Source organism: Hypomesus transpacificus, chromosome 6, assembly GCF_021917145.1.
Source record: "Hypomesus transpacificus isolate Combined female chromosome 6, fHypTra1, whole genome shotgun sequence".
NCBI classification, from domain to species: Eukaryota; Metazoa; Chordata; class Actinopteri; order Osmeriformes; family Osmeridae; genus Hypomesus; species Hypomesus transpacificus.
This window is the reverse complement of record NC_061065.1, coordinates 9881978-9994780: the sequence shown is the minus strand read 5'-3', so window position 1 is coordinate 9994780 and position 112803 is coordinate 9881978. Positions and strand designations below refer to the sequence as shown.

The following is a 112803-nucleotide window of genomic DNA, read 5'->3' as shown; positions in this document are numbered from 1 at the left end:
CACTGTTACAAACTGTTCAGTTGGGGGATCTCAAAAGTACAGCCTTACACCCAAATGTGACATTCCTCATCATGGCCCTAGAATGGCTGCATGTTCCACAGTCTTTAATGGCTATAAAATCTTTATTGGTGGAGAGGAAAGGACTGAATGTGTATTTTAAAAGTACATGACTGTGGGATTCTTTGTATGTGTTTCACAAGATTTGCAAGTGCTTCAAGAAAGCCTAGTGAGGAACTCAGAGGTAAGGGAACACAGGTCAGCTTGCTAGGTTGAAGTTTGGATTGGTCTCACAGAACAAGAGATCTGAGGAGGTAATGGTGATATAGATTTATGTACACAGAGAGAGGGGAGAGAGATGAAATCCCATTGTTTAGTGGATTTCCCCCCAAGCTAAAGGAGGTCTCCTGAAGAAGACAGCTAATGATCTGAATTATTGATGTTCCTCTTTTGAGCCTAGCCTGTGGGAGCCAATCTTTAGAATCAATGTCACTCTTTCTGTGCTGAGAAAGAGGGGCTTGGACTCTCTGCATGTGACACACACGGGATGGGAAGCCTTCTTTGAGTATCCTTTCTCACTCTCAACACTTCCTCAGCCCATGTGACACACACCACTCACACGAGAAGGACAACATTATGCTATGTGCATGTTCAGAGTAGATTGTGTACCATCCCATTATGGCTAGCTCCCATGCACTGAAGACAATAAAACAAATTAGCCCACACGTAATTAGAGAATATTGGAGAGATAGAGGGATGGGGGGGGGGTGGGGGAGAGGGGGGGGGGGGGAAGAGAGAGAGAGTGTGTAGGAGAGAAAAAACGGAGGTGGGAGCATATTCCCCTATAATGGGCTTTTAATCCATGCACAGCAGATGCGTGAGAATGCAGCAGCAAAACTAATTACTGTGATGACTTTTAAAACAACAGCTCTTTCTCCAGTCACAACATGTCTGTCAATAAGACAAAAGTCTCACTCTATCTTCGTTCTGGTTTACTGCAGGTTACTTTACTGCATGGTTCACATTTGTTACATTCTTGTCCTGGACCTAATACTCCTAAGAAAAACATAGAAAGTTACAGAGAGAAATTGTAGAAATTTACTAGGTTTTCTTTCCTAAAATGCATTTTTGTAAACAACCAAGATGACGCTTTGTTGCTTGGTTTGGTTGTGCATATCCATTTGTATCCAATTCCCAGAGGCATTTTGGTCTGTGCCTGTAGATAAAGGCCCTTGGAAATCGAAAATTGCCTGAGAGGTTCCACACGAATATACATTTGTGAAGTGGTCTGGCGATACCAGACTAGAGCACAGGGTTTCTGTAATTTTCTCTTGATCAGTGCATTGTTTGGTCAAATATGACCTTAAATATCAAGATTCTTTTTTTGGTCTCTCTGGATTTCTTTTAGGTGACATCTGGATTCCGTGGAGTGAGTTTTCATTTTCCAAAATCGAATCGAAAAACAGTGAGAGAGAGAGAGAGACCCACAGACAGAGATGTCTATGAGATGTCAAGTTAATTCCCATCTGCCCACTTCTTCCTGTCCTATCTTCTTAAGTCCAGACTTGCAGACATAAAATGATGACACTGACATGCATAAACTACAAATTCAGACTTTAAAACCACAGTTTCCCAAGTGATGGTAAAAAAGCAGAGGTAAACAAAGGCCTGACTGACACGGGGAGCCATTTTTACAGCTGGCCTTGGGGTGTCTAAAGTTCTATTTGTAACTGGTTGACAAGACCATCTCCGCACATCTATCGAACTTAACCACTTGTTTCCCAGTAGGGCTTGTTTTATGAGCAGGGACACACCTGGTTCTTTTAAGTAGTTTTATGAGTTTTCTGAGGCGTTTGTAGAATTCTTACCTGAGGTTCGGTTAGTTGTGGTTATATTTTGACAGTGACATGAGTTCCATGGTGTGACTGCATAAAGGGTGTTGGAGTAAAGAAAACCAGGTTTATCAGCAAGAAGAGCTCTTGTGTTATCCAGTACCACTCTGCTAATGTCAGTTTTGAGGATACGTTGTGGCCATCGCTGGTCATACCACCCAACACTCACTCACTCACTCACTCATTTGACTTATCAAAGAGAGTGAGGATCCCTGAGTTTAAAAGCTGCTGACCGAGATCGCTCTGCACAGCACTCACTTGGTGTTTCATGCCATGTAAGCATTTGGCACAGCGAGAAATGGCTTTGATGCCTAGACAAATCACAATAATCTAATCTAGTATGGTGCTGAGGAAATACTCCGACAATATCTGGATGGTTTGATTTGTCTCTTTTGCAGATACCTGTTTTCAGTAGCAGAAACGTATAACTTTTGAAGAGTTTCTTTGAAACATTTCAGTGTCAAAAGTAAGTGACAAAAGACCTTATAAAATGTATCTCACTGCATTCAACCTTGTGAAGTCCTTTCTCTCTCTCTCTCTTCTCGCTCAGGGCTGCGCATCAGGGTGGTGGCAGGAACTCTGATGGTTCCAAAGGAGATTAGGACCACTTTCAACTCATCTGCTCTAAAAAGGTCAACTGTGTGAGCGTGAGCGTGTGTGTGTGCCGAGTTTGAGTTTGCACACATGAAACACATGGGCACCAACTGGCCGGATACAATCATTTCTGATAAAGCATTGGCCTGTCAGTTTGGGATTTGATGTCATAGAAAAGAGCTGTTTGTTTTGGTTTGTGTTGGCTGACATTGACAGTCAGAGGAAGAAAAATTTACATTGTACCCAATTGTTCCATTTGCATGAAACACACACACACATACACCTGGTGAGCCACAACAGGGAGACAGTATTACATGTTATGTATGTACAAACCTTTTAATGAGTATTATTCTAAGGTGTTGCAATGGTTAGTGGCCATGAGTAATAATTTTTTCCAGCTACTAGACAGCCCTCAGACTATGGATCGAATCACTTCAGTTTCCTCAATTGTGCATGAGCACCCACTCAATATCAGCTCAAAAAGCTCTCACCTCCCCACACTTATGCAGCCACACAATCTCAACACCAACCAATCACAGACTTAATAACCCACTATTTCTACAGTACATCATGCTCTTGCCAACAGCTCACCCAGAACATGCATTTATAGTGGCAAAACAAAAGAAGATAGTTACGGTATGTGGCTATTCCAGCATGCTTATCAGATTGTGTTTACTATACTCTCCCTTTTTTTCCTTGGGCGCTCTTGGGTCTGCAGGGTGGGGCCTCCCAAACCCTGGGGCACCGTAAGATAACAGCCACAGGCACGACTGGGGAGTTGGAACTGAAATGTAGTTTGTGTAAGCTGTGCTGCTGTCTAATATTTCCCGGAGTCGTGACTCAGTGTTGTTCTCGTCCATTAGTCAGGCTCTTCTCATTGTTTATTCATGCTCAATCACTGGGCGGCGTTTAGGTGTGGCGCTGGGGAAAGGGTCTGCAGGTCTGCGGGATCTTTGATCTCACCTCAGAGAGAATATTGCAATATCTGACGGATAATAATTAATCAAATCACGTTTCCAAGAACATAGTTCATTTTATCTGTTCATTTTGTGGTTGAGAAAGCATGAGTCTTTGGAACAAAACACCTTATAGACCAAGATAACTCACAATCTCAATCTGTTTGCATGGTAACAGTTTTTCTTTTTCTAGGAACACAATGTCAAGATGATAAAAAATTAATATATCTAGCTATCTACAGTATCTGGATGGAGCTTCTCCACCTTGCCCTACCTCCACCCGTACTCCTCTCTATCTGTCTGCTTCCTGAGCTACCCTGCCTGCATTTCCTCTTTGTCATCTCATCTCCCTCACTCTCATTACTCTGCCTCCGTCTCATTCTGATTACAGAATTATTAGAGCCCCCTCACACATCCGTATGGCAACAGATCAATTTAATCATGATTCTTTTCTCTTTTTTCAAACTGTCCCCCAACTCAGTACTGTCTATCCTCACATACTCTCTACGGTTTACTTTTCATTCTGCTCTCCAGACAATTTGTATTTTCCGTTGCTGATTGATCCTAGAACAGTGTGATATCCATTACGTTTTAGATACTATATTTGTAAGAATCCAAAAGTAGAACAGAGAGTGCAGATATTTATCATGTTTGCTTGTTCCCAAGCAAAGCTTTCGATCAAACTTTAATGAGCCAGATGTCTCAACTGAAAAATCCATATCTAATTTTCATAAAATATTATGCCCATATTTGCACCAATAAGAACTAATTACTTGCCTGCACAACTCATTGCTGTATAGATTAAAACTTCTGGAATTTTCAAAGATTGATATGTATATATCAATATATATGTATAATATAACTCCAACTCCAATCTCCAACTTTCTTTCTCTCTCTATCTTGCTCTCTCAGTACTCTCAAGCAGGTCATCAGTTTGTACTGTATAACACGTGAGATAAAAGATTTGAACACATGACTCTGGTTTCCTCATTCTCCTTTTTTTCTCACAGTGAAACACATGTAGACAATAGACGACAGCATTTCTCATAGGGAATTAAAACATGTTCATTATCTAGCTAGGGATGGGGGTAAGGGTAGGGGCACAATGCAGTCTCCATATTTAAAGCCTCCACATAAGTCAATACATGCCAACAATGATTGACATGGACCACCTCTCGCTGGTTTCATGTGGCCCTTCACATTATTATCTCTGTTGAACTTGACATAATTATGCCTTCAGCTGACCTGGAATCAGGTTACTCAACCCAGTAGCCTATAATCACTAGAATACATTATATTAGTATTTGGGATCCAGGCTGAAAGCCAGCTCCATCCCATTGCCTCAGTGGCTGGTGAAGAAGTGGACTAGGATGCATGACTAAGCCTGATACATAGATGAGTGACGTGCGCCAGCAGGAAGAGGATGCGACGCATCAACGTGACTCAGCATTTTGAGCTCACAAATCAATGGTGTGAAATTGATTGAGCTATAATGACATCCAATCCCTTTAAGCTTGATTAGAATTTATTCTTTCACATGCTACTGAAAAAATTAATAAACATCCCAATTGTTAGGAATTAGCTCCACCGCCAAAAGCTTAGAATACCAGAGCATTAAAAAGTCTGGTGTGAGGAATTGCTGTATCATTGCAAACCACAAATTGATTAGCTGTAAATGTTCCGGTGTACTGTAAGGTCCATGTACTGTTTTTAGATGTTGTGTTGAGAGCGAGGTGTGTGGATGTAATGGGATGCCTGTCTATAGTCTCACTCTTGTATTAAGAGGGTACCTTTTGGAGAAGAACAGGAATCTGTTAGCCATGCCAGCTCCGTGGTATGGCTAACAACACAGCTCTGCTGGGTCTAACAGACACCAGACGTGTGTGTGTATGCGTTTGTATTTTGCATGTGTGACTTTGGTGTGTGTGTGTGTGTGTGTGCATGTGTTTGTATGTGCATGTGTGACTGTGTGTGTGTGGTAAGGTTTGGAAGGATTGGAGCACAGGCTGAGGCTGCCTTGTTTCCAGGCAGGTTTCAGGAGGCGAGACAACGCCCAGAGGGTTTTTTTCTGTTCTTTTCAGAAAGAGTGCACATTACGTAATGCCGGCTGACAGCTCAGAGACTGTTATGCGCTTGCCAGCATGTGTGCCATATACTTTGGTGTGTGTGTATGTCTGTGTGTGGGGTGGGTAGGGTGGGGTGGGGGGGTGGATGAGAGCGCACTGTATGAGTTTGAGTTGGGGGGGTTACCGTGGGGTCTGGCTGGGGGAGACACACTCCCTGGCTGCCCACATGCCCACCTACAGTAGTCTGTGTCCCACATTTAGCTGGAATCCAGAGAGCAGGCTATGGCTGATGTTATCTCCTGTCTTAATACTTCACCTTTCCTCTGCTTCAATGTTTCGACCCTCGCTTCATACTCTCAGAGGGCTATCTATGCTCCCTTCCTCCCTTTTCTCTCTCTCTCTCTCTCTCTCTCCTCTCTCTCTCTCTCTCTCTCTCTCTCTCTCTCTTCTCTCTCTCCTCTCTCTCTCTCTCTCTCTCTCTCTCTCTTTCTCTCTCTTTCTCTCTCTCCTCTCTCTCTCTCTCTCTCTCTCTCTCTCTCTCTCTCTCTCTCTCTCTCTCTCTCTCTCTCTTTCTCTCTCTCTCTCTCTCTCTCTCTCTCTTCTCTCTCTCTCTCTCTCTCCTCTCTCTCTCTCTCTCTCTCTCTCTCTCTCTCTCTCTCTCTCTCTCTCTCTCTCTCTCTCTCTCTGCATCTCTCTCTCTGCATCTCTCTCCCACTCTGCATCTCTCTCTCTTTCTGTCTCTGTCTCTGTCTCTCTCTCCCCTCCCCCATCTTAGACAGGCAGAGAAGGCACTGTAGATTTCGACAGACTCAGGAATAAAAACCCATCTTGACTGCAGCTGCGCTTGAGGGAACCATGTCTCTGACAGATCTACCTGTCATTCGTCAGAACACTAAGGTTCTGTCATCAGATGGGCGAGGCTGTGACACACAGTGATTCACTGATAATTAGTAGAAAGTAGGGAATGGTTGCAAAGAACCACCTTGTCTTTGGTTCCCAAGCTGTCTGATTGGCAAAAAAGCTATTGCTGAGCACATTGAAGTGGGGACACTGGACCTCATCCCAACAGTCTCACTGTGTGATGATACTAATGATGAGGGAATCCATGGGCTGCCATCTGGAATGATGGTGTCCTGGCCACAGGGCAATGCTCATTTAATTGGTGTGGTATATAAATGTACCACTGGCTGCCTGCAAACGTCACAAACTAAATTACAATGTCTCTACTACTGTACATAGAACACCATGATGGACCTGTATTATTCCATTCATGTTTCACTACATAATAAGAACACTGAGGATATACAGTATAAACCTTTGGTGTGTGTGTGTGTGTGTGTGTGTGTGGGGGGGGGGCTTTCTGTGAGGCTCAGGGAGGAGACTCTGGATTGGTTGGACTTGAGTGGCTGCTCCTTACTGGGAGAGTCCTGACCTGACTCAGGCAGGGGAGGGGTCTAGTCTTGGGAGTCTCCTTCCTGATATTTATGCACTGCAGGGATTGTCTGTCTGCAGCTCTTGAATCAATAAAACAATGTAACAGCGAAGGCCCCTCATTGTCTATCAAATCTATTACATTGAAGGAAAACTGCCTTGGTAATATTTCTGTATTAACATCTTAATAATAATAATGTTTTACATATATATATATATTTGACAGAATATACTGAAATGAACATTATACTACTCAAATTTTTATTAGGCTATGGGCCTACAAATTAGCAACATACACATGAATGATACTCCTGCACAAATCCTTCTGCTTGTCTTGTCTTCCAGCAAGCTGAGATCAAACCACATCCATCTGTTTCTTCCACCTGCTTTAAAAGTTAAAAAATAAATGAAATCCTACACTCACCACACCCTCTACTGATTCAGGCTCCCTGTCCTGCACGCGCGCGCCTGTGCGTGTGCGTGCGTGTGTGTGCAAGGGTGAATATCCATGGCAATGATGACGTCATCTCCCTTGCTCTAATAAGAGGAGACCCCGTGGCTTCTAAAGTCTGCCTTCTTTCCCCCGCGCTATAGCCCTACTGGTTATCATTTTGAGTGATAACGGTAGGTCCTTCACAATACCGAGGTATCATTGGGCAAACTTTCTATTGGAAACGCCTTCTGGTCAGGGTTGGTTGAAGGCGTACGATTTTATTTCACCCAGAGCTGAGAGCTTACACGGAGGGGCGGCTCGGAAACATCTCAAGCTTGGGAGAGAAAATACTTTATCTGGTAAAGATTAATTTGTTGGTGATTAACTTGACATTTTATTTATTTAATTATTTATTTTGGAAAGAAACGTTCAGTGACGTTTGGTAATGTTAAATATCTGCACGTTAAAGCCACGGTGTAGCTAGCTTACTGAAGTAGTCAATCCTTTGCTGACTGTCAGTGCAGCCAAATCCGTCAGGCCGGGGCGTCTCGTGGGATAGTAGCTGGCTAAGCTAGCTAGCAACGTTGCAAGCTATTTTGTCTGAAGTAGCGAAGTACTTTTAGTCAAGTTATTTTAGTAATCCACAAGCTACCAGTACTACGTTATTAACCTAGCTAACATTGGCTTTGCAGCTTGCTTTGCATTCGTATTTGGTACAAACCAGCCAACATTATTTCCCTTAAGGCCAGTTAGTTAGCAGTGAAGGTAACTCTAAACTACTTTTACGTCAATTAACTGTATGTGATTTAGTCTGACAATGACGGATAAGCAATGTAGTTAAACATATGGAAGGCGCAGTAATGCTTCAGGCCAGCATTATTGGCTGTCAAGCATCAGCAGCAGCATCCGCAGCAGTTGGAAGTTGATTTTAGCTGGTTCGCCACATTTTTGTGATTTTTCCATTACGACAGATTAGTAATGTGTTTGTGCCCATCTTTCCAGGTGCTCTGACAGGATTACTGATATTCTCACGATCTTCACCTTATTGCTCCAAACGGTTGTCCCTCTCCCTTCTCTTTGGACTGAACAGTTAATTGCGAGCGACAGTTTGAACACATTACATAGACATGGATAAAACGGAGCTGATTCAGAAAGCCAAGCTGGCCGAACAGGCCGAGCGTTACGACGACATGGCAGCATCTATGAAAAATGTAACGGAGCAGGGAGCGGACCTGACATGCGAAGAGAGAAACCTGCTGTCAGTTGCCTACAAGAACGTTGTCGGAGCTCGGAGGTCAGCATGGAGGGTCATCTCCGCTATCGAGCAGAAAACTGAGGGGAGCGACAAAAAGCTTCAGATGGTCAAGGAGTACCGGGAGAAGGTGGAGTCGGAGCTGCGAGAGATCTGCAACGATGTATTGGTAAGTATTGTCGAGCCGTGTAGCCATGTTTCACAATCACATGGATTAGCATGTATCAATTGAGCCATTTTGTAATGCCTATTTGGAAAAAAGGAAAGGAAGCGTGACGACGTTAGAAAGAAATCATGTGCAATCCTGGGGGTTTAGCACAAGCAACAAATGGGGTCACTCGGGGTATAAAAAGTAGCATGGTTTAAGTGAGGCACTATTCCCTTGATGTTGACACAATTTGAATAAAAATTGCCGATTTGCTATGCTACAAATGACAATCGGCATATGTAATACTCACTGTCACGTTAGACAATGGCAGTCATATTTTTTCAAAAGGAAGTACTCTCATTCACGGACTTTGCTTTTGCAAGATAGTCATAGTGATGTTCATCTAAAACTGCTGGAAGGCTGCACCAATTTATTCTGTGTGAGCAGTGGTGCAGTGGAATGACCTACCTTCTCTATTCACAGCCCAGAATCAATATATCTGTTGCAGGCAGAAAGCTGCACTCTCCCCCATCCCCAACCGTCTCTCTTGGAAATTGCAGAGAATACTCAATCAGGGTCTGTCTGACCTGAGTGAGAATTTACTGTCAAGATCATCTTAACATGAGTGGTCCTGGTTGGAAGGAGGACATTTAGCCTGAATCTCTTTTGCTGGCAGAAGTTGTTATGCTAAATAAAATGAGGCAGAACAGTGTGAAAATTGGGCCACCAGGAGGGTTCCACTGTACTGCAGAGAGACTAAATTAGGATTGCACCATCCTCGTCCTTATGGAGGGGGGGGCTAACTTGGCTTTGAACTTCCTATCTGAACTGTTTGCCGTTTCCGTCTTATCGGTTGTCTCCATGGCAAAAAGTTTATTGTTGCACCTGCGAGTGGGTGTGGTGGTCATGGTGACAAACGGCACTTGTCGATTACATATCGTGGCCCCCTAGTGTTGGTCCCAAACATCCAGTGTCTGCCTTCTTGGGTACTATGTGGAAGTGTTGAAGGATACTGTCCCACTCTGTCATACTGTGCTTGACCTTACCATCAGCTTAATGTGTGACTCAGCCTATGTGTATGACTATCCTCTGTTGTCACCTTGTCCTGCAGCAAAGTAAACCTGAGCTGAGGAAGAGTATGTGTTGTAGCAGTGCTAAAAATAGGGCGCAGATATTATCGCAGTTGGCGGATTAAGAAATGTTTGTGCGAAAGCTTAGCTGCATTGTTCAGCTTATCCCCCTCCGAACCATGGGGGTGGACTGAGCATCAGGGCCCCAGAGAAAAGGAGCCATTAGAACAAAACAGGCTATTGAAGCCTAATGCACTTCCTTCACACAAGTGCTGCTGGGTGAAATGTACTAACGTCATATTTTAAGCTCTGTTCACTGCTGCTAACCTCTACGAACGTTGATGTTGGTTTGGTAGCATCACTGGTTTCCTGTCAAAAAGGGAACTGACTCCTGTTCTCCCACACACTATAGCTAGAGGGTCCTAATGGTCTTTACAACTAGCAGTTTCTCGAGTAGCTTGTCATGTCTGCTGGGAAGACTGTTCAGAAAGGGCACAGTCATATGTAGATACAAAAATGGGGCAAGAAAATCTCAGTGGGGTATTGTATCTATTCCAGAGCAAGCTGGGAGCTGGAGGACCCAATTTAAAGCCGATCCACAGTAATCCAGATTGCTCCGTCTTCTATCCGCACCCTTTGATCCGGTCTGTGGCGGTACTGGCTGTCCGCACCTCTGTGCAGGCTAGCAAATAATGCAAATGGAACCTCCGTATTGCAGAGACCTTAAAGCCACCCATCTGTGGCCCCATCACATCCTGTCCCCTACCTTCCTGCACTGACCCTGGCACTCATCATCATCATCATCATCCTCCTCATCCAGGATGTAGTGCCGGTGGGGCTCCTGCCGAGCGAGCTCTGAGGACAGCATCTGTGTGCTCCAGTTCTGCGCTGGCCATCTGGTAGACTTGCCCTTCCAGGCCCCCATCTGGGCCACGGCGTGCACGCTCTTTTATTACGTAATCCTAATACTGTTAGGCTACATTCTCCAGAGAGGTACAGGTACATGATTCAGGGGCTGAATGTGATTAGTGCTGCTGGACATTGTGGAACAACCCGGCGACTGATGAGATCTGTGTAGCCTAAATGAACTAACCTAGAAAAAGCCTGTCAGAAAAGACATGTCATGGGCTATGTTGTCTCAACCTGATCAATAATATGGTAAGCCTTGCCCTGCTGCTGATGCCCAGGAAGGTCGCCTGCCCTGCCATCTGCTCTCATCCATCTTCTCATGTCTGCATGTCAGGTGTGCACATTCCTCCTCTCCTGCTCCGTGAAGGCAGCTCCCTACAACAAGTGCAAACGCTTGCCAGGGACAAGATGGAACAGGCAGATATGAGAATGCAGAGAAATAATCATGTGTGTGTGCCAGTACCATGAGCCAGAAAGCAAAATGTTGTGTGTGTATTCAGTGAGAGCTCTGAATGTCTGCATTCAGTGTAGGCTGTGTGAGGTGCCTCTCGTCAGGATGTCTGTGGTGAGGATGCCTCTGAGAGGAAACGCGCCTAGCCCTGCCCTGTTCCTGGGGCCGCCAGCTCTGCGGAAAGCTGATCGTGTGTTCGAGTAGGAGAGCATGTGTTATTCCAGGACATGCAGCTTACTATAGTCCTGTGTTGACTCCCCCACGCTTCCAAATAGATGACCTCGCCGGGTTAGTCGTTGTAAATTAGATCTCTTTCTGGCGCTACTAATCAGTCAGTCCAGTCTGTGATGGTGACTCCACCCAGGCTCCCCTTGGTGCAGGTTCACCTCTAGCTGGGTTCAGTCCTCGACATGATGCTGGAACCATATTTACACCAATGATCTCATCTCTCCTACCAGTGCTGACCTAACGGGAGGCAAGGAAGCGGTTAACCATTGCAAAAGCCAAGCATGGGGTACAAGCATGTTACAGGCCTTTTCCCTCAGGGGAAATTGTGAACTGTGATCACACAGGAAGACAGTAGTAGGCCTGTGCATGTCTTGCACCAGCATTCAGCAGAGCTTGTTTCTACCACAACCAGTGTGTGGCAAGTCTGAGGCCAGGGTTAGGTTCCTGCGTGCAGCAGCCATGACTACATAGTGGTTACACTCAACATTTCTTTTGTCTTTTTAATTGATGTTTGACTTATTCTTTTCATGGGGCTGTGACTAAAGTCTCAGTCTGTATAAATGTGCCACCAAAAGAAATATCCCACCACATCTATGGGTTATGGGGATAACCTGACACATGCCCCTCCTCTCCCATTTTCCAAAAGTGTATTTTCTGTCTTCTTGGTTTAAAGTGGTAATATCCACTAAGGACTCATTTCAAAGTCCTGTGTTGTCATCTTGGTACCATTGTGGTAGATACCAAAGCACAATGACTTGTAATTACTCTCTCCCCTCTCCATTTACAGGGACTTTTGAGCAAATACCTGATTGACAACGCCCCCAACTCAGAGAGCAAAGTCTTCTACTTGAAGATGAAGGGAGACTACTACAGATACCTGGCCGAAGTGGCTTCAGTGGATGACAAGAAGGGTAAGTCCAGCCCTAGTCTCACACCAGGGGCCAGGCTCTGCCCTGGACATAGCCAGTATTTCAGTGAGAATGAGGTGGTGCACATGGAGCAGTTTAATCCGCATATGTTACTGTGGTCAAGTAAGACACATTTCATCTTATTCATTTAGCAGATGCTTTTTGATGTTTTATAATGTTGCTGAGGACAGCTGCCAGATTGTCAATGAGGCCAGTGTAGTTAGGCAATCTGGTTTTGGACTGGAATTCTTTCTTTCACATGAAATGATTGTGGACCTCAAGGGTATTTACCATGTTCTTACTCAAGCATCCCTGACCCAGCAAGCTGCTGTTCTCTGGCTAGAAGGCTTGGAGTTCTGCTTAGCTCTGTGTGTGTTGGAGCTGGATCCAGACGTGCGCTCCAGGGGACGGCAAGCTTGTTTGTTTAGTTCAGGCTGGGTGGGTTTGGGCTCTAAACATGGGTGATGTGTTTATGAACGTTCCCTAGCTTGCCCTCCCTCACCCGGCTGCCCCTCCCTCCCAGTGAGTCAGGCCTCCGCTAACTTGCTGTCAGGCCCCTTTGCTCCCAAGTCCGCCCCCCACCCCCACACATCATACGAGTCAGGATTACTGCTGTCTGAGTCGCCAATCCTCTCTCCCCAACAACAGCATGACCCCTCAATTCACTCTAAAACGGAAGGAAATTCCTTGGCACTATACGACTGAGTTACTGTTAAGTGTTTCACTAACTTGCTTCTATATGGGTGACATGTAGCCTAGCTAATGCAGGAAGAATAGTTATGCACTAAAGATAAAAAGGTGAAGTTGCTTTATGGAAGGGATTCTTTTAAGCACAGTACTTCATGTATCACTACCAGATATGGTTGGAGTGGTCAGTACTGACTCAGGATACTCGACAGCTAAGGAAATGACAGTGGCCTACATAGGCTCCATGTCTATGACCCCACTCGTACCCTGAGGCCTCTTGACATTACGTTGTCTCGTTGCTACTAGTCACATCGTCTGAATTCTGGTTTCTCAACCTTTGCAAATGTCACTGTCCCTGCCATCAATCTAAATGTCGCCTTCCTTCCTGGTTTCCTCAGAGACGATATCCAACTCTCAAGACTCCTACCAGGAGGCGTTTGACATCAGCAAGAAGGACATGCAGCCCACACACCCCATCCGCCTTGGCCTGGCACTCAACTTCTCTGTCTTCTTCTATGAGATCCTCAACTCTCCAGAGAAGGCCTGTGCCCTGGCCAAGCAGGTAAGGTTCATCTGTAGACACACGGGCACACATTCATCTCCCTGTTCATATGTATGTGAACAAGGGATGTTCATGATTTATCATTAATCGGTTATTTGCTGTTAAGAATTTAACCAGTTGACAATGTATCAACTGATGACATTTGTCGTCTCCATTGTCAGTGTAGAAATGGCAGTAATTGCACCCCAGGGTTTCCACTATAATCATCATTACCACCGCAAGCTCTGGCTGTTCCGTTAAATTGTTTGTGCTTTTTGTATTTAGTCTTAATGATTAATCGATGATTGATGGTTAACATGTTCAACTATCAGTTAAGGAAAATGCATGAAATGTGCAACCCAAATGTGAACCACTGTACGTGCGTGTGCTTGCAGGCCTTTGATGATGCCATCGCAGAGCTCGATACCCTGAGTGAAGACTCGTACAAAGACAGCACGCTCATCATGCAGCTGCTCAGGGACAACCTCACAGTAAGAGCCTCTGGCCTCCTCCCAGCACTGCAGCCCCACACACACACACACACACACACACACCACTGCACCTCCCCAGCATTTTCACTATTGATCTGATGTATTTTCCAAACGAGGCAGTTCCTCTGTTTTTCTTAAGCACTTGCTCAGTCATGTGATAGTGATTCACTGATATAAGGGGTGTTTTGTACACTGTAACAGAGTGCTTTATGCATGCTGTCCCCCCCCCCCTCTACTTCCTGCAGCTATGGACGTCTGACAATGCAGCAGATGAGGCCGAGGCTGGAGAAGGAGGAGAGAACTAGAGCGCCCCCTGTCCTCGGCACAGAAAAATTAAAAAAGACAAAAAAGAAACCTTTTTACACATCTTCATTCCTTGTTGTTCCACTTGAAATGATTATAGTATTGAAAGTTTGTTGTCGCCATGGAGCTGTGTATGTGTGGAAATTCAAATCATTTTAGTTTTCACCACTCTGCTTTTGGTATGAAGAGGCAAAATTAATAACGTGATATCTCCATTCTTGAGTTGGTGTTTGTCCTGGCCTCCCCGATATACTGTTTCTGCTCTAGGAAAGGATTACTAGCTTCACCTAGCGTTAACATCAACTGTTTGTGTGACACGAGACTGACAATGAAGGAGAGAGAGGGTTTGTATCTAGACGGGCTTGTATTCCTAGAATGCATTTACAATGCGGCTAGGTTGAGGAAGGGATGGCAACACTTTGTCAACCCATCCTCAAATTTGACAGGAATGTTGGGAAATCTCCATCTCCCAGTCATGGCCCTGTAAATACATGCCTAGTGTCGTATGTAAACTTGAACACTCCTCTGAGGCCATTGTTCTCAAGCTAAGTAGCAAGACCACAAGCATCTCTGTAAAACAAATCCAACAGGCAACTGTCTCTTGTGATGGATGGTCTCTGGAAGGTCATGAAAATCCCCCCCCTTTTTCCCCTTGTTCATAATATTCACCTCAGTGTTACTTGGTAGCATGTCTGACAAGGAAAAGGTGGCACTTTAAGACCAAAAAAAAAAAAAAGGATTAAAAAACTAAGTACATGCATGCCCATTTTTGCAACGTACACTGGAATGGAAATTAATATTGCGCATACACAAGTCCCACTTGTTTAAAACCTTTTTCATTGCAGGTTTGTGCACTTGTGAGAGGGTGTATGGTTTTGTCCAGTGATTGTCATTAGAAATTCGGACCACTTGTGTTTTTGCTAATCATTGATTGTAGTCCCCAAAGCCTTGTGAAAATGTTTAATGCCCTATGTAACAGCTATGTAACATGATTAAAAAAATTACATTTTATAAACCATACCTTTTCGAGTCTTTAAATTAGTTTCACTTATGTGAGAAACATCTAACTGTCACGTACATTTACATTATGATAGGATGAACCCTGAATGTCAATGTTTAGTGAAACATTGTAGTTTAAAGTCAACAATGTCAAATGAGCTAAAGTGACTGAGAGTCACTTTAGGCTACTTCAGGAGTACCACTTCGAAGTTCAGATGCATACAAGCTCAGAAACAATATTAATAGAACCGGCTGAGACTTCTGAGTATAGCAGGCTTATAGAAACCCACTTCACACCCTGCGCAAATATATATTCGACCATCTCAGTAACACTCATATTACTCAGAACAGACAGGTGTGTTGGATCAGGGAAACATCTAAAACATGCAGGACAGGGGGTCCCTGAGGACAGGGTTGAGAACCACTGTCTTAGACCATCTGAGAGGCTGTGTAAAATTTAGATGTAGGTTTCTTACATGGTAGCCTACAGGCTAAAAACGGGGGCATTGCCTGGATACAAACACCGAATTAAATGGACATGCTGACGTTGAGAACATGTCCAAGCATTAAAAATAGATCTGCGCAGATGTCGCTCAGTTTGCAATCCCCCTGCTAAAGCTTTATTATTCTTATGTAAGAGCTGATGACTAACGCCACAATTTTTCGCATCTTTCTTCGAATTGCATGTCTACATTTATTTCCTAGTTTCTAAAGATCCAAGTGGATGTCAACGACAGCTCGTTCATTGATGGAGAGAATGGAGTGATATCCGTCCTTTTACAGTATATCCGTCTGTAATACCAGCATTTTTTTAACCGAGTTTACAGTACTTCCGGGTGTACAGGCGCTCGCTCTGAACACGAAAATTTTTTACATTAGAGACACGCGAAACACATTAAGAATCGGATTTAGTTTGTTACAGTGACTGAAATTTGTTACATTTTCACCCGTTTGGTGCACAGAAAAGCAAGTCAAGAGAAGAACGCAAAAGGAGCAAAGAAACTGTTCAGCCGAGTGATAGCAGCTTTTGACAATTAATTGTAATCACAAATGTCGACATGAGGCTAATATTTTTGTTTCTATTCACTCGATTTCTAACTAATTGTTGGACAAAACCGCCTGCGGATGTTGAAGACCGTGAACATGGTAATGTACAAACTTGATTTTCCGTTAAACTAGAGTGTATGAATGACTCATGACTAAACACAATAACACAACTGTTTTACATCTACAGCTGCCGAGTTGCCTATAGATAATTTGCAAGTAGGAAAACATTTTTCGCAAAATATCGTGATAAGTGAAATAACTTCGATCTGTTTGGATCAATACAAAATCCGTCTGGTTTAGGAAACAGCTGATTTTGATCAATAAACTAATTGAATGTCACTCCCCGCCTTTCAGACACCCTCAGCGTAATGCTGACAGACTTTGAAGTCTTACCTATCGCCAACCTCCAGACCCACTCAGTCAGAAAGCGGGACATCCAGACACACACCCATGTTGAAAAACTGCTGAGTTTCACAGCCTTGCAGAGGTAATAATACCATCGCAAAGACCCTTCTACTGAAGCATTTGTTTGCATGTGGAAAGTTTGACCTGTTTCTATTACAAGTATATTAAATAGAATCTTCAAGCAACTGGTTATTGTAATCAATCATGTTCTGAGTGTATCTGTTCTGTTTGCCTCCTCTCTGATTGGAATGTTGTAGTTGACCTTGGAATCAGTGTCTTTGTTGTCTTTTCAGACATTTCAAGCTGTACCTGAGGACAAACACAGAGCTGTTTACAGATGACTTCAGGGCAGTGTTTGTGAACGAGGACGGTAGAGAGGAGAGGTATGATGTCAACAGACAGAACTACTTTACCGGACACGTCATTGGTAAGACAATCAGGTCGGCCTGAATAGCAATTTCTAAAAAGCCCTAAAATGTATGAATTGGAGTGTCTGATTATATATGTCATAGTCCTACTTACCATCCTGTATCCATTTAAAAGGAGAGGAGAACTCTCGAGTGCAGGCACACATTGATGATGGTGAATTCTCTGCACACATCCTCATTGACGAGACAGAGTACAACATAGAGGTACGCTCCTTCTCATCAAAGGAGAATTAGAACACAAACTCTCTCCTAAGTCTAAGACTAAGAGAAGATGTTGGTCTCTCTCTCTCTCTCTCTCTCTCTCTCTCTCTCTCTCTCTCTCTCTCTCTCTCTCTCTCTCTCTCTCCCCCCTCTCCCCAGCCCCTGTGGCGCTTCACAGGGACGCCCCCCGATGGTCGTTTGCTGGTATACCGCTCTGAGGACATTAGGAACATCAGCCGCCTGGCCTCGCCCAACGTCTGTGGCTACGTAAATGCAAACTCCAACGACCTACTTCCTGAGAGCATCATCTCCAGCCTACCGTTGGAAGAGGAGAAAAGCCAGGGAAAGGGTGAGCTCGAGATGAGAAAGGAGGGTGTGTGTGAGAGTGGGATGAAGGCACGTGGACCGGGGCGTGTATGTGTGTGTCTGTGCGTGATGTGTGCACCATGGTGAGATTTCTACCGTGCTCCAGTCAGTGATTTAAGCTCATTGAATCTCCGGTCATACATCACAGCAACAGACACATGGCGTGAGTGTCCTATTGTTCTGCTTTTCCTCCAGCTTCAGTGGAGTGAGGGAAGTAGAGCTTCCTCAGTGAAAAAAGGGTTGCCATATCCTGTCCCTGTGCTGACCTGTGTACCACCTCAAAAATGTCTGTCTCTATATTTCTAAAGGACGTTGATAATGCGAAGGAGGGGTTCTTCAGGCAGTGTGTTCCAGCTCCCAGCTTACGTTCTGGCTCACTCAGGCAACATATTCAACTAGAGTTCAATTAATCATCATACCCTCATTGCTCTTATCAATTATACATGGGAGGTTAATGATATGGGTGTGGTACCAGAGGGAGGTGATGATGACATAACTGTAGAGGCTGTAGGAGGGGCAGATTGAGGGAAGTTGATGAGTTTTATTCTTTCTCCTCTCCTCTGTTCTCTGTTCTCTCCTGTCCTCAGAGTCTGCGGTCAGAGAGAAGCGTTATGTTCATGACCACAAGAAGAACACCTGCCCTTTGCTTCTGGTGGCGGACCACCGATTCTTCAAGCACATGGGCCGCAACGAGGAGAGCACTACCTTAAACTACCTGGTGGGGGCAGTGTGTAGAATGAACAGCATTAGGGACAATTTATGTTAAATCCTAAAATGTGAATAGAATGCAAAAGCAAAAGACAACATGTCGCCAGTGTCTGTTTCATTGATATTTTTTAACGAGTGTCAACAATTTCAGACACGTCCTACAAGAATGTTCCTATGGTTACTGAGTGTACCTGTTGCAGATTGAGCTGATCGATCGTGTGGACGACATCTACAGGAACACGTCATGGGATGACGAGTTCAAAGGTTATGGGGTCCAGATCCAACAGGTGAAGATCTATGTTATGACATCACTCAGAGAATCAACCAATCCTGTTTACTTACCCATAATATCCTCACCAGATCATCATTGAGAAGAGCCCCACCTCTGTGCAACCTGGGGCTGCCCACTTCAATATGGTGGGCAGTCCAGTGGAGGGAGAGGATGTATGGGATGTGAAGATGCTCCTTGAGGTACACTCAAAGTTCACCCCAACCAGGATGACTCTGCACAGCATTAGGACACCATTTCTTCCCCTTTCTCTCATTCTCATGATTTTCTTGTTCTCTCATTCCAAGCAATTCAGCGTAGACATCGCTGAACATGCACCCAAAGTGTGTCTGGCTCACCTGTTCACTTACCAGGACTTTGAGGGTGGGACCCTGGGCCTGGCATACGTGGCCCCCTCCAGACCAGGCGTTCCTGGTGGGCTCTGCTCAGAGAGTAAGCCCCCTTTTTTGGTTACCCCTGGTTAACACTTTTTCTGCTGAATATCCCATTGTATTTCTGGGGATCATTCAGGATTCGTTTCTCCACCTCTAGAGTGTCCATCATCGGCAACGGAGCCCAGATCAATCTACCTCAACACGGGGCTAACCAGCACTATGAATTATGGGAAGACGATTCTCACCAAGGTGTGTGAATGGAGCGGTACGGATGATCATGTTTTTTCTGAAAGAGCAGATAGCAATCAGCAGAGCTTGTACCATCTGGTCTTCTCAGGAGGCAGACCTGGTGACCACCCACGAGCTAGGCCATAACTTTGGGGCGGAGCACGACCCAGATAACATCCCCTACTGCGCCCCCAGGGAGGATCAGGGGGGCAAATACATCATGTACCCCATCGCTGTGAGTGGGGACCACTCTAACAACAAGGTAACCCTTTGTCCGTTCCATCCCAAAACAGCTTCTACAGGGCCAGATGTACACTACCTATGTGCTGTATGTGTTAAGTGTAGAATTGTAATGTACACATGACAGTTGCATTTAAGGTGACAATAAGAGCTGGTAGCTTCTCCTATGAACTCACTGACTTACCACAAGTGGTGTCGTACCGGTGGTGTGTTTGCCCCCCCTCAGCTGTTCTCTAACTGCAGTAAGAGCTCCATCGTGAAGCGTCTGAGGGCCAAGGCCCCCGTGTGTTTCCGGGAGAGGAACATTAACGTGTGTGGGAACTCTCGGGTGGAGGAGGGGGAGGAGTGTGACCCGGGGCTGCTGCACATCAACAACGACCGCTGCTGCACATCTGAGTGTAAGCTCCGAGGCAAGGCCAAGTGCAGGTGGGTCAGCCGCCCCTCTGATCGCTGGCGGGGCTGAGGGGGCGGGTGCAGACGAGTTGATGGTGTGTGGGAGATGGACGTTTTAGAAATGTAGAACAGCTTCTTGGTTGCAATGCTGTTTCGGTTGACCATCTGGCTCCTCTCTCTCTCTTTTTGTTTTGCCCCGCCCCCCATTGCAGTGATAGAAACGATGCGTGCTGTAAAGATTGCCAGTATGAAGTGAAGGGTAAGGTGTGCCAGCAGCCCATCAATGCCACTTGCAAGGGAAAGGCCTACTGTACAGGTGAGCCCTTTACACACTGATGAGAGAGATGCTCATAAACACAGCACACTACTCACTATACCGCCAGATAATAAAATGATAAATTGATCACGCGGAACACATGTAATTTTCTTGCTAGCTCACGCTCTTGTGACACAACAAACTGCCTTTAAGCAAAAACAAGTGTTTACCTTTTTAGGATAAAAATGTTGGTCGCTGTGTTTTCTAAGGGAGTCAGGTGGCAGAGCGGAATCGGGCTAGTAATCAGAAGGTTGCTGGTTCGATTCTTGGCCGTGCCAAATGATGTTGAGTCCTTGGGCAAGGCACTTCACCCTACTTGCCTCGGGGGAATGTCCCTGTACTTACTGTAAGGCGCTCTGGATAAGCGCGACTGCTAAATGTAAATGTAGATGTTTTATGTTGGTTGCTTTTTGTCCCCAACAGGAAACAGTAGCGAGTGTCCGTCCCCTGAGAATGCTGCTGACCAGACGGTGTGTCTGGACAATGGCGAGTGTCTAGACGGAGTGTGTATCCCCTTCTGTGAGGCAGTCCTGGATCTGCACTCCTGCGCCTGCAACGGTACCCAGCTCAAATGGCCCTTTAACGGCAACATGGTCACAGTGATGACCTCCCCAAAAGTCTTGTTCATAAGAGAGATGTTACCTAAGTATTACACTTAAGATGCAGCCCAATAATGGATGAGTCCTCTGCTCTCTCCTAGACACCAACTCCTGTAAAGTGTGTTGTCGCAGCACCAAAGGAGTGTGCGCTCCCTACCAGGATGACAAGGAAAACTTTGTGTACCTCCGCAAGGGCAAACCCTGCTCTGTGGGGTTCTGCGACGGAGCGGTACGGCCTTTAAATACTCCTTTCAGCTCTCTGTTTTTCTTCCTCCAGGCTCTGATTTAGAAGTCCTGTTTTTCCTCTCAGGGAAAGTGTATGAAGGAGATCCAGGATGTCATCGAGAGGCTGTGGGATTTCATCGACAAGCTGGACATCAACACTTTCGGGAAGTTTCTGGCCGACAACATTGTGGGCTCAGTGGTGGTCTTCTCGCTCGTCTTCTGGGTCCCCCTCAGTATCCTGGTCCACTATGTGGTAGGTGCCCAGGCTCGCCCAGTGCCGGCCCTTCCTACAGGCGACATAGGCAGCCGACTAGGGCGGGAGTGGGACGGCAATTTCCCAATCTACGTACAATTTTCAAACTAGTTTTTTCAAACGAGTTTCAAAAGCACTACCAGCAGAGGGCGCCAACCAAGGCACATCATATGTCCGTGTTGTGGTCGGCGCCCCCGGGGGGGTGGGGGGTGTAGAGACAAACCTTGCTTAGAGCGCCAAATGTGCTAGGACCGGCACTGGGCTCTCTGCTTGAGTCAAATGGTTCACGGGTTGTGTTTGTCACTAACATCTTTTTTGTGTGAAATTTTAGGACAAGAAACTCGACGTGCGGTATGAACAGAACACCAAATCCATGTTCTTCTCAAGTGTAAGTTCTGCTCCGGAAGGATCACAGAATGTGCTGTTGTCATGGAGACGCTCCCCCCCTCCCCACTCACTAACACCCTGTTTGTGTTTCCAGAATGCAGAGCTGTTGAGCAGCCTGGACTCATCCTCAGTGAGGATCTTCAAGCCCTCTGTTCTCTCAGCTGCCATGCGCTTCCAGGCCTCCGGCCCCCAGCAGACCAGCACACCCCCAATCTCACCCCCAATCTCAGCCCCAGCCCTGGCCCCAGCTGCAGGTCCTGCCACTGCCCCAGCCTCCATCCCCAGCCCAGGCTCCAACCAGCCTCCCATGGACAGCCCCCGCATGGCCACCATCCAGGAGGACCCCAGCTTCGACTCCCACCTGGACACTGAGGTCCTGACAGCCTTCCCCCTGCCTAAGGGCTCCACCTCACGCTCCTTTGAGGACCTGACTGCACGTCCGCTGGCACGCAGCGACAAGGCCATGTCCTTCAGACTGCAGAGGCAAGCACGCCTCAACAGCAAGGAGACCGAGTGCTGAATGAGAAGGCGAAAGAAAGCGATGGATGTGTGTGTGTGTGTATGTGTGTGTGTGTGCGTGTGTATGTATGTGGAGGAGGGAGTGGGTAGAGAGAGAAAATAACTAGAGAGGAGGAAGAGAGTGTGGGGAGCTGAAGAAGAGGCCCCTAACTAGAACAAGCTGGACTTGTGTATTATCTAATATGTGGGATGACAATTACGTAATGATTAATGTTGAGTTTGACATCATGCATTGTAAATTGAAAACATACCCATAGGGCTATGTGTATTGGGTTATAAGCCATATATGGTCATATCTGAAGATCCCATCCTGTTCCTCCACACACAATCACAGAAATACGACCAGCTCTCTTAAACACCAGCTGGGTGTCCAGCTTTGGGTGTTATTTCCTTATTTGAGCGTAAACACCACCTGACCTCTGGGGACTGGTTTAAACCCAGTGGGACAAACAAGGTGTCTAACATGATATGCTGTAACAAGCCACTAGAACCAGTATTGCTCAACATTTCCTGGTAAGTTTGGAAACCGCAGCTGCAGTCAGCATAACGTTGAGTTAACGCCACATGCTGAATGTTACAAGGGTGGGCATTTTGTTTTGTTTTCGAGACAATTTACAGTCTTTGAGAATGACTTCTGACAATCAGAAACTTTGCAAATGTATCTCTACTGTTGTGACAGCCTCATGCAACTGACCACTCCTCACTGTTGATAGTGCCTTATGTTTTTTTGTTGTATGAAATACTGATTTGTATGTACTTCTTATCATGTAATTTGCCATACATTGGGATTTCCTATATGAATGCATATAGTCATTTACCACATTTTGTGATGTGTTCTCAATTGCCATACATAGTGATGTATGAGTTTTGTCATTTGCCATTGTTCATGTGTTGTCATATACCATACATGTGTATGTATACATCATTATATTTGTCTTACATTGTGATGTCATGTGACATACACATAGCACTTCCTTTGTCTGAGCTAGCTGTGTTGAGAGCAGACTAGCCCACTGACGTGTCTCTGCACCTCTGCACTGTCCTGAAGCACCTCTGCACTAAAGCACAGGGTCATTTTTAACTCCTGCCACTTCCTTACACTTGTGATGTCCTTTTTATGGTGTTAACTGTCTGTGTCAAAAATTTGCTGAATGAAACTGATGTCTCGTGACTGCGCAGTTTTACCTCACTGAGAAAACTGAAATAAATAAGCACAAACATTTGGCCTCAGAAAGCTTTATTTAAAAAAAAAATACAAACATTGATCAATTATCAAAATAACTTGTAAAGATACAGCACAAATCTTGTTCATAGCGAAAGATGAAGATTCCTTTGGAACCAACGAGTTCACAAACAAAGATTCCTTTTTTGTGAAATAAGAAAAATATAAGTACACAAGAACTACAATAAGGGGATTTTTTTTCACACAATGGCATTCAATTCAGAATTGTAATTAGTTCATCAACATAAACTACAAATGTTCTTGACATTTCATGGTGCTCCTCCACCAGTGAGGGAAGTGACATGACGTACACGATCTCAGCACAGCCCCGCGATCATTTGCATCCATGAGCTAACAGGATGTGATGACATGGCAGGAAGTGCTACTGAAGGCCCAGCAGGGGGTATGCAGTGGTCCATCTTCCTCCAGGGTTCAAAGCTCGCTGTGGGGAGTCATCCAGGATGGACGTGGGTGGCAGTCCTCAGATGACGGGGTTGAGGGCGTCATAGAGGCGCTGGACGGCCAGCTCCACCATCTCTCTCAGCGTCTCGTCATCCGTGCTGCCCTCCTCATACTCCACCGTCTACACACGGGGGAGCAGGGTTGGACGCCATCACAGAAGACAGATGGATGAATGTGGACGGTGTGGTGACACACTGAGGGCCGTACTCACTCTGGTCTCTGGGTTGATGTAGGCGGTGTTCCCGTCCACAGTCAGGGTGGGGTTCTTGTTGTCCTTGAAGTCCACACAGTCCTCTCCAAACATGTCTCTGTGAAGGGGGTGGAAACCATCGACAGAAGATCACCGATCATATTAGGAAAACGACACTGCGCCTGGGCTTAGGGACAGATGCATGGTGCCACTGGAGACTTTTGTTGTGCTACCATTCAACATGGCAGTCTCTAGATTGGTGGCAAGCATGGGCAATGTAGTCCAATAAAACGATTTATATGTGCTTACTGCAGCATGATCTCCAGTCTCTGGAGGAACAACTCCATGTCCACTCCCTCCTGCTTGGGCTCAACCACTACAGGAGAAGCAAGAAAAAAGAGATATCAGTTAGGGACTAACGACTAGGGGAGGGGGGGGGGGGGTGAAGGTTCTGGGACTAAAGGCAGGTTCTGCATACTGACTTTTCTGGGCCTTGGGGTTGGACTGGACCTCCAGAACCACGGTGGTGACAGCATCAGCATACATGTCGTTCAGAGGGTTGGCAATCCACTGGAGGGACGTCGGGGGGGGGGGGGGGGGGGGGGGGGGGGGGGGGATAAAACATTAGCGAACAGGCTTCCCGATATATTCTGGTGCGGTTTAAAAAGGCACACAAAAACATCCTCCTCACCTCCAACACCACCATGCCAGTCTCGTGCACCAGCGTGATGTTCTTGAAGATCTTGATGGTGATCTTGTCCGATCCCTCCATCTCCTCCACATCTCCTGCAGTCACATGACACAGCACCTCCATCAAAACCTCCCTCACCCACACACAGCAGCACACCAAGGAGAACCCAGGCACATGGATCCATGTTTGGACTGTACAAGGCCCACAATGAGGACTACATAGGGACTGAAGATGAACATAGAGTGTAAACATGGAGTATAAATAGATCTTGAATATAGTAGTATAAGAGGAAAATAAAGGTGCTCATACTGTGTATATACTGTATATGGAGTATATAGTAGTTCATTTTAAAGTTCAAGTTAATTTAATTGAGGTTTTGAGGTGGGGGTGCATGAAGGTACCCACCGGCCAGGCTGCGTAGCTGGCTGACCAGCAGGGAGATGGGGCCTGAGAAGGGGATGGCCTGGGTCTGCTTCACCGTGCTCATAGCCAGTTCTGTGTAGTCTGGGGAGAGAGGTCTTATTCCAGATCAAATGATTCCAGTTAAGACACAGACAAAGCCATGGTCCTTGGCCCGGAACACTGACACACAACCTCAGAGACACAGACTGACTTGTGTGTGTGTGTGTGTGTGTGTGTGTGTGTATGTGTGTGTGGTGGTACTCACTGGACAGGTCAGAGGGGGTGAGGATGTGGTAGCTGAAGTTCCTCTTCACTAGGATCCCAGACACCCTCTGGCCTTGAGCACACCTCTTATCAGCCAGGGAGCCCATCACCTGCAGCACAGCACAACCATCACATCCTGTCCTTCATCCACAAGAGGGGAATGTGAGACTAGCCCTCCCCGGGTGTCCAGTCAGGGGGCAGGTTTTGGGGGGTCTCACCTTGGCCAGTTTCTCTCCCCTGAAGTTGAGGGTGACGGCCTCCGTGTTGCGGGGGTTGTGCACCTCGATGTGGACCTCGTCGTTGTCCTCGTACTCCCGGATCAGCGCCGCCTTCAGACGAGCCATCTCGTTCTGCTCACCATGTACCAGGATCTGGAGACGCACACGTCTCACATTACACGCACACTCTGGAAATGTGTCTAACATACACAAGCGACATAACGGAAAACGTAACTATAATAATCCCCTGAATAATAAGGATTTCTGTTTGACAGAGTGTATCTGTGTTATTTCATACCACGTGAGGAGGCTTCAGAGCCCTGATGAACTCGCTGGTCTGCTGGTAGTCAGTGTGGGCGGAGAAGGAGATGTAGTCCACGGACATCTTCAGCTGCAGCTTCTGACCTGACATGGTGGTGATCTCCTCAGGCTCCGACATGATGTGCTGAGGACAACACGAACAAAGACATGGTCAGAACGGGACCAAACCAGACCAGTTTCATGCATGGCCCATGACACCAAAAAAGGCTTTTCTTTTTAAGTAAATTATTTTCCAAAGCACTTGGAAAAAGCCCAGGTTTCTATAATACATAGGTATAAAAGACCTCTATATACTACAAACTATACTACTCTATGTACTTGGAGGAACACTTTAACTCAGGTTATAAAACACCATCAGTCAGTAGGGAAACACCCGCCACCTTTGCAAGGGTTCCCTCCACGCAGTATCCAGCGATAATGACCCCGTTCCTCTTGTCAGTACACCAGCTCTCAAACAGCTCCCGGGACAGGCCGCTCTGCATCATACCAGGTGAGGCCATCACCACGCTGGGGCCGATGTCGTCAAAGTGGTCCATGCTCTGGAGGGATAGGAGCACTCTGGAATCAACTTTGACTGGACGGATCCTTCACTCCCCTGGCTGGGTGCATGTATGTATATGATCCCAAACACATGGTAAGGTCTATATGTGTTCTGATGAGGAGTGCAGCTCCGTGCCCAGCGCCCACCTTGAGGTTGCTGATGTGCTTGAAGACGAAGGGGTTGTTGACGTTGATGGCCTTGCGGATCTTGTCGTTCATGGCGTTGACGTAGGTCTGGTACACGGCCATGCACTTCTTGGCCAGCGAGGAGGCGTAGTAGATGGGAATGTCATGGAGCTCCGGGTGGTTCTGCCAGTACTCATCTGAAACACACACACACGATGAGTAAATCTGCAGTGTGCCTACAGACACACAGGCCAGTGTGGGTGTGTGAGCAGTGGGGGAGCTGTGGCCCCGTCTCACCCAGGATGAGCAGCAGCTCCTGGGCTCGGCCCAGAGCAAACACAGGGATGAGGCAGCGGCCCTCCCGGTTGACGATGTCGTGGATGGTGTTGCAGAAGCGGGCCTCCCGCTCCTCCCTCTTCTCATGAATGTGGGTTCCATACGTGGACTCCTGGGAGAACAGACAACCATCACCAAACATATTACCAAGACGAGATGACGTCCGGGCTTAGGGGCGATGCATGGTGCCACTGGAGCCCCTTTTGCTGTGGTTGGTCATCTAGTGTGATGTTGATGCTTGATTGTGGTGTCATGTGTGCTTCAGCTAAAACTCACTGTGATGAGGATGTCTGGTTTGACGCTGGGGATCTCTGCTGCCATCAGATGCCTGTCCTCCTGGCGAGAGAAGTCTCCTGTGTACAAAATCTACAGAGAGACAAAGATCCGCCACAGCAAACTGTCAGTTTATTGTTTCAGTGTCAGACACAAAACTGCCATCTATTGGTCAGAATTAAGACGGAAATATGTTTTTCTTTGTCAACATACAGCTTATATACATATAGGGGAAGTTCATGTATTATTTTTACTTGTGTGACAGCTAACATGACATGAGCATGGAGAAGTCTTTACTGGGCAGAACTCTCAGATCTCACCTTGACGCCCGCTATCTCGATCATAAACATGGCGGCCCCGAGGACGTGGCCGGCGTGGTAGCACCAGAACTTGATCCCCGCCACCTCCTTCACCTCGTGGAAGTTAATGGTCTCGATCTTATCCATGCTCTCCTCCAGGTCCGTCTCTGTGTACAACATGTCATCTGCAGAGATGTTGCTAGAAAAGGAGACGTGACAATGAAACATTTGTTCTTTTCTTTTCAGCTGCCATGTATTACACAGCCTTTGTGAAGCAAACGAAAACAAGGAAGGCAGTTAGAATGTAGCCTACCTGACTTTTACATAATCAGACAACAGCCAGCGATAGATGGCTTTGGTGGCATGGGTCATGAAGGTCCTTCCTTTGAAGCTGGTTTTCTGGAGAAACCAAGGCAAGGCTCCACAGTGGTCCAAGTGGAAACTAAGGAGATTTAGAAAAAAGGAGGAACATTTAGTAGAAAGAATATAATCGAGTCAGTTCAACAGACGTCATCAAACACTGATCGTCCAAGATCCTCATCACTTGATGAGGTAAAGTCACTCACTGGCTGATGAGAAGCAAGTCAATCTCAGCTGGATCGATCAAATCAATGTAGGGAAGGGCGTCCATGCCCTCGAGGCCAGGATGGATTCCACAGTCCAGCTGAAAGTGTCAGTAGGTCACATGTATTTTATGCTTGCTCATTCAATCTACCTCAATAAAATGATACATTGACAGCGTCAGCCGTAAGCGTCTCTGTTCTTATAATACCATGATTTTTCGGCCTTTGAACTCCAGAATGATGCATGACCGTCCCACCTCCTGACCAGCTCCCCTGAGTAAGACAACAGCCACGCAAGAATCAAACACCTTTCCAAGATAACAGTGACGTCAGCTAGCATTGAGTGTTTACTATACACCTGCAATGATGGTGGATAACCAACTAGCAAGCTAGTTACCTCGTAACAATAACACAAGCTAGCTATGTCGTAAATTCCAACAGAGATCAGGTTAACAGACTACCAAGATAGCTATCTAACCATGTGCATTCTGATTACTGTTTTTTGTTGTCACAACTGTGCAACATCGATAGTAAGCTTACGTTAGCTAGCTAGCTATGCTACTTATTGTTAGTTAACGTTGTTGAGAACTTACAAAGGCCTGATGAGGAGCTGGTCACTCTCCTCGGCTGGTACCGTTACATCAACCTTACGTTTTGTGGCCATATTTGCCGCAAAATAAACTAAAAACTGAATAAATACGTTTAGTAGATCATCAACATTTCTCCTAAAAGTTGTGCAAATAAGCGGCACACGTTAACAGAGGTACTTCCGGTCCAGTGTCAAATTATGTCCGTCTCACCAGTTGTTTCAGTGGTTCCGTTATCGTCTTCCTGCCTCTAATTTTGTAAAATAATTAGTACTCAAATTGAACGAAAGCGACAAACGAATTACTCCATGGTTCAGTCCTCTTTGCAAGTTTGCACTGCTGAATATATACAATACGTTTCTAATACACGATTATCAATTAATGAATGCATGATCACAAAATACAGTCAATCTCTAAACAGAGTTCCTTAGGTTTTAATCGCTGATAATGCATCCAAAGAATACAGAATGAAAGTACACTACATTTTACGACTTCATTTCTGTAGATGTTGCTGAATCAAACAGCTATACACGAGTTACCTTGTAACCCCATTTTCAACATCATCAAGACATAGAAATACTTTGCAAACATGAGAATCACAGTAACTGTCAAACATGTCTCCTGGATTCTTTTCCCTGAATCATGTCACTGCAGAAAGACTTGAGGTCTGTCTCTCATGTGTACACACCACATTGTCTAATAAAGACTACACAGATTCACAACTAAGGCACTGTTTAATTTCACACACATTCCTCTCTGTTCATTTAGTAACACAAAGAAGAAAAGTAAGGGTGTGTTTTTCTAGTATTTGGCTGACACATCATCAATACTTCTCAAATATAACTCCTGTTTGATAAATCAGGATTGTTAAACTGCACACAATGTTCAACTCTTGTCTCTGACATTTGGGTTGGCTGGTCAACTTGACATCTTATCTGACAAGGAATGGTTGCATATCACATACTACTCATTTTCCATCTCACATTCAGTTTCAGGCACACTAACAGGATATGCAGCACAGTCCAGTACATTACAGTCCAGTGTCATGAACAAATGTGAAATTCGGGCCAAAAGATGGCAACTTTGGTTTCACTTTTTGATGAATCAATCTGTGAAGACATGTACAAACGTCACAGGAAACACTCCTTTTCTAGTGGGCTCTGCCTCAATGTGTCCCACCTGCAACAAACACAGAGGACACTCATTAGAATAATACAATAAAAAAAACTGTAAAAACCTTTATCTTGTTTGAATTTTCCCATCATTTCCCCCCCTTCCTCTTGAGGAAATCACATCTATGACATGATAAGACAGGTTAAAGCACAAATGTTGATCTTTTCAGATGTCACCAATCCAGCAATGTCAGATCAGTGATTGTCCAATAAGGGCTGGAAGGTAGGTTGTGTATGTTTCCTGCTGTGACATGTGTGTCGGAGGTGCAGTACCTACCCACCACTCCTGGTCCTCCTCCCCATCCACCACGATCACCTCCCCCTCTTTGAAGGTCAGCTCGTCTGGGTTGTCTGCTGAGCAGTTGTAGATGGCCTTCACCCTCTTGGGTCCATGTTTCTGAGATGTGAGTCACAGAAGAAAACACAAACAACCAACCAGACATTTACATGTATTCGTTAATGGAATTCTCAAGTCTCATTTGACTTAATTACTTCATGTAGACTGTAACGCTACATATTCCTTTCTGTAACTAGTGGTTGGGAAGAAGCAGGAACCTACAGGGTGGTTAGTGCGGGGCCTTGGAGCAGGGGCACAGCCAGGGCTCTGGGCAGATCCAGTCGGTGGCAAAGTCTTGGCTGTTCACAAAACAAGAAAACATAGTACTGCACGTGACTAAACAGCACCTCCCATATTGTGATGAGTGACTTCCCTTTGAGTGTGTGTGTGTTTACCTGGTCTATCTACAGATCCAGTCCGAAGTGGTGGCCTTTGAGGGTGGTTTTTATTTGGCCTGAAATCAGAGAAGGATTCTCTTCACTTCACCTGCCACACACACAGCACTTGTAAAGAAGACCACAAGTACAAACACTTCTCTCTAGTGTTGATGAAGACATGTGAGGAGACAACGTAAGGTTACTTTTGAGTTAATTTGTTCATTTCCATCAGTTTGCTACAAACCACCAATGTGGATAGTGGTGGACGGATGAGAATAACTTAATTTTAACTTCCTCTCCAATAGCCCGGCCTTACCCTGTCGGTGATGTAGGCGATTTGGGTCCTTTGGGTCCTTTTGGTCCTTTGGGTCTATTGGGGTTGTGTGCAGGGACGGGGGGTGGCATTGTGGGTTTAGACAGGGGTGCAGGGGGGGCCGTAGGAACCAAGGTGGGTGCAGCCGGCCCAGGCTGTGTTGGAGGTAGGGGTAGAGGGGGTAGAGGTAAGTTCTTGGCCTTGAATTCCATCATACTGATCCTCCTGTTGGCTGGGGGAGGGGGGGCGGCTGGGGGAAGCACTGTTGGAGGAACCGGGGGGAGGAAAAGGCACAGTACAGTTAGCATAGTGATGATATACAGGTTGGAAAACCACACGACAGAAGTCCTTTGCTGTCTTTTAATTAAGATTTTTCATACATTTTAATGTATTATGGGAGTCAGATGGCTGAGCGGTTAGGGAATCGGGCTAGTAATCAGAAGGTCACTGGTTCGATACCCGGCCGTGCCAAATGACGTTGTGTCCTTGGGTAAGGCACTTCACCCTAGTTGCCTCAGGGGGAATGTCCCTGTACTTACTGTAAGTCGCTCTGGATAAGAGCGTCTGCTAAATGACTAAATGTAAATGCATTATTCCCGCTTGGTACAATCAACATTTAAACCCCACCCACCAACGCTCAAAGCAGGTGGAGGAATTGTAAATCCTATCTCACCATACAAGGAGCTGTCAGTCTCTGGAGACAGGGGGTTCGGAGGGTCAGAGGATGACCGCTGTCTGTCCACCACCTCCATCGGGCCAGGCTTGAACACAGAAGCTGTTTGAGAGTGCTAAAGGTCAGTCCTTCTGTCTATGCATAGTAAATTGGTCTACACAATTAGACATTCTGTACCTTTTCCTATATTTCTGGGAGGCAGGGATGGTGCGGGAGGCAGGGATGGTAGAGGAGGCAGGGATGGTAGGGGAGGCAGGCATGGCAGTGGGGGCAGAGATGGGAGGGTTGCCCCTGGCACCGCCATGCCCCCGGTCACCCCTTGTGGAGGGGGGCTGAACTCCATGACGGTGCCGTAGGTCTCGTTGCTGATCAGGCTGGATGCTTGGGCCTTCTGCTTGTCCCTGGCCAGGGAGGCGGCGTCCCGGGCGATGGAAGCCAGGTTGGGCTGCATTTGACCCGTGACTGGCACGAAGCAGCTGACTGGGCGCTCTTCTCGCTTGTAGGGGATGGGCTGGGGGCGGGGCCAGGGGGGAGAGTAAACACACACTGGGTCAACACAACCCCTTATAAGAACATCCTTAAAACAGTGTGTTGCTGTGGTGTTCTTCTCAGCACCAGGGTTAAAATCAGCTGCTTTGTTCCCCCCCCCCCCCCCCCCCCCCCCGCCGGTGCTCACCTTGTCTTCCATCTCATCGTCGCTCTCGTCGAGGTCATCGTTGCGGAGACGCCACTCGTACTCCACATGCACATGGACGTTAAACTTCCCAGCCTGTGCCTGGTTCAGCTGGCGAATACACACACGCATACACACACACGCCATCAACCTCCTCTCACAGACCCCAATATGACAGGGATAGCCTCCAATCTGTCAAGTCTAAACACAGTGGACCACTCACCAGCTCCTCACACTGCTTGTGACGGAGGCGCTTGGCGATATCCAGTGGCGTTTCTCCCGCCTCATTGGCTGCAAATGCAAACCAACGATCAAAACATGTCTTTCAGTAGGACTCATGGGCGCTCCTGGCTACTTGTTCCAGTGTTGTACGTGACTCACCGATGCTGACGGAGGCCCGACCCCTCAACAGCAGCTTGAGACACTCACTGTTGTCCGTCAGACTGCAGTAATGAAGAGCTGTGCTCCCTTTGGCTGTCTGTTTCTCCAGACTGCCACTGTGGAGCGTGCACACACATACACATCAGGTAACTAACAGTCACTATGTATTGAACTGGTAAATATGTGAAATCCCATGTTGTGTCTTCACATTTTCGATCTCTGATGCTCCTGGTTTGGTGACAGACAGTGCAGCAGCACATCTTTCTGTGTTGCCGAGGCCTCCGTACCTGTTTTGGGCCAGGAAGTCGACAATATGGAGGGAGGTCCGGTCCACCATTCGGACTGCGAGGTGCAATGCTGTCTCTCCGGGTTCCTAAGAGGACAGAGAGGAAGATACTTACAGGCAACAGTACCCCCAAAAAACACTAGCTGACTCACATTGATTGCTGGAAAAAAAGCACCAAAAACAAAAGACAGATAAACTAAAAGAAAAGAAAAGTCGTTGGTTGATAACAAAGGTCAGATGTGTATCTCACATGTTCATTGGCCATGGGGATGGTATCCATCAGGTCCACTCCTTCAGCGTAGACCTGGAGGAGGGACATGATGTCGCGAGTCCTCACCGCCTCGTACAGGACACGCAGGTCCACATGCCTCTTGTGTGCAAAGCGCTTCTCCGTGTACTTGGCTGTGATGTAATCCTTCCGAGTCTGCCTGAAGGCGAGAACACAACAAAGAAGAATATTCAGGACTGGTTTCGTTGTGATGCCACATGCTGAAGGGAAAGGGATGTGGTTAAGGAGGATGGTGGGTGGGATCTTCCTTGTCACCCACATGTCGCTGGAGGGGTTGGGCTTAGTCACTCCCTGAGAAGACAGGTCTGCCTCCATGATCTCATTGAAGCTGGAGTTTCCAATATTCTTAGCTAGCTAAGGGAACACACAGAACACAACAGATCAAGTTTCCTGCTACCAATCCTGCTCACATGAAACCTCAGCCAGCCACCACAGCCTCCACAACACACCAAATTAGAGTTTGGAAATACAATTTCCTAGTATTTCAAAAGGAATCCAATAAAGTGTTCATAATAAAGTTTCCCTGAAGTGCCAGTTGGGTGAAGTTTAAATTTGGAGGGATTATTGTGTTGGTTTGCAATCAATCATGTACAGATAAGTATTTGAAAGGATTTCCAATAGTATTTCAAATCTGACGAGGTACTTACCAGGAGCTCTGAGGTTCCCAGGACATCCAGAGTGAGAGACTGGATCCTGGAGTAATGGACGCCCATCTCCCTGTGGATCCCAGAACACTCAATGCAGATGAGCACACCCAGGTTAGTGGACAACCAAGTGGGCCCTGGAAACAGAGAACAGGCATGATCAATTGATCAAAGAGTAGGCCGCATGCATGTCTTAAATGTAAGTTGGAATCTCTGCCAATTTCCCTGTTTGTCAGAAACTAGTCTGACAAGCTTGTCAAACAGCCTAAAAATGTGCCAGCTCATTCATTGCAGCACAGTGTAAAAAGCAAGTGTCAATAATCCTACAAAACATTCTTCCACAGGTGTGGATGCCATGTGGAGTTGTCACTCAAACTCAGACAATTCCGTCGTTTCCGCTTAACAGAGCAATCGGAAGCCCGGTGAAGGAAGCCAACTGCTAATTTCCCAGAGTGCTCTCTGTCTCTCACCGGGCGCTCCGCAGTCACAGCAGATGTCGTTGCCGCTCATCCTTTTCACTTCTCCCACGATGGCCTTGGTCAGCTCCTGGACGATGTTGTTCTCCCCATCGTTCTGTTCTCCCTGGAAGGCATTGTTCAGAGCCAACTCCTTGCTGTTCTGGAGGACTGAGATCCATCTGTGGACATCCACAGAAGAAGAAAAATAATCAAAATCAGGGAATCAGCAAGGAACAAAGTCAACGTGAAGAGCACCCAGATGTAGACCGGCCTCATCGCTCCGCTAGACTGGGGATGACACTCACATCTGGCAATCTGCCTCGTCCTCAGCCTGGAAGTGATAGGTTCTGTCATCTGTTTAGGGAAACAGACAATGAGCGGCATGAGAAACATCAACTCAAAGATCAGAAGCAGTAAAATGGGAAAGATAGAGTCTGTACAGGGCACCCTGGCTGAAGACTATATTGGCCAGCTGGCTAGTTATGTTAGAGGATAAACACTCCCCCCAGTACAACAAAATTGTTTCAAGCGAATCATATGAGTTGACTTGTATGAGTTACAGTATTTCATGATTAGCCTGGGAGCCAGACCACTCTGCCCGCTCTGATGTTTCATTTCCTCTGGTTGATGGGTCTGGCCAGTGGCCCCCCTCCCATCCAAACAGATTTCTCCATCAGAATCTGCTTGGGCCAATCACAGCCATTTATTTGATATGAGGTGGGTTCATTATGATGACCGTACAGAGGAGTGCTGTTGAGCCATTTCCGTAAACAACCAAGAGGATTTGTTGCTCTGATTGGTTGTATCTATCCAATGCTATCCAACTGCGTCTAGAGGCATTCTGGTCTGCCCCTTACACCCCATGGAAATTGAAAATGATAAGTTCCAGACTCATTCCCATTTTGCTAATTGGGCAGGGAAACAACCAACTCACGGGAGAAAAGGTCGAAGCTCTTCTTCTCGTCCGGGTTACACTTGACTTGACAGGTCAGAAGGTTGAGTTTAGCTGGGGGTGCATTGGCCTATGAGACAGACAGAGAGGAGTGTGAGAAAAGAGAGGGAGGGGAGTGCCTAATAAATAACAATGTTATCCTTCTGACAGGGCATGGGTGAAACTGTAGGGTCTGTCAACCTATCGCATGAGCAAAGCCAGCTGACTGATGTAGTGGTGAGGGAAAATAGATATTTCTGAGGAATAAAAAGACCCTTTTAAGTATCGTAACCAAGGCATGAATTGTTCAAGGTTAAGACTCTCCTCAAGCATATAGGTATCAGGACGATCGTGTCCAACCTACTGCGATTGTGTCCAAACTATCCCTACAATTCTCTGGACTTTGAGACATTCTCGTGCAGAGTGCTTCTTCCCACCCTGAACTCTGTCATCCTTTTCCTCATGCTCCTCCTCCTTTTTTTCTTCTTCTTCTGCTTGCTCTGTCTTGATATGCTCTTTGGCTCTACAGGTAAAAACTTCAAAATCACAAAAAAATATATAAAAAATAGAATTGTGCTTCGGCCAGAGCTTTCTGTACGTTTCTTATTGATGGAGAAGAGACAGTATCCCCCTAAGAACCCAGAGGGGGTGCTACCATGCAGAACACCCGAGCAGGGAGCATAGCCTCAGTTTCACATGCAAGGCAAGTGAGGAGAACGTGTTGAAGTTCATGTACCGTTCCATGGGAGATGGTGAGGAAGCCGTTTTTTACAGAACACCTCCTTTTCTGCCACACTTTCCTCAGGCTGAAGAAAGAATACAACAGAAACAAGCATTAGCAACACTATCTACTGAACACTAAGCCACTCTGTCCCGCCGTAGTAAAGTGGAAAATGGAAGGAGCGCTACAGTGGAGCCATTAGTCCCTTTAGGAGATGCAGATACAACCTTTTTAGAGCAAATAGAAAATTTTTAGGCCCAAATAACTGTTTCTAAAATAAACTACAATGGAACCAAATTGTATCATTCACAATCGTATTCTACTTGAAATGATTCTACAGAGAGCACTTTTTCCTAAGAGTGTGGATCACAAACACACACAGGTGCAAATCCCATCTGTGAAGACATTCATTTGTATTTTGGCTCTACTTATTTTATGTCGACTCACCCCTCGCTTTTCTTGTACAGCATGCCATCGTACTCTGTGCCGTAGGCTTTGTTGCCCTGGAGTTGGTGCAGACTGTATCCTGCATTCTGTTTAGCCTGGGAGTCCTGATACACACACACGTAAACGCGCACACACACACACACACACAAACAAACACATGCACATACAGAAGAGAGACAAGTCTCAAAGTCCCACACTAAAACTCCTCTCATTCAAAACAACGGTTTTTCACCAATACTTACTTTGCCTTAATCCTCCTACAGTACGTAAGAACAGTAACTAGTGATTCAGCATTATGTTTCTGGCTGTGGTTGTGTTTCGCTCTATTCAAATAATGGAGGGGTGACTGTGGAATCTCTAAGCCATGAGATTTACATGGAAGCCTTGGAGAGTGAATAATATATTCTCTAGCGACAATAATGCTCACTGAGCAGCCAGGCTGCTGTGGCAAGCAAGGGTGAATGTACTGTATCCTGCTTCCTAAAGCTGTTTAACTCTCCTTTCCTCTGGTAATGAACAACTCCAAATGGGAAATCACTTTTTCCTAACAGTGTCAACATAAGCAGGTTAGCTGGTTAAGAAAACACAGCTACAGTAGCTACAGAAGTAGTCCAGACAGTCCATGGCTTTACGCTAACATGCTGTCATTTACCTCCTTCTGCTCTGCCTGAAGGGAGGACTTGAGAGTATCCCTCAGCTGAGTCAGCTGTTTTCTCTCTCCATCGCTGGTCTGTTTGATCTGGGGACAGAAGCGCGAGGGAGCACACAGACGAGAGGAAGACAGAGAGTTAACCGAAAGCATTGTTAAATATGCAAGGATAATTATTAACATTTTTCACCATGATATAAAGAAGTAACCTATGAAAACAGCAAAAACATTATGTTCTGAGAATGCTCTACTTAGTACAGAAAGAGAGAAGAGCTCTCACTGAGGTCAAGTCTGTTGCCAGTTTCTCTATGGATGGTTTCATACTCTCCACTGCCTTCAGCCCATCCTGGAAGTAGCTGCAGAAGAGAGGAGAGAAGAGATGATAGGAGAGGGGAGGGCAGCGGAAGGGAGGGGAGGAGAGGGGAGGGGAAGGGTGAAATACACTCATGGGTATTCAGAGTCAAATAAGGCTAAGGATACATCAGATGGATGTCTGAACAACATACTTGCATTGGGCGTGGAAGTATTTGACGAGGTTCTGGAGAAAGTCCACTCCCTTCTTGACTTTGATTTCATTCACTTTCAGAAGGTACTAGGAAAGGAAAGATTGGTATCAGGCATGGAAGATAAGACAACAGGAACATAAATATCTCTTTCCTCAACTTTTACATTCGCTAAGATCCACATCGGAGATCAACGAGGAAGGAAGACATGACATTTCAAACAACAGCAATCAAAGCTGAAGGTACAACATTAAAATGTAGCACAAGCCCCAACCCACAGACCTAATGTCTGATCAAGCGCGTCAGATGGCTGAGCGGTTATGGAATTGGGCTATTAATCAGAAGGTTGCCGGCTCTAATCCGGCCGTGCAAATTGACGTCGCCAGGACACGTTGTGTCCTTGGGCAAGGCACTACATGACTAAATGTAAATGTAAGTAAACACAGTGCCCTCCTGTGGTCTGGAGGCATAGGTGCAGCTCCTCACCTCACACATCTGCAGCTGGAACATCTGCCTCTCCTTCTCCATCTCCTCGGCGATCTCCCCTCCCCGGAACTCCGTCCGGATCATCCCATGCTGCCGAGCATGCTCCTTCTTCTCCTTCTCTATCTTAGTCCTGTGGGGACAGGAAGGACACAGACAGAAAGGACAGGGCACAAAGGTCAAAGGTCATAATGGACCCTGTCTGGACAAAGCCTGATGAACACACTTAAACTAGAACCTTCTTTCTCAGCAAAATAAACAAACCTCGAAGATTGACATTCATGTCGTCTTAATGTAGCTTCCCTGCAAGTGTTTTCTGTGTACAAGCATCGCACAGTAAACTGGAATACCTGTTGTGTTAAGTAACTGATGAAATACGCTTAAAACACCACAGTCTCTTGAAATGAATCCAAGCTTGTCTATCCATCGTGTTCCCATGGTCACTCTCAGACGTTACACTGTTGTAACCTTACTAACAATAGAGCATTCACAACTGAGGCTGCTGGATAGTCCTTTTCTCTATCATGTGGCCTGTCTTTGTCTGGCTTATCAGCTGTTTCATGAAACGTGCCAGCTGACCTGTAAAAGTCCTCCGTCTATTGGCTGTGAACAAACCAACACAACGAGTTTGAGGTGTTGTTGTATCAGAAAGCACATGCTTTCCTTGTGCTTGTGCTGTAATCGCTAACTTGGGCTGAACCCACCCATCTGCGGCTCTAGTTTCCAACCCTAATGAAAGGGCAAAGCAGTGGAAAGCTTGTCAATTGCCTCTTACACTTTTGTTTCGTAATCCTTCCAGGCTTTATCGAAAGGCTTTTTCAGGTCCTGCAGAATGCAAAACAATATGTATGTCAGGATTACGAACAGAATGTATACAGACATTCCAACAATCAGTACATATACATTGTTTGCTTGGCATGTACATTCTAACAGTCATAGGTAAATATTAGGCACAACAACTCCAACAGTTATCTTGAGTGTGCATATATACAAACAATTACTGTTTCCACAGAATTAAAAATACAATTTTGCAGGCACATTTCAAAACACATACCCCTTTCACACCTTTCAGATCTCCCTTTAGCAGCGTGTCTAATGGGAAGGTGATGATGTTGTTCATGTTCTGCAGCTGCAAACATCAGAAGAGCCAGATTGTGAAACGTCCAGACATCACACATCAAGTGTGACGTGTGAACCACAAATCACGCTAAATACATCATCTCACTGCTTCACTCCAACTAAGCCAAATAGTAATTGAAACCCCCCCAGAAAGGTGAACTGAGAGACAGATGGATGAGGTGAACAACATGGAAAGGTTAGGTGGGTGGGGCTCTGGGAACTCACCAGGTTCTTGAAGAGAGCTGTGAGCTCTCTGGTGAGGACTGCAAACTTCAGGAAGGCAGAGCCCACCTCATTGTCGTCCCTGCCGAATGAGTTGTCCCCAAACTTCTCCACGGACTGGATGTACTGCTCCTCATTGTCAACATGGACTAAGACATAAACACGGAGATCAGTCTCTGTTTCTGACAAAATACCACAATGTAGATGGAATTTCTGGGCTATTATGTAATAATATCCAATTCTATGCTATGCTACATTCTGCTATGTTATTTTTTGCTGTGTCACATCACAAACAGGATATGCTGTCCTATGAGTAAGACTGCCCTCCTTAACTGTGTTAAACAGTACCACGAGGCAGTGAGTTATAACTCCTTCATACAATACCTGGCTAACACATGAAATGACTTCTGTACCAAGATTACTAAAAGACTGAAGGTTCAGTTTGTTATACATATCTAGTGGCTCACAAATTATGTGCCATGGATTCAAAGTGTGACAGAAAGTCAGATGTCTGGTATGATGCAACACCAACACAGAAGAGCTTACCCTGCAAGACAGGAAACATCATTGGACATTGTGTGAGTGTATTTTACAACACATTGTATTTATATTGCCCCTGTATTCTTTCTCAACCCAGAACAATGTTTCAGCTTGCTTCCTGTTTCTAAACTCTATACTTAAGAAGTAAAGGATTTTTCAGTAAACATAGAAATCATAATATGGTCATGACATGCTCGCACGTCTGTTCTATGAGCAGAACAATGAACAGTGAATAGAGGCGTGCATGTTCTGGAGTTTACCCACCGCACCAGACATAAGCCTGAGTGTCGATAAGGTATTTTCAGTGAGTCAATATTACACTCCAATATAATGCCAAGGCCAGCTGGTATTTGTAGTTCTAGAGGGAAGCTAGGGAGGGGCAGTAATGGAGGATGAAAGCCTGAGTGAATGAGACTGTACGTATCAACAGAGAGGGAGTCCAGAGTCCCCCTCTGCTCCTCCCCAAGCCTGCTGAGACAGGTGTCTGGAATGAGAGGAATGCAGACAGGGTTGCTATCTCTATCTCTTTCTTTCTCCTCATTAACGTTACACTCCACCATCCTCAACATAGAACTCACGTACTAACCAACACTTTCCATTACAGAAGCATTGTACCCCTGTTTATGTTGTTTGATGCATGCAGTTGGCTTTTAATTCAAAAGGATTTCCCACAGAGACTGAGCACTCACCTAAGCCAGAGTTGTTTATGGCCTTGACAGACTTCTTGATCTTGTGCAGGACCCCTCTGTCTAGATCCAGAGTCTGTTGAAGAAGGAGCCCACAGGGTCCAAGTCAGCAGGGAGGTAGGAGGGTGATAACACACACACACACACACAGGGCCCAGGCCTTAGTCAGTGAATGAATTCCCAGGGGATTATTTGAGTGGCTGAGCAAAGGACTGGCCCAGCCCTGCTCTAATGTTTACACAGAAACTCCACAGACAGGGCACTAAGCCCAGCTCACGCCTGCTATATTGTGAGAGTGTACAGTGACAGCGACACCCCCTCTCTGATGCTGTGCAACTCTCAAACTAGACAGGCCTGCAAAAAACAAGGAAATGTTTTCTGGCAAACCACATTTTGAGGCTGTGGAGCCATCGTACAGTAGTAAAATACTGTACACAAATACAGTGTTACAGATATGTGATTCCTTTTAGATTATATTTAAAACTGATACATTTTGTATTATGTAAGCAACTTAATGTGAAATCTGGTGATCAGTCCTTAGGTCCTTAGCAGTCATTGTGAAAGTCAGAAGTTTCATTTCCATCACTCTGTTCTGATCACAGACACAAGAGCTCATAAACAATGAGTCATCACTCCAGGGCATGGGACCAGTGTGAGTCATGGTGTGGATGCAGGTGGGCGTCCCACACACAGACATGATGAGTAGACGTGTTTGTTGTTGAACTCAGATTCAGTGTATTCTTACCAGTCCTCCACCCCAAAAGACTTGGGCTTGATAGTTCTCTTCTTTGTCTTTCTTTTTACTTTTCTCACTATATGTCAGAACAGATAACATCATGTTCAAAACCTAACTTATTGGCTAAAGTCAAAGTGAACAGCTGTTTATATTGTGAATTGAAACACAAATATATCCCCTGTATTTTATTCTATTGCTACTGAGAAAAAGCTGGTTGAAGTTATGCAAATACTGTAAATCACAGCTGATTCCCAACTAGGAAACACTCAGATGTTGAGGCTCTTTCAACCACATGACCATATGGTACATATAAAGAGGACCTCTTTGGGCTGATCTTGTATGGAAAAATAACAATATAGAGCAACACGAAAAAAGTAAGAATACAGTTATGCCTGCACAAGGGAGAGGAAGAAAAGTACCAGGACAAGGGAGAGGACTGGGACAAGGGAGAGGGAGAGGAAGACAAGTACCAGGACAAGGGAGAGGAAGACAAGTACCAGGACAAGGGAGAGGAGTGGGACAAGGGAGAGGGAGAGGAAGACAAGTACCAGGACAAGGGAGAGGAAGACAAGTACCAGGACAAGGGAGAGGAGTGGGACAAGGGAGAGGGAGAGGAGGTAGAATGTATGGTGGTGCTCAGAGAAGGGCCAGAGCTAGGGGTAATACTGTAAATGGAAGATATATTGCATATTTCTTGCAGTAATGTCCTGTCGGAAATGAAGCCTTTACTGCAGAAATTATGTTTCTGTCTTCTTTTTTCAAGACAGTAACCATACATTCTATAAAGCTTCTCTGAGATGGGTCATTCATTTTTTGTTCTGAATTTATGCAGCAAAAAAATAAAAATGCATGCATTTTTCAAAACCCAACAAAACAAAAATGTAGAGAGGCTTCAAAAGAAACTGCATTGCAAACACAATCTATAATCCATATACTGTGAGACCTGACACATACCTGCATGAATGCAGTTTCTGTAATTCCATCTGATGTTAGTGTTTTTTATGACATTGTGCTACGATTGACTAAATGTTCCTGTGAAAAGAGAATGTGTGTTAGTGTTTGATACACATGGTGTCCTGTTTGGTGTATTTTTGTGTTATGACAATTAGTGTTTGAGTTTAGTTTACAATGTGTGATTTTGAGCATGAAATGAACAGTTTTGCCAATTGTGTGAGGTAGGTGTGTTGGTGCGTTAAGAGTTTAGGAAACTTCTTTAAGATATTAAAAAACTGTATTTTGGTTGCTAGACAGATTACTGAAATGAAGACTGAAGAATGAGATAGTGGTTGACACAGACACCCCTCATAGAAGACTTCTGGTGTTCTCATACAGGAAGACAGACACTTATGCAGAGAGGAGGAGAGGAAGCAGGCAGGCCAGGACAGAGAGAGAGAGAGAAAAGACTGTGAGAGAGCGCATGCTAGGACAGGAGCAGACAAATACAGCCCCAGCCCAGCCCCCAGGGATTCTCCCAGAATTCAGCAGTACATCATGTAGGCAGTCTAGAGCTTTGTTCTTCTAAGGTAGACAGAGAAAATGGAGAGAGGGTGGAGAGAAAGATAAAGAGGAAGAGCGAGGGGGGTGAGGGTAGACAGACAGAGATAATAGAGGGAATGACAGCTCAGTGGTGTTCCCCACAACACGGGATGTGGCACGGTGCAAGCTAAACAGCTTCCCTTCAAATTGATACTTTATCAACAATCTCAGACAGACTTGTAAAACTGGAAAGTGGAGTGTTGCCTGTTGACCTAGAAGAGCCAGAGCATGTCTATGTGTTGTCGCTAACGTGCATGGATGTGTGACTGTGGGCCCATTGAGTCCAGGTTGAAAGTGTGAGAATGCTGTCCTCGTCCACACAAAAGGGAGAGATTGTGTTGTCAGACTGTTTATTCTGGAGGAGTACAAAAGATAGACTGGTTCTCTGTTCTGTTTCAGCTAAGATATAGAGTGGTTGTTGTGTGAATATACTGCTTGTATAAACTTCCTTGTTTTCACGGAGTGCAGGAAATGTAATCCATGTGTTACAGTCACCAACTGTCCTCATGCTTCCTTGGCTAATGCAATACAGTAGTCTTAGGCCACTCTGAGAAATCCTATTTTCATTTTCAAGTACTGACTTCAACATCATTAAAGCCGGCACCACTTGGACAGGGTAAAGAACAGCCGCCAAAGTCAAAGAAACTTCTGGTAAACCATGTAGGAAGCTTGGACATGTTTAGAATGTTTCTGTATTAATGTTTCTTTCACCACCAATAACTGATTGGTGGGTTTTTCCGACAAATAGACCCTTACTACTTAGATGATTGGCTTAAGACTCAGTGACCTTAAACGTTTGCACACTCCTGATGTCAGGCATCAACGCCCCAGGCAGTAGGAACTATGTAATAATGCCAAGAAGTATAGAGTTGTCCGTTTTGCAAAAGTCCCCATATTCATCTATACAATCTTTACAGAATCAGCCCTGGTACTAGAAGGGTGATTCTACAACTTCCGAGCACGTTTGGCTTTGAAAACTGTTTAGAAATAAAAAATACTGAAATGTAATTCTACCAATTCTACCTTTGCAAATATTTGTCTGCAATTAAAACATAATAATGGATTCAGGAATGTACACGCTACATTTTCTGAATCTTCCTTCTTTAATTGTTGCAATTGTAAATTCAGCTATTCACACAGGGTTGTAGACAGCCCTGAGTAGCCTACCCTGCTAGGCAAGGGCGAGGTTCAACACAACCCGTTTAAGATCTGAAATGTTTGGATTTCAAAAAGAGGAAGTACTGTTTCTTTCGTAAATGTTTTAACATAACGTCCAGAACTCGTGAAAAATCTGTATTTCGTCCAGTTTTGATGGCCATACTTGTCATCCTTTCTTTAACTTACCTCTTCCAGTGCTGCCACGGCGTTTCGACAATGGGACATCCGTGTGGTGAAGTTTGAGGTTGTGGGCGCTTTGTAGTCCTCATTTGTCTCTTTTACAAATTCCGTGACTGTAATTATGTCCGGCATAATTCACGGTTGATGAGTTTTAAAAATGATTAGAGAATTAAATATGCTAATGTTTTTCTTGTTTACTATGAAACAGCTAGTTGTTAAACAAATTAGCTTTCTGATCAAAAGAGGTAGCCTAATTATCGTTCCAACTTTGCCATTCCTGTATCAGTAGCTCCACTTTGCCTTTTGCGCATGAATGAGGGGCGATCGTTGGGTCCACTTCTGTGAGTAAATACACAGTTCCATTATTCCATGGTTAGTTACAGTCCAGAGACTCGAATCATTGAAAGGACCAGTGAAAACGGATACTGGTTTGCTACACCAAAGATTTCACAACAACCTGTAAGCGCTGCGTTGCAGAGCGTCAACCTGGGAGAAACAGGGCGGAACGTATTTAGCCAGGTTACGACCAATAGGAATGTGCATGGATTTACCTTTGCACAATTCTTTAGCATGCCTGCCGGCCGGATCAGTTTATGACTACGCTATGACACGACGTTACAGATGTGATTGGATACGAAACTAAGTTAACTTAAGTTCTGTAAAAACAGAGCGGCAGGTGTATTGGAGTGATGTGGTTTGCAAAAAACTGTCACTGTCAGCAGTTATGATTACTTAGTTAGTTAGTTACTTTAATAAGGTGTATGCTTGAAAAGTATACTTTTCAATAGTAATAGAACATGGAGGAAAAAACACACCCACTTGACATGAAGACAAAAAAAAAAAAGAGTACAAAAGTGCTGTCAAAAGATAAAAATGTTGGAAAAAAGCATAAATACTGTCCATCTCACAGCATGACAATCCATAACACAATTTTTTCTGTACATGAACATGTTACTTTGACATCTTAATGCTGTCTTATGGCAACAGGGCAGTTGCAACTACAAATGACTTACTTCAGTTAACTCAGAATAACGCATATAAAAATAAAGCTTGCAATTCTGTGAATCCTTGTCATGTCCGTTTTCACAATCAAGTTGGAATTTTGTGATCTCTTCCGCTGTAACCACTTCCGTTTAGTCCTACAAAAAAATTGCCATCGACATCCATGATGTATTCCCAGTATGAGACATCCAAACAGTTTGATGGAAATGTTCAAAGAGGACAGCGGCTCGTCATGCTGCTGTGCTGCTGACTACGCACTCTGGACGGCTGTCTGTGGAACCAGCACACCTACAGGAGAAAAAGACAGATCAACACAAGTCAACTAGAACGCCCACACCACAGATACTCTCATTTCCACTCCTTATTTCTGAGATGAGATATCTTAGCAAGCTCCAAAGATGGTCTGTGCAAATGAAACTGATTTATAACGACTCATTCCATGCCTGCCCAGTGCCTATCTTTTGGGCAATACTGCCCTCTGCTTTAAGCATTGGAAAATACACTTGGTGTGTCCACTGGAATGGAGAAGTGATTAAATGGTTAGCCTGATGGACAGCTTGGTTTTTACCTGTGCTGAGTGGCATGGTCTTGATCCTGCTCTCCTCCAGTGTTACGAAGCCCACCGCTGCCTCCCCCCTGGTGCCCTCTGTGTCCCCTGGCCTGTCCATCTCACTGGTCAAGACTTTCATTGGGCCTCTCCCTCCTTTCAGGTGGATCTGGATGCTGTCCTGATATTGGAAAACAAGCGGGTAAGTAGCCAATTGATTCATACATCCTGCCAAAGACCAGTGGGCAGCCTGGTTTTGCACATAAACAATATTGGTTTAGATATCATGCCAGGCATAATCTGTATTGCCACATTCTGAAATTAATATACAAATAAAAAGACAACTAAAGAAAAGAGTCTGCTAGGTACCTTGACTGAGAGACCGGTTAGGTTTGGACACCCTCCTCCCACCTAAGAGCTTACCTCCTTGGGTGTGGGCACCTCCAGCTTGGTCTCCTCTGGTGCCTTGATAGCTATAACTGTCTGGTCCTGGAAAACCTTGAGATGACTGATGTCCTCGTGAGTGACGTAGGCTGATGTAGATTGGCAGTTAAAGAAGACTGTGCCTTGCTGATATACAATTTACGTGTCTTTCATGACTGCTGGAGGAGAGTCATTACAACAAGTAGCTTTTTTTCTTCCACAAACAGCTTAATGTGTATGAGCTAATTCATATCAGGTATGGTCTGATATATATAAAGGATATTTGCTGTTTTCCATGTCGTCAGTCATGTCAAATAGCTGATGGGCACAGCTCTTGATCAGCTCATCAAGAGTCTCCTCCACAATCTTCAGGTTCCCCAGTTCATGCTGCAGTCTCTGCTTTAAAATGGCTGGACAATGCCCTCTGAGGGGAGGGAGAGAGAGAGAGAAAATCTTACTGGAAATCCCTGTTATTATAGAAATCACACTGTGTTGCACGCTTTGTAAAAAGGTTTCAACACATATGTACTTCGATTTTATCAGAATATCACGGCTGCAGAAGGCTAATCCGTATGTAAACTGTACAAATGGAGGCTCTTAAGAGTGGAGAGTGAGGAAAGAGTTGAAATGGTACGAATTGTACTCACATCCACTTAATCTTGTTAGTGGACTGCTTCCTGATGAGGTGGATCCCTTCCAGCACGTTGGTGACGTCGTATACCCTTCGTTTGCGTACGCGGAGGCGGGGAGCAATCTCGTTGAGGTCGACCACGCCATCAGGGGAAGAATGCAATACCTCGAGGAAGCGCTTGGTCAATGTACCCAGGGATAGATCTAATTTGTACCATAACCACACAAACCAACGTTTAAAAAACTAACAAGCACTAACAAGCAAATGACATGCAGATATTATGAGGATAAAATGATCACATACCCTTTCTTTGACCAGGGTTATTACTTTGGGTAGTCCCTTCCTTTTTAAAGACACTAACAGTAAAAAATAAATACAAGTTAGAAATCACAACCAGTGATTAAAACAAAGTAAACATGGTGGGCAATCTTACGAGGATTCTGTCTCCGTCCCTGATTGAAGCTCAAGGTCTTCCTTTTCAAAATGGTCATCCTGTCATTCAAAATATGAAACGTTGACGTGGGTTATAAATAATTAAAACAATGCATACTTAAAACACTCAGCTATTTACTAGTCAAAGCAATCGTACCCAATGGAGGCCCGCAGCATCAGCATCATCTGGGCACACCTCCTCCTCCCCATCGTCAGACGACTCCGCGCCCCAGGGGCTGATCAAACCTAACGGTCCGTCAAGATATGGTGGCATGATAGGAATAGCATCCTCGCTTATTCCTCGAGGTGTTATATGGTCCGTCAGAAAGTGATCTTCGCAAATAATGTGTTGCTCTGTTAAATCCTCTTTGTCGCTTTCTCTGAGGGCTGCAAGCCACACTTTCACTCGAGCTTGATCCTTGGGAAAATTGAAGAACCTTTTGGAAGGTCGAAAACCTCCTTTATTGTCGATGCGATTAGGACATCCCGAGACCACGCATTTCACCATGGTCGAATCAATATATAACGTCTGCTGACAAATAAGCTACATTCGAACATTAGTTCGACAAAACTCACGCTTGTTTCATGTTTGTTTATTTGAGATTCACGTTCGCTAGACAGGAAGGGATGATGTTTTGATCCGGAAGCAAGCCCGCGCGACTACTGCTCAGCCTATGAGCTTATCCCTGGATCTATGAAAGGCGGGCCCACTACTTTCTCTCGCAGATTCTTCAAATTACGTGTAGCTTAACTAGAGATCAATATTTCTTTGCTGCCACCTACAGCACTGGAAACCAAAGCAGTGATTACAGAGCGCCTGTATCACTCAGTTTGGGCGATTGGATTGGAGCTCATGCGCAGGGACGCTTGCGCTTGTTTTTTATGTAACACCAACTCATACAGTTTCTATTGTTCATTCTTTTTATTAAGAAGACCATGGAAGAAAGACTTAACAAATATTTTTTTTCAAGGAATAACTGATTTCCTCTTGACATTTTGTGGCAGTTGTAGGCTACCAACACGTTTTCATCTTAAATGTTGTAGGCCTTGTTTACTACCTTAAAAGCACTAACTGAAGCGGGGATGTGTCGCACTCCTTGCCCAAATGAGGGTTTATCAGGATATTTTGCGCCTAGCTAGGCGGTGCTGTAGCGCAACCGGCTGCCAGTAGTGGCCAGCAGCAAACAGCGGCTACAGCGGTGGATGTGGATAGATTCGGGGCGAATCGGGGACCCACTGTCAGAGGGGAAGGAGAGCACAGGACTCTCTCAACGCCGACAGAATCATGGCTACTGAAACAATATCCCCGGCATGTACAGGGTCCAGTTTGCTGCAACCCATTAGTGAAATCATCAATCTCCCTCTGGACCAGGTAATTATATATTGTATAACAATACACGGTTTTATTTGTAGGTTAGCATTTCGTCGCATTTTCAAAAATCGCACCAGGAAGACCAACATTGGTCTGATTCCTCACTGTTAAACAACGGAGATTGTAGGCTATGTGTATTTTTTTTTCGCCAAAGGAATAACTGAATTGATATAACATCAATTCAACCGGGTGTTCTTGTTTCTCACAAACAGCAACAACTGCTTTGTAAGAAATTTCAATGAAAGGAAATCAACGGAAGCGACTGAATGGCTCATTTGAATGAAATATTACATCAGCATGGATTTTCGCCAGCCCCAATTATGTCGCTTATTTGAACAAAATGTGCTACAGCATTTCTACAAACCTCCTTGTTAACGGTTCAGTGTGGACAACTGCTCAGTCATTCAATGCAACGTTGACTAGTCACTAGGCTATAGCATGCGCGGAACAAAATATTTTACGTAGAATATAAATCCTTTCCCTTTTTCTCAATGGTTTAGAAGAGAAACCCTAGGCTCTGTCTGAACATGCATCCACATAATGTATATTGTCCAACAAAGGGTCTGGCAGCACAAACTGGAGAAAATGTAATGTGTTTATTGTCCATCAGAGGTGAGTAACATAATCAGACCATGGAACTTTACATGAGGTGCCCATAAATCTATCTGTAGACGATGCCCTAAAGATCAAACATGGTTTGTTCTGGGTTATTTTGGAACGTTCCTATAGCCAACTGAGGGCATGCGCTTGTCCGTTTTTTTTTCTGTCACAAATGTTACGGTACTTGTAACACATAAACCCCCCAGCAATCTTGACTGAAGCGCTGTGATTAACTAGGTGAGGAACTGGGGCCCTTTCGTTAAGTAGGCTATCTCTCATCAAATCTGGCCGGCATCTTCAGGTCTTAGAGCGTTCTTCCTACATTTAAGCATGGAGGCTAATGTCTGACCAGTTTGTCTGCCTGGAAGTCTGTATTTCATAATTAACTTGTTTATTTTTGCTAGCCATCTGTAAACTCAGCAGACTTCTCCTTTTGGCTTGAATACAACATTTTCCGTTTCAAGAAGCGGATGTGATGTAATGTGTTTCTCAGTTTCACTACTAAACAGTCTACTCACAGCACAGTTGATAATTAAGTCAGACCCACTTGTCTGTTATTTAAAGATGACTGCAAATACTTAGGGAGAGGAAAGTAAATAGAGATTATACATGTCCTCCGTTTACCCTTTTCTCCCTCTCCCAACCTAGACCTTGCAGCTTTAGCTAGCATTAAATGCTCCCTTTACAACACATGCAGTATTAATGAAGAAAACATCAACACCCTGGTTGCCTGAGAGGCTCTTTCACTTTACACCTCAACATGTGGACAGGAATCGGGTGTATGTTTGTGGAAATTAAGTTGTCAGCAGGACTCTTCCAATAGTTCAAGTGATGGTCTCTGCAGTAGCCTACCCATCCAGTATCAGTTTTACATGCTTGCCTTCAAGCCCTGCAATCTCCTCTCACAATAATTACTTCCCTAGTGACAAATTGTTTCTTGGCCTTTTTGTCTTCTGTTTGGTCAGTTACCTCCCTCAGCTATGTTTGGGCCACCTCTCTAGATTTCAACTAGCGGCCATGTTTCAAGCCAACTGTATTCTGAGTGGCTTGTCTCCCATAGCACACAAGCTCAGCTGGGCATGCTGAGCTATGGCTCACTGGTTTAAGTGTAAATCACAACAAGGAGGCCTGGCTGATGGGTTCTCCCTATGGACCTGTCAAGCTTCCCTTCTCATTACTTCGTCCTCATCGACATAACTTTGTTATGTTACATAACCCAGGCATCCCTTTACGTAAGGTCTTTGTTCTTGTGTCTTCATCAAGGGTAGCAAGTTTGTCCGATGCTCTCACAGGCCTTATCAATCCCCTCAGCCCCCTCGTGGCAAGTGTGATGTCATTCAGTACATGCCTTGCTTTAGTGTGGTGTCGGTTGAACACTGTTAGTACCAGTCTTGACTTTCGAAATCCCTGTTTTCCTAAACACCCACTGGCCTAGCATTGCTATGTTCCTTGTATGACATAGCTTCATATTTCAGTGGTGAGTGACTCAATCTGTCCCATCTTTGGTTGGAGAGAGGTGGGGCGTAGTGTGATATTTGCCAGAGAAATTCCACAGCAATGTGAGAAATGTGTTGTCATGTATGGGGATCCAGTGATAAACCGTGTTTTCCTATCCCACCTCTGTAACATGCTCCATTTATAAGGGATCATCAACATGCAGGAGGGATGTTAATGTGGAAACCAACCACGACAGGAAAAATAACAAATCAAAAATGACTCTCTGAGTGAAGAATCGGTCCTGTCTGCAGCCAAGAGGTGGTCTAAGTTAGAATGAGTTCAGACTGCCTGTCTGCTTCCTTCAATTCAGCCAGGCCACACACTGTCACCTGAGCTGATTTAATGTCCGAGGGAAGCAGGGTATCTGCGGCTTAAGTTGTAACTCTTACTGTGCAAACCTGGAGCCGGGGGAAGAGGAGTCCTGTAATGTTAAAGTCGTAATACCGCTTCTGCCTGCCAGTCGTAAAAACACACAGTTTTCTGTCTGTCTGCCTGTTTGTCCGTCTGTCTGTCTGTCTGTCTGTCTGTCTGTCTGTCTGTCTGTCTGTCTGTCTGTCTGTCTGTCTGTCTGTCTGTGTGACTCTGTCTGTATGTCTGTATGTCTGTATGTCTGTATGTCTGTATGTGTGTCTGTGTGTCTGTGTGTCTGTGTCTGTCTGTCTGTCTGTCTGTCTGTCTGTCTGTCTGTCTGTCTGTCTGTCTGTCTGTCTGTCTGTCTGTCTGTCTGTCTGTTTGTCTGTCTGTCTGTTTGTCTGTGTGTCTGTCTATCTGGGTGTCTGTCTGTGTCCTCTCAGACCCCCTGCCCTCCCTGACCCCCACCGCTATCTCAGATGAGGCCTGCTGGCCTCATGGTACTGTGTGCTCTCACCACACACTGATGTGGGATCATTGTTGACTGGGAGACTCCTACACACACAGGCTGTATTGGTGCCTGTCAGTGGTCCTGCAGTAATGGAATGAGGATACTGCAGGCATATCTCTTTTTGTTTCAGCTTGCGTTTGGCACACAGAGCTGTGGTTTGAAAGCTCTGTTTCCATGGAAAGAACTACACTATTGCGCAGTCTCTTTTTCTACATCCCTACTATAGGTTTTAAGATGGTGGAATTGCTAGCTTTAGCTTTTGGCTTGCTATCCAGTACTTGTGAGACATCGACCCAACAGCTCTATAAGAAGGAATGTACACGTGAAGAATTTGGCTAGAGTCACCGGGCGCAGTGAGTGACCTTTACTTAACAACATAGTTGTAACCAACCAACCAAAGGCCCAAACACGTAGTTAATGACGCTGACAATGCATTTGTGGAAGACTGCTCTTACTTGCCCTCACATTCCAATCTCTTTCCCAATAAAACATAATTCTTTGTTGTATGCTGTATGACTTTCTCAATACCTCAGTCAGCTAATTTGTTCCTGATGTTTTGTTGAAGTTATGTGCTCATGAGACTTGTAGTTCTCTAACAGTATTGTAGACAGATGGTGTGTCCATTGGATTTGCTAGAATGGGGGGTTGGGCTTAGTTCCTCAGAGGGACATCTCCCCCAGAGAGAGCTGTGTCATGCATCCCTGGCTTAATGACTACAAAGACCATGATCCTTTTGGGGTATTATTAAAGAGTTTGAGAGGGAAGAATACTAAGTGAGAAAACAGCTAAGTTGCTGATTGATGATGAGTCTACACAATCCAGAAGAAGGACCATGACTGACATGTAGGTTCATCTGAAATGTAAACATCTTCCTTTTACATTAGAACATCCTTGTACCAGGGAATCTTGAAACTATTAGAAAAAGGAAACTAAATCATGGGGTGCTGGAGCACAGTATGCTTCTGCTATGAGAAGTCTTTTATGTGGTGGGGATAATTAATTTAACAAACCTCTTGGGGTTGAGAGTCTCTATGATGTAGAGAGTGTTTTAGAGACAGCCATTGACCTCATTACTCAGCATTTTTCACCCAGCAGTAGAGAGAAAACGAGATCTTGCAGGCAGCATCTTTCCCCGTGGCTAATGGTGATTTACAATACTCATAGTACCAGAATATAGACAGTGAATACGAACAGCAGGTGATTAAGTTGACTTTGCATTAGGTTTGGTTCAAGTCATCTCTCTTTCAGTGGTGTGTGAGGTGTATGCTGGTCTAGATTAAACTGTAGTGTTTTATCAGAAATGCTTCTGTCCTTCCGTATTTGGGCTGTTCTTTTCTGGAGGAAGGCCAGTAATAGTTTAGGAACATGATGGGTATTTCCCGTTAGTTCCTGTTTCTGAGTCATCTCAAAGTCTTGGTCTTTAGAGCCCTTTGGTAACCATGTTGCAACATTATAACATTGTATTTGAGATGATGTTGCTGTACTGTGTATTGTCAAATTAAGACTTTCCTGGCAATGCCCACTGTAATACAGTTAGAACTGTGCACTTCTAGTCTGTTGAATTTACTTTGCAATAATTGTACATTGATATAGCCTAGATAAGCGTCTGCTTGCTATATGAAAACAATTTAATGACTAACAACACACAACTAAATACAGTATCCTCTTCAATTCCATATCGATTGCTGATCTTTCATGCATTTTAGGGTCAACGTGGTGTGTATAACATTGAGTCTCACTACAGAGAATCCCTGTTGTTCTTCAGTTTGATGGTTGGATTGCTGGCAGTGGGATGATCTCTTGCATGTCTTCTCAGCGCAGCGTCCTCAGGAGGCCATGGCCATGTGACCCCACCTTCAGGGTTTATGAACAGAGAACGTCCTTCAGAAATGATTCATTCTTGTTATCGTCCAGTCTCTGTCACCTCATCCACTGGGTGGGTCCCTAATAGCACGGCTGTCTGGACAAAGTTTCCTTCTCCTGACAACCCTCTTGTCTCCTGTTCTCATTTTATTGTTTGGAATATTCATTTGAGATATGTATTGGTTAAAGAAAGTTTTACATAAACAGGTGGTTGACGTGAAGTTAGACAAATGCCTAACCAGTAGATAACCAGTATCTATCTCAAACGCTATGCCAGTTTGGAGGATGGGGTTAGGAGACTGGCACAGCGGAGGTACCGATATCTGTCAATCTTGATGACCCAACTCTAATGTCACCCTCTCATCCGAATTGCTCCTAATCAAACTGCCACAGCTTTAACATGCTATTACTCTAGGTAAGTGGGTAAATGTTTGCAGCTACAGGATGTTACTATATGATGAGTGTCTACGTGCCCAGGATGGCCCTTACCCCCCCCAGATAAATAATGGAGTGTCTAATGTATTTCACTAAGAGAGCACTTAGTGTTCATGAGCAGATTTAATCATTTGAGTGCAACTGTTGTGCTGCTGCTGGGTAATTCTGTTGGCACAAGGAGAGCAGATGTTTTTCCAGGCAAGCTGGGGATTAATGGGTTAAGAATGGCTTGCTGGATCCACCCTGGCTGGTCAACTAACATTCAGCCTGCATTAGTCTGATGTGACCTGTGCTGTCTCTGCTCCTTCAGTTGACCCTCCTGCAGACCTGGGTACAGACAAGCTCTTTCTAATGAAGGACTCTGCCTGCCCGGGGGAGCAGCAGGAGGAGGAGAAGGGGGAGGAGGAGGAGGGGGAGCGGGTCTTGGAAATGGAGTCTGTAAAAACAGGAAATGGAAAGAATGCGGTGTAATCAGTTGCCGAACTGAAACTGTGACCTTATGTGTTGGGGTGTGTAATGGCAAAGGTGTGTGAGTGTGTATGCCCACACTTGGTGTGTATTTGTGTGTCAGTGTGTGTTTTCACATCAGGGCTCCTGGATAGGGAGGTTGTTAGGGATGGAACAGAGGCAAAGACAGCTAAGCCCCTCTTTGATTTGATGTGGGCTTTTGAGGCTCACTATTTTCTCTGTTGCTCTCCCTCTGGCATAAATTGTCACAAATGTATTAAAACTGATTTGCGGTTCTCATATTTTACCTGTGAACATTTATAGTCTGTGCCATTGGTCACTATCAGAATTCAATCAGATTCACTGTACTGTGCTAACTTTACATGGTTGAATGACAAATACACCAATACTAATACTACTACTTCAAACAGGTTTTTCCTCATAAATGGATATTACTTTCATTCAGCCATTTTATTTTATTGTGAGATGACAAGGGTTTTTGTTGGAGTAAAGAGAAGTTATTATAGATCATCTGCAGTTGAAGGCCACACATGTCTATAGTTGGTGGAGAAATGGACTTGCCATCCGTTGAATAGACTACTAGTGTTAGCACGCTGCAGCCACAGTGATGAGTAAAGATTGTTAAAACATGGCTGCCGTTCAACCCTCAACCTCTGCTTTGAGAAGGCAGGCTGTCTCCTAGCAACAAGCTTCTCAAGGTTCCCTAGCAGTATGGGGGCCAGTGAGCCTTGAGCTACTTCCTCACTTGAAGAGAATCTGTGTTTTGGCCTTATTTCCTCTCATTCCATCCCTTTGCTTTCTGGTCACACTTCAGTCTATGGTCAGAGTTCTCTCCCCAGTGACCATGGAGAACTACTCAATGAAGTCCTCTGACATGCAAAGACATGGGGATGGATGTGAATGTCATAGGACAATCACATCAATGTACTAGTCACCCCCACCCACCCCCCACCATGACCATTTCCTGTTTGGAACCCCTGTAAGAGGACACCAGAGAGAGGGGGTGTGCTGAAGAGGAACTCAGGGTGGGGGGGGGGAGAGGTAGGGTGGGGGAGGAAGTGAGGCAGTAGGCTGGTGATGTATGGCTCTCCCCATTCTGTCATCTCCCAGTGCTGCCTCATCTTTTCCCCACCATCTGTATAATATTGTGTATGTTCCTTTTTGCACATTTGGTGCTGACATGTAGGAAGGCTCTTGTATGGGCATCTTTCAGAAGCCCTTTATTTTACACCCATGCTGTAGTGTATTGCAAACAATTCAAATGTATATTTCACACTCCTCGCGTTGGTACAGGTAACAGGAAGTCGAAACGGCTTAGTTTTGGTTCCCAACCATGTAGTTGTTTTCTCAGCTTGACCATTCCACACACAGAATGTCCTTGTCGCTGGCTGTAAGGTACGTGTTTAACATCCATCAATAAGATTCCAGTCCAGTACCTCTCTTTCTCTCTCCTGCCCTCTCTTTCACAGTCTCTTCAAAGACAGCTGCCCCCTTGGTCTCTCAAGCAGAAAATCTGATTAATCTGTTCTCTCTCAGCGGCTACAGGCTGGCACATTCCCCCACACATCCAGTGCGTCCTCAGATAGACTTAGGCTCAACCCAGTGTTGCATGTATTGTATATCCGAACCAGCAGAGTTCAGCTGGCACTGGAAAAAAAAAAACCCCATCTCTGGTTCCTTTCACATGACACTGCCGGCATTCGCAGGGCTGTTAGCCTAGCCTACCTAGCTCTTCCACTCGTCAGGAACAAGCAAGATCACAGTGCATGAATTAAAGAGGACTTTGAGCTTGAGTGTCTGGACGTGGTGCACGGGACAGGAGCACGAGGAGGCAGGGTGCTCCTCAGCAGTGGACAGGATGACATATTAATGAGGGGTCGATTCGTTCAGGGTAAGGGTTAGGTTTGAGTAGGCCTGTTCATCCCCTCATAACTTGCAGTTATACTCTGCCCTCTGACTGTGCATTCGAAAACGTGCAAACGGTCGAGAGTTGGCCTGGCTCCGAAGTCAGAAACACAGCGAGAAAGGCTGCTTGAATAGCCTCCTAAAATAAATGAAAAGGGAAATGTATTTCTCCTCTCCACCTCCTGCTTGTATCATCTCTCAGACCTGAGGACTGAAAAGCCTCAGAGGAGTCTTGATTGATGTCCTGGTACACACATCCAACCACAGAACGAGAAAAGAGAGAGAATTCAACAAAGACGGGAGAGCAATCAGGCTAGTCAAACAATGCCGCTGTCAACTGTCCTCCCAGCAGCATAGCCAAGGCCCAGTATTTAGAGCTGCAAACCTCCAAAGGCTTCTAGGGATCGACCAGGCTGTCAGGCAGCCAGGATGGGCAGGACAGGACAGGCTAAGACAGGACAGGCCATGACAGGCCAGGACAGGCCAGGACAGGCCAGGACAGGACAGCCCCACAGCTCTGCAGAGACCAGGCCAAGGCCTTCCCTAAGGAGTCAGAGCCTCCACGACCCACTTGGTATTCAGGCTGAGCTGTGTTCAGTGGTCAGGGAACAACAATTGATCACTTTGATTAGAATTTTGAAAGCTGAAGCATTTAATTGCAAAAACAAATGAATGGGGCATAAAACATCCATGCCCTTGCTGGCGTTGTCTGCAGTTCAATGGCTGTTTGGCATCTGGATAAATATATGGTATTAGAAAGTCTGTATGCCTTTTATATAACTTTTTATTTGTGCTGCCTCCTGATTTGCTTATGCAATAGACTGTGAATTATCAGCTGCAAGGTCATTCTGTCTTCACACCCTACATTAATCTTCCAGTTTAAGCCAAATGACCACTGTTTAACCTCGAGTGGGAGGGGAACAGCATCGCCAACATCAAACACGCAGAGGAAATGATGGCAGAGTTCAACTGACATGGCCGTGATGTGAATTGGCTGGTCTTTAATGCTCATTTCAAATAAATGAGATCCTTTTTTCATAGTTCTTTTCTAGAAGGTGTGTGTGTGAAGCCAGTGTTTGTGAGGTAGTGTTGTAGAACAGGGCTTCATCTAATATGGTCTGAGAAATGCTCTTAAGCCGCAAAGCGTCGTGACACTTTGATAATGAATGTGAAATGTATGGTTGAGTGTAGGATTAGTGGTGTTGTTGTTTATTTGTGTGAACAAACTGTGTGGTCAAAGGCTTGGCTTGTTATGCATCCTTGTAGCTTTTAAGAACCTAGCCGGTTATGTCTACAACTGCTACCCCCACACAGCAGGTCTAACAAAGGACAGGAGACTTGTGTTTACTGAATCGCAGGTGTTCCCACAGTAAAGTGCACAGCATGCTATTGTCTCTGCTCAGCCCCTTCATCACACGGTAGCTTTTAGCTTGGTCATGTTGTATGCCTGTGCTGTCCTAAACACAAGCTGTCCAAACAGAATCTAGAAGATAAGGCTTCAAACGCTCTCTCCCTGCTGTCGGAGGGCCTAGCAGGGCTTCAGAAAATGGACGCCATTTGGATCCTCCTTGCCAGCTATGCAAGAGGATGACGTATAAAGGGGAATGTTGTTTATGGCTCCTTATTCACTCTCGATGTCTGGCTAAACACTGCCTTCACTTCGCGCTTTACTGTAACAAGTTCAAGATGGCCACCAAGGAAAGGAAACAAAGTTTATTGTTTATTGATAAAACGGTTAAGAATGGAAGAGAAGAAATCCACAAACAGGAACATCAACATAATGTGTGTACGTGTGCGTCTCTGTCCTCCGTCATCAGTTCCACCTGCCCTGTGTGTGTCTAGTGTGGTAGGCTGTCCGTCCTACAGCCTGGGCTTGTTACTGCAGACTTGGTGTGCTGCTCCATCTAAGTGCACAGCTTGCCAGCAGATGGCTGCTTACATAAAAAACGCCTGGAGAATCAACGGGTCGATTGAATATGGTGACTTCTTACCCGGACAATCACCTGGCCCTGTTTGTAGGTCTCTTGTGACACACCTCTTCCCTTCCCAAAATGGCGGCGTAAAGACAAAAAGGTGTACATCGGAGACCGCCTTAAAAACATCCTGTCAGCATATTGACGGACAGTTCTCCCAGTTCCACGTCAACGTGTTGTGTTTCATTCAAATTCATTCGTGCTAGCTGGCTAGCGACTAGCATGCTCCTCAGAGTAGTGCGCTCTGGTCTGAGGTCCTAACTGCAGGCCAGTCTGGGCATGTGTTGGGAAGAATGTTGTCTGTGGTACTGAGATGTAGGGAGTTGTGCATGTGTGAGTGGTTATGTAACGCTTCCCTGAGCCTAGTGTTAAACAGAGTGCTTTCACGGAGGCTGTGTCTCGGTGGGGGGCTTGGGTTACACACTGTCCAGACAGCAGAGGGCCCACACATGGTCTGGTGTGTCACCTGTCCCTCTGGGATGCCTCGTCTGGGGTGTCGCCTACTTGGCACCTTTTCAGAAAAACAGCTCGAAAGAAACAGGCTTGCATTGTGACTGGGTTCAGTCATGCCTGTGATCGTACTGAGAACTGTTTGGACATAATGAGGTATTCAGTTACTTTTGTAAATGTCCGTATGGATTAGGCACTAACTCCAGACAGCTGGACAGGAAGGTGTTTCTGTCTTGACTGCGTAGTGCCAGAAGAACATCTGGTGCACCTTTCCTGGCCGGGTGTGTGGAAGAGGGATCAGTGTGAGGACTAGGTGGATCTAGATCACGGTTGGAGTCGGAGAAGTGAGACGGAAATGGAGAGTCTGATAGTCAGTGGTTCTCCATGTTGTGATGAAGCATGGTGACATATAGTGTGTTGAGTAGTGGTGTCGCGATACCGCTATTGAAGATAACCAATATACAATATATATATTTTTTTTGTTAATATGTACTCTGTAATGTAATGTGTGCTTTACATCTTCTAGACATTACACACAAGCTTCAGTATACCGACTGCCAGAACTCTGAATGTGACCTTAACATGGAGCTAGTTTTACACAATTGTTGGCACATTGCATGTTAGACAACGCTTTGTCAACATACAGACATATCTAGCGTAAAGCTCTGTAAAGCAGCTATGTAATTAAGAAAATACCAATTCACATCAAATGTCATAACGAGTAAATGATCACATGAAGACTTTAACGTAAATGAAGTAATTTGAGTAAGTAAGCTGAGCGAGGGGGCTTGTCAGACATGCTCTGAAATGGATTATGCATAGATGCTGTGTCTCTCTCCCTGTTGTCCAGTCTCTCTCTCTGTCTCTCTCTCTGTCTCTCTTTCTCTGAGGAGGCTGAGTTTAACGTCACTCTCTGGCCCTCTCCTCTGGAGTAATCTGTCTAATGGAGGGTGGCCTGTAAAAGTGCCACTCTCTCAGTCTCTGTCTTAGTTATAAATAGTTGTTTGTGTTTTTATTTTAGCTCCAAACCTTGTCTGTTGCTTGGCACTGGGTGTGTATTTACGTAGAACCAAACTAGTTTACTGTAGGCCTATTCAAAAATAGAAAGTTAATAGCAACTTGTTGTAGCGTATTTGTGCTGGAAATGTAGATTTTTTTATATGCCATGGGTAGTTAGTTTGTCTTTTTGGCCGTGATTTATGTATTTTTAGAATAATATTCACATAAGGTCTGTTTAGAGACACTGTGCAAATAAATTATTAATACTGCATGTTTTGGACAGTAGTACGTAAAGGATTTAGAACAATAGATTTCAAGCCACGTCTCCCTCTTACATCTCAGTGGAGGTGAGGGGGATTTGTGAAGGCATTCTGTGAAAGCACAGTGAGTGTACTTGAGTGATGGTTTTGTGGTATTTCCATGGCCCAGATCCTCTCACGTCAGCCCCGTGCCATGGCCCAGATCCTCTCACGTCAGCCCCGTGCCATGGCCCAGATCCTCTCACGTCAGACTGGTGAGGCGTATCTCCCCATCCGCCTGAACGGCACCTCCACACCCTCCGATCACACAGTTACTGTGGTAACAAACAACTGAGGTGGAGAGGACTGTGGGTGAGGCAGCGAGGACTGTAAAGACAGAGAGAGGCAGCAACAGACTCGGAGGCTGGAACAGAACTAGAATAATGCCCTGATTTGTGAAGCCAAGCATGAGCCTTGCTCAAAAGTTTATTGGTTGACTAAACCCCATTTACGAGGTATGATTTTTTTTTCTTTAAATGATTTTTGTGTTGCGTGATGTTGATGGAATATATAGTGTGTGACGATGATTTCAACCCGAGGACCTGTCCATCTGCTGCTGGGCTTTCCAGACTAGTAGCCTAGCTCTGATTTGGGCTCTGCGTCTCTGGTGTTAGGAATTAAATAACAGCTGGCCAACTGTACGTCTTCAGGAGTAATGACTTGTGGGAGATACCAGGGCTAGTCCACATTCAGCTGGGATACCAGGGCTAGTCCACATTCAGCTGGGATACCAGGGCTAGTCCACATTCAGCTGGGATACCAGGGCCAGTCCACATTCAGCTGGGATACCAGGGCCAGTCCACATTCAGCTGGGATACCAGGGCCAGTCCACATTCAGCTGGGATACCAGGGCCAGTCCATATTCAGCTGGGATACCAGGGCCAGTCCACATTCAGCTGGGATACCAGGGCCAGTCCACATTCAGCTGGGATACCAGGGCCAGTCCACATTCAGCGAGGCAGTTGACCCATCCACCTGGCAACAGACTGCCAACAGTCTCCAATAATGCCTTCCTAGCTTAAGCCATTTAGGAGAAGTGCAGTTTGACAGATGCATTTGGTGTCCTTTCAGAACCTTCAGCTCCTTTGTGTGGCATTCCCCAGGGCTTGGTGGGTGGACAAGCTGCCCATGAGGGATACTGGAAGTCGGGGGGGGGGGGGGGGGGCATGATGAGCCTGGACAGGAGGTGGGGCTTCTGACCTCATGTTGGACCTCTTCCCAGAACGATTGATCTTTGACCAGAGAGAGAGAGAAGGGGGGGTTTGGGTTAGGGTTAGGGTTGGTTAGGGCCCCAACAGTGTGTATTTGTCATCATTGTTCAAAACAAGTCATACACGCAGACTGTACAAGTCTGTATGTTTGCCTGTACGTGTTTGTGTTCGAAAGTATGTCTGTTCCTGTGCTGTGGATCTGTGTTGTGTGTGTGTGTGTGTGTCTAAAAGAGGCCCCTCAGCCTGGTCTCAAGATGTGCGTTACTGTGGCCTTCAGGGCCCCTGATTAGCCCCAGTGTTTTGGCATACGCTGGAGGCCTGCTGGTCTATCTGGGTCACGGGGTATTCTGGGTATTAGAGCGCTGTCTGGTCCCTGGCGTTGAATCCCATCTCGTCCTGCTTCCTGTCCTTTAGCTCCCCTCATTGCTCCTCACAAGGAGTGCATGGAGATATAGTGCTGTATGACTGACAGCAACATGTCTGGCTCTCTCTTTCTGTCTCAATATCTATACTTTGTATGGGAGCTGCTGAGCAGCTGGTTGTTTCTCAGTCATCGTATCCTCTTCCCTTTTACATCATGTGATCTCGCCCGTGACATCAAAGAAAATCCTGAACGCTCAGCTCGAGCGTTCATGATGCAGAGGAGACTGTCCCACTAGGCTCAAATGGGGATGTCTGGAATTTCAGTTTCCTTCCAACTGTGTTGAATAACAGCATTTTGTTTTCGTTCTTTCCTGTTGCTCTTCATCCTCTTTTTCGCTCTCCCTTCTGTGCCTTTTCCCTCCCCCTCTCTTCCTCCCCCTCTCATCCCCCTTTTCTCCCTCATTCTCTCGTCCCAGGTGAACTTTGTGGTGTGCCAGCTCTTTGCCCTGCTCACAGCCTTCTGGTTCCGCCTCTATCTCCACCCCAGCAAGACCAGCCCGTTCGTCCGGCATGTGGTGGCCACGTTACTTGGCTTCTACTTTGCCCTGTTCTGCTTCGGCTGGTGAGTCTCGTCCCAGCGCCACAGCGGAGCTCAGGGCCCAACGGGTCGATCAGCAGGAAACTGATCCCACCGTGGCGTTTCTCTGACTGTGTCATTTTCTGTCCCGACGGTTGTTTCAGAGCATTAGAGATTCGTAGTGTGAAACCTTAGACCTGGATGTTGTTACAACAGCTACGACCACACAGCCGCTTTGCTTTGCTTTGTTTTAGTTTTCTGTGTGTGTGTGTGTGTGTGTGTGTGTGAGAGTGTGTGCTTTGATACTATCTTTGGCCTGGTGACAAAGGACATTCAGTAGTTGTGTCTTTGGGAGTCCCTGCTGCTGTGTTGAGCGGGCCTGTTGATGGAGGCAGGCAGCCTGAGGACACGTACTCTTCTGTTTAGACGGCCTCCCTTGGGTCAACATACTCCACCTCATATGTCCCCCTCTGAAAGAGGCTTGGAAGGACAAACGCACGTACACACACACACACACACACATGTGCAGGCAAGCCCCCTGGAACGTTTTTGACATTATTTTGGAATACATTTAATAATAGGAAAATGCAAAGTGATCCCCCCAACTAGATTCAGTGGTATCAAGGGAGCACATGCCAATATTTGTGATATTTGTAAGCTGATAGATGTATTGTATCATGGGGCTGGTATAGCAGTCTGTCTTCTCCCAGGGCTAAATCAATGTTTATCAGCACTAAAAAGATTTAGCTCATTAACAGATTTGCTTAAAAAGACAAACAGTTCGATGGCTTGAGCCCGTTCCAATGACAGAGACCACAGCCGTTAGCTGCCTCTGTAAGACCCAATGAAACCCCAGCAGACACATCAACAGACTGGTTGGTTGTTGTCTGCCAAGGTATGGTGTAGTGTTTGGGTGTTATCAATCAAGATGTGTTTGGGTTCCATTTTTATGAAAGCCAAACTGTTCACACAAGCCACAAACACACACACATGTACTGTAAAGACCAGGAACATTAACGGTGAGGAAATGAACACAGAAGAGATCTGTGAGTCAGTACAGAGAGGGAGACCTCTGTCCATCTCTGCTCAAGGTTGATCGTTGAAGGTCAAATGCAGATTTCTGGTACTAATTAAACCCACCTGCCGTCTCTCCTGTCTTGCAGGTATGCCCTGCATTTCCTGGTCCAGAGTGGACTAACTTACGGTATTATGATCCTGACTGGAGTGGAACATATGCACAAGTAAGTGTGTGTGTGTGTGGGGTGGGGTGCATAGGTGATCATGGATGAGGGAGTATGAGGAGGTGGATGCAGGTTTGCCTGCTCTGAGTGATGTGGAGACCTGCTGCTGATGCTGTCATGCTGGACCACCTCCAGCCACTGCTGCCCGACCAATACTGTTAAAACTCCCCAGAGGGAAGCTATAACTCAGCGCAGGCATAAAGAGCAGCCCAATCGCCCTCAGGCCTCAGGCCCCCAGCCTCTGGCCTGCCTCCATGAGCTCCCTCAAGGCTGCTGGAAGAGAGTCAAGGGGGAAGAGGAGAAGGAGGGGGGGAGAGAGGTAGAGGTATGGGGAGAGCTGGGAAACCATCACTTCCATGTTTCCTTTCTTATACCGGCAATCACAGAACTCCATTTCCCCTCCACCTCCTCTCAGAAATCACTCCTGGAGACCCCCAGGCGGCAGCATGCTTTATTTCTCATATTTATATCCCCTCCGTAAGCTGCGAGGTCATCCGAACAAATTGCCTCTCTTTCCTCCGGAATGTAATAAAGTAATTGGACCACTAAAAGTGTGATTAATCATGAGTTTTTCTTTGCGTGGAAGGCTGCAGGAGCGTGGGCCGACTGGGCCCTACTTGGTCATTATCTGTGCGGAGTGGCGCCATGCTAACTGCGGGCAGCTTACAGCAAGACCTGGAATACATAACAGAGACATTCCTGACTGTGCTGGCTCAGAGCTAAATGAAGTGATAAGCTCCGTTTTGGTCTATCCCAACAAACAGGCATTTAGCCTGGGCGGTACGCCGGCGAGCGCAGCCTTGGGAGCTGGACCCGGTGATAATGAGGATGGGGCGAGGAGGGAGGGCTGCATCCTGTTGCCTGCTGGCAGCCATCTTTGTCCTGCCTCATGATCATTATCTCCATTGTAATGAAATCTTCCAATTATTGCTTTCCTTTTTTTTTGGGGGGGGGGGGGGGGGGGGGGGGTCGCATGTGTCTCCTGTGTCTCATTTGTCTCTCTGGGTCAACCTCCAGGCTGCATTTGGGCTTGATAGCCTCCAGCTCCAGCCCCAGATGGGTCCCTCGTCATCTAAGCCCAGATGGTGTCACCTCTGCGGGGGTTAGCAAACTACTTGAGGCTGAGGCTCCACCTGGAGGCCAAGCAGTGACTCATTTAACTCTTAATGTATTTCATTTGCTTAATTGATGTTACCGTTTCCTTTGTGTCCCCCCACCACCCCTTCAATAGGCTATTTTCTCTGCCCTCAGTTACCCTCTGACACAATATTGAACTTAAAACAAAAGCATGCACAGTCACAGGGACCAGCTGTGTGACGATACGATTCTCTTTTGCTCTGGTTCTTTCCAGGGATCATAGCCTCAGCCTCCAGGAGAGCAGACGTGTGTGTGTGTGTGGGACATGTCTTTGTGGTTAGGGTTTTTTGTTGCATGGGCAGTGAGGTTCACACACACAGGTCTGTCAGGTGAATAGCCTTCTGAGGCTGGGTGGGCACTCCTCGGTATCTTCCGACCCTCCGCATGGAACTGGAAGTGTGCAATGAGCGTGGCCACATGCGTTCATCAGCAGTGTGCTCCAACACGACAGGCCTTCTCTGACCAGTCACGCGCTGTGCTGAGTTATACAGTTGCACGAATTAGGATTGTCTTCTTTGTAGGCCACAGAATGCAGCTCTCCCTCCACTTTGTGACGCAATGGTGTGGCTACTGTGAGGTCACATTCCTGTTAAAGAAAGACGGAGAGAGAAAGATATATATATATATATATATATATATATATACCAGGGCCGTGCCAAATGCTAAGCTAGCGACCGAGCAGCCCCCGCACTGCTCCATAATGTGCAGGTGTGTGCTGGCAGAGGCTCCAGCTGATCTGCATCCGTCTGTGATGGAACCTCTCAATAGCCCTGTCTCCATGGAGACCTCGCTCTGTCTCTCTATTTGTTTTTCTTTCGTCAAGAGAAATATGGCGTTAAAGTCTCACTGACTTGATGATGTGTTGTTGAACTCGACACTAATATCTGGACCAGAGAGAGTCTTGCTTTTTGGATTAACTCAGTTGACCAAGTCCGGGGAAACCTAAAATAAAGAGTTATCAAGAGGATTGTCTCTGTGTGTGTGTATTTCATATCTCATATGTATAATGTGTGTGATACATAAGGTGTGTGTGACATAGTTTTTTGCTGTTGTTGTTGTTTTCACCCCTCACGTTAATGACCATGATGGGTAAGCAGTAGTGCTCCGTAAATAACTCCTGCTCAGATGGTCATGGAGACGATCCCTGCTCCCTCCCTCCCTCTGTGGATCCAGGCACGAGCATTGTTGCATAGTGGTCACACCAAAGCTCTTTCATTCATACTAAACTACGACACAGTAAAGCCATCACCCTGGTGTTGTGGTCGTGAGCACTGTACCATGACCTGTATTTGTTTCTACTGTGGCATTTTGACATTCACTGAAGGTGTGAATGAAGATGCTGCAGTGGCACTGATAGAGCGAGTAACTGATGCATAGAGAGAGTAATGATGTGCCTCTCTCTCCCACTCTAGATACTGCCTTGTGGTGGCTCTGGGGTATCTGAGTTTCTGCCAGATCACGCGTGTGTATGTGTTTGACTATGGCATGTACTCAGCTGACTTCACAGGGTAAGACTGCCTCTCTCTCTTCCTCCTCTCTCCTTCACTCATCTTTCTCGTGTGTCTTCTTCCTTAACATTCCTCTCTCTCTTTCTGTCGTTTGCTCACTCGCACATCCCTCCCTTTCTGTCTCATCGCTCTCCCATATCTCTCACTCTTTGTCCACTTTCTGACTTTTCCATTTCTAGTTTTGTTGGTCTCTCTTCCTTTCTCCCTCTCTTTTTGAGCGATTGAACGTTTAGTGTTTCGGACTGATTTTTTGTTGTTGCTATTACCTGATGAAATAGACGCTTATTTCCTCCTCACATTCCTCTTTCTTTTTCATTCTATTCCTCTTTCTCTTCTAGGCCTATGATGGTCATAACACAGAAAATCACCAGTCTGGCATTTGAGATCCACGATGGTAAGTATTGTGTTGTTATTTGTTGTGGAATAATACAGGTTCTGAGTCGAGAGTAGAGCCAGGAGCACAGTCAGAAGTAGAAGTACAATCTGGAAACACAATTTCAGAGGAGAGATTGTCATTTAATCATTTTATTCTCACAAATCTGAAAATATGGAAAACAAGTGAAAAGCTAATTATTTAGTAGAATCTTATTTTAATTAGACCTAAAGGAATGGAAAAAGGTTACCTTGTAGTCTTCATTCTCTCAGAATGGGGAGCACAGGTATGTATAGTGAGTTGACTGGCAAAAGGCCACTGAAACTAATTAAAGAAATGGAAGATTGATGATAAGAGGAATGAAATAAGAGTGGCCGACTGGCTCTGGAGAGTGAGGGATGACCCCTGTCATACGTGGCTCCTGGCTGCAGGTCTTCATCTCTCTTTGTCCCCTGTGCCTCCTGTCTCTCTCTCTCTCTTTCACTCTCGCCCTCTCTCTCTTTCTCTCTTACACTTTCTCTCCTATCTTCTTAAACTGGTACATTAGCCCAGAACTCGGTACTCAACTCCCTAATGCACATCCTGATAGTTGACAGTCTGTACTATAACTAGCAAACAGACAACTATGCTCTCTTTTTATCTCCATATGTGAGTGTGCAACTTGGGTAGTGTATGTCTTTGTGGCTGCCCTACGGTTCCAGACTCAGCAAGGGAACACTCAGAAGAATACACACCCCTTGAATTAATTAAGATTGTTAACAAAGAATGTCTACTTTTCCATTGGTTTATATTTATGTAAAGGCCTACAGTGCTATATCATGCAACTTCCATTGTTTACAATGGCTTTGTAGGGTAGTGAATGTCTGTGAGATGGACGGTGTCCTGTTGTACAAGTTACTCAGTCGTTTGAGTCAGTTGGAGGCAAGAGAGTGTTGCTGCTGGCTGTCTCCCCACCAAGCATTAACTGTAATGTGAGCTGATTAGCCGGCTAATCTTGTTATCAGCATAATGGCTGCAATAAACAACACAGAATTATTCGGGCCGCTTCCTCAGTCCACTCCTCTGCAGCGAGAGTGCACAAGACGGACCGTCACGACGGGAGTAAGTGTTTGTGAGACAACGGGCAGAACTTTCCGGAAGTCAATTTGCAGCATCTTAATGAGCCCATAAATCAGTGTGGCCCTGCAGAGTGCCCTTGTCTAATGGAAGTGCCACTGGGAGGACTCTCACACTAAAGCTGTGGACTGGAAGTGGTCTCCTCAACTGAGCTTGATGTAATAAAATGATGTTTTCTTTGAAAGCCCTGGAGAATTGTACATTGTTTCTTTAATGGCTATAGGGGGTACTGTATTGTTTAATTTGTACCTTATGACAAAACAATTACAAAATGTCATTAAATACCATATGGCAAACAGAAATTTGATAAACATGCACAGCAAAGCACCTCAGTGCCTTTGGATGAAGTTCAAACATTGAACTTTTTGTTCCTTGTGAGGAAAACCTGTTTACACTGTTCTCTTACCTTCTCCACAAGGCATGGCTCGGTAAAGAAGAACAGCTGACTCCGGGCCAGAAGTTTTTGGCTATAAGGTATGTTTTAAAGGCATATTGTCAATTTCAAATTTAGTTTAGTTTCGTTTCCAAAACTAACTTTTTGACATTACATACAGACTTAAACGTAGCCATTTTCAATGTGTTTATACAGTCTCCTCTCTCTCTCTCTCTCTCTCTCTCTCTCTCTCTCTCTCTCTCTCTCTCTCTCTCTCTCTCTCTCTCTCTCTCCTCTCTCTCTCTCTCTCTCTCTCTCTCTCTCTCTCTCTCTCTCTCCTCTCTCTCTCTCTCTCTCTCTCTCTCTCTCTCTCTCTCTCTCTCTCTCTCTCTCTCTCTCTCCTCTCTCTCCTCTCTCTCTGTGCCACAGTTGGTAGTACTATGGCTGTGGTGTCATGGTGCTGAGTCCTGTTTTTGCAACTCTATCCCTCAGGCGGATGCCCAGTTTGTTGGAGTACTTCAGCTACAACTGTAACTTCATGGGCATCCTGGCAGGCCCCACCTGCTCCTACAATGACTACATCGCCTTCATCGAGGGCACTCCCTGTCGCCATAGGGACAAGGAGACTAATGGGAAGGCCAATGGGACGCACAAACAGAGTGACCCATCTCCCAACGTAAGGGACGCCCCCATGTGGCACCGCCGCCGCTCACGGTTATTCATGCCAGCCCTTAAACAGCCTTTAATAGAGGTGATGCTTTTTGTCTCCCCAGACGGAAGTTGTCCGCAAGCTGGCCACCTGCCTTCTCTCCCTCATGGTGTTCCTCTCTGTCTGTAAAGTGTTCCCCGTGGAACGAAACATTGACGACGACTTCATCGCCAACACACCCTTCTACGCTCAAGTGGTCTATCTGTACCTGTCCATGCTGACCACCAGGCCCAAGTACTACTTTGTATGGACACTGGGTGGGTGCTCACTCTCTCTATTTCTCTCTCTCTTCTACAGACGGTTAACCCTCAGAAAGCCATGCTGAAGCAATGTTAGCATAATCTCTGTGTTGAATTACCATCGATTGACCGTGAAAAACACTCTTTTTCAGGCGTAGCGTGAAAGAAGCGTTTTTGTTTTGCGAGGATTCCCATAAGATATTTATTTTGACCTCGAGCAACGTGTGTTGCTTCATTGAGCCAGTGCTGGTATCGAACGGAGGAAACAAGCTAGGCTCTTCAAAGAGAAAACCGTATTTAGTTTGGCTGGCCCTATACCCAGAGTACCCAGTATACAATAGACCACAGAACCCATGAATTAATCAATGTATACCTGCAGCTTTGTGTGCGTCCGTGTTTGTGTGGTGATAAGGAAAGGCTGGAGGTGCGACTCAGCTTGTCCCAAACACAGTGTAGTCGGCCTCATTGTCCTTTAGCAACACCACCTTCTGCAGGTTCCCAGAGGAAGAATTGCAAAGGGCCGGTTGCTATGGGAGTGATTAACGTGCTCCCACTCCTAGTGTCCTTGACTAATACAACGACTCCATAGTCAGCGTAATCACCTTTTAATGATTATGCTATTAATGTCACCATCATTCATTCAATTCATTAGTGCTGTTGAGAGCAGTGTCGTCGTTGGTAACGGATTGATTTGAGAGGAAGTGAGATGACGCCGCTACACAGGCCTGCCAGTGGTTCACCCGTGTTCTGCTTTCTCACAGCGGACGCCATCAACAATGCAGCAGGGTTCGGCTTCAACGGCTACAACAGAGATGGCTCTCCTCGCTGGGACCTCATCTCCAACCTCAGGATCACCGACATAGAGGTTCTATTCTCTCATCGTTTGGATGGATTTCCCCTCTCAATTCTGCCTTGATCAATGACAGGCACAATATTGAGGTTGTTTGTTGTCTTTATATTTCAGTTTGCCACCAGCTTCAAGGTGTTTCTTGACAATTGGAATATACAGACAGCTCACTGGCTTAAAAGGTGAGCAGGCGAAGAAAGCTTTATGGTCACAATTTTTGTTTATATTTGAATCACCTGCCATTTACTTTATCAACACTAGCATACAGACCGCTCTCAGTCGCTATTGAAATCCATTTTTAATTACATTTTAGACGCCATTGTTATTTAATGCACGGCCTGTCCTATATACTTGTGGACACGCCCCAACTAAGGAACCAGTGGGAGATGTGTCCTGCCACTTTGTGAAAGTGGTGCCATCTAGTGGTCTTATCTGGACCACCAGTCAATGGTCACCTCAACCTCACAGCACTGAAATACATTATGAAACATACTGTTGTCAGGGTGTTGGTATTTCTCAGAGAAGTTCCTGCCATTGATTGGATGTACTGGAAGAGTTTTAACTGGACCGTTGTGGGTGACTGTGTTTTCTCTCGTCAGGGTTTGCTATGAGCGCTGCCCGTACAATCCCACGGCGGCCACCTTCATCCTGTCAGCCATGTGGCACGGGGCCTACCCAGGATACTACCTCACCTTCCTCACTGGAATTGTGGTCACACTGGCCGCACGTGCGGTGAGCCGAGCCTCGTTAACGCACACACGCAAGCACACGCATGCATGAGCTTCATCTCCATTGGACAAGTATTTGTCTCTGACCTTGCCTGTGAAATGTCCTGTGGATGCATTAAAAATGGGAACAGTTTAAACATGATGCACTGCACCACTCAGCTAAATGACTTCCTTTTAAGTAAGTGACTGGGATAATCTATAGTTAGTGTTATAGCAAGAGAATCCTCTCCCATCCGTTCCCATTAGAAACGAGACAAAGCATCTGTGGTTCATGTGTCTTTGGGGATGTTATTTTGCCTCTGTCCGTTTCAGGGAATCCATCATAGTTAAGATTCTCCGTCTCAGACACTGGGAGTGAGCCCAGGCTGAATGAAGCCTGTTTATTAGTGGCTCGTAGTCAAGCCAGATAACAAGCCAGACAGATGGATGGATCCTGGGCCTGGCGGGGCCTAATGGACCATCACCTCAGTTACTCTTTAGCTTACTGTGGGACATGGCAGCACTATGGATGAGCAACTTGACTTGGGAAAGGGAAAAGGGAAAAGGGAAGGGGAGGCAGGAAGGACTGTGATCTCAAAGAGAGTTCCGAGAGTTTAAGGCAGCGGCGACTCCTGTGGTGGTTCTGTTATTGACCTGTTTCCAATTTCCGATTTGTCTGTTTGGTTTGTAGGTGAGACACAACGTGAGGCCATACTTCCTGGGGTCGCCATCACACAAGCTGGTGTATGATGTCATCACGTGGGCAGCTACACAGATAGCCATATGCTACACAGTGGTGCCTTTTGTGCTGCTCTCTGTGGGGACATCCATTAAGTTCTACAAGTGAGTGATGACACGGAGACCACATTTGCACACTTGTCTCTCAGTTGTTTACTGTTTGTGTTATAGTTACTGTTCAAGATGGATCCTGTTGTGAGTTAAATAAGACTTTGAAACAAAATCTCTTGATTTACAAGATATAAAATTAGTCCCTGGTATTTAAATGTTTGGATTTTTTGTTTAAGTACAGTTAAAAAGAAAAATAATTACTTAAATAAATACATTGTAAAAAAACACTTAACAAATATGTACTTATCCCACCTGTATAAAAGAGCAAAGCAAGAACAATGCCAACAATTTGCTATGTGGTCCAAGACTCTGAATGTCCCCCCCTCTCCCTTCCTTCCCCAGGTCCTGGTACTTCAGCATGCACATCGGGTGTGTGCTGCTGGCCGTGGCCCTTCCAGTCAAGCCCAGGCACCTCCGTCTGAAAGAGCAGCAGAAGAGCCTGCATCAGGTCCCCGTCCTCAGTCACATGGGTCCCACAGACAGCAACCACATCCAGAAGACCAAGACCACATGAGCTAGACCGGCCTGCGCACCACAAAGACTGGCGCAGGGCAGGGAGGCCAACACTGTATTACATCCACTTATAAAGAACGAGAGAGAGGGAGAGAGAGATGGGGCAAAGGAGAAGAACCAAATGATGGCAAAGGAACTGTCCTTTGTCAGTGTTTTAGCAGTGGGACTCTCATTCAGTCTAATGGCACTGACACTGAGCAGCATGGACCGTGGAAGTAGGCTGAGTACACGACCCTACTGTGTCATGGCCTGCCCAGCTAGGATGTGTCAGATTGGAATGCCAGTATTGTACTGTATATGGAAGTATGCAAATTGCCTTATACCCTTTTTTCTCCCAGTTTTTCAGCTTCTGTGTATCCTCATGTCACAGGGAAACTGTTCCAAGCTGTTTTCTCACTGCAGCTGAGTGAGCTTCACTTTAGGATCAGGAGAGAGAAGACGAGAGTATTAAGCTTGTATATGTATAAGTATTATTGTGTTTTTAGTCTTTCTCTTCAACCAGGCACACGTGGTTGGATGAATGGATGAATGGATGGATGGAAAAGCAAAGAACAAGATGCCAGTGTCCTCAAATAAGGTTTTCTTTTAGCTCTTATCAAGTAGGACTGTCATTTTCCACAGGGACTTATTACAGACTGTTTTTTTCTCTCTATGTGTGATGTAATAGAATCACTTCAATGCCACATATGTATTCTTTGATTGCCATTGTGTTGTTATCATATAATGGGTTTGACACAATCACATTCTAAAAAAATAATGATCAAAAAAGATTTATGAAAGTTCGAAAGTAAAGTGCCAATGACAATTTAACTCAGCACCTGAACTCATTTTGCAGGCATTTTCTGTCTGCTTTACAAGACTAACTCCTACTCTTTTTGAAAAGTGTGTGAGCTGTCATGGGAAGTGTTATTGTAGGCCTATTCCCGTACGTAGAGGTCAATTTGTCATTTCATGTTCTTGTTATTTATGTAATTCCAATGGACTTGTAGTTTGGTGGTCGACAAGTGTGGAAAAGGTTGGTCTATTATCTGGTTGAGCAACAAAGAGGCACGATATCATACGAACAGCTTCTTCATGGTCCGATGAAATTTTAATTTAGGCGCTGAAAGTATTCACATTCCATGTGTCAGCAGTCCTCAAGAAAAGATAAGGAACGATCATCGACCTCTGCCAATCCTGTTACTTGTTCATGTGAATGATGTGGATGGTTTGTTTTTGTATATTATGTGATTAAAAGATGTGATTAAAAGATGGATCTTTTGCAACTTTACATAGTAAGTGTGTTTCCATACAGCTCTTCTACTGTGAGGGAGAATATAGGTGTAGGCTATGCCATAGGCCCCTTTGTGTTGCTGTGTAGATTACTTGACATCTGGGATAGTCCAAGCTCATATACCGTCATATACAGTTTACCCAGGTATGTGTCCTGAGGCAAAAACGATTATTCAGATGAATGATAGGCTTACCGTGTGTACCGTCCAATCCTATTGTAGAAAAACAACTCGGCACCTGCCCTCTACTCTCCTCATAAACGGTTGGACTTTGGCCCGGCATAATGTAGTTAATAAGTCTTAACTCCAAACACTTCTTTTTATAATTTTTTACCTCTCAACAGCATTTATTTAGACAATGGTAATAGGTTTACGACATGTTATAGAATGGGAAATGAGTTGCTTTTTTGAACTATAAACGTCATGAACAACAATGAATTCATTCTCAATGTTTATTGTCAATCGAATATACATTGGGAAACTAAACTACTACCCTATACTAACATCGCAGGACTAAATAAATCTTAATATATATCTTAACTCGAGAGGATCACGTCAGGGATTGTGGGCGGGGAGGAGGAGCTTGACTGACAGGGAGGAAGCTGCTCCTCTATTTTTTTCTGGTCCACTAAAATGGCTGTTGTCGAGGATGGGGAATAGGCTTTCATTCGGCGGTTTATAAAAAAATATACCGACGTACTACACAGCCGAAGACTCACAAGAGCAACTAATTTCTATTAATTTGTTCTTGGAAAGGTAAGACAGTAATTACATGTTCATACATAGGCATTTATGATTGTCCAACGATGAGATCGATGCTTGACTGACAGCTCGCGATATCTGTTTCGTTGACATTCCGAAATATTGTAGCAAGGCCACAATTAAGCACAGTTGAAGGGCATCTTTGTCATATCAAACTTGTTTGTATGATCTTTTACTATGTACTGTAACTACAGCTTTGCGTGTTTAAAGTGAAATACAATCACACCCTGTTACACTTGCTGGTAACGGGTTCTATGGCTTGAATACATTCCACAGTAATTAGCCAATTACCAACAGACGAAATAGCCTTAGGGGTAAACCAGAAAACAATAATTCAATGCGCTATTAAAAACGACAAAATAATAAATGCATACTACAATAAGGTTCTTCGGATTTAATTCCATTTGTGATGCAATATCTACAGGGCTGGGAGAACAAAAAACAAGATATGTTGATAACATTATTATAAACAACTAACCTAGGTATTGACTTAGTTCAGGTGTGCAATGATGTTAGCCTGATCTGAACATGAGGCAGAGGAGATGAGTGGTACCTGCTTCTTGCATAGTTCATGACGAACAGAGATGAGAAACAAGATTACTGTGGAGATACGTAGGCCTAATAGCCTACCGTACGGTATCTAGAGCAAATAATATCCTACAAACAAGACCACCATAGTACCATTCTAGATGAGATTGTGTCCAAATGTCAAATGAGCCGTTGTGTGTGTTACTAAGCGGCGCACGGCGATGTGTTTTGATGTCTACCTACTTGCCACCATTTTCTCTTTGTGGCTGTCAGCTGTTAAGATTGCAGCAGGCGGTGTAATGGAATTCTGTACGGTTTGTCCTCCAGGGATGGAATGCTTGTCAGTGAGTGTTGACGTCTGACTGGACCGGTCTATTTATTGCTTTTCAGTGTCTGAAGCCAGGGGCTCTTGTTTTTGAAGAGCAGTGGCTAGAATTATTGGTACAGTACCCATCTTGGTGACTGAAACGACAGTGTACTATACTCATCATACCATGTGCTTTGGGTGGATTTAGTTTTTTTATAGGTAAATATACTGGTGGAAAACTGTAGCTCATTATGACAGATGAATGATGTAGACTGCATGTGTTGTTGTACAAGGAATAACTTGCATGACCTACTGTACACAATAAAGTCCATACAATGTTTGTATGTGATGAAATACAGTGGTGTTAACCAAAACAATTCACCCTTTATTTTCATAAAACCAGTAGCTGTCCACACTACCCCTGTTTGTTCTTCCCTTACATGGTGAACTTCAATTCGACATCCGGACATTCAGATAAAAATAAGATGACATGTTTTTGATGACAACGGAACAAAGTTATCTAACTATGGCAGACTGCTAGTTGGTCACCTCGCTGTTGGCCTCTCCGTCTGCGTTAGCATAGGCCTAGCCTATACCAATCTTTTCTGACATTTGGAGAACACAGGAACTCGGGAAGTCCCAGAAGGCGTGAGGTTGGGGGTATTTCAGTGGTTGCTCAGACTTTAGTCATGAGATTCATGCCTTGGTGAAAGGAGTTCTCTTAGAGGCTTGGTTTATTCAAGATGTACAGTCCTGCTGGCTGGCATCCCGGCTGGCAGGCTCATTACACACTCTTACTGCCATTGCACTGGCGGTTTCACATCTAATTTAGTCTCCGAAGTTTGTTTGATGTAGCAGATGCTATTACTGTATGTCAGTGGCATGCAAGGCGCCGTACAGTCAGTGGAACCTAGTGGCCTGTTAAGCAAACACTGGACACTGAAGGGACTGTACCAGAGGGATTTACTGAAACTTAAGTCTTAACCCCCCCCCCCCCTCTCTCTCTCTGTCCGTCCAGGGTTTCCCACAGCACTTTTCAGTTAAGGCGTCCGCCTAAGCAACACACGCCTGCAGCCTTAACTACATTGTCAACTACGTTTGTTAAATTTTGATAGCGATATCCGCTGTTGTCCTGTTTTTTTCCTTTCATTCCAAACCGTGACCAACGCCAGTCCCCTTTCTCTGCAGAACGCAGTAGTCAATCGCACAAACTAGACCCCCCCCCCCACCCCCAGTCTGACAGCAAACCCCACCTCAACTAACACATTTTCTGTGGGAAACCCTGCCGTCTGTGCATCCATCCCTAGGTTCGGTGGTGTTAAAGACCAGCTGCAGCTATGGACACCACCACCTCCATCAAGATGACCACCCTGGCCATCCAGAACCTCTTCAGCTACGTGGAGGACGAGAACCTGACCGCCCTCAAGGTCCACCTGGACAAGTTCAGGGAGGTGGATGGCAGGAGCGACGTGAGTGTTCTTCAGGTGGATTCTACAGGTTTGGCCTGTATACGTTTCACTGTGTTGGGTTTGTGGAAGCTAGCGTTAATATGTGTTCCTCTGTCCCCATCTACCAGAATGGCCAGACTCCCCTGATGCTGGCCTCAGAGCAAGGCAGTCTGGAGATAGTACAGGAGCTCATTCGTAGAGGGGCCAACGTCAATCTGGATGATGTGGTGAGAACAGCTTAAGCTCTGTAAACTCTCTCTCTCTCTTTTCTCTCTATCTGTGTTTCTCTCTCTCTTCCTCTTTCTCAATCTTTCTTCATGTTTCTCTCTCCCTGTTTCTCTCTCGTTCTCCCCCTCCATCTCTCTGCCAGTATGCCCTAAAGGCCTAGTGAGTGCCCTTAGTACATAATGGAGGTTTTGTGGAAGAATTTTCCTGGAGACCGCCAAGGTTACTGTGATAATGGTGGTGGGCTCTCAATGGATCTCCATGGTGATGGTGCATTCCTCTCCCCCCCTCCCCCACCCCCCACCCGCAGGACTGCTGGTCGGCTCTGATCTCTGCTGCCAAGGAGGGCCATGTGGAGGTGGTGCAGGAGTTGTTGGACAACAGTGCCTACATAGAGCACAGGGACATGGTGAGACTGAGCACTGTAGTGTAGTCTCTACAACCACGATAAGAAAGTTGATTAGTAACAACTGATTAGTAACTGATCATATGAAGCATATCATATTTTGTGTTGGCATGTGGTATTCTTTCTGTATCATATGTAGCATAGATAACAATTGTTTTTATGCTGGTACATTAGAAATATAGTTGTCAGAAAACCATCATAAGCTTTCGATGAAAGATGTATCACTTTGTGTGCGTTCTAGTGTATGTACTTGGCTTCCTGCAGGGAGGATGGACTGCTCTCATGTGGGCTGCCTACAAGGGCCAAAAAGAGGTGACCAAAGTTCTCCTTGACAACGGAGCCAACCCCAACACTACTGGGCAGGTGGGTGACACAGACAGAAGATCTAGAAGATCTAGGTCCTTCATGCATGTAGAGTGAAGTATGGAAGTATACCAAGTTCCTGTTTAATGCGTCCACTGGACATCTTTTCCTGATCTCCTCAGCAATACAGTGTCTACCCCATCATCTGGGCAGCGGGCAGGGGGCATGAGGAGATTGTCAAGCTACTCCTGGAGAACGGTGCCAAGGTTAACTGCTCTGACAAGGTGAGCCAGGGGTCTGGGGGAGGAGGCAGCTGGCAGGGCCTGCTGCTGCCAGTTTGGCCTTAACCTGATAGTTGTCATGCCGAGCCAGTGTGGATAACGCTGTGTGTGTGTTTCTCTCTCAGTATGGCACCACTCCACTGATCTGGGCTGCCAGGAAGGGCCACTTTGAGTGTGTGATGCACCTGCTGGAGAATGGAGCGGATGTTGACCAGGAGGGGGCGGTATGTCATCACCACATAGACTTTCAGCAACTCCAACTCAATCTGGAAATTTTAAGTACAGTTTCTTTTCTGTACTTACTGTATATCTCTTTCCCTCCCTTTCCCATGCTCTTGACCATCCCCCTCCTTTGTGTCTGCTCTTCCTTTCCCCCCTCCCCCTCCTCGGTTCCCCCTGTAGAACTCCATGACGGCTCTGATCGTGGCGGTGAAGGGGGGCTTCACCGAGGTGGTGAAGGAGCTTCTGAAGAGGAACCCCAACGTCAACATGACCGACAAGGACGGCAACACGGCCCTGATGATCGCTGCTAAAGAGGGCTACACGGAGATCGTGCAGGACCTGCTGGACGCAGGCACCTACGTCAACATCCCGGACAGGGTGGGCACACACAGGCACAACACACACACAGGCACAACACACACACAGTGGCACAACACACACACAGGCACACACAGGCACATGTACACACACACACACACACACAAGCACAACACACACACATAGGCACAACGCACACATATCACAAGCGCACGTACACACGCACACACGCGCATGCTAAAACACACACACACACAAATATGTGTGTTTCATCCTGTGTGCTTTGTTGCCATTCCTCGTGTGTGTCTAGAGTGGAGACACAGTGCTGATCGGAGCAGTGAGAGGAGGCCATGTGGAGATAGTGAGAGCCCTGCTCCACAAATACGCTGACATTGACATCAGAGGACAGGTAAGGGCGCAACGTCACCCTCGGAAACCTCTGTCCAGATGAGCACTGCTAAATGCATCCTATCGTGCGGCACTGCGCACACCCCTGCCTTAAACCAAGCGCTCCCTCCCACAGGAGAGCAAGACAGCCCTGTACTGGGCGGTGGAGAAGGGCAACGCCACCATGGTGAAGGATATCCTGCAGTGTAACCCAGACACAGAGACCTGCACCAAGGTAACGCAAGACACGTGTCCAGGCACACAAGCTGTCACAACAGCAGTCTAACATCGGCCTCTGCTACACCCTGTCCTTTTACCAGACTGAACGGTATGTGTTCCTTTTAGGATGCAGAGACTCCTCTGATAAAAGCCACCAAGATGAGGAATATCGACATAGTGGAGCTGCTGCTGGACAAGGGGGCCAAGGTGTCAGCAGTTGATAAGGTACGTATCCATATCGATATAGTATTTATATATATGACGTGACCGTGAATGAGTAGGTGGGAATTAAGTAGGGAAATGATTCACCAATCTGTTTTCCAGCGAGGAGACACGCCTCTCCACATCGCCATCCGTGGGCGGAGCCGGAGGCTGGCGGAGCTCCTCCTTCGTAACCCTAAAGATGGCCGCCTGCTGTACCGGCCCAACAAGGCTGGCGAGACGCCCTACAACATCGACTGCAGCCACCAGAAGAGCATCCTCACCCAGATCTTTGGAGCACGTAAGTGGTCCTTGGTTCTCCTAGAGCTCATGGACTCTAAACAGGAACCTTTAACCATGGTTAGAGGAAGTATCTCTGGCTTCATCCCTCGACGTGTGTCCCAACCTCTCTCTATCTGTGTATGTTTGTGTCTCAGGCCACCTGTCCCCTACGGAGTCTGATGGGGACATGCTGGGGTACGACCTGTACAGCAGCGCCCTGGCGGACATCCTGAGTGAGCCCACCATGCAGCCTCCCATCTGCGTGGGCCTGTACGCCCAGTGGGGCAGCGGCAAGTCCTTCCTGCTCAAGAAACTGGAGGGTGAGGCAGACAGCAAGTCACGTGTCCTCCTGTGACTGACATGATTACATATCTACATACAAATGTGCTGACCCATGTGGACCCGTTTGGGGAGGTTTGTTGATGTGACGATCCCTCTTGTGTCCTCTCAGATGAGATGAAGACCTTTGCTGGCCAGCAGGTGGAGCCACTGTTCCAGTTCTCCTGGCTGGTGGTGTTCCTGTCTCTGCTGCTGTGTGGCAGTGTTGCTCTGGCCCTGGGCTTCAGTGTAGACCCCAAGCTGGCCATGGCTGTGTCCCTCAGCCTCCTGGCTCTGCTCTACGTCTTCTTTGGTGAGACTAGCCCCATGCATTCTATGAGTCCCCTGCTATGTCTGGGTTGAGAGCATGTTCCACAACTGTACTGTAGAGGGCGATATAAGACCAAAAATTATTCTTTGCGCTAGAAAGAAAAAAGCGTGATTATAATCAAGCATCACGACTGACTAATACAACTACACACTATTTATAAAGACATACTGTTGTAGCACTGACAGAGGTACAATTCCTTCATCGGTGACACTGACTCTAACCAGAAGACGTTTATGTGCAGTGGTGGTCTACTTCGGAGGGCGTCGCGAGGGCGAGAGCTGGAACTGGGTGTGGGTGATCAGCACCCGGCTGGCACGCCACATCGGCTACCTTGAGCTGCTTCTCAAGCTGATGTTCGTCAACCCCCCGGACCTGCCCGAGCAGACCACTCGCGCCCTGCCCGTCAGGTAAAACCACCTGCCACTCCCAAATAACCCTTGACCTACCTACCAAATCCCCAACCAAAACAGAGAAGGATTTACCAACGATCCACCAGCTGGTATACACATTTATATTGAAGAACGACTTTTCCGACACACCCACAGGTTCCTGTTTACAGACTACAACCGTCTGTCCAGCGTGGGAGGGGAGACGTCCATGGCGGAGATGATTGCCACCCTCTCAGACGCCTGTGAGAGGGAGTTTGGCTTCATGGCCACCAGGCTCTTCAGGGTCTTCAAGACCGAGGAGACGCAAGGTAGCTGCAGTACAGGGACGCACCACATGGAAAACATGTTGTCTCTACTGTCTCCCATACCACACTGTCTCAGACTACACTATATGTGAAGCTGTTGTTTTTGTGTAATCCCATCACGCACAAGCTTGCTGAAGTGAAAAACATACATTTGTGTAAGGAAAATGCTAATTATGCTGAAAGGAAAATGCTAATATGAAACCTTAAGGCTAACCAAGGACGGTGCAATTGGGAATCTAAATCTAGCGAGAGCCACAAGCTAATGAGGGGTTAGGTGGACGCTGTGACTGAAGGAAGCTGGGTGAAAACCCACTCTTCCTCTCCTCCGCAGGGAAGAAGAAGTGGAAGAAGACGTGCTGCATCCCGTCCTTCATCATCTTCCTCTTCATCCTGTCCTGCCTGATCACCGGCATGGCCCTGCTGGCCGTGTTCAAGGTGGACGGCGCCAACCAGACGGTGAACGCCGTGCTCATCGCCATGGCGAGCGTGGTGGGGCTGGCACTGCTGCTCAACTGCCGCACCTGGTGGCAGGTGACCGACTCGGTGCTCAACTCCCAGAGGAAGAGGCTGCACAGCGCCGCCAACAAGATGCACAAGCTGAAGAGCGAAGGTTTCATGAAGGTGAGGAGATAGGATACACAACAAACTGTAGGGGATACGACATGATACAGACCTGACAGGAGATGAAACCTGATGTCATTGACAAGTCGTATCGGATCGCCCCTTTTCTCCGGCCCAGGTGCTGAAGAACGAGGTGGAGCTGATGGCGAGGATGGCCAAGTCTATCGACGGCTTCACCCAGAACCAGACACGCCTGGCGGTCATCATCGACGGCCTGGACTCCTGTGAGCAGGACAAGGTCCTCCAAATGCTGGATACGGTGAGACGGGATGCACACACATTCACACACACGCACACAGGCACAAACTGTCATCTTTCTCCTGAACACTTTACCAAAACACATTATATAAAGGACAAGGGGATCACTCACAAAGACTCTAGGGGGTTTCATGATATGTCCACAGAAGTGATTGAAAGTGATTTTAAATGAATTAAGTTATAAGGAATGGGCTGCTGCTTGCTCACAAATGCAATCTTTAGTCTCGAGGAGAGAACAGCCCGACAGTGAAAGGTGCCCTTGTCAGGGGCTCAATGACGTCTCTTGGAACATTAGGAACAGTAAACATGAAATCACTTATCTTTGATCTCCAGAAAAGTAGATCTTTTGTACGTTGAGATGTTCAGCTTCAGATAGTTGGATAGTTACTGCAACAACATGCAAGTTATCAGAGGGGGGAAAAACTGAATCACATCTGAATCACATGGTTCATGTCAGGTCTAAATATGTTCAATGCTGCGTCCTATCTTCTGCTACGTCCTCATGTCTGTGTTTTACCCCGCCATACACACACATCTACACACACGGCCACACGGCCACACGGCCACACGGCCACACACACACCTACACACACACACACACACACACTCAGGTGAGGGTCCTCTTCTCCAAGGGCCCCTTCATCTCCATCTTTGCCAGCGACCCCCACATCATCATCAAGGCCATCAACCAGAACCTGAACAGCGTGCTGCGAGACTCCAACATCAACGGCCACGACTACATGAGGAACATCGTCCACCTGCCCGTCTTCCTCAACAGCAGGGGCCTCAGCAGCGCCAGGAAGATGTGCTCCGCCGCCCCCGCCAACGGAGACAGCAACACAGCCGACGGTAACCACGGAGACACCAACACAGCCGGCGGTAACCACGGAGAGGCCCACAGACGGACGGACTGACTGACTATGTTACCGACAGAATGACTGACGGACATATACACAGAGTCAGATTGCCTGTCTGACGGGATGAGTGACACAGACATGTTAGTGGAAGCCGGCTGTACGGTGATGAGGTTTATGGTGTATCCTGTCCTGGGTCCTCATCCTTGGTCTTGTGTCCCTTCATCTGCAGGCTGGCATGAGGAGTTGGACAGGAAGCTGTCCCAGCATAGTCTGGGAGAAATGACCAAGTTCGGCAGCAAGACCGCTCTGAATCGCAGGGTAAGAGTACAGGAGTATGTGTGTGTGTATGTGTGTGTGTGTGTGTGTGTGTGTGTGTGCATGGCATGTGTATGTGTCTGACTGTGTCCTCAGAATTAATTGACCATTAGGTGGTAGCTTGGATCCAAAATAAAGCCACTGCACTTATTTTGACTTTAATCCAATGAGACATAATCCAATTTGAAGTCTATCTCTCCCCCTTGATAGAATAGACCCCATGACCTGCAGTTTGGTTTCCAGCTATGTGTCACACACATGTACGATTTATAGCATTAATACCCCGACCTTAACCCTAACCCCCAAACTGTGCCCCTGCCACCCTATTCCCAGCCAGGTGCTGTGTATGAGAACGTCAGGTGCTGTGTATGAGAACATCAGATGCTGTGTATGAGAACGTCAGGTGCTGTGTATGAGAACATCAGGTGCTGTGTATGAGAACGTCAGGTGCTGTGTATGAGAACATCAGGTGCTGTGTATGAGAACGTCAGGTGCTGTGTATGAGAACATCAGGTGCTGTGTATGAGAACATCAGGTGCTGTGTATGGGAACGTCAGGTGCTGTGTATGAGAACGTCAGGTGCTGTGTATGAGAACATCAGGTGCTGTGTATGAGAACGTCAGGTGCTGTGTATGAGAACGTCAGGTGCTGTGTATGAGAACATCAGGTGCTGTGTATGAGAACGTCAGGTGCTGTGTATGAGAACATCAGGTGCTGTGTATGAGAACATCAGGTGCTGTGTATGAGAACGTCAGGTGCTGTGTATGAGAACATCAGGTGCTGTGTATGAGAACGTCAGATGCTGTGTATGAGAACGTCAGGTGCTGTGTATGAGAACATCAGGTGCTGTGTATGAGAACATCTGGTGCTGTGTATGAGAACGTCAGGTGCTGTGTATGAGAACGTCAGGTGCTGTGTATGAGAACATCAGGTGCTGTGTATGAGAACATCTGCCACAATTCCCAACTCATTTGCTTTGAGAAAGTGCTGCCATACAACATGTGACATTTTCACAACTGTGTTTCGACTGCGTGATGTTCAGATCTGCTGTATTGTCATTCACCCACACACAAACATGCACAGACTCACTCATGCCTTCTTGTCACGTGTGTGTAGGACACCTACAGACGCAGGCAGATGCAGAGGACAGTGACTCGACAGATGTCGTTCGACCTGACCAAACTGCTGGTGACTGAGGACTGGTTCAGTGACATCAGCCCCCAGACAATGAGAAGGCTGCTGAACATCGTCTCCGTCACAGGTGACCAAGTGTCACACACACAAGACATTGTAAACTGACAGATACTGAAGACATAGGATTGCCCAGACTCACACAACATGTCATTGGTCAAATTCCAACAGGTCGTCTGCTGAGGGCCAATCAGATCAACTTTAACTGGGACCGGCTGGCGTCATGGATCAACCTGACAGAGCAGTGGCCATACAGGACTTCCTGGCTCATCCTCCTACTGGAGGAGACCGACGGCATTCCAGACCAGGCCACGCTCAAGACCATATATGAGAGGTAGGACTCCTTCAAACTAGACCCCGCTCCAAAGATAACACTCCCTCAAACTCTGACGAAACCCATGTCACGCTCCAGCACTCCAGCTGGTATCAGTGTGAGACCACTGTGATGGACAAGTCTTTATTAAAGAATGGATGGACTGTAATTGGCTTCCAGACCACTTTTCTTGAACAAATCCACTGAGAGGTGATTCTCGTTTGAATTGTGTTCCACTAATGAGGTTGGAAAAGTGTAATGGTTGAAAGTTATTTGAAGAGATTTACGAGTGTCTGAAGAGATGAAGGTGGGAGATTTCTCGCTGGGCTGTAAGGATTACTTTAATACGTTGAAACATCAGAATCTGGTTGAATTGGTTGTATTATTGTAATTTCATTGCAATTACTTTTCAGACAAAGAGCTTTGTTCCCTCAAGGACGTCTGGTAATTTTTTGCATGTAAAGAATGTTTTTTCAAAAGCAGTTATTTAAATGTAATCATGTCTGTGCCCTTGGACAATGGACAATGGACAATCAGTAGGCTCTCATCCATGACAGTTAAGCACATGGAAAAGTATTTCTCCCTTTTGTTGAACTACCTTTCTCAAAAAATCTCAGAAATAGTTGGTGTGGGTGATAACATCCATTAAACCTAATAACCTTTTACATTTTGCCGTGAGCCTGAAGTCTTCTTCAAACACATCGGTGAAGCTAGTGCATGGCCCTGTGTTCTGCTCCTTCAGGATCTCTAAGAACATCCCCACCACCAAAGACGTGGAGCCCCTCCTGGAGATCGACGGCGACGTCCGCAGCTTCGAGGTCTTCATCTCATCCCGTACTCCGGTCCTGGCCGCCCGCGACATCAAGACCTTCCTCCCCTGCACCGTCAACCTGGACCCCAAACTCCGGGAGATCATCGCAGGTCCGAACACTGGATCACACGCACCTCGGCTTGCAGCCCTGACCTTGACGATGCTCCCAACCCATAAGCTCCTCCCCCTACGTGGATCCCTCTGCCGTACGAGTTCTTCACACAGTATGTAACGGCTGTTGCGTGTGTTTTGCGTCCTTCTCTCTGGCAGATGTGCGAGCCGCCAGGGAGCAGATCAACATGGGAGCGGTGACCTACCCCACGCTGCCCCTGCAGGAGGCCGCCCCCCGCCCCGCCTCCGTCTACAGCCAGCAGTCCTCCGCCATCTCGCCCTCGGCCTCCTTCAACCCCTCAGGGATCATGTCCCCCCAGCCCCACAGCAGCTACTACAGCGGCATGGCGGGGCCCCAGCACCCCTTCTACAACCGGGTGAGGCCTTATGACGACCTATAGTACCACAAACAGTAGGCTACCCAACAACCCCAACCCTACTGTACTACGTACCCAGCAACCCTAACCCTACAGTTATACATACCTAGAACCTGAGTTCTAAGTAAGCCCTGGTTCCTGGACTAACAAACCAACCTAGGTCTTCTAAGAGAGTTTGCATTTAGACGGCCTCTGTTCGGTGAGAGATGCTGTATGACCTCTGGAAGCCACCCAGAGACTTTCTGATTAATTTGGCCCACATTTGCCCTCCCATTACTTAAAATAATTTGCATGATTTTACCCCCCTTCCCTAAATCTTTTTTTACTCATTGCAAGTTGCTTTTGGTTTGTTATGCTTTCCATTTTGTGATTTCATGGTTTTTTTATGTATTTGTTGAAATATGATGTGGTATTTGATTTGCAAATGGTTATTGTATGTGGACTCTTGTGTGTGCATACAACATGCCGCAGTCCCGTTCATTGGTAGTGTACTTGATGTGATAGTGATGACAGTGTCTGGGACTGTAAGCATGTTTCCTCATCTACCGCCTCGTTGTGTCACACCATGTTCATATTCAAGCGGTTGCCATGTTTTTTTTCTTTTTTTTTCATCCCCCTAAATGTTCTTTTTTCCTGGATTCCCTCCATCCCCAGCCATATTTCCCCCAACATGTTTACCAGCTGCCACGCCAGTACGTGGGCAGCTCCTACCCACCTCATGCACCTCCTCGCCCACTCATTAAAAGCGGGTACCCCAAGGATCCAAGCGGTGGACTCGTAAGTACAAGAACTGTCAGCGGCAGACATAGCGCATTTACATGGCAGATTGTCATGACGCTGGCTTTGATTTGATTGAAGTGGTCATCTGTGATATCTTCAGGAACAGCGTTATTCTGCTATTTGAGCTGCTATGTTGATCCTGAGAGCTCCTCTCAGTTACCGCCTGAACAAAACCTGCTTCTCCACCTGCTCTCTATTTCCTTGACAATTGTCTTATCCCATCCCCATTACAATCACACACACACCCATATACACACACAGAGAAACATTGAATCCATTTATTTGTCTTCCTCAAAGTAAATGCCTGCTTTGTCTCTTTGTCTGTCCACCATTGGTGCCGTCCAGTATGTCTGTCCTCCATGAAGGGTCACCTGTGGGTTTCCCTAATGTTCTCTTTCCTCCTCTGACCTAAAGCCTCGATGCCAACCTGGGTACCCCTCCCTCACATAGCTTTCTGTCTCTCTCCACCTCTCCTTCTCTCTCTTTCTCTGTCTCTCCAAGCAGTTTAAGGTACCATCTTTGAAAAAGAATCAGGTACTGAACCCTTTGGGCTCCTAACACTGGCTTCCCCCCTCGGCCCTCATGCTGCCCCGCTTTATCAAACTAACAACCTTCCTCCTCTTTTCTGAAGTGTTCTGACTGATCCCAGCATGCACCTCGGGACATCTAGCGCTCCTTCTAGCATCTAGCCCTCTGAGAATTGAAACGCTTTGATTTGCTCGTGGCAAGACTTTTTAGAGACTCGCTAGTCTCTCTGAGCTTTTCAAAGGTTTTGTTTTGTCTCTGGATCTTTTCATCATGCTCCTCTCCTCCCTAACCCGCACTCACTCCAAACTCATCAGAGATCTTTACAGTAATTACACAGGGTTGTTGAACTCACTCACACTGCACTTAAACAAAAGCCTTTGGATTGGAGCTAAATATATAAAAAATATAGTAAAAATCAAGCTTTTGCTCCCACTGGTATTATGACAATCCAGTCATGGTTTATTGGTTAACTTGGGTTACTAGGTGGTAACTCCAAGAGTAGAATCAGATACACAATAGAGAAACCATGTGACACAGATTTCCCCAGATAATGGCTGTAATCTCATTGGCTCATCCTCTGACAGTGTTTTCTTGGGCCCTGAGGCCATGTCAACCTCCGTTAACTCCCTGACTGCTTGTCTCAGTGCCACTCTCACCCTAGAGTAGAGCTACACCCTTCATCATGCCAGCCTCAGCGCCACCTCCAATGACATTGATACAAACAGCATTAGCCTAGATGATACGTTTGTCATACATACTGATGGATGATGTATGTTGTTTTCACCCCTCCCCCTCTGCTGTGTCTTACTACGTTTGCAGGTTGGAAGGGTGTTTCGGCATGAGATTCTTCCTTGTAGCAATAGAATTTCAACCCGAAACCAAACCACAAAGAAGTAGATGATATCGAAATGTATATACCTGGATCTTGTCCGTGACCGTGTTTTTTTGCGTGTGTCTGTGTTGTGTGTGTATTGTGTGTGTCTCAGGGATCTGCCTCTGTGGTGTCTGGCACCCCGGCAATCCTCCTCAGCTCCATGAACACAGACGCCGTGTGTGAGCGCGTCAAACACACCGAGGGCATGGACCAGAGCATGATGGCACAGTACACAGCCACCATCAAGAAGGTGAGCTCAGTGGGTTAGGGTTTGACGTGCACGCGCGTTTTCTTTTGTTTGTGTGTGTCTTCTCACATCCTCGTACACACAAGCATTCCTCTGTGGTCTGACTGTGGTGCTGTGTGTTTCTCAGGCTAATGTGAATGGCAGAGTTCTGACCCAGTGTAACATCGATGAGCTCAAGAAGGAGATGAACATGAACTTTGGTGACTGGCAGCTCTTCAGAGCCACAGTGAGTTTGGCCAGGTCTTGCATGACCCATGTATTTCAGGGTATCTGGGTAAATGCCCCTGGTCTGGGCTACTTCCTCATGATGTGCTGCCTCCCCCTCTCTGTATTCCAGGTTCTGGAGATGCGTCACGTGGAGAACCAGATGCTGCACGAGGAGGCGCACAGCGAACAGGGCAGCAGCGTTGGGGAAAACGTGCGGCGTGCCTCAGCCCCGCCCCACGCCGGAGCGGCTAATCCGGACGGCTCGCCAATGTACAGCTTCAACCTGAGCTTCGAGGAGCTGAGCAACGTGGGCTTGGATGAGCAGCCCAGGATCCCCAGCAACCCCCCCTGGATGGTGAGTGGCGTCCTTGGCCTCAGAGGACCTGGGTCCTGGGTCCTAGTGAAGCTTATGCTGTTCTCACATGGAGACTGTGGTGGGAGTCGTCTTTTGATGCTGAATGAAGCTCTCTTGCCTGGAAGTGAAAGCTCCAAGCTCCCCTCCTCTCTTCTTATCTCTAGGTTCCCATGACCATATGATGTGATGGAATGTGACATCAATGTTCTCTCCTCCATCCCAGGGCACCACCCACCGCACCCCCAGCATGTCCAGCCTCAACTCCCAGGAGTCGTCCAACGACATCTGCAAGCTGACGGACAAGCAGCAGTCCGAGTACCGCAACGCCTACCAGGAGTACATTGCCCAGATGGCCACCCTGGAGGTGGGCGTAGAGAAGCCTGTCCAGCCCCACCCCGGGCAGTTCATGCACTCCGGTTCAGAGGACAAGGCTAAGGACGGCGCTGAGCAGGACAGCCGCAAACCCTACACCAAGAGAGGGGCCAGCAAGCCGGCGGCGGACGCCACCGACTTTGCCTCCAACGTGGAAGCTCTGGACCCCATCACGGAAGAGGATGAGAAGCTGGACCACGGATCCTCCAAGTCCCTCTTGGGGCGCAAGAGCTCCGCTGAGAGGGGTCTCTTCCAGGGGGCGGCCGACCTGAAAATGAAGGCGGCGGGTGGGCTGCGCTACCAGAAGCTGACCAGTGATGATGAGGAGTCTGAGGAGTCTGACAACACCCCTCTGATGAAGGACCTGAAGAAGGCGGAGCCCAAAGCTCTGGGCGGTGCCCTGAAGGGGAAGGACTACCTGTCTGATGCCATGCTGGACAAGAAGGACTCCTCTGACTCCGGGGTGAGGTCCAACGAGAGCTCGCCCAATCACTCGCTGCAGGACGAGGAGGCGGACCTGTCCCAGCTGGATAGGGCCAATCTGATCGAGCTGGAAGAGGAGAGCATGGCCAGGAAGAGGGGCCTTCCCAGCAGCCTCAGCGGCCTCCAGGACCCGGCAGTCACCCGCATGTCCATCTGCTCTGAGGACCAGTGCAGCCTGCTGGCCAGCAGCCCAGAAGAGAGCTGGCCCTCCTCCTCCAAGAGCTACAACCTGAACCGCACGGCCAGCAACACCACCCTTAACAACAACACCAACACCCAGCAGCAGAACCGGCCCCGCCCGCCCACCGAGGGCTCCACCTCCAACACCACCAACTCCACCCCCACTTCCTCCTCCACCAGCGAGGTCATTGTCTCCCCTGGCTCCAGCACTGCTGCCATCACCACCTCCACCACCACCAACACCAAGCCTGGCCCGCACAACGAGAATGTGCGCGTGGTGCACCTGAAGAGGGGGCTGAACCCCGGTGACCCCCCGGAGATCTGCACCGTGTCCTCCGACACGGTCACCTTTGGGGAGGAGCGTGAGAGCATCCTGTGATCCCCTCACGGGACCCTGGAGCCCTGACTCCTGACCCGGAACGAGAGCACTCCGTCACTAGGTGTTGTGGTAGTTTGTACTAGTGTGACCCTGCATGCTCAGGTAGAAGTTAGGTTCATAGATAGAGCTCAAGTTTGGTGTGCACCAAGTAGGGGCAGCTCGCTGACGCATTACACAGTAGTCTCGTTTTGTGATTTGTTAAACCTTGAAAATCAGGCCGTCCTGTCTCGTCTAATCAGATACTGTATTCAGACGTTCTGCCATGAAGTAAAAAATAAGTAGCTTGTACTGTAACTAATAATTTAATTGCCATGCTTATAGAAAAAAAACCTGTGTCTAAACAGTGTTTAATTAGCAAATAATCGTGTAATTACAGTGGTGCAGTGAGCTTGTGAGTTGGTGCAATGGAGTCACGATTGAAATACAGTAGAAGTGCACACCTCGGTGTAATGAAGTCATTGTTATCGTTCCGTATTCGAACAAGTGAGCCAAACGAACAAAACCGTGTTGTAAGATCCGTGTTGTCTGTGTGTTGCTGTATACGTTGTTTAGGAAGAGCCAGCTTACCTGCACTGCCATTGTGACAGCTCGCCATGGGGCTTCTCTGAAGGTAGAGAGGAGAACCTTCATACTGGGCATGGGGCTTCTCTGAAGGTAGACGAGGGCCTTCATACTGAGCATGGGGCTTCTCTGAAGGTAGAGAGGAGAGCCTTCATACTGGGCATGGGGCTTCTCTGAAGGTAGACGAGGGCCTTCATACTGAGTACACGTTGAATGTCTGTGCTGTAATACCGTATCTAGATCTGGAGGGCATCCCAAGAGAAGCTCGGCTAGATTCTGTCCAGTTAGGAAGTGAAATGTACTGTATTGTATATGTAGTAGTTGTTAATGACAACTGTACTAGATCAAGTCTTCAGTATTTATTGTTGCCTGCAACTGCCTAACCACTTGTGGCCAATCAGATTTGGTGTTGCATGAATACGTGTGTAGGATGCATGCATAAATTCAGAATCTGTGCAAATGTCCTAAGAGTGCTCTCAACGGTATTGCATGCACTGTGGTGTTAGTACTGTTACGGACTTGGAAATAGTTGTGGAATAAAAAGACAGAAGATAACCAAAGTCTACAACTTTGTCTACAACGTGACTGAAAAATAAACTTTAAATGTTTATGACAGTATGCAAGTCTGCCTCTTTTCTGTGTCCACAGCTTTATTTGGTTATTGAACATAAAAGGTCCTGTACCTGAGATGAGACATAGGCTACTCCAGACTGTAAAAGCGTTACTGCGTTACTGCATTGCACTGTAGGTGGCGCACTCTCCCAGCGGAAGGCCAACAGTAGTATCCATCTACTGTTCAAAATTGACAATACAATGTCTTGTTAATTAGATCAGAAAGTTAATTTATTAAGGCATGTAGACCAAATAAGATGAGATAAAATAAATTGGTATTTCTCTTCATCAGGATTTGCTGGGACAACACATTGGTCAGGAATTAAGAGACAACTGCCTTGTCGTAATCATATTAGTAATTTAATTTATTATTGTATAAAAGTGCAATTTACAACATCTTTCAAAAACGCAACACAATAAACTGCAAGATTATATACTCTCTGCCACAAATATGTTACTATACAGGCATGATTTCTGTCTACTTATATGTTACAGCATCCACAGTCCGCCAGAACAGGGGATATACAGCTTTCCTGTTTTCTTTTCCCACTTTCACGAAGAAAAGATTAAGTCCTCTTGTCAAAATATCTTGTTTCCGTACTGTCCTTTCAGTCACTTTCTGTGTTCCCAGTGTCAACCCAGTGGAATAAAATCGACTTTAAAACTATACCACATATCTCCTTTTAGGGGGGGGGGGGGTGAAGAAAAATTCCTACAGCCAGTGAAGGGAACATGAGGTCTTGTTTTGAACACCTGCAAGAGATTGAGAGGAGAAGGGCATATTTAGAGAGGACAAGGATCTGGACAGACTGGCGCCTAAGCGGAAGCCGCAGCTCCTTTTTTCGACTAAAAACAAACACTGAAATACCGAACAATCCCATACTGTAGCACCAGACGGAGACGTCGGGCGGACGAGCGAGCTACATCCTCACAACCTCTAACTACCATGTTGTAAAGGACCCACTGCCATAACTATGCATTCTTTCCAATTCTTGCAGACAAAATAGCAAAACTTCCTATCATTCTGACGGTGTGGTCAACTGGGACTATCATTCTTGGTGTCAACAGTTGTAGATTTTCCTTCGTAACTCGCTGAATTTACAGTTAGGTTATAGTTGACATGAGGGTTTCATGGTGTTATTGTGATTAAATGAAGGATCTAGCCGCTGCATTTTGGAGACACTTACTGAGTCAGCGCAGGAGCGTGCTGCTGTCCACATCTGCGTCTGTTTCCCTGGGCAGGTCATTTGACTGCACACACACACACATGCACACGCACACACACACACACACACGCGCGCACACACACACACACACACAAGAGAAATTATAGTAGGCAAAAGGTTACGTTGTCTCATACAAGAATAATTTGTCAAGGAAGCTAATTGAACAGGGAACATGTGTTTTAATAATTTAATAGTGTTAGAGTGCGTTTGGAGGCACAAATGACACAGCCCGTGCTTCTAACTTACCTCGCAGGTAAGGATGCTGATATCTGAGGTGACAGCGGTGGACGGAGGATTCCTGGACGCCGTCTGTCCCAGCCGTTGCTGATATTGGCAGGTTACAAAGGATGCGCTGGAGTCAAGTGCAATTTGAAGGTCCAAAATATAGTCAATCACATGCTGCAGAATCTCCATTTTACTGACGTTCTTGTTCTGTGGGAGGCTGGGGACGAGTTCCTTCAGCATGGTGTAGCAGTCGTTCATGTTGTACAGCAGGCTCAGTGGATCATCCATCGGGCTCTTGCTCCGAGATATCCCGAGGATGTGTTCCGACGAATTCGACATGTTGTTTCTCATTGACCGCACCGGGCTTATGGATTTCATGTTGACTGCTGAGAACTATGAAAAACGTATCAAATGCTGTATATGGTGGGATACCTGACCTCGCTGAAGAGAATCGATGCGCACGCTGTTAATTCTTCTTTATAGCGCTGGTGGACGGGGCACGCTACATAAGAGGCGAAACTGTATGGCTATTGGTCTTTGTGCACTGCCAATCACGTCTCAAAGCAATCGCTGTGGTGTGTCACGAAAAATTTACAAATCCCGCCCCCTATCTTCCGCATTCTTGGAGACGTTCTTTAGCAAGTAATGAGAAAGTGAGCGCTCACTTTCTCTCTTTCTCACCTGAGGAACACTTGAGTGCCTCTGTTGCGTACAAAGCCTTTTTTAAATAAGTGCATAACCTTGTTAGCTTCCATAATCAGTGGGAAACTGCGGCTTGCATCTGAAACACTCACGTGTCCACAACAGTTAAGTTACAGGTAAGCAACTTCAGGTAAGAATGGTAGCCTTGTGACCATCAATAGGATTATCAGTTGTCACCCTCACTCAACCAAGCTAAACCCAACTGGTTGATGGCTTGGCACCACTGGGCACACGCTGCAGTAAAGAGTTTGTTCGCCGCAAGCTCCTACTTCCACCGACTCCCTGGCGCCAGTCCTGTGACGACATCCATTCACAGCAGAGCTTGAAGCCAGTCGGTTCGGCGCCGCTCAGGCGGCTGCTATGACTACCGTAGCTGTCAGTCAACGCGTGTTCTCAGCTGACTTCACCAATGAGAGTGAACTCCTTGCGGTGCCTCACTCACTGCCCCAAGCCACACACCTGCACTGGTTTGCATTTCTGCACACAAACACGCACACACACTCAGGAATGCCTGTCTCATATTTGTGCACTGTATTTCAGCTTAGAAATGCAAATTTTAAGGGAAAATTATGCCACATTCCTAAGCCTAGGCACAATAGCTATAAAGGACTTGTCATGATCACCTCATTTAGTATGCATTAAGTTTAAAATGTTCTTTCAGTGTTTATCGGTCATCTGAAGGAAAACCTATTCATTTGAGGGTGGCTCATTCTATTCTTGTCTCATGCAGGCAGATCACCCAGGAATCACTCAGAGTGCTTTGTGTAAACCACTAACTCAGCAAACCCTTATTTTTGTTCAAACACTAAACATTCAATAAACCTTGGCTCAGCAAGTCCACAAACAGTTATGTTTTCATGATATTATAGTTAGGAAAGAGACCTCTTGCAGTTGCTGAAATGTTGTGTTTTCTAACTTACTCTACAGACAGTGTGTTCATTCGCCCCTTTCACAGTCAGAAATGGGCACCTGTGGCGGAAATACGTCTTTATTTCCACTCCTGTGGACAGAGCATCACAGAGCTGTCACATTCTCTGAAGGTCTAGTCCCCAATGGCCCACATTACCCAACAGGGCTTTACATGACTGAACTATACTTGATCATGAGGTAGTTGTTCAGAAGCATATGAGATATCAATTCTGAACTGTGATACATGTTAATCATACGTAACTGGCACCACTTTGGGGCTACAGCCCAAGGGGTTCAATCTCCAGTTCATTCTTACATCAGTAGCCAGCACCTATTGAATTTGCATGTCCTGCTCCAGGATATCGACTGTACTTGCTCTGTGGGATGAATAACAGCATCCGTTCGAACCCATAAAGGACTTGTTTGACTTGTTTCCCCTGGAGTCCCCTTCCGCTCCAGTCGCACTGAATGACTCCCGTGGCGATGGACACTGGCAAGCCCTCATGCTGGCACTGTCTCAATGTTAAAGGCTTTTGGCTGCCACCGTATGCTCGTGATCGGACTGCGAGATCACCGCCTCTACGCCTCGGCCCCTAAGTGCCTGCTCCCGGACGTCACACTCCCCCAGCAGGCAGGGCTCACCAGGACAGGTGGTTGGGAGGAAAGGATGACTCTGACCCTAACACTAACCCAGCCACTGGATGGACTGGCCATGAGGTGCGACCCTCCCTGGAGAATATGGGATTCCTCATCAGCAACACTCGTTGCCTGAGTCCGCGTCCACATTCTTGGCTGTTTTAGTGCCTCTCGTTCACATTGTTGCTTTGTCCCTGGGAGTCAATGATTGGCTAGTTCTATTCAGGTTGCAGGGGCATGGGTAGGGGCCTGAATCCTCCTCTAGAACCAAATACAAAAAGTCCTATTCTTAAATGATTTTTTTTTTTACATTTCAGAGTTCAGTGCAGACACCACACATCCCTGCCTGTGTTTGTAACACTGGTCCGTACAGTGAAGCAGTCAAGTCATGGCTGGCAGTCAATCGGGCTTATTCTGTTCTGTGCATCTGGGGGTGAAGCACGTGTTCCTATAGTTTTCGTAGGGTACAGGGGGAGGAGGAGGAGGGTGGAGGATCTCAGTGCATCATGACATGAGGATGCTCTATTGTTTCATCCAATTCTTATCCTGCTGATGGTGCTGCATTAGGGTCTCCTCCCCTCTCTCTCCCTCTCTGTACCTTTCTCTGTCTCTCTCCCGCTCAGCGTTGAGGAGATGCCTCGGGCATGACTTCATAGGACAGGTGCTATTTGCACTGCTGTCTCAAGGCCTCACTGGAACTTCAAAGAAGGAGATGGGAAAGATTACCGACATAAAAGGTTAGACTTGGCGTCTCTGTTTGGCCTAGACCCCGGCCCACACTCTGGTGAACAAATGACGTCTGTGTGATGTGATGGAGGCCCCGTTTGCTCAAGTGGTCCTTGTGGAAATGCACACCCACATGTCAGAGATGGGTCACACACCTCCATGTGTACAGTGGGGCTAATCTGACGGAGCTGGTCCTACCTCTTAGCCCCTTGACCGCTATGTCATTCAGGAAAAGAAGTGCCCCTTTGTTACAAAGGGGAACTGCGGAACTCTTGCTGATATCAAACACAATGCGTGCCGGTATCATGCATATACACACAAACACGTTGCACACACACACACACACACACACACACACACACACACACACACACACACACACACACACACACACACACACACACACACACACAGAGGCATACATGCACAGAACATTTGCATATTAGGAAGTTGGGGTCACTTTAAGCCTCTGCAGGTGTGTTTGGTTGTTCCTGCTAGCTAGGCTAGGGCTACAGGGACTCTTCCTAAACAGATCAATATGACACAGCCGACCTTAGTTATTCACAACACTCAGAGAAAAAACAACTCGGTGAAAGAGATATGGTGGAGAACCCTGTCAGATGACTTACCCTTCCTAGTCCTAGAATATACCTCTCGTTCCTTCCCCCCCACCCCATTTCTTTTAATCTCACACCTCGTTTTTCTCGGTCTCAGCTGCAAGTGAGTTTTCTGGTCGTACCTCCTCGCAGTATCTCTCTCTGCTGTGTGTGAATACAGGTCAGTGGAGCACGTGGCGTGTGTGTGTGTGAGTGTGTGTGTGTGTGCTGGGCTTGTGCTGGCGGGGCCAGGCAGGCAGGCAGGCCAGGTGAGGAGCGGCTAAGTGCGGGTCAGTGAGCGGCGTGCCGGGGAGAGAGACCCAGAGGGAGAACACCTGCCCGGCCCCGCTCCCCTCCTGCTCCACCTGCCTCAGCTGCTCCTCTGCCAGGCGCCAGGGCGGACATCTGCCCACCTCTGGGTAATGGAGCTGTCACTAATGTGGGCCGTTTACGCCTAGCACTGTGCTCGTTTAGCCCCCCCGTCCGCAGCCCCTCCCCCCCCTCGCTCCCCCCTCCCGAGAGCTCTCATAAGAACCAGGGGGCCGCAGTAACACTCAAAGTGTTACCGCCCTCCTCACAACACTGCTGTGTATTTCCTCTCACGTCTGCTACAGGTAAGAGGCTTTTCTCATCAAGACACTGACCAAATGCTCCCCCACGGTGAACAGAAACCAGGCAAGTTCTGTAAGTCCAAGATGGAGGAGACAATGTTTCACAGCGAAGGAGGAGAATTTGGAGGCTCCTGTGTGGATTAGTACATTGGACTTCCCTCTTGTTCCTATTAGTTTCCAGTTAATAGTCCGCACAATGGCTGCTTTGATGCAGGCAGAGTCCGGGCTGTGGCGCCGTGTTTGCGGATCCCATGTGGAGGTCACCCCAGCCTGGCCACTGTCCACACAGCCGGGGATAACGGCGGCTTTCAGGGTCACTGGCAGGCCAGAGACAGAGCAGCTCCACCGGGGCAGAGGGGAGAGAATACCCCCCTCCCTCCACCCCCACTGCCTCCCCAGGTCTTCTCTCCAAAACTGTCAGTCGTGACCGCGTCCTCATCTCTCAGGAGTCCTTTCTTTCTTTCTTTTTTCTGTCTGTCTTACTTTCTTTATCTCTATTACACTTCCTGTGCCCTCTCTTTACCTAACCCCTCCTCCCTTTTCTCTCTCTCTGCCATCTCTCCTTCATCATCACTCAAACACAGGATCTCTTTGTTCCGTCTGCCCCTGGCATTTGCAGTGGAGGTGAGGGCACGGGTGGGCATCAACCTTGAATTGCTGAACCCGTGTCCTGGGCACAGCAGGTTTCCACTATACAGGAGAATTACTATTTCAGTGTCAATGAAATGGTGCAGGGGAAGTTTATTTCTACAAATCAGCGTTGGCTCGATCAACGCTGTACTGTCCTTAACTCTTCTTAAGGTTGTATGTCGTGTCGGAAAAGGCAGAAAACAACCCCAAAAAATGATTGAGAGGTTGCTCAGTTTATGAATGTAAAGTCAGAGAGGGGAGAGAGAGAATAAAAGAGCGTAAGAGGGGGACATAGTAGCAGTATTTAGACTGCTTAGAGTGTTTTCATGGTGAGGTTGTGTTAAGGAAGTGGGCTTCAGCCAGGCTGGTGAGAGACACTCAGTGGAAGCTTCTGGTGGACTGTACTCAGAAAGGATTAAGGGGCGGAGCTGTAATTAGTGTCAAGCTCCACAGGAAGTGTAGCATCGCTCTGACATCCAGTCATCGTCCCAGCAGCTGGAAACAATAAAAACTAACATTGAGCTGGTCAGCCACTGGTTTGGCCGGCTGTGTGTCATAATCCAGAACACTCAACACAGAACACTCCACCCTGCGCTCATATCGAGCCACTGTTGAAGTAATGAAAAACAAAATAAAAACAATGCAGCCGATAAACAATGCGGTTTATTATGTAAAAGCGCTGAGAGAGACAGTTTGATGGTGCTTCGTGGCTTGCAGCGTGCCACAGCAGAGTCGCATCCTACATCATCTCGGCTTGATTACAGTTTTTTTTTTCCTTCTCATTCTAAATCTGGCGTCTAGCCACTGCGCTGCAGCAATTACCATATTATACTGCACTCTATGAAACATGCAATTTACTCATTACCTTTGCAGTCACATTTTTATGACTGGCTGCATCTTTTACCAGCTCCCTATCTTCTACTGTACAGTATGGCCCTACTGTCTTGCTGCCTCTGTGGAACGGCTCATAAAACACTGACACCATCCTGGGTTTCACCGCCTGTTTCTTATTGGATTTTAATCAACTCTAATCAGCCTCCAAAATATGAAGATTTACAACAGCAACTAGAAACTTGTCATTCAACGTAAACACATTCCTTCCACTACGTATTTACAGGATGCACAGCAATGTTCAAAATGATCCCTCATCATGTAGGCAGTTGTGCTGGCACAGGTTAACTCCACATAGACTCCCTGGCACGGTTTCTCTCAAATATATACACACATTGGTTTTCACAGGCTCTCCAGTAAAAGACACATAGACTAAGATTTGTCACTGCCTCAAACAAACATACACTTAGGGTCTTTGTTACGGTGACTCTGAACCAAACGTATACATTTTTCCTACAGTCTGTCAAATAAAGACACATACAGTACAGTACAGAGTCCCTGGTACAGTAACTCTATACACAAACAATACATATGGCAGCATGGGAGGCAGCCATGTTGCCGTGTTTAGCAGTGGTGGGCGAGGACTCTCAGGGAGCAGAACCAGACAGTCCAGAGTGTGATTTACGAGCTGGTCACACCGCCATTCATCAATGCTGCTTTTAGCGTGTAGATGAGTCCAGCTCTGAGCTGTGTCACTGGTGAGTGGGATAAAGGTTAGAAGGGATGCCTCAGAGCTGTCTGGGTTTGTTTGATGAACAGCATCCTTATCTGGTACTGTATGGAAATTTTCGATGGGGGGAGAGAGTGTGACTGAAGTTCTTTTCGCTGGAACTCATGAACTGGGGAGACTTATATAACAAACCGATATGATACAAACAAGCTTGACAACACTTAGCCCTCAAAAGTCCCAATTGGTTATTATTGCACGCAATTATCTCAAGAACTCTCCAGTTCCTATTACAATATGAATGTACGGCTAAGCAAAATAGTGTCCATCATTTGAAAAAGAGGTCGACCTTTTGTTATAAGAGAGACAGAGAGAAAAAGAGAGACAGAGAAACAGCTAATAGAGGGTTGACAACGGTTCAGTTTCTTTCAGGCATTTTGTTGACAATGAACAGTGTGAGGCTGTGACAATGGCTGCCATGGCCTGGGGTGTGGAGAGGCTGCCTAGCCTCTGGAGAGCTCTCAGCTCCCACGAAAACCACTCAGGTTTTTACTAATTAGTATTCAAAGAGGGCAACTTTCATATTTGCAAATTAATAACCCCCCCCCCCCCCCAAGAGTGTGACAGGTGTTAAAAAAAACGCAGACGTCTGACAAAATTACTTGTGAGATTTGGCACTGTGATACATGTCACCAGTAAAGAGGAGAGGGAAAGATTCAGGGGTGCCCTGGTTGGATGGAAATATATCGTTGGGATAGGGCCCAGTGTACATGACATGACGGATCAATAAACTGTCAATTACAACCAAATGTTGAAAATAAAAACCTCTATTCCTAACAATGAATTCTGCCCACGCCCATGTGTGGTACAACGCCAGCCTTCCGAGGCATTTACCCGTCTTTTTTTACAGGAACAGCAATGGAAGCTCCATGATAAGAGGCAGTTCCTTTTTTGTTTTGATTTCCTAAAGGAGAGATATTCAGAGCATTGTGTATCCGCGTCTCAGTGGAAATCCATGTCCGTGCGATCTCACTGGATCTGTGGCTGAACTTAATCTTTGGCCAGCATCAGGATAGCCCAGACGGATCTGATGAGGATGGGTTTTAACCAAGTCTGGTGGCTCAGAGCAGCTAAAAAGCTTTCAGTTTGTATCAAAGGGTTATGGTTAGGGTCAGTGAGCTACTGAGCATTATATGTCCTTATTGCTCTGGAGTTTAAAGCAAAATCCTAAACCTTGTCTTTTCAGGCTGTCCTTCAGTTCCACCCCAGGAAAAAAAAGACATTATCCTCCTTCCTCCCAGCCACTTTGTGTGACACTGTTCAGACGGTTCCCTTTCCGCTGCCAAACCTTATCATGGCCAACCCTCTCTTTGTCTCCTCTATCTCAGAGAGATAGCTTCTCACATGCTGCCGTGTCTGTGCTCTGACTGACAGGACGGACTACAATATGCTGTATCTCTGCACGGCTGGGTCTTCTCTCCAAATGTGTCGAATGTGCATCCGATCGCTTGTGTTTCTTTGGGGCGTTACAAAGCTAGGAAGTGAAAAAGGATAGGGCGAGGATGTTCCTGTTGTTCTTTAACATGATTCATGGTCCCTGTTTCTTTAAGAGCTTGATTCTCCCCCCCCCCCCCTCTCTCTCTCTCTCTCTCTCTCTCTCTCTCTCTTTCTGTCTCTGTCTCTCTCTTTCTCTCTCTCTCTCTGTCTCTCTCTCTTTCTCTCTCTCTCAGGTAGAGTGGTAGCTATGGTTGGGCCAGGCTGCTGCATAATCATCCTGAATGCTTGGGCACCACTGTCTGTAATAGGCCCCTATATTAGAGGACTGAATGGTGTCTGTCTAGACGGTTTAATTAAGGATGGGTCTAAAACGACCCGTCATTAGAGCCCTCCTGGAGGAGAAGAAACAGTCACGGCATTGTCAGATCAGGTGATCGTATCTCTGCTCTTATCAGTTGCTCATTGGACTGTCTCCCCAAGCAAGTAAAAATTGTACATTTGTGTATTACCTTACCGGCTTGATGACATTTCTGGAAAAATTACTGACGGAGTACATTTTGAATGTGCTAAATGTACTATATTCAGTTGTTTTTGTTCTGATCTTAGATTTTCTGAGTTTATGTGTTCGGTGCTTTTGAGATATAGACAAAATACTTCAGGATATCCTGTCCTGAGGCAAAATAAAATTACTCTAATTGCTTCATTCAATATGTTATTCTATTTTTTCACTTTTGAAAAAGCACAAACATCTAACTGACTTGAACATCCGCAGGCTGAGAGTAGACAGCTCCGGCTCAGTCATTCCATCCTCCTGGGTAATGGCCGACCACTTTCCTGCCTCACTACCGTCAGCCCCTTCCATTAAAACGACAGCACAGGTGAACATTTGCAGACAGAGCAATTTTCACTCTCCAATTTTTGCTTTAGATTCCGTACGCTCCCTTAGTGGCCATGGAGAGAGAAGCCACTTCAATTATACACATCCCACTACTGTCTTTTACAGTAGCACTGGCACAGGCTTTTGATAGACACGGGCAGAGATGCTGGGAGAGATGAGAGCTTTGTGATGACTGGGGGAGTGGGGAGCCGTGCGCGAGGGGGATGGGGGGGGGGCGCTGGGGGGGGGGGGGGGGCGCTGAGATGGAGTGCTCCTGTGCTGGAGATGTGATTAGGTGAGATGGGGGTGTCTCAGGGATTGTGGGTCGAAGTGTCTCCAGGGAAATAGGGAAGAGAAGAAAGAAGGTAAATGAATTCCAACTCAGTAGGTAAGAGATATGGTGGGGGGGAGGGAGCTGGCAAACTGAACAGCAATGCTGAGAGACTATGCAGTGTAGTCGATGTTTAATAAGACTAGCCAACATTATAAACATCCGCATGCATGCCGGCACACACACACACCCCCACAGACTGCTTCCTTTAGATACCATTCATACTGTACATAACCATTACACTGGCCTTACAACTACCTTCTCATCTACAGAACTGTGATTATCAGGTTATCAGCATTTTTGATCAACCACAGTCTGGAAGGAAAGGGGAAAGTGAAGCCTGGCCGTGGGCTGCTGGCAGGAGAGTATCTGTACAGACCTGGAGAGTGCCTAGGGCAGTGGAGACCCATTAATTATCCAATGCATCGACGTTTTGACGAATGGCCTTGTACCACTGTAGCCCTCACAGCATTGACTTGACCCTGCAGCACAAGGGCCCCTCTGACTCCCAGCACCTCCAAGTAAATAGGTCTGCTGTCTGACAATCCCCCCCCCCCCCCCCATTAGATGAACATGAAATATGGACCTGCCAAGATGATGCCATCGTCTTTATGATGTGTGCTCCGCTGTTTCATAAGAAAGAGTCAGAGAGAAAGCATTGGAGTCAAGTTCAACTGGTTGTGGACGGTAGCAATGGCTTCCTAAATAAAACAACAGTCTGTTCATAGCAACACATGTTTTCATTCAAATGGAATTAAAATCTGTATTTCCTTCTTATGGTCAGTGTTGCATCGTGTCTCCCCACTGTCAGCTTGGCAGGTGATTTGAGTGTGAGGGTAGCTCTCCCAGAAAGATAGCTAAAGCACTTACTGTAGGCCCCTGCAGGGCAATACCCCTGACAGCCCAAGCTATGGCCGCAGTGAAATATGACAACATTAAGAAGACCCGGGTAGAAAATGTGATGAGTCAGTCCTGTGTGAGAATGGGCTCTACTGGAACTTCTGCAGTCGTTACATTTCAGCCTGTAGAAGTAGTGTCTGGATAGTACTAGTATCTATGTCTAATCTGGTATTTAATCAGTTTTTACACTACCAGTAAATGGAGTGCAAGAACTTTTTGCCACCAAAGCAGATTCTAACTTTCTTTTCTTCAGAGGTTTCTATAATAAGTTAATCTTATATATTGTGTCTTTGAGGCCACGAAGCAGGGTTCTTTGACATAGGATAAGAGCTTTTCCATTCAGCAATCACTTCAATACATGAAATCTTCAAATCCATGAATACCTCTGTAATGGCAAAAGTGGACTTTAATAGTGACAGGCATTTCAAAGAAATATAATTGACATCGATTAAAAGAGGCCGAGGGAAAATAAGGCAGAATTGCTCAAGTTAAATGAAGGACAAATGAATAATGAATAAGGACAAATTCTATTCCACTCAAATCCCATTTCAGGGATGCAATTACAGCGAGACCCTGAGTGCTGATCAAGGTCAATCAGTGAGGAGGGGTCTGCGAGGTTTGCTCCATAGCTCCATTGATCCATAGAGAGGAAGTAGGAACAATGAGACTTATGAGATAGGACTCTGTCTGAACAACAAAGGCCAAACACCGAGACAATCTTATACATTTATGCATTTACCCTAAATTCTTTAGATAACTATTAATGCTATGCCAGCTATAAATGCCTGGTTTAAATTCTTCCTTAACCTTGATTATTTTTTTTTAGCCTTTTACAATCATTCATTTATGAAATATACTATAGGTCCTAAAGGACTGAACTGATTACAGTTAATGTTCTTCTAGAAGATGATAATGCAGAGTTTTACCAAACGCATGGCTAATTGCTTAAAACAGAAACATTACACACAGAAAGCTTTTTAACTCCTAAATCCAGTCTGATGTTTTCAATTTCAATACAATCCAGTAATATAATGTATTTAGAGTGACTGGTTGAATTAGTGCTTGATTCCCATTAATCCTGGGTGTAGCGGGTTCTCCATTTGCTCACTGTAGGGGAACACGTTGTGCATGTAAAAAGCATTTCTACAATGTCATTATGATAACAGATGAGTTTCCAACACTCAGCCACACATAAGATGCTTTTAATGTTGTTTGCCTCAGCTTGAGCAAGACCTCAGACTACAAGAGTGAGCGTTCACATGCGCAATTAGTTTTAATTATAAAAATACACTCTTTCACCAAATGAAAGACTCAGACTAGTAACGACATGATAGCAACCTGAAAACAAAAGGCTTCAAGCTCAGCAACTTGATAGATAGCAGAATGGAGGGAGACGTTGGAGCGCTGTATTAGAGGCCCGGGGGGAAGATGCCATCAGTCATCCTGCTGTGTGGTAGCAGCTCCGACACCCAGAGGAGCTCTTCTGCCCGTCAGCTTCAGAATGTGACATGACAAGTGACTCACTCCTTTGGGTGTGTGCACATTTCCCTGCGAAGGGGGGTGTCAACTGGTAGAGGATGTGTGTGTGTGTGCGTGTGTTTGGGGGGGGGGGGGCGGTTTGTTGAAATAATTGGGATGAGAGCGTGGGCAAAAAAAGGAAGATAAACATCCTCAGGAATGTGGAAAGAGAAGGTTTTGCGATGAAGAGATCAAACTGGCTGAGAGCCAGGGAGATAGACAAATAACACCTAACACACGGGGTTCATTCCAGACACACAACACTAAGTAAAGCAGTGAGCCACCACAAATCCTGCACTATGAGGGGCAAACAGCAAATGTCTCCAGGTAAATAGGCTTTCTTGGGCACCAAAGGGTTTCCTTCTGAGTCTGATGCCAAGCATGACGTTACCATGATGCGCTGTTGTAATGTGTGCTTGTAGCCTGACCGTAAGTCCATAAACTGAAACTATTTGCAAGACAAAGTAACAAAAACCGTTTGGCAGCCAGAGTGTGGCCTCTGTTATGGCTGCACACATAAGAACATGTATCCCTTTGTGACCTACAGCAGTGACCAGGATTTGAATACACTGTATAGAGTGTGGAAATGCAATGGGGACTGAATTAAGAGCTGCATGCCATGTTTTGCATGAATGGTTACTGGGAAACAATAGCGGTGCTTGCTAACTGGATGGACTCACAGATCGTGTGCAGATAAGATGCAAAGTCTTTGTGGGACCTTTGTTGTGCTCCGAGTCAACATGAGAGCCTCTTTGCCTAGAGCCACAGGGACAGACACACCTGAGGTGAGGTGAAGCACTGACCTACAGGACACAAACACACACACACATGATACAAAGTGTGTATATATACTGCATATATATGTTGGAGTGTGAATAAACATACACATCAATATACACACAATCAACCAATATAACATTCAACAATCAACCAATAAAACATTCAACATTCAATCAATATACACATACCATGTTCGTATTTATACACACACAAATCCATGACGAAGGAACCCACTATAGCTTGTGTTGTGTGTCAGTCACAGTCAGTGAAAGTGTCCTTTTTCTTCTCACCATTCCACCCCTGTAGGAAAAACACTTTCCAGAATGTCGGTCCAATAGAACATTCTTGTGTTCTTAGTGGATTGGTGGGTTCTCCCCACAGGGCTGATGAGATGTTGAATAGAGACATTGATGGGAGGGTTTAATGTGTTAAACTCAGGATGAGAAATATCAGCAATTACACAGTACACAAGGTTAATGGTTATATGTGCTTGTCTAAGTTATATGTTTGCTGTGTGCCATCCTTTTCAATGATTTAGCTTCATAGAGATAATGCTAAATGAGGTTACCCTTGTGCTGCAAAATCAGCCAAGGCCTCTTTCTGGGCATAATAGGCCGTTGATGGAATGAAAAATGATAGACTCTGACTTTGAAGGTCTGAAAGGTTGTCTTGATTGTTTTTTTTATTTATATGGATATCGATTAAAGGCCATCTGTTGTGATATTCTGTTCTTTGTCCTCTGTGATAATTGTAATTTTCTCTCTTTGAAATTAGTTATTGTTAAGATGTGGCAGACTTAATGAAGAATGAAAAAAAGAAAAACACACCAAGACGCTTTAGCGATGACCCATTGATGAATAAGGAGGACTGCACACATTGGAGATCAGTGCAGTCACACCCAAATATCTACCTGGCCTTCACATGGATTCATTCCCTACCCGTTCTCTATCCATTTCCTTCCTGTTTGCTGCCTGCCTGCCTGCCTGCCTGCCTGCCTGCCTGCCTGCCAGCCAGCCAGCTAGTCAATCTGCCTGCCTGCCTGCCCGCCTGTCAATCTGCCTGCCTGCATGCCTTTCTGCCTATCTGTCTTCCTCTGCCTATCTGTCCTGAGCCATTAGCCTGTGTTGTGTTAAGGCTGGCTCCTCTGGGACCGTCCTCTGTTGCTCCTCTAATTATGCCACATGTTAATAGGCAGGGACCCATGACGAGGACCACAGCAGCAGACCTTATTAGTTTGGCTCCTACAGAAGAAGAAAATTCAATCAGATGCCGCCGATTGCACTGAAGAACAGGGTCACTTGAGTTCTGCGTTCCGGCGTCCTCTGGGCTTTAAGCAGGGTTTTACTGGAAGGGAGAGAGCGCAGTGTTTCACTGCTTCTCAGCCTGAGAGTCAGGGAGGGGGGGGGGGGGGGGTCAGTGGGAGAAATGTAGCTTTTCTGATAAACGATCACAGTTTAGAGGTCTCCCTAACCTTGGTGCCAGTTTAGTTTTCTTAGCGATGATTTCACTTAGGGAGGGGAGAGAGAGAGAAAGGGTAAGAGAGAGAGAGAGAGGGAGAGAGAGGGTAAGAGAAATGGGAGGGGAGTCGTGCACCTCTGTGGCCCCGTCTCCTCTCCTCCAGATGCTGGCTAGACTGACTGGAGCCTCTCCTCTGGTCCAGGGAGCTCCAGGTGTGAAGCCTCTCTCTGATCCCCCCGCCCCCCTCACACACACGGAGGCTCCTACCACAGTCTTATCCAAACACCCTGGGCCCCCTGGGCGACAGACATGCCCTCCTATCCGACCCCCTCCCCCCCCCTTTCCCGTCCCGGACCATGTGTGGCCCACCCACACCATCCAACCGTGAGCTTGGTCAGGGGCAGACTGGCTAACACAGTCCAGGCAGCGACACCTTCTTCCAGCCTCCTTGTCCTATAGTGCTGGCCCCCACCCACCCACCCCCACCCTCCCTGCCTGCCCCTCCACCAAGATTGCCCTGGGTCCTCTCCTAACCCCCTGGCAGCTCTGCTGCCAAACACTGCTAGATTGTGTCTGATTGGGTTATATGGCGTGTCAGCCCAGTTGTTATTCATGTAATGTAATCTCTGGCAGCAACGGTCATAAAGCATTTCACACTTGTCATGTTTCGACTCCGAGGGTGGTTTTGGGTCAGTGCATCATCAGGGAAAGGGTGCTTAGAAACGGGAGCCCTAATTTGCTAAAGTGCCATTTCCTGCAGCTAGCCGTTGAGTCGCTTTCCATTAGTGTAACTACAACATAAATATGCCTCTTCTTTTTCCTCATAAAAACACTTTGGCACAAAACATCCTTTACACGGTTGTCGGGACTTGACTGCGTTATTCCATGGGTCATCTTCAGAAGGTTTTCCTTGGGTTGACAGAGGCCTGTTATTTCGGGAAGCTTCATCTACAACAAAGAGGAGACAGAAGAGAGGAACCCTGTTGACATTTATAATTGAAGTTTTGTGCCACAAAAGGAATTAAGGCCACATTGTAGTTAATAAGCAACAGTGTGCCAAATAGAACTGTCTTTTAATCTCCTGGTATAAAAAAAAAAGGTGACATCACAATATTTAATGCCAGGTCCATTCCATACTTATGAAAACACCACAATATACACAGGACTGTAATACTGCAGATCCCTTGTGAAGCATCTTAAATGGTACTTTGCTGTCCCTCTCTGGATTGAAAATGAGTTGTCATGTTGTTCCTCTCATACTGAATGGCTCAGTGTTCTCCTCTTTACCTGGACAGCACAGACAGCCTGTGGTCACGGAGACAACGACACCGCGCCTTGAAAATGGCGTCTGTCCCTGTAGAAACATTAGTATTTAACCTTGCCATTCTGGACAGTCTTGGAGTAAGGGACTTAACTGTGTGGAATCATGTGGGAGCTCTTACGAAGCCTCAACTCTGTGTGTTTATACAGCACTTATAGAGAGGCAGAGTCATGATTGGGATATTCCACTATTTCTCCTAGCCAGGATCTAAATGGTTTCCAGCAGTGACCGCAACAAGCCTGGCCTGCACAGCCAGTGGGATGCAGTTTAGTGAGGCCACCATTGGCTTGTGGCCTGAAACTGGTCCGGTTCTCAGCCAGTTTACACTAAGTATGGCGATGCAATAGGAGAGGGAAAAAACCCTGCATGGAATACAGTACACGGGAGAAACTATGAGCAATTGTTTGAATTTGTTCAAATCTATGAGCTCTTTTTGTATGTCACTTTGGATAAAAAGCATCTGCTGAATTAACGTGTAAATATAAATGGTGATGATTCAATTTGTAAGCATTGGCTACATTTGATTAATCTTCATCCCATGTCATGGAGAGGACAAAATCCTTTAGCTGCTAAAATCTTGAAATAAAACGAGAGGACTGCTTATTATTGAGTGCGAACATGAGCGCGGTGAGCTGGAAGCAGATCGTGTCTCACTACAGGTGTCCAGAAGGTGGATCAAGGCCAGAGTGTGCCATGGTCGAGCGTCTGCTTGTTTGTGTGTCAGCAAGCTGGCACCACGGCAGAGAGATGCAGGTGGTGCTGGGGGTTTAGTGATGAAGGCAGGCAGAAAGGCAGGTGGGACAGGCAGAGAGGCAGGGGCAGAGAGGCAGAGAGGCGGGCAAACAGGCAAGCAGGGGAGCAGGCTGGCAGGCAGGCTGGCAGAAAGGAAAAGTCAGTGAGGAGAGCAGACAGGCAGGCAAGTACTGTAGGCGGGCAGGCAAAAAGGCAGAGTGACAGAGAGGCAGACAGTCAGGCAGACAGTCAGGCAGGCAGACCGGTGGCTCCAGATCAAACAGGACCGGGAGAGAGGGCAGATGTTGCAGCTGGATGACAGTGCGGCAGGCCCCGGGCGAGAGTAGCCCCAGCTGGGGGAGCAGCGGACCTGGCTGGCTGCAGAGCTCCAGTCCTCCGGCTGCCTGTGTCTCCAGGGCCCCTGCCCTCGTGCAGGTACCCAGCCACCTCGCCCGGGGATGCGGGGGGGATGAAAGGCAGCCACACAGATGTCCCCCCTGCTGTGGTTCACTGGCCCAGCCAGGAAATGTCATGTTTGGCATCTGGTGGGAAGCCTTGCAAACCTCGACTCGTCTCTCCACTCACCCCCACACCACCACTTCTCTGTGCCCTCCCAAAAACACAGTAAAGCTCAGGGCCACTTAGAAACACACATGCTGTTTATACACTAGAACACAACATCACAGTACAAAAAATCAGGAAAGTAAAAGACTGTCCTCTTGCAAGAGGTGTCCCCCAACTGCTAATGGGTTAGCATGGCTGACCGCCGCACACAGGAAATGCAATTTGAAAATACATTTTATCACACAACCTCACTTAAGACATGGGATGTTATAATCCTGCAGAACAAAATCTGTGTCCCACCACAAACTCGAAAGTGTTTGCAAACTTAAACCTGTCAGTGGACACGTGTAGGGGTGCGTGGGGGAGCGCGTAAGTGTAGGGAGTTGGAAGTCGGAGTGGAGTTTGCTTTGTAGGTCGAAGAGGAGAAGCGGAGCTCATCATTAGGGCGGCAGCTGCTCAAGCCAGACTCTCCACTGTCTCACCCACAGGGAGAGAGAGACGGCATCTGTCTGCTTCTCCCCCTACGGACACAACCCTCCCTGCGTACCAGCCCGGCCAATTCAGCCTGAAATGGTAACAAGGTCACCTCTACCAACATCGCTATCACCACCCCGCCACCCTTATTCCACCCCCCCCTACCCCCACCCCCACCTCCACCCCCAGCCTCACCCCCAGCCCCCTGTACCCCTGTACCACCCTACCATCCCTCTCTCGCCATCTCCACTACTTTGCCTTAATTTGATCTCAAACTCATATATTTTGCTACAAACATTAGTTTTTGTAGACATACAAGGCCGGTTTTCTCTTCGGCGCAGCACTAAAAATACATATTGTTTTTATATGAGTATATGATTACTTCTGAGTTTGTGGTTGTGTGTGGAGGGTGAGGAAGGTGGTAGAACTCTATCTTCTTTTGTATTCATGTTTCTTCTAAACCTGTCTCTGCTGCGCCTCCTCTCTCTAGCCCAGAAATTGTAGTTTGGGCGTTACTTTCTTTGATATGTTTCTCTATTAACTATGTCGGCACGCTGGTATGCCACTCAGAGAGCAGACAGCTTCCGAGATGAGGAGCCTGTAGCTCTCTGTCTCTCTCTCTCTCTCTCTCTCTTTCTCTCTCCGAGTCTCCCCTGAGTGCCCATCTGTTAGTGCTGCTGTAGCACCAGCCTGCATTCAGAAGAGAGACAGCTGGACGCTGGAACAAAACTCTTTCATGTTCGTTCACATTCACGAGAGGTAGAATTGTAAACATCGCAAATATATCCGACCGGAAAAAACAAAGCATCGCTTTGTGAATAATGTATTTGATGTTTCTTCAGGGAAAATGTGGGATGTTTCCAATTTAACATCCCACACACTTTTAATGGCATTCAAGACAGCCGTCGTGAGTGAGCGTTGTGCAGGGGACGTGTCCGCCTGGGCTGTGGACACAGAGATGACCCGGAGAGGTTCTGGCATCACGGAAGTGGCGGGCATCTCGGAGTGGGACCAATGGGACGGCAGATGAAGAGACCAGCGAGGCTGCATGGCTCCATCTGGAGCCGGCCTTGGTAATTATGGGTAAGAGAAGCGCCCTCAGCGTGGCGCCATCTGCCGAGGGGGGGCCGGCTGGGGGTGGGGGGGCTCAGAGGGCTTGAGCTTGCCTATGACAGGAGGACCAGCACCTGCCTCAGGGCCGCTGGGCCGGGCCGAGCCGGGCCCTCTGAACAGCGCCTCGGACCCAGAGCCAGCCAACCAGAAACACCGGTCAGCAGCCGTCTGGTGGCCCCACACACAGTGTGGGGCTGACGATAGGACCTGCCTGTACTCTGTTCCTCTTCAGCACACACTGCTGAACTATTTGATGGCAAGTGTGTGTACACTAGTGTAATCTGCAGTCCACCAGTTTTAAGACTGCACCAATAACTGAACATGTTTAGTAATGTTTTACGAAAGTAATTAAAGAAGTAGTCTTGGTTTAAGTAGGTAAGTCCTGAGGGTTGGGGAGGGGGGGGGGGTAGGAGGGGTTGTGATGTGGTGGTCTTCTCTGTATACAATATCAGACGTGCTTTTGTTTTGTTGCATCTACAGTTTAAGTTCATTTACAGTTATGTTTCACAATTCACTTTATTACTATGAGGAATCAGTATGGAGTTAGGAACCAGAAGTCCCATAACTAATTCCCATTCCCACCTGTGCTGCATTCCAAAGCTCTTTCATATGCATGTCATGGAAGTCTTGACTTTTGTGAAAGGCGTTGTTGCTGTGTTGTCCTTCTGTTACTGCTATTTGTTCCCTCCCTCCCTCCCTCCCTCCCTCCCTCCCTCCCTCCCTCCCTCCCTCCCTCCCTCCCTCCCTCCCTCCCTCCCTCCCTCCCTCCCTCCCTCCCTCCTCTTAGTGTAGTCAGACAGTTTCAACAGATTGGTAGAATTCAAAATGTGGTGAGGGGAGCTCAGTAGTGGAGATAAAATGCCCTGCTTTGATCCCCTCTCACTTTGTTGCCCCCCCCCACACACACACACACACATGTGCCTGTCAGAGTGCATGACAGTCAAGCACCAGGTTGTGCCTCTGCTGCTTGAACTCCAGCCAGCTCTGAAGATCACCGCTGTCCAGTGGACCTCACTCACCTGCACTTTCAGCTCCCCAAAGACCTGCTCTCTCCTGCTGCGTGCCGCCGGTTCATCTCAGAAGTGACTCTGCCTGTGCAGTGGTCAGACAAAAAGGGGAAATGCCTCAGATATAAAAGTGGACCACATTGTTTGCAAACCGTATCATGACAACAAAGGGAAAGACAGAAGGCAGTGCTGCACAAAAGCCAATGTTAGATTGCCCCCTTGTGGTTGCATCAGGATACCTCACCTCACAGAAGCGAGACAGCGAGAGAGTTCAGAGGAAGAACTGGAAAACGTGGATGAAGGCAGTCAGGTGGTGGAGTCCCGTCCTATGGTAAGCTTCTCCAGTTAGAGCCGACATGTGATGCAGGTTCCGTGCGTCCTGGCTGCAGCTGAGCGGGGCTGTGTTCCGTGTGCTGTCTGGCCCGGCCCAGGACAGATGGCTGAGGGGGAGAGGCACATGAATTGATTAGGTTTGGTGGTGAACTGTTACAGTGAGCAGGCAGCTGCCCACCTGGCCCTGCGGGTCCCTGTGCCAGGCCATGCGTAGTCCTGCGTCTCTCCGCCAGATGCCGCCCCCCGTGCCTGTGCCCGCTTTAGACCACACACACACCAGATGTTGCCCTCCACCCCCCCCCCTCGTCTCCCCCCCCCCCCCCCCCCCCCCCTCGTCCCCCCCCCGTCTTGGGTGAGCCTGTTTGAATCAAGGGGTTGCTGCTGTGTTGGGTCTCTTCCTCCACTGACTGCCTACCAGAGGGGGAGAGTGCTGGGCATGTTTAGCTGTTTTACACAAGGTCTGTTTCCATGTCAACTGTTCAGTATGGGGTAGATGAGACACAGTTTTATTGAACATTATCACGATTCAGATAAGGAACTTAACTTATATATAGTATGTCTCTTCAGTAAAGCTTCAAAACAGACACTGGTAAACAAAAAATTCCTTACTAAGTATTTGCATGTGGCTGGACACAAGAAAAGGTAGGTCAAAAATGATCAAATACAGATGGTGTCACCCATGCAGGAACTCCCTCTGTCATGGTCTCTATCTATAATGTTGAAGCTATGGTGTTGAGGCTAGTGATGATCACCACACTGAGGCCTACAGCTCAGCTCAGACAGCTCAACCTGGCACAGCCCCTCCTGTTCACTGGGATACATGCTGCGCGGCTGTCAATACAAGTGTCTTAGCAAGTTAGCAGGGGGATTAGTACAAGCTATTGAGCGGTATTCTGAGAAAAGCCATTTTTCACTTAGTCACTAATGAAGACGTGATCCTCGAGGACTCCCTTGACAACGTTAATTATCTTGGGTGGAGAGGGAGCCTCTTCACTCACTGTCAGTTAGTGATGTCATGGAGCCTCTCCACTCACTGTCAGTTAGTGATGTCATGGAGCCTCTTCACTCACTGTCAGTTAGTGATGTCATGGGGCCTCTCCACTCACTGTCAGTTAGTGATGTCATGGAGCCTCTCCACTCACTGTCAGTTAGTGATGTCATGGAGCCTCTTCACTCACTGTCAGTTAGTGATGTCATGGAGCCTCTTCACTCACTGTCAGTTAGTGATGTCATGGGGCCTCTCCACTCACTGTCAGTTAGTGATGTCATGGAGCCTCTCCA

At 46.5% G+C, this 112803-nt stretch overlaps 7 protein-coding genes and 1 long non-coding RNA gene across 11 annotated transcripts; 4 read left to right on the top strand and 4 right to left on the bottom strand.

Moving 5' to 3' along the window:
• The first annotated feature begins 7488 nt into the window (after nucleotides 1-7488).
• ywhaqa (tyrosine 3-monooxygenase/tryptophan 5-monooxygenase activation protein, theta polypeptide a) lies at nucleotides 7489-15375 on the top strand. Its single transcript, XM_047021708.1, has 6 exons — nucleotides 7489-7728; nucleotides 8372-8790; nucleotides 12215-12338; nucleotides 13421-13584; nucleotides 13959-14054; nucleotides 14300-15375. The coding sequence occupies exons 2-6, from the start codon at nucleotides 8497-8499 to the stop codon at nucleotides 14357-14359; spliced, it is 738 nt and encodes a 245-aa protein (XP_046877664.1). The 5' UTR covers nucleotides 7489-7728; nucleotides 8372-8496; the 3' UTR covers nucleotides 14360-15375.
• A 664-nt stretch (nucleotides 15376-16039) lies between these two features.
• adam17b (ADAM metallopeptidase domain 17b) lies at nucleotides 16040-23554 on the top strand. Of its 2 annotated transcripts, none has more exons than XM_047021629.1 (18): nucleotides 16040-16502; nucleotides 16758-16890; nucleotides 17102-17235; nucleotides 17352-17440; nucleotides 17597-17786; nucleotides 18391-18521; nucleotides 18712-18798; nucleotides 18872-18982; nucleotides 19088-19232; nucleotides 19311-19423; nucleotides 19512-19664; nucleotides 19869-20068; nucleotides 20248-20351; nucleotides 20775-20909; nucleotides 21052-21179; nucleotides 21261-21428; nucleotides 21760-21816; nucleotides 21910-23554. In XM_047021629.1, exons 1-18 carry the CDS (start codon nucleotides 16415-16417, stop codon nucleotides 22333-22335), a joined length of 2592 nt encoding a protein of 863 aa, XP_046877585.1. In that variant the 5' UTR covers nucleotides 16040-16414; the 3' UTR covers nucleotides 22336-23554. The 2 variants fall into 2 exon arrangements, with proteins under 2 accessions (XP_046877585.1, XP_046877586.1); XM_047021630.1 differs by having other exon boundaries at nucleotides 16044-16502; nucleotides 19332-19423.
• A 6-nt stretch (nucleotides 23555-23560) lies between these two features.
• On the bottom strand, nucleotides 23561-29039 carry cpsf3 (cleavage and polyadenylation specific factor 3). Its single transcript, XM_047021628.1, has 18 exons — nucleotides 28835-29039; nucleotides 28451-28514; nucleotides 28245-28342; nucleotides 27992-28120; nucleotides 27700-27877; nucleotides 27383-27472; nucleotides 27068-27218; nucleotides 26792-26967; nucleotides 26485-26643; nucleotides 26082-26228; nucleotides 25784-25936; nucleotides 25567-25675; nucleotides 25305-25403; nucleotides 24900-24994; nucleotides 24691-24778; nucleotides 24518-24584; nucleotides 24230-24326; nucleotides 23561-24139 (listed from the first exon to the last, which is right to left on the bottom strand). Exons 1-18 carry the CDS (start codon nucleotides 28903-28905, stop codon nucleotides 24038-24040), a joined length of 2073 nt encoding a protein of 690 aa, XP_046877584.1. The 5' UTR covers nucleotides 28906-29039; the 3' UTR covers nucleotides 23561-24037.
• Nucleotides 29040-29543: 504 nt separating this feature from the next.
• Nucleotides 29544-44853, bottom strand: asap2b (ArfGAP with SH3 domain, ankyrin repeat and PH domain 2b). Of its 2 annotated transcripts, XM_047021515.1 has the most exons (30): nucleotides 44349-44853; nucleotides 40736-40808; nucleotides 40467-40530; nucleotides 39974-40053; nucleotides 39510-39655; nucleotides 39220-39294; nucleotides 38941-38990; nucleotides 38169-38298; nucleotides 37686-37771; nucleotides 37460-37535; nucleotides 37183-37269; nucleotides 36531-36634; nucleotides 36099-36168; nucleotides 35366-35453; nucleotides 34737-34785; nucleotides 34444-34610; nucleotides 33977-34110; nucleotides 33589-33683; nucleotides 33291-33468; nucleotides 33042-33127; nucleotides 32755-32870; nucleotides 32597-32664; nucleotides 32377-32484; nucleotides 31878-32211; nucleotides 31701-31802; nucleotides 31031-31289; nucleotides 30733-30791; nucleotides 30560-30636; nucleotides 30278-30397; nucleotides 29544-30007 (listed from the first exon to the last, which is right to left on the bottom strand). In XM_047021515.1, the coding sequence occupies exons 1-30, from the start codon at nucleotides 44472-44474 to the stop codon at nucleotides 29933-29935; spliced, it is 3282 nt and encodes a 1093-aa protein (XP_046877471.1). In that variant the 5' UTR covers nucleotides 44475-44853; the 3' UTR covers nucleotides 29544-29932. The 2 variants fall into 2 exon arrangements, with proteins under 2 accessions (XP_046877471.1, XP_046877472.1); XM_047021516.1 differs by lacking the exons at nucleotides 39974-40053; nucleotides 40467-40530 and having other exon boundaries at nucleotides 44349-44851.
• Nucleotides 44854-45070: 217 nt separating this feature from the next.
• Nucleotides 45071-48068, bottom strand: e2f6 (E2F transcription factor 6). Its single transcript, XM_047021380.1, has 8 exons — nucleotides 47535-48068; nucleotides 47379-47437; nucleotides 47249-47301; nucleotides 46962-47148; nucleotides 46598-46738; nucleotides 46315-46429; nucleotides 45913-46072; nucleotides 45071-45632 (listed from the first exon to the last, which is right to left on the bottom strand). The coding sequence occupies exons 1-8, from the start codon at nucleotides 47883-47885 to the stop codon at nucleotides 45595-45597; spliced, it is 1104 nt and encodes a 367-aa protein (XP_046877336.1). The 5' UTR covers nucleotides 47886-48068; the 3' UTR covers nucleotides 45071-45594.
• A 99-nt stretch (nucleotides 48069-48167) lies between these two features.
• On the top strand, nucleotides 48168-73133 carry mboat2b (membrane bound O-acyltransferase domain containing 2b). The gene is given in 14 exon segments (XM_047021379.1): nucleotides 48168-48749; nucleotides 62151-62296; nucleotides 63415-63492; nucleotides 66042-66137; nucleotides 66476-66531; nucleotides 68045-68055; nucleotides 68057-68100; nucleotides 68492-68675; nucleotides 68773-68965; nucleotides 69709-69812; nucleotides 69912-69976; nucleotides 70394-70526; nucleotides 71193-71344; nucleotides 71693-73133. Coding segments are annotated over 14 exon segments (1521 nt in total). The 5' UTR covers nucleotides 48168-48662; the 3' UTR covers nucleotides 71865-73133.
• A 605-nt stretch (nucleotides 73134-73738) lies between these two features.
• Nucleotides 73739-90804, top strand: kidins220b (kinase D-interacting substrate 220b). Of its 2 annotated transcripts, XM_047021381.1 has the most exons (30): nucleotides 73739-73890; nucleotides 76039-76200; nucleotides 76308-76406; nucleotides 76715-76813; nucleotides 77075-77173; nucleotides 77296-77397; nucleotides 77520-77618; nucleotides 77797-77994; nucleotides 78245-78343; nucleotides 78458-78556; nucleotides 78667-78765; nucleotides 78865-79042; nucleotides 79179-79343; nucleotides 79475-79654; nucleotides 79914-80079; nucleotides 80218-80369; nucleotides 80698-80987; nucleotides 81106-81246; nucleotides 81857-82094; nucleotides 82332-82420; nucleotides 83534-83678; nucleotides 83780-83942; nucleotides 84664-84842; nucleotides 85003-85220; nucleotides 85875-85997; nucleotides 86505-86534; nucleotides 87515-87652; nucleotides 87777-87875; nucleotides 87987-88211; nucleotides 88435-90804. In XM_047021381.1, the coding sequence occupies exons 2-30, from the start codon at nucleotides 76069-76071 to the stop codon at nucleotides 89623-89625; spliced, it is 5235 nt and encodes a 1744-aa protein (XP_046877337.1). In that variant the 5' UTR covers nucleotides 73739-73890; nucleotides 76039-76068; the 3' UTR covers nucleotides 89626-90804. The 2 variants fall into 2 exon arrangements, with proteins under 2 accessions (XP_046877337.1, XP_046877338.1); XM_047021382.1 differs by lacking the exon at nucleotides 86505-86534.
• A 332-nt stretch (nucleotides 90805-91136) lies between these two features.
• Nucleotides 91137-92730, bottom strand: LOC124468706. Its single transcript, XR_006956218.1, has 3 exons — nucleotides 92271-92730; nucleotides 91986-92049; nucleotides 91137-91551 (listed from the first exon to the last, which is right to left on the bottom strand). It is a non-coding gene; the product is annotated as an uncharacterized LOC124468706 (long non-coding RNA).
• Between the last annotated feature and the right edge of the window lie 20073 nt (nucleotides 92731-112803).

Excerpts from the sequence above, each read along its gene's own strand:
- ywhaqa (XM_047021708.1), top strand. The coding sequence starts at position 8,497 with ATGGATAAAACGGAGCTGATTCAGAAAGCCAAGCTGGCCGAACAGGCC. Across the intron at positions 8,791-12,214 it reads AGATCTGCAACGATGTATTG|GGACTTTTGAGCAAATACCT; the intron begins GTAAGTATTGTC and ends CTCCATTTACAG. Across the intron at positions 14,055-14,299 it reads TGCTCAGGGACAACCTCACA|CTATGGACGTCTGACAATGC; the intron begins GTAAGAGCCTCT and ends TACTTCCTGCAG.
- adam17b (XM_047021629.1), top strand. The coding sequence starts at position 16,415 with ATGAGGCTAATATTTTTGTTTCTATTCACTCGATTTCTAACTAATTGT. Across the intron at positions 20,352-20,774 it reads GGGAAAGGCCTACTGTACAG|GAAACAGTAGCGAGTGTCCG; the intron begins GTGAGCCCTTTA and ends TGTCCCCAACAG. Across the intron at positions 20,910-21,051 it reads GCACTCCTGCGCCTGCAACG|ACACCAACTCCTGTAAAGTG; the intron begins GTACCCAGCTCA and ends GCTCTCTCCTAG.
- cpsf3 (XM_047021628.1), bottom strand. The coding sequence starts at position 28,905 with ATGGCCACAAAACGTAAGGTTGATGTAACGGTACCAGCCGAGGAGAGT. Across the intron at positions 24,779-24,899 it reads CTGGCATGGTGGTGTTGGAG|TGGATTGCCAACCCTCTGAA; the intron begins GTGAGGAGGATG and ends ACGTCCCTCCAG. Across the intron at positions 24,327-24,517 it reads AGACTGGAGATCATGCTGCA|AGACATGTTTGGAGAGGACT; the intron begins GTAAGCACATAT and ends CCCCCTTCACAG.
- asap2b (XM_047021515.1), bottom strand. The coding sequence starts at position 44,474 with ATGCCGGACATAATTACAGTCACGGAATTTGTAAAAGAGACAAATGAG. Across the intron at positions 34,611-34,736 it reads GACGAGGCAGATTGCCAGAT|ATGGATCTCAGTCCTCCAGA; the intron begins GTGAGTGTCATC and ends GGATGTCCACAG. Across the intron at positions 32,485-32,596 it reads ACAAGCAGTGTGAGGAGCTG|CTGAACCAGGCACAGGCTGG; the intron begins GTGAGTGGTCCA and ends TGTATTCGCCAG.
- e2f6 (XM_047021380.1), bottom strand. The coding sequence starts at position 47,885 with ATGGTGAAATGCGTGGTCTCGGGATGTCCTAATCGCATCGACAATAAA. Across the intron at positions 47,149-47,248 it reads TAACCCTGGTCAAAGAAAGG|ATCTATCCCTGGGTACATTG; the intron begins GTATGTGATCAT and ends GGTACAAATTAG. Across the intron at positions 46,073-46,314 it reads AGGTGCCCACACCCAAGGAG|GACAGCATCCAGATCCACCT; the intron begins GTAAGCTCTTAG and ends TTCCAATATCAG.
- kidins220b (XM_047021381.1), top strand. The coding sequence starts at position 76,069 with ATGGACACCACCACCTCCATCAAGATGACCACCCTGGCCATCCAGAAC. Across the intron at positions 77,398-77,519 it reads AGGTTAACTGCTCTGACAAG|TATGGCACCACTCCACTGAT; the intron begins GTGAGCCAGGGG and ends TTTCTCTCTCAG. Across the intron at positions 86,535-87,514 it reads CATCTTTGAAAAAGAATCAG|GGATCTGCCTCTGTGGTGTC; the intron begins GTACTGAACCCT and ends TGTGTGTCTCAG.